The sequence below is a fragment of the Hemiscyllium ocellatum genome, chromosome 33 (genome assembly GCF_020745735.1).
Source record: "Hemiscyllium ocellatum isolate sHemOce1 chromosome 33, sHemOce1.pat.X.cur, whole genome shotgun sequence".
Taxonomy (NCBI): domain Eukaryota; kingdom Metazoa; phylum Chordata; class Chondrichthyes; order Orectolobiformes; family Hemiscylliidae; genus Hemiscyllium; species Hemiscyllium ocellatum.
The window spans coordinates 11,624,840-11,737,982 of record NC_083433.1 but is presented as its reverse complement, the minus strand read 5'-3'; the positions used below and the strand labels follow the sequence as shown (position 1 = coordinate 11,737,982).

General features: G+C 42.3%; 1 protein-coding gene across 6 annotated transcripts; it reads right to left on the bottom strand.

Moving 5' to 3' along the window:
• Window positions 1–4,479: 4,479 nt before the first annotated feature.
• Window positions 4,480–108,132, bottom strand: LOC132831318 (carnitine O-palmitoyltransferase 1, liver isoform-like). Of its 6 annotated transcripts, none has more exons than XM_060849396.1 (19): window positions 108,013–108,132; window positions 69,887–70,048; window positions 68,648–68,787; window positions 65,018–65,189; window positions 63,438–63,539; window positions 61,955–62,092; window positions 54,457–54,534; window positions 53,220–53,327; window positions 42,907–42,991; window positions 41,922–42,117; window positions 38,988–39,176; window positions 29,593–29,698; window positions 25,836–25,952; window positions 20,723–20,887; window positions 18,436–18,570; window positions 17,614–17,766; window positions 15,996–16,109; window positions 11,113–11,205; window positions 4,480–10,425 (listed from the first exon to the last, which is right to left on the bottom strand). In XM_060849396.1, the coding sequence occupies exons 2-19, from the start codon at window positions 70,025–70,027 to the stop codon at window positions 10,342–10,344; spliced, it is 2,316 nt and encodes a 771-aa protein (XP_060705379.1). In that variant the 5' UTR covers window positions 70,028–70,048; window positions 108,013–108,132; the 3' UTR covers window positions 4,480–10,341. The 6 variants fall into 6 exon arrangements, with proteins under 6 accessions (XP_060705379.1, XP_060705375.1, XP_060705374.1 ...); XM_060849392.1 differs by lacking the exon at window positions 42,907–42,991 and adding an exon at window positions 51,006–51,093 and having other exon boundaries at window positions 107,996–108,131; XM_060849391.1 differs by lacking the exon at window positions 42,907–42,991 and adding an exon at window positions 51,006–51,093 and having other exon boundaries at window positions 108,013–108,131.
• Window positions 108,133–113,143: the final 5,011 nt, after the last annotated feature.

Here is a 113,143-nt window from a genome sequence, read left to right as displayed (position 1 = left end):
TCGGGCATAAGCCCTTCATCAGGAAGGGCTGTTCCTTGGATGCTGCCTAACCTGTTGTGCTTTAACCAGCAACACATTTTCATCTATGTGAAAGTCACAAACAGCACAGAAACAGAAACTTCAGTCCATACACATCCATACCGACTAGCAGGTCAGGCAGCATCAACGGAGCAGGAGAATCGACGTTTCGGGCATAAGCCCTTCAGGAATCTAAAGAAGGGCTTATGCCCGAAACATCGAATCTCCTGCTCCTTGGATGCTGCCTGACCTGCTGCACTTTTCCAGCAACCATTTTTCAGCTCTGATCTCCAGCATCTGCAGTCCTTACTTACATTTTACATGTTGCATTAGTGTACTAGGAGAAACTCTTCAGACAGCTCATCCCACACATTGCACTTGAAGTGAAAACGTTGCCCCCTTAGGTCCCTTTCAAATCTTTCCCCTCTCACCTTAAGTCTATGCCCTCTAGTTTTGGACTCCTCTACCCTCGGGAAAGATGAGGCCACCTCTCATCCTCCAACAGCTCTAAGGAAAATAGCACCCACCTATTCAGCTTCTACCTATAGCTCAAACTTCCAACCTTGGCAACATATTTCTAAATCTTTTCTGAACCCTTTCAAGTTTCACAACATCTTTCCTAGAGAGTGGCAACCAACAGAGGGCTAACCAACATCGTGTAAAATGCCATCATGACTTCCCAATTCCTATACTCTATGCAATGACCAAAAAAGGCAAGCATACCAAATGCCATCTATTATGTCTACCTGCAACTCCACTTTCAAGGAACCTGCCCACCCCAAGATCTCTTTATTGAGCAACACTCCCCAGCCCCTAACCATTAAGTGTACAAGTCCTGCCTTGATTTGCCTTACTAAAATGCAGCACCTCACATTTATCTAAATTAAATGTCATCTGCCACCCCTCAGCCTATCTGATCAAGGTCCTGTTGTTTGCTGAGGTAACCTTCATTGTCCACTACACGAACAATTTTGGTGTCATCTGCAAACTTACTGACCATACCTCCTATATGAATAACAAAACGCAGTAGACTCAACACCGAGCCTTGCGGCACACCACTGGTCACAGGCCTCCTGTCCAAAAAGTAATCCTCCACCACCACCCTCTGTCTACAACCTTCAAGCCAATTTTGCATCCAAATGACTAGTTCTCCCTGCATTCCATGTGATCTAACCTTGCCAACCAGTCTACCATGTGGAACCCCATCAAACATCTGACTGAAGTCCATATATAGACAATGTCCACCACTCTGCCTTAAATCTTCATCACTTCTTCAAAAAGCTCAATCAAGTTAGTGAGAATTGACTTCCCCCACACAAAGCCATGTTGACTATCCCTAATCAGTCCTTGCCCTTCCAAATACATGTAAATCCTGTCCTTCAATCTTCTCCAACAATTCACCCATCAATGACACAAGGTTCATGGTCTATAGTTCCCTAGCTTTTACTGATCACCTTTCTTAAATAATGGCACCATGTTAGCCAATCTGGTCTTTCAGCACCTCACCCATGGCTATCGATGATACAAATATCTCAACAAGGGGCCTGGAAGTCACTTCCCTAGCTTCCCACAAAGTTCTAGTCCTGGGAATTTATGCATTTTAAGATGCCCAGCACCGACTCCTCTGTAATATAGACACATCTGAAGATATCACTGTTCATTTCCCCAAGCTCTCGGTCTTCTATGACTTCTCCACAGTAAATACTGATGAGAAATAAGTGTTTAGCATCTCACCCACATTTCCTACTCTCTGTACGTAGGTGGCCTTGCTGATCTTTAAGGGTGCCTACTCTCACCTTAATTACTTATTTGTCCTTAATGTGTTGGTAGAATCCCTTTGGATTCTCTTCAACCATATCTGCCAAAGCTGTCTCATGTCCCCTTTTTGCCCTCCTGGTTTCTCTCTCAAGTCTACTCCTATACCTTTATACTCTTCTAGGGATTCACTCAATTCCTGCTGTCTATACCTGACATGTTTCCTTCTTTTTCTTGAGCACAGCCTCAATTTCTCATCATCCAGCAATCCCTATACCGACCAGTCTGCCCTTCATCCTAACAGACACATACTATCTCTGGACTCTCTTTCATGTTTCCCACTTACCAGTCAATCCTTTACCTGTGAATATCTACCCCTCCCTCCCTCCCCCACCCCACCATCTCCCCAATCAATTTAAGTTCGTGCCTAATGCCATCAAAATTGCCCTTCCTCCAATTTAGAACTTCAACTATTAGTTCAGGTCTGTCCTTTTCTGTAGATATTTTGAAACTAATAGACTTATGATCAGTGGCCCCAAAGTGCTCACCCACTGACATCTCAATCACTCGCTCTTCCTTATTTCCCAAGAGGTCAAGTTTTGCTCCTCCTCCAGCAGGAACATTCATATACCAAAGAGGAAAATTTTCTTGTGTACACACACTTCACTCTGTCCAAGCCCTTAACATTCTGGGACTGCCAGAATGTTTGAAAAGTGAAAATCCCCTACCATTACAACTACTATTCTTAGATATCTGAGATCTGACCTATAGTATATTCCCAATAAAATGATCATTCTTTTCTTATTTCTTAGTTTCACCCAAATAACTTCACTGGACTCCCAGTTGTGAAATGGAACTGCTATTGGTTTTGGACAGTTTGCAGAAGGTGGCTATTGCACCTTGCCAAGTTTGATAGATTTTATGGAGGTGCTGAAAATCAGGTGGTGGCTGGACAAAGCAGACAGACAGAATCTCTTCCATTGGCAGCTGTGAAGACCAATGGCAACCAATATAAGATGAATGGCAAATGACATGAGAAAAATGGTTTAAATAAACAAATAATTTTGCACTTTTCTACAAATGGGGAGAAACTATTTCCAGTAGTAGAGGGTCATAAACTATTACCATAAGATATAGATGCAGAAGTAGGCCATTCATCCCATTAAGTCTGCTCCACCACTTTGAGACAATATCTAATCTGAAAACCCTCAATTCCATTTACCTGCCTTTTCCTCAAAATCAATTCCTCCTTACGGTTAAGAATTTAATTCAGCTTTGAATATACTGAACAACCCAGCCTCTACACTGTCTGCAAGAATTCCATAGAGTCACTATCTTGTGAGAAAAGTTTTTTTGTGTCTTAAATAAAACCATAAGACATAGGAGTGGAGGCAAAGCCATTCAGCCATTGAGTCCACACCAACATTCAATCATGGCTGATGGGCATTTCAACGCCACTTACCCGCACTCTCCCCATAGCCCTTTATTCCCCGGGATCAAGAATTTATCAATCTCTGCTTTGAAGACATTTAATGTCCCGGCCTCCACTGCGCTCTGTGGCAATGAACTCTATAGGCCCACCACTCTCTGGCTGAAGAAATGTCTAATTTCCGTTCTAAATTGACCCCTCTAATCGAGGCTTTACTCACAAGTCCTAGTATGCCCACCTAATGGAAACAAATTCCCAGTGTCCACCCTTTCTAAGCCATGCATCATCTTGTAAGTTTCTAATAGATCTTCCCTCAACCTTCTAAACTCTAATGAATACAATCCCGGAATCCTCAACTGTTCATCGTATATTAGGCTTACCATGCCAGGGATCATCTGTGAGAATCTCCACTGGACATGCTCCAGTGCCAGTACGTCCTTCCTGAGGTGTGGGGCCCAAAATTGGGGACACTCTTCTAAATGGGGTCTAACTAGAGCTTTATAAAGTCTCAGTAGCACATCGCTGCTTTAAGATTCTAATCCTCGAGATAAACGACATTACATTTGCTTTCTTAACCACTGACAACCTACAAGTCACACTTTAGAAGAATCCTGGACGAGCACTCCCAGATCCCTTTGTACATTGGAAAAAAAAACAGGCATGGACTATTTTCTGAAGTGCAAGACCTCACATTTGCTCATGTTGAATTTCATCAGCCAGTTCTTGGACAACTCTCCTAAACTGTCTAAATCTTTCTGCAGCCTCCCCATCCCCTCAGAACTACTCGCTCGTCCACCTCACTTCGATTCATCAGCAAACTTTGCCAGAATGCCCCCAGTCCCTTCATCCAGGTCATTAATATATAAAAGTAAATACATAAAAAGTTAAATGGGACAACTTTTAAAGTAATTGGCAAAATAACTAGGGATGAGATTTTCTTTTATGCAGCATGTTGTGACAGTTCCAATATACGATCTGCAAATCTAAAATGGGTTGAATAGTTATTACCAGCAAAAATTAATTCTGTCCAAAATGGGGCTGGGTCTTCTACATCCAGATCCCACCAGCCAGTTTAAAAGGGCTGCAAAGTCTCAATGACGATTCTGGAAAAAAAATCTGGTCGCAATGACATTTGGCTCCAGGTGCACATGCACAGCCAGTCACATTTTCATAAACGAAAACACATACTTTACATTAAATGGCCGTGCTTAGAAATTCACACACATTCATAAACCCAGGATGGCATCCAGAAATAATGGAGACAGTACACTGATAAGTTTCAGGCAACTGATATTTTACTTCTGAATGTCCCTTACTGATTGCATTGATACCTGCATAGACATTTACAGAAAAGAAAGAAAGTCAAAAGAATTCAGAGATAATAAAAACAACCGATAATGCAACAAACACGATTTGACAATGGAGACAAAATTCTTCTAATGACACTGAAAATGAGAGCACCAAATGGAGAGAGATACCCGTTCCCACTCAAAGCAAGTGGGTTTTGTGCACAATATTCAACAGGAGTTTTGTGCGACTGCAGTTCTGACCAGGCTGACAAGGTGTTCGTAGGTGTGCTGCTTGTTCTTGCACATGTTCTGTTGCATTAACTTTTAAAAAAAATGTTCAGCACTCAAGAGGACAATTCTGCACTCGCTGTTCCCATTTTATTCCTACATAAGGACAGCTGGGAGTTGCAATCAGGAATAATTCACAGTAGACCAATAAACAAGTAAGTGGATAGCAGAAGTCATGAACCACAACTGCATCTGCTAAACAAAGGGCTATTCAAACAAGAGCATTTCAAACGCAGATTTAAATCCTCAAGTCACTTGGCCAACTAGGAATCTATGTCTTTAAAGATATTACAGACTAGATTATTAATAATGTGGACAAATTCATACTACGTAGTCTTTGTATTTATTGAATATGTAAGAGAAAAAGAGGCTATTACAAGTTTGGAACTTGGATTTAAACTTGAGGGCTTTGAAAGAATGGATTACATTCATGGGATTATACCAGGTTCTATCATACATAGATTGGAAATTATTATTCACTGCTCTATGCAATGCATCAAGAGTCACAAGAGATGGGGCACACAGGATCGAGGTAATATTCTGTAGTCTTTCAAAACTCTACTTAATAGGGGTGAAGACGCCAAAGAAGCTCAAGACCTCTTCTTCACTAAGAGCGCCAACTACTTGCTGGGAATCAGATGTCATCCAGTGCCTCTTTCATAGGCATTGGGCAATAACAAACTTCACAACCTTAAAGAACATCAAAGCTGAGCCTGATCATGAGAACCCCACACATGCGCAGACAGACAGCGACATACACACGTGCAGACAGACGGTGACACACACACATACAAACTCTTCCATCCACCCCCAGATGGTGACAGAGACACAAAGATAGTAGTAGTGACTGGGTGAAATCAGTGGAATTTTCTCCTCCCTGGTCCAGCTACTCTTGTTCCACAACCCTTGCTCCACAACCCTTGCTGATGTCAGCTAACTCAGCAGGGACTCAGGACCACCTGTGACAGGCCTGATCTCCTAGCTTAGCCTGGATACAGGACATTTTAAGCCATGGGTGTTGCTGCAGCTTTAACTCAAACAAATCTGAGGTTTTCAGGAATGCTAGGCAATAACACAGGATGGGAGCTGACTGGTAAAAGTGAGCAAGTTTAGTGCTCCTGCCACTAGATAAAACTATCCAGGTTTTGAACTCCACTTGGACAGGGCCAATGAGACTGACACTGCAGCTCTAAAGTCACTGTTCTGAATCGGTGTCATGTGAACTCATCTTACTCTCAGAATAGGTCATTCTGGGGATCCCAAAAACCCTCCTGTGGTATTTGTGTCCACAGTAAGTTTCAGGTAACTGGGAACCTGTGTGTCTATGAATCAGGCAGCAAACCTTTCCAACAGAGCATGACCTGGTTGATTCTACTCTACATCTGAAAAACGTAAATTCACACTACCACCGAAGCAGGCCAGTGAGATTCTGCGGTTTCTCTCCTTCCCCAAGCCTCTCCAGCAGGAATGTTGGAACTCTACATAGGGTTCATTCCAAAGCTTTAACCTTGGCAAAGACCACTTCGCAGTGTCGCACCAAGCTTTCTAATGAAAATGCACCACAGCCAAATCAGAAGCAGCTCTGATGAAATTGCTAATGGAGGTCTTTGTAATCAATCTCCATTCTTTCTTCCTGGCAATATATTTCCTGTCTTATGGGAGAGGGACAGAAGTCTCAAACTATTAAGTCCACACAGCCCTGTGCACCCCTCACATTGTACTAGTATGGCACTTCATTGCTGTACACTGCACTATTTGAACACACCATATTGTGGTAATTTGATACTCCTTTCTCACAGTTCAGCCACTCCTGAATTTAACCCTCAAGTTGTGCACTTTTATCCTCGACTTTCCACTGGAAAAAAGGCACAAATTTGAAACAGGTTCAAAACTATCTTAAATATAACTCATTCGGTTAGGCTGAAACTGTTGCACTAGAAGCTAAGAGGTGTAATGATTTAAGGGCAAAATCTAAAACAGTAAAATATTAACAATTTTAAAAATACCAGAAATGTAACAGAAAAAGACATTCATTCCATAAACATACAGTGGAGGTAAGTGTCGGTGTGACTGAAAACTGCAATCTTATAATATGGTCCTTTGGTCACACTGCTCTTTGGTAACGTGTCAGGAACCCTCTGCAACTGATCTCAAACTTGGTCCTTATGATCACCACACAGCTTTTGACCCCATGCCAAAATCAGCTAATTGTTTAATCGTTATTGTATATTATTCTCTCTCATATAGGCAAAGGTCACACCGTGATACCCTGAAAATGCAGAGTCCTGAGGATCACTTTGACACACACGTTGCATCACAAGTGAGGTCTGGTTTAATTTTGGTTCAGCTCCCACCATATCTGGAATGTGCAGCTTTAAATCAAACTACATCACTGTTGCTAAAATAGATCAATTGTGGACAAGTTGACCAACATTAGTATGACCAGATCAAGTCTGATAACTTACTTCCCTATGGGACGTGTCAAAACAAGTCAGCACTGTCAAGATTAAACTGAACACAATTGCAAAATGCCACCACTAATAACAGATTTCCTCCAAATTATGGGATAGGCTTTTTGTAATTTATTTGCACCTGAGCTAAGATTTTTTCCCCAACTCTCATGCTGTGCAACATGAGGTTTTCTCAGAGACATTTGTACAGAATCAGCTGCTGACATTGAACAAATGCAACAGCCTGATGAATAGCCCTTAACGTGAGCGTTCTGACAAGCAGGTGGCTTAGTAGTTACCAGCAACACATGCCTTCACGTGCTTTCATGTGGAATCTCGAACAGTGCCAGTGTGTGTCACACTACTTAAGCAATGTCATAAGCCCTGCTGTCGTGCTCAGGACTGGTAAGATTTGACGTACTATTAAAACACCAATTAAATAACATTTATAAAATGATTTGCAAGTGGGAGATTATATTTTCTTAAAGGCAAAAAGAGAGAAAAAGTGTGTAAAAAATAACCCTGGTCGAAACAAATCCTTCTCACTTATTTTTTTTCATATATAAAAGGGGCATTTTAAATCCCTATCGAGACCCAAGATCTCCATTTTGCATTTTATCGGCTATGATCAAAGTTTTGCAAATGTTACAGAAAGTTATTTTAAGTGTGATTGTCATTTAATCATCCTTAAATTACTTCTTAATTCCATTGTTTCAATCTGTTTCTAGTGTTCAAGACTCCCAGCTACTTGCTCCTCCCTTTTGGTTTTACGTGTTGCTGTCCTGCCAGACAGTCCTAGTGTCTCGCAGTAATGGCTTCATGGAATTGTTAGTTTAATAGAATACATACAAATACATTATAAATACCATGGACCTAAACTCATCTTCTTGCTTCTGGTTAGCCAGTTATTCACAAATCTGTTAATACATGCCTTAGTCTGGGTTTGGCTGTGGCATGATTAGTTCTGCAGGTGTGAGGGCAGAACAATTGGTGAAAAGAAATGGTCAGGATGCACAGTTTTGAAGTGACGTTTTAGCATCACTACTATAAAAAGGAGGTGAATGTAAGGGATGGAGCAGAAACCCTCTGATTTTAACAGTTATAATCTGATCAGTTAAACATCACACCTAAAATTTGATTAAAACTGCAAATTGTGGCAACCTTCCCAAATGCAGTTATAAATTTGCTGCGATGTTTTGTGATGAGAGGTGCAACATCATGCATTAAATTCCTACAGCCCCCACCTGAACCAAAAAGATAACTACAGATTAATCTTAATAGTTGCTTTTTATTCAATTCATGATTCCCCAGCATGCCCAGCTCCTTTTCCTCTGCCACATTTTATTTAGGTCTCAGTGAATTTTACTCCAGTGTGGTCGATGGGAAGGACTTAACTTCCGTCAGGTTTTCCAAATTTACATCCCATATAGAGGCTGTGAAAAATGAAGTTGCCCATAATCTTGAGAAATGGAAAACTGGCTAACCAGAGGTTCAGCTTAATGAAAACAAATCAATTCTATATTTAATAACTGCATTTAAAGGCACCAGCTTCAACAGACAGAGCTTGAATTTAACAGTTTTAAAAACAAGGCAATTGCCAGAGATAAAAATGGCTCCAAAAAAAAAACGTTTTGTCAATCTTCAGAAGATTATGTTTAAACACAGAAAATCCAAAATTTTTTTCTTAAAATCCACCACCACAAGGCCAACGGTGAGTTAATAGATGTGGATAGGATGCAAAATACTTTCTCTACAGTAATTGAATTTGATGCAGCTTTCTGTTCCTTGTTTTTCAGGGTACATGTCAAATGATTGCGCTTGATGGCTGGTTAAGGATGAAACAAGTGATTTGTTCTGCATTCAAGTACATTCTTCTGCCTAGCCCTGTACATTAATGGAATTTAGATTTTAATAGAGATTTGGAGAAGGGAACTATCATTTCATTGCTAGCCATCACAATCAGATTCAGTATCCATTGAATGGAACAGAAATCTCTCTCTCAGAGAAGTGCAACCATTTCCATGTGTTAAATGCAATCAAGATTTCTCAACTTTTTGAAGTTGCTATTTATAAATACATGTCCCTTCCCTTACTCCTGATCGCCATACCAGCCATGACCCCAGTAATCAGTTGTTCATTGTTAGATATAGTTCACTAATTCAACGGCACCACTGACTTTACAATAATGATGGTACTACAATAGCAGTGGTGAAAAAGTAATGCTGTCCCCAGGCGTTGTACTATGCTTTCGGTATTGACTATACCCAGAATTTTTTTTTAAAAAAACCAAGCTTTTAAGGAAATACATTGTGTCTAGTAAAGATGTTTGGACATTTTGCACTCTCGCTGTCCTCTTATATTTTGAAAGTTCTGTGCAATTAGGTACAAGGGGTGTGGTGCTGCAATTAAAACCGGAACCCTTTTCTCGGATTAGAATAGTTCTTCCTCCATAATGATCCAAGGCACATTAAGCAAAATGATGCCCTCAAACCAAACAGAAAGCTGCAGGAAAAGTTATTTTTAAACCTTTCACCACTCCATTCATTGTTGCTTTTGCAGACCTGGGAAGTGAATCGTTCCCAATTAGTATCAGCTTTCCCTTCCCAGGATATAGTAGACCAATCTCTCCCACTTTGCTGATTGTTTGTATTCTGGTATTCCCAGAGTCTTCATGTGAGGTTTAGAAGTTCACTGCTCTACTATATATCCCAACTGCAAAGATATATAGGTGTGCAACACCAAAGTAGAATACATGGTGCAGGTCACGCAGAGCAACTGAGAATGGCAAGAATAATAAAATGTTATAGCTTAACCTTTTGTCGGGAAAATGGCACTCAAATAGTTAATGTTAAATTCAAGCCCTGTCTCCTCCGTACATCAGAATTCCAACTGTAAATCCCTTTCTTTTGCATTGTTGTTGCTTTTTTTTCTTTAATTTATGATCAGCCCCCTTGACACAAATGAATAAATAATGCAAGTTGACAAAAAAAAACAGTGCATACGCATGCCAAGTCCTTTAGCAGAACAAACTGTTCAAGCAACCTCGGGTGTGCAGGATCCTCTGTTTTTTTCCCCTCCCTTTTGTTGTGTCAGGCAGGTAAAATGGCTACATTTAGGGCTTTCTTGCATCCAAATTGAAGAGCGCAAGGATGTCTGACATCGCTTGGATGATGTGTTTACCAAAACGATGTGCGTCCTTTTGGAAAGTAATAAGGGAAAGGATTTTGTTAGTACCATTTCAGAACCGTACATCTTATTTGTTTTTTCTCCAATTGAGTGGCCTCTACATATAGGCAGTATGATTTTCCTGGACAATCACGCAAAAACGAACCCAAATCATTAAAATTAATACATAATTCAGTTTGCTCATGCATCACAAATACTAACTTTCAGCTTGAGCCACTTTTAACCTTTCACTTTCTCTAGCACAACAATTGGTCTTGCTTGTTCTGTGAACTGATCTCCTGTCCATTCCTTGCTTCCATTTCCCCAATGACTAACAGTTATATATCCCAACACTCTTGGACTCCTCTCCCTAAATTATTCTGCTTCCAGTGCTTTTTGAGGGATTTGATAAAGACCAGTTATCAGTTGCTGAGATGAGCTCTGGCTCAAACTGGAGCTGCTTCCACAGCACACTGAAATTCCAGGCACAGATCTTACTCCTAATAGCTCAGTTGTGCTCTCGTATGCTTTATGACAATGTGTCTCACCTGATCATATTCCTTAGGCTTTGTCTGTGAACGCAGAATACCAATAGGAAGCTGCAGGCTACCCAAAAATTTCCTGGACATCAGATTTTGAAAGTACAATGAAAGCACAAACTTGCTTCCAACACAAATGTATGGGAAAGGTAAGAAAGGAGTGTGTGCTGGAACTTTACCGTTAATGGGCTGGAGACTTTGCAAGAGATGTGGAAGTTGATGAGATTTTCTCCGACGATAATGTAAGAAACACCGTAACCATCATCTGCAACCTAAGCACAAAGAATTGCAAAGTGTTTAATAAAAAAAATTCTTTTGTGGTTTCATCTAAGTTTTCATCCTCAGCTGGAAACATCTTTTAAAACACATTATACCATGTTCAATTGTTATTTGTTTGACTGAGAGCGGTGAATAGGTGATCTCTATTCACTGTCCTTAATTGATTCCACATCCAGGCTTAACCAGAGAAAAATATTCAAAGCAGTAGAAAGAGCTGAAAGCCAGAACTGAAAAATGGTGTATATATTTTAAAAACACTGAATACAGCACTGCAGATTAAGTTCATACATACAAAACTAAGTCTCTACTTTGAGTAGTTGGGGGATGTACACTGTACAACACATTCATGAATTTGGCTGGGTCCAATGATTGCTCAACACTAATAATCCTCTTGAGAAGATGGCAGCAATTTGTCCTCCTACTGCAAGCGTAGTGAGGTTGTAGTAAACCACTATGCTTTACAGAATAGAATCTATAATTCTACTCTATAAAAGTGTAGTGGTTTACCACAACCTTGTGAGACCAATTTAGAAGACAGACAAGAGTCAATCATATTGTTGTGGGCTTAGAGTCACATGTAAACCAGACCAGCTAGTGGTGGCAGATTTCAGTCCTCAAAAGACAAATCAGTAAAACAGATGAAATAAATACCAAACTGCTTAAGAAACTCGGTAGGTTTGGCACTGTCTGTGGAAAGTGTGTGTGTTAACAGAGTCCAACATGACTCTTCTTTGGAACTGTTCCAAGGGAGAGAGTTATATGGCCATTTTTCCCTCCACAGATTCTGCAAGATTTATAGAATTTCTCCAGCACTTTGTTTTTATTTCAGATTTCCAGTATAGAATCAGAACCCCTTGTGTGGAAGCAGGCCATACAGCCTATCGAGTCCACACTAACCTTCTAAACAGCATCCCACCTAGACCTACCACCCTACTCTGTCCCTGTAACCCTTCATTTCTCATGACTAACCCACCCAGCCTGAGCAGCCTTGGATACTACAGGCAATTTATCATGGCCATTCCACGTAATCTACACATCTTTAGACTGTTGTATGTAGCTTGACCACCCGAAGGAAGCCCACGTAGACATGGGGAGAACATGCAAACTCTGCACAGACAGTCACCCATGGCTGGAATCAAATTCGGGTCCCTGCTGCTGTGAGGCAGCAGTGCTAATCAATGAGCCATCGTGTTGTACCGTATCCACAGTATCTTGCTTTTAATTGAACCAGAGAATTCTTCCAAGTAACAAACCAGTAGTTTTGTGGTCACCATAATTGATATTTGTTTTTTTTTCAGATTTATTTAATTAACTGAATTCAAAGGTCCCCATTTGCCTTGAATTTATTTGAATTGGCACAGAATCATTTATCTAAAAGATGCCCTTAAGACAGGGCAACAAATTATAGCGAAAGGTTGTCTGCAGTGATAACTGCAGTGACACTGGTTGACAAGCAGCTGTAGCAGTCAGAGTAGCACGAGAACTAAAAGTACAACACATCCCGGACTTAGGAAAGTTTGGGACTTGTAGACCGGGAGCGATTAGACATTCTAGGGAGGGGGTTCCAGGGTGGGATCTTGGTTTGCTCAACAATCGTGTTTCCAATATTGCAAGCTCAAAGCGACTGCTCTTTTCATAAGCTGAACACGGTGTAACACCGACAAATGTCATGGGAGTAACCCACTGGCAGTCCTTCCAACTAAGTTGCGCTGCAGAGCACAGGTGCCTCTTCTTAAAAATAGATGAGGTAGAAGAATAAATAACGAGTTTTTATTACTCTTAAGGGATGGTGAGCATTGCAGGCATGGACAGCATTTGTTACTTATCCAGAATTGCTCGAGGTGGTCAGGGTGAGCTATCCTCTGAATCAGCTGCAGTCCATCTGGTTAAGTTATATTCAATGCTATAAGGAATGGAGTTCCAGGATTTTAACTCATCAACAGTGAAGGAACAGCTTCGATATAGCTCCAAGGCTGGTGTGGGGTTTGGAGGGGAACTTGCAGGCGGTGGTCCCATGCAACTACTGCACTTGTCCTTCCAAATGGATGAGGTTGCAAACGTGGCTGGTGCTTTCAGAGGAGCTTTGGTGAGTTACTGCAATCTTGTGTATATACATATTGATGCTAATCAAGCAAGCTGCTTCGTCCTGGCTGGTGTTACTTGTTGTGAGATTCCTAGCCTCTCATCTGCTGTTGTAACCACACTAGTTATATGGCTAATTCAGCAGTGTCTGGTCAATGGTAATGCCCCGAATGTTGATAATGAAGGATTCAGTGATTGTAACACTGCTGAATGTCAAGGGACAATGGTTAGATTCTCCCTTGTAGAGGATGGTTACTACTTGGCGCAAGTGCCGGTGGGCAGCACGGTAGCACAGTGGCAACGCCTCACTGCTGCCTCACAGTGCCAGAGACCCGGGTTCAATTCCCGACTCAGGCGACCGACTGTGCGGAATTTGCACATTCTCCCTGTGTCTCCGTGGGTTTCCTCCGGGTGCTCCGGTTTCCTCCCACAGTCCAAAGATGTGCAGGCCAGGTGAATTGGCCATGCTAAATTGCCCATAGTGTTAGGTAAAGGGGTAAATGTAGGGGAATGGGTGGGTTGCGCTTCGGCGGGTCAGTGTGGACTTGTTGGGCTGAAGGGCCTTTTCCACACTAAGTAATCTAATCTAAAGTGGTGTAAGTTTTGTTAGTACTGTGCTCAATTTTATCATGGACACATGTAAAAGATTTCAGTAGTGAGGAGGAAGATAAGAGACTTGAGGAAGGCAGAGACAGTTTAGCAGAATGGACAGGCTGGTGGGTAGTGTAGTTTAATGTAATCCAAAATCATGTAACTGGATTATAACCCAACAGGTTTATGTGAAACCTCAAGCTGTCAGAGCCCCCGCTCCTTCCTCAGGCAGCTAGTGAGGGGAGCAGGGGCTCCGAAAGTTTGCCGTTTCAAATAAACCTGGATCTTAACCTGGTGTCACATGATTTTTGACTTTGCCAACCCCAGTCCAAGACTGGCACCTCAACATGCTAGTTTAACGTAGTCAAAGGATTATAGCATTTGGTCGAAAAGAAGAGAGGACTTTTACAAAACAAAGATTCTGAAAGGTGCACGTGAACTAAGGGAATCAAGAGTTCAAGTACTTTAATGTTTGAAATACAAAGAAAGAGGCATTGAGGGTGCAGCTACACCACATGGATTGCAGTGGTTCATGAAGGCAGCCAACCACCACCATCACCTCAAATTCCATTAGGAACGGGCACTAATGCTGATCTAGCTGGTGACACTCACATCCCTTAAATTTTTTTTTTAAATCCTCCAATTCAAGCAAAACAACTCTATGCGACCCCTTTCTTGTGTACCAACCACGTTTCGATCATATTGCTACATATCTTTACAAAACACATGAATTTTCTTATCCATTAATTTTAATCTCGACTGCCTTTCTCCAGTCACATTTCTCCTTTATCCCTGTCACTTTGTATCCTTGTGTTCCATCACTCAGCCAGCTATATTGTTATCACTGTTTGCCATCGTCACGTTACTGTCCTGTCAGTTACTTGCTGATATGTTTCCACAGGTGCCAAACAGTTTGCCAAGGTGTTCACTGGTCAAGTGTGGGCAGAAACAAAGAATGAATCAGCAGGATAACAATCATTGTGGAATCTCAGAGCTAAGCCTATTCCAGATCCCACCTAGATCTTCACACGTCTTCCATGAGGAGTTTCAGGACAATGGCTAGAAATGACACACTCAGCTGTTCTGTTTTGCTTCTTACTACAGCTGTGTTCAGGTTGAACAAACTTAACAAGTACCTCTGAATTATTTTTAAACTGCTCTCAGAAGCACAGTGCAGTAAACATCACTTTTTGAGATACAGCACTGTCTTATTGATGGTACAGCAGAATGAGCATACAGTACTCTAATTGCAAAGATCTGAGGAGTAATTCTGTTTGGAGGAGGGGTAATATAACGGAGTCCAACATTATTGAAGGTGGCAGGACAGGATAAGGAATGGTTTAAAAAGACATTAAAATGCATAAGCATACTGGGCTTTATAAACAGGTACACAGTACAAAAGCACAGAAGTTTGATAGACCAGTACAAAACACCGATTTCAGCCTCAACTAGAGGAGTGCATCCATTTCTGGGCAGGGCACATCACAAACAGTACAGAAAAGATTTCTGAGAATAGTTCCAGGGAAGACGAACTTCAGTGACACAGGTAGATTAGCGCATCTGGAGTTTTTCTCCTTGAAGAGAAGGATGCATGGGTATTTAACAAAGGTGTTCAAAATCATGACGGATCTGGAGATTAATGAGAGAGAAAGTCTTCTTTGGTTGAAAGGATCAAGAACCAGAAGACACAAATTAAAAGGTGATTGGCAAAGGAGAAATAATGGCATAAGGAAAAACCTTTTCACACAGCAAACGGTGAGAATCTGGTATGCGTGAGCTGACACAGTGAAGAGGAAGGTGCAGAGCTTTTTAAAAGTGAATTAGGAAATGTTAACAGGCATAAGATTAAAATGCAGTTGAGTGGCATTAAATAGATTGTCCGAACAGAAAGTCAGGGTAGTCACAACAAGCCAAAAGCTTCATCTTGTGCTGCACCCAATTCTGACATTGACTGATTGCCACAGATTTATAAAGGTGAGGGGGAGAAAGGGGGAGGTGATGGAGAGAGGTGGGGGGGGGGGGGGGAGGGTAGGAGCAGGGGAGATTGGGAGGGGAAGAGGGGACATAATTAAAACATTAAGTATAATGAAGAAGTAGTCACACTACTCACTGGGCCAAAACCACCACCAATGGAGATGTATTCTGGATGATTTATAAGGTCAAATAGTTCAATCTGCTGGATGGGTGTTTGGCTTGTTGACAGACACCATGGTTCAGAAAGCACCTAAAAATAAATCCACGTTTAGTTACAGACAAGACAATCGACAAAAATACACTTTTATTGCACAAAAGTCAGAATCAACCATGATAATCCAGTGTTTCATTCTTCATTCTTACTGTCAATTCAAGACACTTATCCTTGTCATGCACATTTGCTTATTCTTTTCCAGAACTTGGAAACTGTTAATTTTCTCATGTCAGTCATTTCTCCCTTACTGTCAAATCTAAACATGACAACATCTAATTACCTATTTATTCCAATATGTTTTCATGGCATGTCACAACAAGAATGTTTAGTAAGTTTTTATAATGACCTAAAATCACTATGTTCATTAAATACTCAGCATTTCATGTTCAGCAGATCGTGAGCATCTGCAGAGAAAAACAGAATCTTGTGGAGGTGCTGATTTGGCTGCATCTCGAGCCCAGTACTGCCTTTTGTTGCAAGGCCAACTTGGGCACTTAATGGGTCTTCGCCTGAGATCAAGGGCTTTGGGGAAAGAATGGAGTCTCTCCATTAGGATTGTCACTGTATCCCCACCACAAAAATGATGGCAGGACAGGAATTGTAGGGTGGGAGTTGACAACATGGGCAGCTGGGTTTGCTCTCTGCAAGTCTCCTCAACTCATGACTAAATTAGTTAACCTACAGTGTGGAAACAGGCCATTTGGCCCAACCAGTCCACAACGACCCTCCGAAGAGTAACCCACCCAGGCCCAATTCCCTCTGACTAATGCACCTAATACTACGGGCAATTTACTATGGCCAATTCACCCGACCTACACATCTTTGGAGTGAGTGAGAGAGGAAACCCACACGGACACTGGGAGGATGTGCAACCCCATACAGACAAGTCACCAGAGGCTGGGATCAAACCCGGGTTCCTGGCATTGAGCAACCATGTTGTCCTACTAATGCCAGATATTTGATCCTACATTCAAGTGCCTTGAATGAGGGATCCCCTTTTATCTGCAGGAGACATCTCTTGTGCATCATATGCCCGTTAAGTCACAAATCATGATGGAGAAGCAAGCTGATAATGAAGTAGTGGTGCACTCGCTATGTTGGGAGAGCACAAGATTCCACCCAAATTTTCCAAACAATTTAGGGTCATCAGCCTGAATTACTAACTCCATTTCTCTAGATGCTGTGAAGATGTGCCAAGAATTTCCCATATTGTTTTTATTTCAGATCGCTGACAACTGTAGATTTTCATCTTAATAGAAGATCCTCATCATTGCACCAATCTTTCCTTCACTTGATGTCTTGGATCCAATGCTGACCACCTACAAACCGTACAAGAACATGAATTGCTCCAAGGAGTCTCTATGGTGCTGTTGGCATAGTCACCAAGATGCAAGACACAGGAATTAATTGCGAGCTAGCAGCCCTGTTGACTGGTAATAGTGTGTTTAATAATCTGTTGTGCTATGAAATTATTAATCGAGGCTTGATTTACCAGAAACCTGCTTATTTTTTTCTAAAATTGGAGTGAACGATGCCTAACCTCTTGAAGGAATGGTGAGTTGACTCCAAGGTATTTGGACACCACATAGAGGCAGAAGAGGTGACGATCAACACCACATCCGGTCATGGCAAGTCGGCTGATGTGCTGGTGATTTTTGGCAGCAATACGGAACAGGTTTAGACATTCATCAACCTGAGAAGAGAACATTTAAGAAGTGCAACGGTATTGTCACTGGAACAGTAATCCAAAGACTCAGGGCAATGTTCTGGGGCATGTTTTTGAATCCCACAATGGCAGATGATGAGATTTGCAACAATGAAAACCTGGAATAAAAAACTAGCCTAATGGGAACCATGTAACCACGGTCAACTGTTAATTTAAAAACCCATCTGGTTCACAATTGGCCTTTAGGGAAGGAAATCTGTCTTTGCCTGGTCTAGCCTACATGTGATTTCAGGCCCACAGCAATGTGGTTAACTCTTAATTGCCTTCTGAAACTGCCCTAGCAATGCACTCAGTTCATAGGCAATTAAGTTTCTTGGTCTTGTTTCTCACCAATCCCTATCTTTGTGAATAGAGTTGATAAATGTTGATCATTCATTTCACACAGCAATCACACCTGTTCCTCCTTTATGATGACCCAGTCAATTAAACAAACAATAAACCCCAATCACCGACTTAACTACATGCTATACGACTCTCTCCAAGCTTATTCACACGTTATCTCAAATCACCAGGGATAGCAGCCTTTCCTTATCCATCAATATTTGGGGTTGTGAAATTACAATTTAGTCAATGAAAGAAATGAACTTCCCCCTCTATCCCGTTCCACACACTTAAAGTACAAATTCTTTTCCTTACCGAAAACTTCTCACTCTCCATGGATGTCACAAAGTTGGACGTCTCAACTGTGCATGAGCGCACAGTCTCAGTCCTTCCCTCACGAAACAGTCGAGTCATTGACGATTCATAGGTCAAACAGAATGAACCTTTATCCTGCAAACAGAAATTGAGTAAAAAAATAAAACATGCATTTATATAGTGTTTCCACAACCATCGGACGTCTGAACGTACTTTAGACAACCGCATTTTAAAATGTAGGAAAGACTGCTGCCAATTTGTTTTCAGAAAACTCTTGCAAAGTAATGTGATAATGCCCAAAAGTAACCTGTTTTCATGATATTGAGGAATAAATGTTGAGTGTGGATGAGCCCTTGAAATGTTATAACAATCAAAGCTATGGGCCAAGTGCTGAAAAGTGGGTCCAGTGTAGATAGGTCGCCACAGACTCGACGCGACTGACAGTTAACTACACCATGCAGCATAAATGTTGCTTCCTCTTTACTCTGGCATTGCTTGGAAATATCCTAACAAGACAAAACTTTTTTGACTGAATTAGTCTTTTTTTCAGTAATACTCTATTAGTTTTATGCGCTGCCCCAGGAAGAGGATAAGGTAATGCACCCTCCATGCACCATTATTCCAATCTTCAGTTTTGAGGAGGATGTAAGCTTTCCAAAATAAACTATTAACTCAGGGAATGTTGGCACCATTGTTGAAGTTAGTACTTGCTGCCTACCATGACGTGGTAAGTTACCTTCTTGAATACGTCTGAGTGGCTTGCTCAGATATTTCAAAGGGCCGATCGCATTGAGGGTGGAAAGTCACATGTAGGTCAGACTGGGTAAGGAGAGCATTGTTCCATTGTTTACAAGGTATTAATGAAACAGATGGGTTTTTGTGGCAATCCAGTTGTCATGGTCACCTTTACAATGTTAGCCCTTTTTTCCTAATTTAATTAATTGAATATAAATTCCTCAGCTGGGATCTCAACTCTTGTACAGAACAATTAGCTCAAGCCTAGTAATCTAATCACCATGTTACTCTACCCTACGTATAAACCAAATGCATTGGATTACACTTCAATGACGAACTCACACTTGACTACCTATTATTTTGGATTTGCTTCTGGATCAGAAATGAAGGGCTTACAGCTCACCTGAACTATACCCTTTATTCAGTGTAAAATTTTAATTCTGCCTTAGTTCCTTGCTCACTGAAGTTTTTGGTTGTTTGTGCCAGATTTGTTTTTTGGTTCTCAGTGTGCCCTTTTAACAGCACTGAAGGTAATCATGCTGCTCCCAGATGATCTAAAGACCAGAAAGCCTTTGTTGTTGTTTGCTAGTCCTGAAAAGGACAACTTACTCATGGCGTGTCCTTGAGGTTTGCTGTCCAGCGCAACTGAGTTAACACCTTATTAAATTGAGAAACCTTAAAAAGACAAATTTCACAGGATGCTTGATAATCCAACATCTACCCAACCTCCATTCCAATAAAAAGGCTGCAGTTCTTTGCAAATTATGAGCAATAAGATGCAACACTGAAGTGGAAACTTTCACTGGGGAACAATGAGCCAGTGCAGGTTCTAGATTTTTAAGCTATTGGAGTAAGGGATCATGGGGGAACCATCCAAAACCAATGCCAGGGGAATATTTTCCCGTCCAGGTTCAGAACCTATTGCATTCATCAGACTGGTTTACAATCTTCTGTTGTATTGAGACTCCATATATAAATTGCAGCAGGTCTATTCAGTCTCTATGTCATGCTCAACTCTTAAGGAGTTGATAGCAAATTTTATGAAACTTAACTAGTATATATCTCTGCTAGTCATTTAAGAAGTTGCATTTAGCAGAACCAAATATGTCATTTATGTAGGAGTCACACACACTAAAAGACACCTCTTCCAGAATATTAGAATTGAATCTAAAAAAGGAAGTCTCCTTGTCTGTTGGCTCAGGCCCTCCCCTCCCAACTTTTTGTTGAGCGGCTCAGCAACCATCTGACCCATCAAACTCTAACACAAGGAAACACATTTTTCCTTTTGCCCAATACAAAAGCACACTGGCTTTTCTCTTTCATAAAATAAGTTACAGAAACTGAAAAATAAAACAGCAGTAACTCTAAAGCCACTACTGAACTCTGCCAAACTTTCCATAGTGGGAAACAGCAGAACACATACTTTACTCAAAACCACACCAGCAACTCAGCAACCCAGTTCAAACACTCGGGTTTGCTCATACTTCCAAATTTCACTATTTCAAATCTCAATGGCAAGCAAGTTGACCTCTGGCCTTCTTTGGGCCCTTACCCTGAAGTTGGCGAGCTGCAATGCAATCTGGATGAAGGCATCAGGGCTGGTTCGGCACTTCTTAATCATACCTTTGCCAAACTTAGTGAAGGGGAATGCATAGAAATCAACATCTTCAGCCAGCTTCTGTGCCACCTTCAGGGAATACATGATCACGTCTTGGCACTGAAGGAAAAATGAGTAACAAAACAAAAAAACAGTTTTGCACAATCAACAACGGAGCTGTTGTGAGCTTAACAAGTCTAGCAAATATTAATTTCCTCTCTTCAAATGCATTAGGTCAATATATCTGATATGATTCCAAGTGTGACACTCCAGTTTCTCTTCAAATTGTTTCCACCAATGCCATTAAGCAATGTCAGATGTGCAATCATTTTAGGCTGATAGAAGTGGCAGTATTAGGTTGGATTTATCTATCTCAAGTGGAATCTGCAAGGCTATCTTGTGGAAGGCTGCCTGAAACCCCGCAGTAAGTCTAGTTCATTTTGAGGGCCAGGCCAGCAGCTGGGTCACAAAGATTATAAAGTGAAAAGTACTTTATCATAGAAATCAATTGGCTATTACATGCTTGGGAGAATGTGTGTTGTGGCTGTGAGATTGGAGGATTTTATTTCATACAACTTGTGACTGTCAACCGACCAACAGGGAGAGAGAAAACAGAACGTTGGTTAATACAGAAGAAAATTTCAGGCTGGGCAGTAACAAGAAAGAAATATTTTCTTATACAGACTGTTGGACAAGGATAGAAATACATGGGAACACCACCATCCATAAGTTTCCCTCCAAATCACTCACCATTCTGACTTGGAAATATATTGCCATTCCTTCAGTGTCGCTGGATCAAAATCCTGGAGTTACCTCCCTAATAACATACCTACAGCACGTGGATTGCAGCAGTTCAAGAAGGAAGGTCACCAAGACTTTTTCAAAGACAACTTGGGATGGACAATAAATGTTGGCCAACCAGCTGCCCATATCCGTGAATGAATAAAAATTGAGATGGTGATAGTTTAACTGGGCTTTGCTTAAGATAAAAAGATGGAATTTATTAATGTTTTTCTGAATACATGATTTGTTTTTCTCTCAGTGAATGTTTTCTTTCATTTGAACCTTGCAGAATTTCTAAACTATGATTATATCTGATCAATTAATGCTTAGCAATTTTGTACTAGAACTTGTTCCAGACACAAGGTGGGTCTTGGGGCAAATGTCCGCAGGGAAAGGGACGGCTGGAAAATGGAAAGCCTCCAGAAATGAGATAATGAGAGTCCAGAGAAAGTATATTCCTAATAGGGTGAAAGGGAAGGCTGGTAGGTATAGGGAATGCTGGGTGACTAAAGGAATTGAGGGTTTGAGTTAAGAAAAAAAGAGGAAAGCATATATGTCAGGTATAGACAGGATAGTTAGAGTAATCCTTATAAGAGTATAAAGGCAGTAGAAGTAAAATTAAGAGGGAAATCAGGAGGGCAAAAAGGGGACAAGAGATAGCTTTGGTAAATAGAGATAAGGAGAATTCAAAGGGTTTTTACAAATACATTAAGGACAAAAGGGTAGCGAGGGAGAGAATTGGGCCCCTCAAAGATCAGCAAGCTGGCTTTTGTATGGAGCTATAGAAAATGGGGGAGATACTAAATGCATATTTTGGATCAGTATTTACTGTGGAAAAGGACATGGAAGGTATAGAATGTAGAAAAATAGATGGTGACATCTTGAAAAATGTCCATATTACAGAGGAGAAAGTGCTGGATGTCTTGAAACGCATAAAGATCAATAAAACCCCAGGTGCTGGGTCTGCTACTTTTCATCATTTATAGAAATGATTTGGATGTGAGCATAAGAGGTATATTGTTGTGGTTCTGTTCGCCGAGCTGGAAGTTTTTGCTGCAAACGTTTCGTTCCCTGGCTAGGGAACATCATCAGTGCTATTGGAGCCTCCTGTGAAGCGCTGCTTTGATGTTTCTTCCGGTATTTATAGTGGTTTGTTCTTGCCACTTCCGGGTGTCAGTTTCAGCTGTAGTAGTTTGTATGTGGGGACCAGGTCGATGTGTCTGTTGATGGATGTTCTTGCCGCTTCCGGGTGTCAGTTTCAGCTGTAGTGGTTTGTATATGGGGTCCAAGTCCATGTGTCTGTTAATGGAGTTTGTGGACGAATGCCATGCCTCTAGGAATTCCCTGGCTGTTCTCTGTCTGGCTTGTCCTATGATGGTAGTGTTTTCCCAGTCAAATTCATGTTCCTGGTTGTCTGAGTGTATGGCTACTAGGGATAGCTGGTTGTGTCGTTTTGTGGCTAGCTGATGTTCATGGATGCGGATTGTTAGCTGTCTTCCTGTTTGTCCTATATAGTGTTTTGTGCAGTCCTTGCATGGTATTTTGTAAACTACGTTAGTTTGGCTCGAGCTGGCTATTGGGTCCTTTGTTCCAGTGAGTTTGCAGCAAAAACTTCCAGCTCGGCGAACAGAACCACAACAACGGACACCCGAGCTACAAATCTTCAACCAGACTTTAAATAAGAGGTATAGTTAGTAAGCTTGTAGATGACACCAAAATTGGAGGTGTAGTGGGCAGCGAAGGTTACCTCAGATTACAATGAGTAAATGGGCTGAGAAGTGGCAGATGGAGTTTAATTCCGATAAACGCGAGATGTTGCATTTTGGGAAAGCAAATCTTAGCAGGACTTATACACTTAATGGCAAGGTCCTAGGGAGTGTTGCTGAACAAAGACCTTGGAGCGCAGGTTCAAAGCTCCTCGAAAGTGGAATCGCAGGTAGATAGGATAGTGAAGGAGGTATCTGGTATGCTTTACTTTATTGGTGAGAGTACTAGGTACAGGAGTTGGGAGATCATATTGCGCAGCTGTACAGGACTGTTGAAATACTGCATGCAATTCTGGTCTCCTTTCTATCGGAAAGATGTGAAACTTGAAAGGGTTCAGAAAAGACGTACAAGGATGTTGCCAGGGTTGGAGGATTTGAGCTATAGGGAGGGGTTGAATAGGCTGGGGCTGCTTTCCTTGGAGCATCGGAGGCTGAGGGGTGACTTAATAGAGGTTTGCAAAATCATGAGGGGCATGGATAGGATAAATAGACAAGGTCTTTTCTCTGCTGGGAGGGGGGGGTCCCGAACTAGAGGGCATAGGTTTAGGGTGAGCCAGCAAAGATATAAAAGAGACCTAAGGGGCAACGTCTTCACAGAGGGTGGTATGCATCTGGATGAGCTGCCAGAGGAAGTGGTGGGGGCTAGTACAATTGCAACATTTAAAAGGTATTTGGATGAGTATATGAATAGGAAGGGTTTGGAGGGATATGGGCCGGGTGCTGGCAGATGGGATTAGATTGGGTTGGGATATCTGGTCAGCATGGGCAGTTTGGACCGAAGGGTCTGTTTCCGTGTGGTACATCTCAATGACTCTATGACTCCATTATACAGACTGTCACTCTTATAAACGCGCTGAATTGCTTCAAGAGTAAATATATCACATGTTGCATCGAATCATAAACAATTCAATGCAAAAGTTCCAAGTTTAAGCCTCAGCTTTTCCCAAATTAGATCTCATTTGGGGTGCTCCTATTAGTCTTAATAAATCAGAGTCCCCCTATCCTTTACTGGCAATTCTCTTCTAGATGGCGGATTAAATAGGATAGAGGACTCAACTGTCTATGTTTACACATGCAAAACTGTCACCTCAGTAAAGGTCTATATTCGAGTCAGAGATATACAACACAGAAACAGACCCTTCAGTCCAACTCGTCCATGCCGACCAAGAGCCCACATGATTATAAGTGATTTTCACTTTAGCAACTATGAATTCAGCACACCCTAAGAAGCCAAATCTTCAGTTTTTGGGGGGGGTAAAAATGTTGATGTAGAATGGACAATGAAAAATGAAAGCCATTTTGAAATTCTTTCCTGTGACACGAGAGTCACAAGAAAGACGGCATTTATTGGTCATCCTAAGCAGTGTGAGAAGAGATGGTGATGAGCTTTTTTTGGAACCTCTATAGTCCATACAGAAAATATACTTCCATTACGCTATCGAGGGAGAAAAACCAGGATTTTTAGCCCATTGACAGCAGGGAATGTGAAGTACATGGCTGAAGAGTGTGATGCTGAAAAAGCACATCGGTCAGGTAGCATCTGCGGAGCAGGAGAATCGAAGTTTCAGGCATAAACTCTTCATCAGGAATGAGGCTTGTGGGCCATGGGGGCTGAAAGATAAATGGGAAGGGGGAGGCGGGGCTGGGAATGCAATAGGTAGAGGAAGGTGGGGGTGAAAGCGATATGTCGGAGAGGAGGTTCGAGCAGATAGGTGGGAAGGAAGTTGGACAGATAGGACAGTTCGAAAGGGAGGTGCCGAGTTGGAAGGTGGGATAAGGCTGGGAGTGGGGAGAAGAAAGGTGGCGAGAGAGAGAGAGAGAGAAATGGGTAAACTGGTGAAATCCACATTGATGCCATGTGATTGGAGGTTACCAAAGTGGAATATGACGCGTTCTTCCTCCAGGCATTGAGTGGTTAGGGTTTGGTGGTGGAAGCGGCCCAGGACCTGTATGTCCTTCATCATGAAACCCTAATCACCCGATGCCGGGAGGAAGAACGCCTCATCTTCTTCCTTGGGACCCTCCAACTACACAGAATCAATGTGGATTTCAGCAGTTTACCCATTTCCCCTCTCCCTACCTCGTCCCAATCTCAACTCAACACTGCCCTCTTGAACGGTCCTACCTGTCCACCTTTCTTCCCACCTATCTGCTCCACCCCACCTTCATCTACCTATCGCATTCCCAGCTACCTCACCCCATTTATCTGTCAGCCCCCTAGGCCCACAGGCCTCATCCCTGATGATGGGCTAATGCTCAAAATGTTGATTCGCCTGCTCCCCGGATGCTGCCTGACTGGCTGTGCTTTTCCAGCATCAACTCTTTGACCCTGATCTCCAGTCCTCACTTTCTCCAATGTTAAGTACATGCCCAAGTTAGAAAAAAAAGTTAAAGGTAGTGTCCACAATGGTCCCTTAACTCTTCAGTGGTGGAAGCTTGGGAGGCTACGCTGAAGAAAATCTGCAATGTCCTCAATATTTGTCAATAATGTGGCAGAAGTAGAAAGGGAAATCTCTCACCTCCTTTGGGATGTCCCATTGCAGTCTCTGTGGCAATAAAAGAGTAGTATCTGCTTCGCCTTTACAGTTACCATCATCGTCATATCCCAGTTGAAAACTGTCTGTGGCCAAAGCATACTGTGTAACAAATAGGATGCAGAACAAGTTATAAAAGCAAGCAAATACCGTATATACTTGAGTAATAGTCAAATTTTTAAAATACTTTTTAAGGTTAAATTTATGGGGTCGACTATTACATGGATACTACTTTTGACGGGCTGAAATTCATGCCTGTCAAAATTCATATTGTATCATTAGCAAATCCAACTGATCTCTAAATGAATAAAAAAAATAAACAAATTATGGTAATTCTGAAAACCCGGAGTGGAACAAAACAGCCAGCTGAATGGAAGACCAGTAGCAGAGCGGAACAACCTGCAGACTGGAAAACTGGAGCGGGATGTGACGGCTGACTGACTGACTCAAACATTGATCTGTTATCTTTGAAGAACTAGAGCTGAATTTTACATGAGATATGGAAAATTCCATGTTATTCAGCCAAAAAGTAGGGATCGACCTTTACAGGAGATCAACTATTACTCGTGTATATACAGCAACAAAATCTGGGAAAAATAGGATTGAATGTTTTATAAAAGTTGAACTAATTTTTCTGTAGAAGTCACCCAGATATGAGCAAAATATATGGCAAATTAAAAGTTTCACTCTTGGTAGAACCAACCAGTTCACATTATCTACATGATTTATGTGGTAAGGAGCAAATATCCAATGTTTCAAGCCCTCATAACTGAAGATGCATTGGAAACTTGGATAAAAAAAACTAAAAGAGCATGCATTTTTAACTTTCCCAGTGAAACCAACAAGTCTGTCCCTGTTCTGTATCTTGGAGATATTTTCTTACATTTTAAACACTCCACATGATTACACTGTTTATTCTTTTTCCAATATAATTATCATCAATACATTCTCACTTTTTGAATGTAGAACCAAAGTTGCAGCTTTAGCACAGGCTAATTTAAACAGAAAACCATTGCTTCTGAATTTTTGGTCCACTAATTGATTGTGGTTTAGTTTGCCTTGGTTCAAAGTAGTAAAATATAGTTTTGACAGATCATATTTTTTTGACAGTTCTGTTAATTTCTGACATGGCACAAAGTAGAACAAATGGCAAGGGACACAATGGAAGAAACACATGAGGCACAGGTCATTCCAAAAACAAAATTTAACTGCCAAAGCACAACACTGCACAACCAAGATGAAGCTCCTTTTATGCAAGTGAAATGAGAACATAGTGAAAGGCGACAAGATAACAAAGTGATCAATACAAACTTTATTCAACAATTTAAAAGAAAAACTGTACAGGAAGCTTTTTAAAAAATAATGATTTTACACTGCAAGAACTCCGTTGCACATCCTCATCAAGTTCCTCATACTGAAAGATCTTATGCCCATATATTTTATTCCTGCTGAACACTGAGGAATGGAAGAATCAACTGCAAAGATAAAGAAGGAAATATGTTGTTTCAGTCAGTCAATTAAACGGTAAATTTGGTAGAAATGCTGTATATTGCTAAGTTGCACTTATGAAAAACAAACTGATTTATAGACAGCAGACATATTGCATGTGCTTCAACTGTAAACTGATGGTATCTCCAAGTGACAACAGTACTTTAGTACCAGAAAATTCAAAACAAACTCTTCATTATGGGCGCAGAAGCAGATTCTGATATTAAGATTACAGAAATGACTAAAAAGGTTTAATGCTGTAATTAACCACAACTAACAGACATACCACCATTGAAGGTAACTTTAAACTTATTCACCATAGGGAAAGATTTTCTCTGTGCAAGATGAAGAAAAAGCGTTTACAACTTTGTTAGAGTTAATATCTCTAACAGATTTCTCTTTCTATTCTAAACCCTTTTAATTTCTTATTTCATAATGTATCACATTTTATTTTGTTTTTCATTCTTTACTTCTCACTTTTCTTAGTTTATCTGCCATATCACCAAATTATCCATTTTGCCTTCAGAATAAGAATCAGTGTTCTTGGAATATGTGGAGCGTTCTGAATTGCATCAATAAAGAGCAACTTCCACTTTTCTGGTGGGGGGAAAATATGTGCAAATAAGAGACTCTAACTTCATTAAAAAAGTCTTACTTTACAGTTTGAAACTTGATATGTTATAAACTTAATCAGATCAGCTTCAAATATTTCAATAAGAGAAAAAAATCCCTACTGGTGAACAAGTTACTAATTCAATAAGGATGCAAGTATAATGGAACATGGAACAAAAAAAGGTGCAGGAATCATTCATTCAGTATTTGAAGCAATAATTGAAAATGTTATATCTAGAATATTAGAGGATTCATAAAATAATGAACTTACCAGAAAAGTATGGGAGAAGAATCAAGGTCCTTCTTGAACAAGGTGACGTACATCAGCCATCCTTAGGATTTGTTTTCCTTAGGTACACAGGTGTCTTGTGTTGAACTCAGTTTTAACTAGTTATTCAACACAAGCCATCCTGCTGCAAGTTTCTTCTGATACTGACATGAAAAATTTTGCTGGAATTTAATTTTGGCTGCAACAAACTAAACATGTCAACACCCTAAACAGTTTGTCTTTTGATTTATATCTCAGCACAAAATGTCAATGTTTTGGATACCTATTTGGGTATTGAATGCTACAATTAAAATGATGTGCTCTGCTACTCAATACTATTTTGTCACCTATGCGGGGTGTAACAGTCAGTCATTCATAACGGGTCAAGAGTTTTAATGCTGCTTTGAGTACTCATGCACAATTAAAGCCAGTAAATTAACTAAATTATTTTCAATAGTCAAGAAATGCTTTCACCCTGATTCCTGATATTATCCTGCAAAATACAGCAGTCAGATTTTCATTGTTGAAAATATTCAACACCCCATCTGTACTCCTTTTCCATTCAAAAACTGAATGGTTTGATTCAACATTTCTAGCTTAAAACTTTCCTTCTAAATTGCTAATTATTTTGGTAAGTCACATAACAGCCATGTAGAGGAGCACAGATAATAGTTAAGAATGATAGAATTATACAGTACAATATAAGAGTCACTTGGCATAAAATACTTTGGCTGGCTCTTTCAAAGAGTTATTCCATTGGCTTCATTCCCCTGTGCTTTCCTTTGTGCTGCAGGTATTTCCTATTCACATTCACATGTAATTTCTTTGCAAGTTCCAATTAAATCTGCTTCGATCACACCAGCAGTAAATTCCAACTTGCTGCATGAAAAACCATTCCCCTCTTGCCTTTGGCTCTATGACCTTAAATCCATGAACTCATTATTGCCAATGGGACCATTTTCTGTTATTTAAAACCTTTCATAATTCTGAACACCTTGATTAAATCTTCTCTCAACCTTCTATTTCTTAAGGAGAACAAACCTGGTTTTCATCACATCTCCAAAAGATCAGATGTCTCCCATTCCTATGCCACCCTAGTAAACATCTTCAGCATCTTCTCTAAAGGCTTGATACCCTTGACACAAAGGGTTTATTTCTGTATATTTGAATTTCTTTCTTAGAGAAAATTATTCAACTAACATTGATAAAATTAGTCAGTGATAAATTATTGCAACATTATATTCTGGAGTATTTTTACAAATATTTAGGAATAAAGTCCCAAACTGATGTTTAAATTAGATAACAACAGTCCATATATGTTGGTGATATTGTACTTAACAGTTACAGTTGAGTTAGAAACAAGCAGTCTGTTACCTCCCATAGATGTCCAATGATTGGTGCATCAGCCCAGGAATGTTCTGCATTTAATCCCACTTTTCCATTTGCAAACACAATGAAAGTGAATGATTTATCAAACCATCTGGAGGACAAGAAAATAGATAATAGGATTTACTTAAACTTGCTAAATACCATTGCTGATGTTTCTCTCTCACACACTCTTTAGGTTCCGTCCTCCTAATACAATGTTTCATTCCCTAATTCAAGACAGTCAAGCACCAGAATCACTTAGAGACAGATGGAAGGCAATATTCCAGTGTCTTGCTTTCAAGTTACTTTCTATTTTGCTTCAAGCGTTTTCCAAGTGAATTTTACTTCAGCATGCAGAGGTAAACACCAGACAGTTCGCCAACTTGTGGCTGAAGCGTCTCATCAATAATAGTCAATATTATTTTAGATTGATAAACCTGGATGATGGGTTATAATTCAGGACCTCCATTTGGGCTTATAATAAAGAGAGCAAGAAATAGAGCAAGAGCAAAAGCGAGAACTTAAAGCCGATCTTTGCTTACTGGTAGTCAAAAACAAACAACTATTTGACTGAAGTTATGTTTCAGAGACTTGACCACAACGTTTGCTGACGTTGTAGTATAATACTGAGGAAGTGCTGAACTCTCAGATGTGCTATCTTTTGAATAAAACCTCATTTGCTCAGTCAGGGGGGCATAAAAAATCCTGTGAGACTAGCACCTAGGGCAGGAGAGTACATCTGAGCCTAATAGGAGCCCTAATGCTTTAAGTCCATGGCGGGGGGTGTTGGGAATGGGCCTGTGGTGTTCAGGTACAGCGTGCAGGCTCCAGGCTAGAGGCAGAACTGAGCCTGTACTGTTCCCTACATGGCACAATTTAAAGAGGAGCTGGAAGTTTCTCCAAGAACCTGGACCATTGTTTAGGCCTAGAAATTATTAAAATAATTGTTTTATATAACCCATTACTAACAGAAGAATTTTGAATTGACAAATTGGCTGCAATATTTCCGTCATTATAACAACAACTACAATTTAGTAATACTTGATTGGCTGTGAAGCACTTTGGGATGTCCTTAAAATGTGAAGGCATTACACAAGTACAAGTCTGTCTGCCTCCTTTTGTTGATTAGATGAGAACCAAGTTTAGACTTCAAAGGGAGACAAAGAATTTTGCAGCTTTACAATCCTGTGAAGGAAGTTAGAGTGAGGATCCAGGGAGAAGAAAGTGTATGTATAACAACAGACTTTCACCATAGACGGGCTAAGTGGTTCAAAAACACCTCAAACACAGAAGTGTAGGATTGGAGATGAGAGAAGGTAGGTTGAACCACATCAACAGCATTAAAGAAACAATCACTGGCTGCAGTCTTCAGCTTCACAGAGATTCGTCAAAGAAAGAACACTAAGACCACTTTCGAAAAAGCAGAGATTTTACTTGTGCTTAGCTAAGATAGTAAATAAATTTGTGTCTTAGTGTTGAACCTCAGGAGATAGGTGAGATATTAAATGAATATTTTGCTTCAGTTTTTATTGTGGAGAAAGAAATGGAGGTTAGAGAACTCCAGGAAATAAATACTGATGTTTTAGAACCAATTCACATTACAGAACAGGAAGTACTAGCTGTTGCAGAAAATATAAAGGTATATAAATCTCCGGGACCTGATCTAGTACATCCCAGGACTTTGTGGGAGCTTGGGGAGGAGATTGCAAATATTTGTGTATGTATAAATACGCGTGAGGTGCCGAATGACCGAAATAAGGCAAATATTGTGCCTTTGCTTAAAAAGGGACATATGAAGCAGTCAGGGAACTATTGAACCGTGAGTCTGGCTTTGGTGGTAGTCACGTTGTTGGAAGTGATTCTGAAGAATAGGATTTATAGGCATTTGTAGAGGCAAGCACGGGAAACGGTGAGGGGGAAATGGCATCTCACAAACTTGATTGAGCTTTTTGAGGAAGATATCAAAGGGCAGAGCAGACGACCTTGTTTATTTGGATTTTGGTTAAAACCTTTAACAAGGTTCTATATGGTAGTCTAATCAGTAAAGTTAGATCGCATGGGAGTCAGGATGAGCTTGCCAATTGGGATATAAAATTGGTGTAACAACAGGAAACAGTGAGATGGAGGAGGGTGTTTTTTGGACTGGAGACCTGGGACCAGCAGTGGTTCTGCAGGGATCGGTGCTGGGTCCACTTTTGTTTGTCATTTATAGAAATGATTTAAATGAGAACATAGAAAGTATGTTTAGTAAGTTTGTGGATGACACCAACATTGGCAGTATAGTGGACAGTGGATAGTTTACAAAGAGATCGTGATCAATTGGGTAAATGTAATAAATGGAGCTTAATTTGGATAAATGCAAAGAATTATATTTTGGTTAAACAAAGATAGGACTTATACAATTTAAAGTAGGGCCTTGGGCAGTACTATAGAACAGAGACATTCAGGGGTTCAGGTACATGATTCTTTGAAGCCTGCATCATGTAGATAAGGTGGTTAAAAGCAGCTTTTGGCATGCTTGCTTCATTATTCAGATCTTTGAATATAGGGATTGGGACGCTATGTTAAAGTGTTGCAGATGGTTAGTGAGGCCTCTTCTGGAGTACCGCTCCAATTCTGGTCACACTATTATAGGAAAGTTATTACACTGGAGAGGGTTCAGAAGAGATTTACCAGGATCCTTATTGAGTATTGAGTACAGGAGTTGGGAGGTCATGTTGCGGCTGTACAGGACATTGGTTAGGCCACTGTCGGAATATTGCGTGCAATTCTGGTCTCCTTTCTATTGGAAAGGTGTTGTGAAACTTGAAAGGGTTCAGAAAAGATTTACAAGGATGTGTGTGTGTATATATATATATATAAAGACCTACGCACTGTCAGAGGAAGTGGAGGAGGCTGGTACAATTGCAACATTTAAGAGGCACTTGGATGGGTATATGAATAGGAAGAGTTTGAAGGGATTTGGGCCGGGGCTGGCAGGTAGGTCTAGGTTGGGTTGGGATATCTGGTCGGCATGGATGAGTTGGACCAAGGGTCTGTTTCCGTGCTGTACATCTCCATGACTATGTTACCAGGAATGGAGGGTTTGTGCTATAAGGCTGGATTCTGGAACTTTTTTCACTGTAGCGTAGGATGTTGAGACACGATGTTAGAGGTTTCTGAAATATTGAGGGGTATAGATAAGGTGAATGGCAGACCTCTTCCAAAGATGGGGGAATTCAAGACTAGGGGACAAATTAAAGCAAGAGGTGAAAGATTTTAAAAATACAGGAGGGGCACTTTTTTTTAAAAAAAAACAGAGTGGTTAGTGTATGGAATGAACTTCCAGAGAGTGGTAAATGTGGCTACAACATTTGAAACACATTTGGATAAGTTTGTGAATAGGAAAGGTTTGGAGGGATATGGCTAAACACAGGCAGCTGAGACTAGTTTGGTTTGGAAACATGGTCGACACGGGCTGATGAGACTGAAGGGTCTGTTTCCGTGCTGTACTCCGCTGTGACTCTACTTTATAAATATGAAGCAGCAATATAGAAAATTGTTCGTGGGATTTGAAGTGACACGAATCAAGAACTGGTTTCAAGGCTAATAATCATTGTATTTTATGGAGATCACAGGTTCTAAGTCAACATTACAAAGACTGCATGTGCCATGACTGTGCAACGTGATGGAATTTGATGACAGCAGATTGAAATTATCAGCAAAAAGAAGAATTGAGGTGGTCACTGATGGGAGGAAAGAACACACAGCAGTCTTGGCAACAGCCAAAGCAAGTGGAAAAAGAATGGCAAGAAAATGCAAGACAGAAATACCAAGAATGAATAAACAGCAAAGACACAACTCTAATGGAAGACCAGACGAAGGAATCATGTTACAGAAATGAAATTACAATGGGCAGCATCTTATCAAAAGTTTTAGAAAATCCGATATTTAACATGGGCAGGAGCAGCAGTGCATCAACATACAGGAATCATTCTTCTGTCTATGGTTTAGGTGAGAGCTTTCAATGAAGTGATAGGTAATGAGAATTAACAGGAGCTCCTATCACTTTCAAAAACTGATGGAATAAACAAGCACAAAAGTGCAAAATGTGAAAAAAGAGAAAAACTCAGAATAAACGATAGATATACCAAGAAGCAGGATAAACTTCTTCCTGCTGCAATGACATTTACTGCCTTGTTTTAAAAATGAACTTGCTTGTTGAGACCATCACTATTTATCTATTTTTCTCATTTTTGGTTTGGAACTGAGTTGAAGTTGAGAATTGAACTTTGAACAGTAGCATGCATTTTAAAAAAAAAGAGAATACAAGACTGGTGCTTGCCATTGGAAACTGGCCTGGAAAGCGAATACAGGTTAACTGCTGCTCGAATAATAGTATACGATTCCGCATTGAGATATGTATGGGCTTCAGCAAGGCGTTCAACAAGGTTCAAGCATGGGAGACTGGTTAGCAAAGTTAGATCACATGGAATCCATGGAGAACTAGCCATTTGGATACAAAATTGTCTTGAAGGTAGGAGAGAGGGTGGTGGTGGAGGGTTATTTTTCAAACTGAGGGCCTGTGACCAGCAGTGCGCCACAAGGATCAGTGTTGGGTCCACTACTTTGTCATTTACAGTTAGTTCTCCTGTAACGCCGTAGTTGCATTCCAGTAAAACCTCGTTTAATAGAAAATTGCCAAATAAAATAATGGGGCCTATGGAAAAAAATGGGGTTGGGGCAGATCAGCAAAAAAAACTCAAATATCACCCAAAAATCTAATGCAAAGTTTAGCACAGCCTGAATGAAGTTTGAAATCATATTTATTAATGAAACAAACTAAATTTAACAGAGTGCATTTAAAAAATGCAAGAAAACCACTCTGTACAGTACCTCGCACAGAAAGCTACACTGTTGGCAGCTGACATCGCTGCACATGCAGTACGGCATGAAGACCGGCACTAACATCGCGCATGCACAGAATGACACGGACATCAACGCATGTGTAGACCAAAGCGCACAGCCCGAATCCCACTGGAATCACCCTATCGCAAACAGAGGGAAACATTCTCAAAAATCCAGTTCCCTAATTTTGGATTCAGAATTGGCTAGCTGACAGAAGGCAGAGTGTGACTGTAGATGGAAAGTATTCTGCCTGGAGGTCAGTGTTGAGTGGTGTCCCGCAGGGCTCTGTCCTTGGGCCTCTGCTCTTTGTAGTTTTTATAAATGACTTGGATGACGGAGGTTGAGGGGTGGGTTAGTAAATTTGCAATAGACACAAAGGTTGGAGGTGCCATCGATAGTATTGAGGGCTACTGCAGGCTGCAGCGCGACAGACAGGATACAGAGCTGGGCTGAGAAATGGCAGATGGAGTTCAACCTGGATAAATGTGATGCATTTTCGAAGGTCGAACTCCAATGCTGAATGTTGGATTAAAGACAGGATTCTTGGCAGTGTGGAGGAACAGGGATCTGGGTGTGCAAGTACATAGACCCTTCAAAGTTGTCACCCAAGTGGATAGGGTTGTTAAGAAAGCATATGGTGCTTTAGCTTTCATTAACAGGGGGATCGAGTTTGAGAGCCGCAAAGTTTTGCTGCAGCTCTACAAGTCTCTGATGAGACCACGCTTGGAATATTGTGTCCAGTTCTGGTTGCCCTGCTATAGGAAAGATACAGAGGCTATGAAAAGAGTGCAAAGATGATTTACCAGATTGCTGCCTGGATTGGAGAGCTGGCCTTATGAAGAAAGGTTGAATAAACTCGGACTTTTCTCTCTATAGAGAAGCAGGAAGAGAGGAGATCTGATTCAGGTGTACAATAATGAGATGAATAGATAGAGTCAATAGCCAGAGACATTTCCACAGGGCAGGATTGACTGATCCGAGGAGTCATAGTTTGAAGATATTAGGAGGAAGGTATAGAGTAGACATCAGAGGTAGGTTCTTTACGCAGAGAGCTGTGAATGCATGGAATGCATTGCCAGCTGTAGTAGAGGAAGCAGAGTCATCAGGGACATTTAAGTGACTGCTGGACATGCACATGGATAGCAGTGGGTGGAGGGGTGCATAGGTTAAGTTACTATATTTTACATTAGGATTAAACCTTGGCACAACATCGTGGGCCAAAGGGCTTGTTCTGTGCTGTACTTTTCTATGGTCTATGTTTTAATTCTTCAGCGACATTATAATCAAATCATGCTGTCAAAATGGGTGTTATCCCAGATCTAACCTGTATATAAACAATTTGCATGTGAGTATAAGAAGAACTATTAGTAAACTTGGAGATGACACCAAAATTGCTGGTGTAGTGAACAGCAAAAGGTTACCTCAGAATACAACGGGACCTTGATCAGATAGTCAATGGAGAAAATGTGTTGCTGGAAAAGCGCAGCAGGTCAAGCAGCATCCAAGGAACAGGAGATTCGACGTTTCGGGCATAAGCCGTTCTTCAGGAGATAGTCAATGGGCCAAGGAGTAGCAGATCGAGTTTAGATGAATGTGAGGTGTTGCATTTTGGAAAGACAAATAAGGGCAGGACTTATACACTTAATGGTAAGGTCCTGCGAAGTGCTGCCGAAGAGACCTTGGAGTACAGGTTCATAGTTCCTTGAAGGTGGAGTCACAGGTTGATAGAGTAGTGAAGATGGCATTTGGTACACTTATTGGTCAGTGTATCGAGTATAGGAGTTGGGATGTCCTGTTGTGGCTGTACAGGACACTGGTTAAGCCACTTTTAGATTCAGTTTTGGTCTCCCTACTATAGGAGAGATGTTGTTAAACTTGAAAGGGTGCAGAAAAGATTTACAAGGGGTCAGAATGTTTGAGTTATAGGATGAGGTTGAAGAGGCTGGGACCATTTTCCCTGGAGTGTCAGAGTGAGGGGTGACCTTATAGAAAAGTTTATAAATTCATGAGGTGCGTGGTTAAGGTGAAGGGTCAAGGTCTTTTTTTCCAGTGTATGGGAATCCAAAACTAGAGGATATGGTTTTAAGGTGAGAGGCGAAAGGTATAAAAAGGTTTAAAATCTGATTGAAGATTTGTAGCTCGGGTATCCGTTGTTGTGGTTCTGCTCGCCAAGCTGGAAGTTTTTGCTGCAAACGTTTCGTTCCCTGGCTAGGGAACATCATCAGTGCGGTGGGAGCCTCGTGTGAAGCGCTGCTTTGATGTTTCTTCCGGTATTTATATTGGTTTGTTCTTGCCGCTTCCGGGTGTCAGTTTCAGCTGCAGTGAATAAAAACGTACCTAAGGAGCAATCTGTTCATGCATAGGGTGATGCATGTACTGCATGAGCTGCCAAAGGAAGTGGTGGAGGCTAGTACAATTATAACATTTAAAAGGCATTGGGATGGATATATGAATAGGAAATGTTTAGAGGGAAATGGGACTAGATTAATTTAGGATATCTGGTTGGCATGGACAAGTTAGATCCAGTGGTCCACTTGTATGCTGTCCAACTCGGACTACATTGCTGTACAGAAGTGGCAGCTGGTTGAATTTTGGATTGGTCGTGCCAGGGCTGGTCAGCCAACCACAGAACATTGAAATACAAAAAGCAAAAGTCAATTGGCTCTGACTATGTTTTGGGCAGGAGACAGCTTTGATTTGGAAGGTGCTGGACTGCATTGATTTTTTGCTTTGCTTTTTCTAATTTTTTTCAATCATCAATTTGTTGAAAGTTATGAGAAAAGAATCCTAGTTATCAGAAATAAGTAGAGGTCCCCAAAGTAGAGGTTTGCATTGACTGGTAACTTTGGAATTCAAGCAAGATATTCATCGCTGAAATGATTATCAAATCGACAAACTGCTACTCTTTTTAAAAAGTGTTCCTTAACTGCGTTTGCCGATCGGAAAGAGTTTGGGTCGGTGATCAAATAGGATTGGGCTTAGATCATAGATAATAAATTGGACTGCATTGTTGTTCATTTGTATTCTGCTAAAGCTACATTTTTAAAGAATAAATTGTTGGCTATAAATTGGGTGTCTAAGATATGTTATTTATAAAGTCTGGTTAGGAACGGTTTTGAGGGTCATTGACTATTTTAATTTCACTGTTGCGAATCCAGTGATAGTGAGGCTGATGTGGTTTGGCTTACTATCCCTGTGCCCTAACACTTATGCATTTTTTTAGTCAGCAGTGTAGAGCCATCATTTCCTTCATCACCTTTGTGTGTGGCTGCATCAAGCGGTGAGTGGATCCCTGGTACACAAACACCAAGTGTCACTACGGACTGAGGTTCTACCTGTCCCCGGCATTGCGAAGGATGGGCCTGGCCTCGCTGCTGCGGACCGCTCCGAGTAGTTGGACCGTTCCGTATCACCTGTCCTTCGTGGAGAAGTTTATGAAGGAAAACACCTTTGACCACAAGTCCATCAGGAAGTGGTCAGCATGTAGTGTCCTCAAGACCCTTCGAGAAAAGGAGAGGGCAGATCCTAGCGAGCAGTTCCCTGTGCAGACTGTCAAAGTCATTTGGCAGAATGCCTCATCGCCAGAACTTTCCAACAAGCACCAAGACATGGCTTGGCTGGTGGTGAGAAGGGCTCTGCCTGTGAGATCCTTTATGCACACCCAGACTCAGCCGCACCGCACTGAAGTGGCTGCGGGGGGGGGGGGGGGGGGGTGCGGGGACGAGACTGTCACACACCTCCTTCTGGAATGTGCTTATGCAGAAGTCTGGAGAGGAACACAGTGGTAAGGTTCGTCCTGAGCAGCGCCGTGACACGGGACTCCGTGCTCTACGGTCTGTTCCCCGGGACGCACACCAAGACGAACATCAACTGTGCCTGGAGGATCATCAACTCGGTGAAGGACACTCTCTGGGTGGTCCAAAACCTGTTGTTCTTCCGGCTGAAGTAGTTGACCCCGATTAAGCATTGCAGACTGGCACATCCAAAAGTCCAGGACTACGTGTTGAGGGACGCGCTGAAACTTGGGGCAGCTGCCAAGGCACGGTGGGGAAAGACCACCATGTAACATCTGCCTGCCTAAGAACAGGGGGTCCACGCAGTCATTTGGGCTCTGCTGACGCCTCAGCTAAATATATGGGTATATGATTGATAAACATACAGACCTGTATATATAAATGATAAATCCTGATCTCTGTATGTGAAGAAATTGAATGTTTCCGTATGTATGGCATGACCAACTGTACAGACCATCAAAATAATTTATGAATAAAATATGTTTTTGAAATAAAAAACTTAAAGCAGAAACATTTACACCTGCAATCTTTGTCATTCTATCTCAGAGGACTCTGGGTGCTCAGTCATTGAATATACAGAAGACTGAAATTGAAAACTTTTTGGAATCTGAGGGTATCTTACTGAATGATGGTGCAGGTTCAGGGACTACACACCGTATTCCCGCTATTTCTTATATTCCTATGGTCGGCTATAGATTGACATACAAAATAAATACTTGCCTGTCATAGCATTTGCCATGTAAGAGTGACTTGGCATATTCATCCAGTGATTGCACCTGGTTATCCACAAATAGATCATATTTAGCATCATCCAAAGTGACAAAAAATGCCGCTTTCTCCACACTTTCCAGTGAAGTCTTGTTCTTTCCAGAGCTGAAGTATGCTTTTCGAGCCTTCGCCCAAGGAATTCTGCTTAGCAACATAAAACAAAAAAACATCAGTACTCTTCCAACTTAATTTCTCTACCTCCAAGGCATTATTCTAGAGCATAAATATAGACAATCCTCCAGCATACTGGTTCAATCAATCAATCAGTCTTATTCTTCCTACATGAACCAGGACATTGGCTATCAGGAATGGATCTTTAAATAAATGGCAGATGGGAACTGGCTGCAGTTCCAACATATTCCCATTTCTAGTGTCAGAAGGGGGCAGAGTGCGAATCACAAAAGGTGGAAAATCCAAGCTCAAAAGGATAATTAATGCTGAGTTCAAGTCAACCACTCTTCCAAGGGCCTTAACCTGTCCTTTAAACATTAATAAAACAGACTGGAGCTGTCACTTGAGTTAATAAAACATGTCCTGCGCGACTGCTTTGATTGACAGGCCATGAGGTAAATGTCAGGAGTAAATCTCCTGTTCATCTGCTCCTGTAGTTTCAGTAGAGTTCTTTGTTGACATTTCCAATGGGCTGTCATTACAACTGAGGTAAACAATAATGCTTGACTGAGTTTCAAAAGCACTTACACCTTGGATAGTGAGGGTTTGTAGATAGGGGATGCCAAGTTCAGATTTTGATTAACCATTTAAAACAGCTATTAAAAGGACTAGTTGCCTTACATGTAGTTGTTGAATATTTGTTTCTAAAGAGATGGGATTTACAAACTTTGAATTAGTTTCATAATGGTTTGTCGCAGGATCAAGTGTATATGATTAATAATTCTATTATATTGTTAGAACATAATTCTTTTCTTCTTCTCTATTTTGATCCTGAGGTCTGTTTATAGAGATTACTGGGTGAGTGGTTATGAAAGTGGAAATGGGGATTGAGGGAGCACAGGACTATAAGTTGGCATGGTGAACGAGATGGTAGATGATGCGAGAGCTTCAAAAATAACTGGGATGAAGTCCCCAAAGAACTGAGACAAACCTGTGCACGTGGCCATCTACAATCTGCTCCTAGGGTAGTAGGCCTGAATCCATCATCTACCATATTCTTCTCCTGACACCACCATATCTGAGTGAAAATTTGACTTGAAGCAGCCTTTAAAATTAAGGTGGGTGCGCTAAATTAAGAAATTCTCCAACCAGATTATCTGGCCTGTAGCAAAAACCCTGTTCAAGATGCTAGTGAGCCAATTTGGGTCCTAATCCCCATTCTACTTTCACATACACTGTAAATGAACCCATTGAACAATGTTCTGAAGGTGGTACTCTGACAGGTTTAGACCTCTTTCTAACACTGAAGCAGTGAGACCAACTACATTATATCATATCCACCTGATCAAGGCCTGCTGAATCAGCACAGAATGCATTCAAACCTAAATCGTTCCAATTGATATGGCTCCAAGTCTCAATTTCAATTTACAAGAGGAACCTTGATTATCCGAATGCCAATTAGCTGAAAATTGGATTGTCTGAAGGAGAGCTTGAGGTCCCGACAGAAACATTACAAAGATGTGTCCAACACTGATCGCGTCTTTTGTTTACAGTGATTAAGAGTGCTGCCGAAAACAGTCCTGGACTGATGGGAGCGCAGGCATTGTCTCTAAATGATTGACCTCCCACCCCCCTCTCTCTCTTTTCCCACACTTTCCCTGGAGTTCTACACAGGCATGTACCCTAAATCCCCCTTCCCCAGATAATCTTTCCAACATTGCCCTGTACAGTTTTGTTGTTGGTGCCCAGTCTGGCTGCCCCAGAAAGGGGGCGGGTCAGAAGGGGTGGGGGGATAGTTTTGGACGGACTTTTGGGGGGGGGGGGGGGGGGGGGAAGAGTGCGGGGTTGGATGGGGTTCGGGTTTGGGAGGGGTTCGGGTTTGGGAGGGTGGTGCTGGACAGAATTGGAGCCAGGTGAGGGGCAAGGAGCGAGGGTTTGCGCGCACTGTGCTGCTGCCTCATCTCCTGAACGGGGAGCAGACTTAATAAACTCTGAGCCCCAGGGGAAAAGCATTGAATCAATTATACGAATGAAACAGTGCCCGCCCATCTAGTTTGGATAATCGAGTTTCCCTTGTATATATTCTTGTTCTTTTTTTCTATTCACAAGGCACATGATTAATATTGTGGTAGAGGGTCTACAGGAAAACAGTGTAAAATGCAGAAAAGAATGGACTGCTATACACAGTTACTGGTGGTGCTTAACCAATGTCAGCTATGAAACCTGGGAAGGAGGAGCTTGCAATTTTAGGAGGACTAGGAAACTCTAAAGTCTCCTCAACAGATACCAGTTGCTTTGTCCTGCTGGCATGATGCCACCAATCATGGAGAAGTAGATAAGAAAATGCAATGGTCATCTATGAAGTTATAGGAAAAATATCCTAAGTTCAGAAAATATCCATTCAATAAACCTGAACAGCACAAAAGGAAAATAAAGTAAACTTGCAAAAAAATACTTATTTCTTTTGCATCAAACTGTACAGTGGTGGTGGGTGGGACAGAATTCAAAGCACAGCTGAAGTGGAAGGTACTGAGAACTGTGTTAAAAGTAAGGAGGGGATGAGAAAAGGAGTTCTGGAGAATAGAGGTCAAGAGCTGCCAGGTTGGAACATAAATTTGTTGATGTCCTCAGATGAGCAGCCTTCAGAATATGCAGTTGGAAGATGGACTGGATTTTTGCCAACGCCTCGTGAATGGTATTTCAAGATGAGTGAGTATTCAGACAGTGAGGAAAGAACTTGCAGCACAGAACAAAAAGCAAAAAGAAAGCTCTCACCTGTTTCCCGCAGTTAATGCAGCCAGATACTTTTCCCCAGGCTGAGGTGAAGAATTCTCATCCAGGATGTACTGGAATTGGACCTGTAGTTCACAAGGATTCAGAAGGCGCCCGCCTTGATATACCCAAACCTTAAAATAACGACCCTTGTGATAGACCACGATGTGCTTGCTGTCCACACGATGTTGTATCAAGTCTGTAAATTCAAGAGGTGCGCTGAGTAAATCAAACACGTTTCATTTTTAAATGAAAACATCAAGTTATCAAGGGAGGAAAGGCATAGGGTTGTAACTTTCTGTTCAAAGCACTGTCCTCTTGTGAGTGCCTCTAGATTAAAACTTAGTGGGACATTAAAATCAAAAGGTGCTCAGAGGTCCTCTTAAGCAACTACTCTAGCAACCTACATTGCTGGAGCAGTCTGCCATGAGCACAGCCCTGAAGAGACAGGTATTGTGAATCTAATAAATGCACCAGTGGGAAATAGCTTTCTCTTTTAAGGGAAAACTGTAAATTAGGACAGAAAATACCCACCTCAGCCTCCTTCAGCCAGGAGGCCTATGACTGGTACATCTTGTGGCAGATGAAACCATTGAGCTTTACCAGCAAAACTAAAAGATCTCCACCTGTCATCAAGTAGGTCTCGGTGGTACTTGGGTACTTCAGTTTTTAGGCTACTGCAGCAAGTATCCTTACCAGCAACAACGAGATGCTCCCGGATCCAGAACAACATGCAGCCTTTACAAGTGATCTTTACAGGAGGATGGAAAGGACTTTGTCTTAGCAGGTTGAGAGACTAGCTCTTCCAATAAGCCTCCGTCTAAGGCTCTCAAGTTATCCTTTAGAGCGTAACTTGCCACTGAATTGAGAAGGTCTCGCCTCCAGTCCCTTGTCACAGCCTGCTCTGAGTCTCCGAGAGCCCAGTGTAATCACAGAACAACATTTATCAGCTAAAATTCCTAGCTGCAGAAAAGAATTGACATCATACCTGACTCTAGACCTGGAATGCGGGATGTATTGAATATATTCTCATATTGATTAGAACACATGGGGACAACACCTCGAATCAACAGCTGAAGAAAGGCAGAAAAACAGGAAAGAATAACACGTGGACATGCAAAGAAATTGTAAGCAACACATCTACAATACAGGAGAGAAAGAGGGAAAATAAAACATTAACTCAGACTCCTCCACCTGTAGGAATTTAAATAGAGACAATAAACACATTATAACACTGGTCATTCGAGGTACCAGGGAAATGTGACCTGGTGGTGGACCTAAGAAAAAGGGTTAATGTGGAGGAACAACATTCAAAATAGGAGATGGGAAACTAAATTGGGAGCAAATTTTCTATATGTACTTTGGAACAAGATCACAGATGTTGGCAAAGACCAAATTGATAACTTTGCTACAAACTAATGACCATCAAGAAACCTTTTGAACTGGCCCTCTTCATAACATGGAACAAATTCAGACAAAGATGACCATGATCTGAATGCTGACCCCATTTTAACAAATTGAATTTCACAGTGAAGATGATTTGTAGCTCAGGTTGTAAGTTTGCTCGCAGAGCTAGTAGATTTGTTCTCAGACGTTTCGTCACCGTGCTAGGTAACATCATCAGTGAGCCTCTGGTGAAACATGGGGATACTGTCCCGCTTGCTACTTATCTGTCTCTTTGTTGTGGTAGCTGATATCATTTCCGGGGTTCGATTTCTGAGAGGTTGGTAAATATGCTCGAAACGTTGAATTCTCTATTCCTGAGATGCTGCCTAACCTGCTGTGCTTTGACCAGCAACACATTTGCAAATGGGGTCCAAATCCATACATTTGCTAATGGAGTTCGGGTTTGAATGCCAGGTCTCTAGGAATTCCCGCATCTTTATTTAGCCTATCGCAGAATGGATGTATTGTCCCAGTCAAACTGGTGTCCCTCTTCATCTGTGTTGATACAAGTGGCAAAAGCGAATAACCGACTCCACTTTCTAGATTTAACAGTAGAACAAAAAGCCAATGGACAGCGACAGACCACTGTTTACAGGAAAGCCACACACACTGACCAGATACTCAACTACGGGAGCGACCATTCTAACACCCATAAACAGAGCTGCATCAGGACATTATTTAAACGAGCCACAACACATTGCAGCACCCAGAAAGTAAGTTTATGAAAAACATCTATACTATGTATTCAGAAACAACAGTTACCCGATAAGCGCAGTCTGCAGATTCCAACACAAGAGACCTAAACAAAAAGACACAACATGCTCAGAGACTCTAGCCACCCTGTCATACATCAAAGACATCTCCGATGACAATGACTACTCTGGCCCCTAGGCATCATGGTAGCCCACAAACCTACCATCACACCGAAACAGCTCCTGGCGATTTAAAGGACCCCGTACCAACAACCAGCAGAACAATCACCATATACAAAATACTCTGCAAGGAGAGCAGCAAACATTACATTGGGCAGACGGGCAGGAATCTAGCAACCAGGATATGGGAGCATCAACTAGCCATCAAAAGATATATCCAACTATCATCGGTATCCACACACAGATGAAGAGGGTCACCAGTTCGACTGGGACAACATATCTATTCTGGGACAGGTTAAACAAAGACACACACAATTTCTAGAGACCTGGCACTCCATTAACAAACTCCATTACCATACTCTCAGAAATAAAAGGGAAATAGTATCAGCTACCGCAACAAACCAAGACAGATAGATAGCATGCGGGACAGAACACTGACACTTCACCAGAGGCTCACTGATGTTACCTAGCATGGTGATGAAACGTCCGAGAACAAATCTACCAGCTTGGTGAGTAAACTTACAACCTTAATTTCATTACTTGAGGAAGTTTAGTCCAAAATGACACTGAAAGGTTTGCTGAGTATTTTTATTAAGCAATCAAAAGAATTTTGTAGCACGACATATCTGTCACTGCAGGATAGCAGGATATTTTCCAATCCTGTGCACCTAGCAACAAACATTCATTGTCTCAAGTGTGGTGCAGGTTGCCTGGAGCACAAACTTTAGCAACTGTTCTATAAATCACATCAAATCAAATTTCACAAGGACACCCTCTCCACTTTGTTTTTTAAAATCACCAATGCTTATGGCTTATCTGGGCTGTGTTCAACAATAGCTCGGAACTCAGTGGTCTCACAAATGATGAGCCAGCACACCACATTGTTCCATTCTGACCATTCCTTCCAGATGTGGGCATAAAATGAAAAAGTGCAGATGATGGAATATAAACAGGAGTTCATTAAATATTGGACAAAAGTGATTGTTAAGAATTATCAGGCTGGATAAACTTTAATGAAGGTACAGCAGATAGTATCCATTCAAAGTGTCAAACAGAAGAACAATTTCAAGAGTTTGAAAGACTCAAGGTAAAGATTTTTCTATCAGCACCATTACATTGAAAATGAACGGGTTAAAGTAGCCATTAGAAAATTAATAAAATATTAAAAATAAAGACATATCACATGCATACACACTCCCACACATACATTTTCTCACTCAAATTGATAGTTTTAGACAATGGTTTCAGAACCGAATCTGGTAATCGATTTCAAACTAGATTGAAACATTGTCGTCTGGTGTGGCTGTTTAGTCAGCAAGCTCCAATGAAATCTGAAGTGTCAGCACCCCAATTAAATGAAGCACCAAGCCAGGAAGATATGCTTCACAGTAGGCAATTAAGAGTTTGTGGAATATTCACATGAGTAAAAGCTTGGTCTTGTCATTTCACTATGCCAACATGGTGCAAACCTTACGACAGAAATATTTATTTTCCCCAAGTCTGGGTGGTAACAGCTTTGGATGACCTTGAGAAGACCTATTGCTCTGTTGGGTCAATAATGATTTTAGCAGATAGGGAGAAAAAAATAAACAACTTCAAATTACAGGAAAATCATTTCAAAGAAAACACATAATAGAAAACTTCACTTGTACAAGTTATTCAACAAAAAAATAAGCTGAAGTAGAGAATTTGAGGGAACAGATTCCACCAAGGCACAAACAGGATCCACAGACGCAGTGAAAATGCTGCTGAGAGAAGCATGTAGAGAGCATTAACCACCCAGGTATGTCACACAATGCAGGACTTCAGCAGTGACTGGCTAACCGTGAAAACTGCAGATAAGTCCCAATGAGGACTTCATTTTTGTAATTCTTTTTAAAAACTCTCTTACTTAGATGACAGTGAGTTGATTTGCTTTGTTCATTGCCCTGCTGGCTAATTGTACTGAACACCAATTACTCTGAAGCTCAGATAGGTTAATAATACAGAATGGGTATGAGGAACTGAATGTATATATTCTTCAGTCTGGTTGTGCCTCAATTTTCTAATGCATGGAATTAACCCAAGGTAAACCGGTTAGCCTCTGTCAACAATCACTAACAAACTGAGAAAGGACACAAACCATTCACAAGGCAATTAGACATTTGTGCACTCTGGTATGCAGCAGAATATCAACACTCATGTTGCCAGGGAACACCGATAAATGTCCCATTAAGTACATCAATGCTCACTATATCTCCATCACTCAATAAGATTATGCTGATCCAAATGTCAACCTTCCTTAATTGACTATCACAACCCTCGCCCCAACCCATAAATTTTGATTCCCTAATCAAAAAGTTATTAATTCAACCTTGAATATATTCAATGACCCAACCTCCTCTGCTCTCTAGAGTAAACAATCCCACAGATTAACAAGTCCCTGACAGAAAAAAGGAATTCTCCTCATCTCTGCCTGAAGTGGAAAAGCCCTAAATTAACTTCAGCGGGCTTCAGGGTGTTTCCTTGGAGTTGTAGTCTCAGTGGCAGCTTTTGGCAGAGCCAATGTTCTGGGTCCAATCAGCAGCAGAGGCTGCTCTGTTATACTACTCCCGTGGTTTTGCATTTTCAGGGGAATGGTGTGGTGGCTGCAGACAGCAGAGGCATACCAGATGATTTATTTCATTTTACAATTTATGTAATTAAAATAGCACTGGCTTAGAGTCATAAAGATGTAGAGCATGAAAACAGACTCTTCGGTCCAACCCATCCATGCCGACCAGATATCCCAAACCAATCTAGTCCCACCTGCCAACACCCAGCCCATATCCCTCCAAACCCTTCCTATTCATATACCCATCCAAATGCCTTTTAAAATATTGCAATTGTACCAGCCTCCACCACCCTCTGGCAGCTCATTCCATACATGTACCACCCTCTGTGTGAAAAAGTTGCCCTATAGGTCTCATATCTTTCCCCTCTCACCCTAAATCTATGCCCTCTGGGTCTGGACTCCCCGACACCAGGGAAAAGACTTTGCCTATTTACCCTATTCATGCCCCTCAATTTTGTAAGCTTCTATAAAAGGTCACCCCTCAGCCTTCGATGCTCCAGGGAAATGGCCCCAGCCTGTTCAGCCTCTCCCTATAGTTCAAATCCTCCAACCCTGGCAACATCCTTGTAAATCTTTTCTGAACCCTTTCAAGTTTCACACCATCTTTCCGATAGGAAGGAGACCAGAACTGCACGCAATATTCCAACAGTGGCCTAACCAATGTCCTGTACAGCTGCAACATGACCTCCCAACTCCTGTACTCAATACTCTGACCAATAAAGGAAAGCATACCAAACTCCTCCTTCACTAACCTATCTACCTGTGACTCTACAACCAAGGAACTATAAACCTGCACTCCAAGGTCTCTGTTCAGCAACACTCCCTAGGAGCTTACCATTGTGTGTATAAGCCCATGGTGACTAATGAACATTATTGTGTATTTTCTTATACATGAAAGAATAAATTACGAGTAATTTGGGGCCACTACACCCCCGCCATTTGAAAAAGCTTATTCTTTAAAATTCCAATGGGTATCAGCCCAAATTGCTCAACCTATACTGGAAAACTAGCCGCTATCACAGGAATCAGTAGACCTCCTATGAGCTGCTTTTTAAGTAAGCAGACCAAACTTTAGATAATACTCCAACTACTGACTCACTAAAACGCAGTATAGTTTTAGCGACACTCAAATACTTTTATACTTGATTCCCTTTGCAATTAACCACCATCATTCCATTTGCTTTCCTAATCAACTGGTACCTGCATATTAACATTTATTGATTCACATACCAGAACACCTGAATCAACCGGAGAGTTTAAGGTTCAACAACACCTACTTGCTTCTACAATCTCAAGTGTTTAAGGCCAAGCTAAACTCAATGCAGAGTTTAACCTTAACCTCTGGGTGAGGCACACCAGCAGATGTAATGTTAAGTGTGTTTCCTCATCGGATATCTGATAGGATATCTGTTCCCAAAGCAACAGAAAAATCAACTGCAAAACAACTTGCAAGATGTCAGCCACTTTAATGTCACAAAAGCAACTCTAACAATGCCAAACAATGTTCCTACTTATTTTCTGTGTTATGTGGGACCTATTTTGTTGCTCAACAGGGTGCTTAGAAAAGTTCAAGGTGATAAGGCAGAAGCAACTTCTCTATTAAAGGGAGATCATGTTTCAATTAATGAGTTCTTTGACAAAGTAACACAACGCTAAATAGAGGGAAATGCTGGTTGTACGTTATTTAGATTTTCAGAAGCTATTTGATAGAACGTCTTGTAAAAACATTTTTACGAAAAGTTCATGGTGTAGGAGGTAACAATGAAATGGATAGAAGATGGGCAAGCTAAAAACTGTGGGCATAAATAGATATAACGAGTGGTGTGCCACAGGGATCAGTGCTGGGATTTGAATAGTTTATAGTTTTTATAAATCACTTGATCGAACAAACTGAAAATATGGTTACTAACTTTACAGATGACAAAGGACGGATAGGAAAGTCAGCTGTGAAACCGATACAAGGAGGCTACAAAGTGATATAGGTTGGTTAACTAAGTGGGCAAAAGATCTGGCAAATAAACTATGAAAGTAAACTGACAGGAAGTTAAAAGATTGGACACTCTGGAGGCAAGAAGCACGTTTCTGCTGATGGGTGAATCCAGAACCAGAAGGCACAGTTTAAAAATAAGGGGTAGGCCATTTAGAACAGAGTTGAGGAGAAACTTCTTCACCCACAGAGTGGTGGAAATATGGAATGCTCTGCCCCAGAAGACAGTGGAGGCCAAGTCTCTGGGTACTTTCAAGAAAGAGATGGATAGAGCTCTTCAGGATAATTGAATCAAGAGTTATGAGGATAAGGCAGGAACAGGATACTGATTGCGATGATCAGCCATGATCATAATGAATGGCAGCAGTGCTGGCTCAAAGGGCCAATGGCCTACTCCTGCACCTGTTGTCTATGGAATATAAAAGTTATCAATAAAAGCTTCTTTAAATACATAAAAAGGAAGAGGGGTCAAATTGAACATAGATACTTTAAAAATGTATCTGGAGAGACAGTTACAAGGAACAAATAAATGGCAATGGAGTTAAATAGATATTTTGCATTAGTCATTACAGTGAAAGATACTTCAAATATCTAATTAATACTAAAGAATGCAGGGGAGGAATCAAGTACCATTACTACAGAAATGGTATTAGACAACCCAATGGAGCTAAAGGCTGATAGATCTCCTGGCCCTGTTGGCTTGCATCCTAGAATCTTAAAAGTAGTAATTACACAGAGATAAAGGATGCAGTGGTGGTAGTTTTCCAAATATCCTTGGATTCTGGAGATTTACCGAAGTTTTAGGGAGAGGGTGGGGTGGCAATCAACATACCCCTATTTTTGTTGCTCAACAGGGTGCTTAGAAAAGTTCAAGGTGATAAGGCAGAAGCAACTTCTCTATTAAAGGAGTATAATGTGGGAAAATGTGAAATTTTGCAGTTTGGCAGGAAGAATCAAAAATTAATTTTTGATGTCACAAGACTGTGCCTTTAACAGAGAAGTTCTGTGCTGTTTCTCTTGCAGAGGGGCGCTGTCACAGTGGTACCAAAATGTCTCCTTCAAGCAGGCAGTTGGTGAACAGTTTTTACCTTCTATTTGGGTGGTTTTCGTTTTATACGAAGAATCACGAGTGGGCAGGCCCAGGCCTCTCAGATCCAGAAAGGCTTTTAGTTTTGCTTTCAGTTGGTCAAATGTTTCTGCTGGCTACAGAAGCTGAAAGCTCAAGTTGCTGGCTGCTACAGTATTAGATAGTGAGGCTTCCTCCTAAAAATCAAAAAGTGCAGACTGTTTCTTTCTTCTGCATGCAAGAACTGTAACTGTTTTGCTGAATTGCATTTTTGCCAACAGGTATGTTTAAGATGTTGCCTATATTCAAACAGTTGATGATTACTGGTTAAATATACTATCTTGTTAGGTATTTCAATAAAGTCACGCCATACTTTTTTTTGGTACTTTACCTGTGTTAGAAGGATAAAGTGCTTTTTTACTTAAAGTCTAGTGGTGGATCAATCAAATCACATTTGGAACAGAGCACCTATCCTTGCTTTTAAATAAATATAAAAGTTAGGGTCTAGTCTGTTTCCTAACCATACTTTCAGGGCGAGGGTCTGGTCCATGACATGAAACATTGCAGAGCTTTGACATTCAAAGGAATCTGGGTGTCCTAATACATTAATCTGAAAAGGTTAGTATCCTCACTTTCTCCTAGCATGCAGGTAAAGCCAGTAACTAGGAAAACTAATATTTAAAATAAGGGGGTTGTTTCATGAGGAAAGGTTGGGAAGCTAGGTTTCTATCAACTGGAGTTTAAAAGAGTAAGAAGCAACTTGCTCAAAAACACAAGATCCTGAGTGGTTCTAACAGGGTACACGTGGAAAGGATATGATACAATCTAGAACTGGCGTCACTATTCCAAACATGGGAGTTGCTCATTTAAAACTGAGATAAGGCTTACTTTTAACTAATACTTCATCACACTGTGATGCAAACCTACTGCTTTGTAGCATAACCAACTCAACGTCTGATTGAATGTTTTACAATACATATAAATTAGCTCTCTCTAACGATTAACTCATTAGTGTTAGTAAGGCAGCTGTTGAATCGCACATTGTGTGACATGTGGGCAGTATTCCCCCCGTCCAGCCCGAGCAGTTACAAGCAGCCCTGCAACAACAGCCTTTCAATCTTACCTGTCTCCTCGCCTGGCAGTCGAGTCGTGTTGAACATTCGTTCCCACTGTGCTGAACACAGAGGTATTGGGAACCCTGGCAGAGTACTCTGCACCCAAACAGAGTATGAATGGGCATGGGGGTAGGGAATTCAGGGGAACATACATGACCCATGGAAATAGGGTCAGATGTTAGTGGTTGAAAAAGTCATTTCACGTTGCCATAAATGGGCAGGATTGGAAGGAGGAAAAAAAATGTAAAAAAAATTACGAATTAGTTTATCCTCCATTTTGCGACATTTTAAAATTTTTCAAAAGCTAAAAAATGACAAAATAGCAACCCTTTATTAAATATAGCATATCTAAGCTGTAATTCAAAGTGAGCTAACACAGGTTGGTACAGCATTTACTGAGTTGCCGTACTCGTTATAAATGGTAGAACTTAGGGCTGAACCAGAGAGATCTAGCTTGAGGCCCATCGTGGAAGACACTAATTTAAGGCAATGAACTAACCATGACCCTGCTGCACGAGCTTCGGTCACATAGCTGGTCCGAAGCTTCTTGATTTGGAAAAGTGCACGGTTTATGCACCCATAAATTTTCACACATTTGGTGTTCTGATCTCAATGGCCTCAACAAGCAGAAAGGGCAAACCAAAGGTTGCATAGCCCAGGCTCTGCTCCTGTCTACTTGCCCTTAGATTTGGAGACGGGAGGTGGCATGTATGAGGGACCTACAAAGAAAGGCAAGGTGAGTTAAAAAGTTAAGAGACAGTTTTAAAAACTACTTAGAATTCACGATTAGTTTAAAACCTTCAATTAACTCCTGAGCATTAGATGGTAATCCCTGCTGGAAAGCATGGATGACAGGTTGGACCTCAATCTGATGTGTTTACAGGTGAATAGTACACTAATGTTCACTTCCTATATAAATAAATTACAGTTTGCAGCAGATGCCTCTGAACAACTGCACTGCGCTTGTGTTTAGATGCCACTTGAGTCTCCTGCCCTCTTTGTCTTTGCATGAAGCCTCTTTCATCAAGTCCCAACACGGATTGAAATACACCCTGACAATGCATCCCAGCAAGGGGCCATGGCTGAAGAAATATATTCTGATACTGCTAGAGTTTTGATAACCAAAGGTATGAAGGGATACAAGACGAAGGGTAAATGGGGATAGATCACAGATCTCACCAAAGGATACAACACAGGAGGGGGTGGGATTAGCTCCTTCTGTTCATCTGATCCTGTCCCCTAAATTCAAAGCACTACCTCTTCTGTTCTGTAACTAATGCCAGGAAATGTGCAAGAATAAGGCACATTCATTCATCCACATATTTTTCCAACCCTCAGTTGCAATATGTTTCCCCCCCCCCCACTCCAGTGAGTGTCACGCACAACCGGAAACATTACTATAAACTGTTAATTAAATCCCAGGTACTAACTTTAGTACTGACTGAACCGCATTTGATGAACTAGGCAGAAAGTTCAGTTTCAATTTAGTATTTTGAAACCTGGTGAGATCCACCTACCACGGCAAGAGCAGATCCAGTCCTCTGATATGCAACGTAGGTAAAAATATAGGACAACAGAGTTTATTCACTGCACAGTATCTGATTGTATTGATACCAAAATCTGAAGTTAGCATTCCTTGATAAATGTGTATTGTCAAACAAAGCCATAAAGACTGAGGAGGACCTATTCAGTACAAGTATCAGGTGGGGACAGTGTTGAACTTGTCTGTGGTACCCTTAATGGTCAAACAGCCTATAAAAAGTCTTATTTCACATGTAGGGGAAAAAAAATGGAAGGACGATTAACATTACCGGAACCCTAAATCATAACAGCTGACATTTTTGTGTGTACATATGACCAGAGATTGATCCAGCCATCCAGTAGGCAGTCCCAGACTCAAGGTGACAACTGCAAACCTAACAGCTTGCCTTTTCACCATTAGTTGGATTAGTTAGGATAGACTCTATGACTGTTACCAGCTCTCCATCAGACTGGGAGATAAAACTAGGGACTTACAGGAAGTCACTTCCTCCTTACAACTGAAAGGAATGAAATGAAAAATCTCAAAGATTGAGTTATCCTGCATCACAAACAACAGGACTTCTTGTCATTCCCTGCTCAGGCTAGAAAGGTCTGTTCTTTAAAAGATCTAGTTAGCCATTGCAATAATGCCAGAGTACATGCATCACTATAATGAATGTCATAAGTGGTTAACTACTTACCGGTGGTATTTCCTCATAAGTAAGTCGTCGCCTGTAAAGGAGCAAAGCATGGACCAGATTACCAGCACGTGCAGCTTGACTTGTTGTTGGAGTCACATACAAGAAATCCTGAAATTGGGAAGAAACAATTACCTCAAGTTTAAGAGAATAAGTTAAACAATTCCAAATATCTCCTTACCAAGCATGCCCCATGGCTTAGAGACCAGAATGAGCCGCAAAAACCACAAAGGTCCCAGGTTCAATCTGTAGTTCCCGTTGAGTAAGCTGGTTGCAAGTACCGCTAAAGCCATCATATAGAGTCATATAGCATGGAAACAGATCCTTCCATCCAACCAATCCATGCTGAACATAATCCCAAACTAAACTAGTCCCACCTGTTTGTTCCTGGCCAATATTCCTTAAAACCTTTCCCAGTCATGTAATTACCCAAATGTCTTAAACGTTGTAATTGTGCCCATATCTATCACTTCCTTAGGAAGTTCATTCCACACGTGAACCACTGAGTTTAAAATTAAATTGTCCATCTTTAAACCTTTCTCCTCTCACCTTAACAATGTGCCCCATTCTAGAGAAAAGACAACCACCATTAACCCTAACTATATCCCTCATGATTTTATAAACTTCCATAAAGATCACGTCTCATCCTCCAACACTCCAGTGAAGGAAGTCCCAGCTTATCCAGCCTTTCCTTCTAACTCAAACATTCCAAACCTGGCAAGATCCTGGTAAATTTTTTCTGAATCCGCAGCAACTTACTAACGTCCTTCCTCGAAATGGGCAACCAGAACAGGACCCAGCACTCCAGAAGAGCTCTTACCAAACGTCCTGTACAACCACAACATGACTTCCCAACTCCCATACTCAAAGAGCTTAATCAAGAAAAAAAAAGCCAAGGTATCATTGCTGATCACTAACCAGTTGTATCCTCCCTCCCCCAGGTAAAAAGGCTCAATATTCCCAAGATCAAGCTGCTGACATGAAATAGTCATTTTGTCACGAGTCACTTATACCTCAGGAATAGTAGCTGTGAGGTAGGAGGTGGGAAAAGAAAAGAGAAGGCAAAAATTGCCCAGTGTTAAGAATATTAACCATCTGGTGGATGGCCCATTGTTTAAGCAGCAATCCCCAAGTTGTTTACTTTCTTCAGTTCTCATTAGTAGAATGCTACATCTTTTAACCTTGACCCCTTAGGTTTAAACCTACTCGAACTTAACCCATGTACACACAAAATCCTCACCATGGCATAATAGTTGCTGTTCACCATGATTGGTTCTCGCCCTTGTAGATAGACGTACTGTTCCCACCAATCGCTCACCTGTAACGGTATGATCGCGACATAACCTTAATTAAAAACCCTTATACATTCACTGCATCCTTCTATCAGCTCAGAGAGTTTAAGTGAACAAGTCAATTAAAGAAAGAATTTAAAAGTTCAAAGAGCAAGGCCACCTTCTGCACCCTCTGCTCAAAGACCAACATTAATTTTAGGTTAGTACAGCTCCTGCAATTGAATAAATAGAATCAGAGTCAGATGTATAGCACGGAAACAGACCCTTTGGTCCAACTTGTCCATGCCGACCTGATATCCCAAGTCAATCTAGTCCCACCTGCCAGCACCCGGCCCATATCCCTCCAAACCCTTTCTACTCATATACCCATCCAAATGCTTTTTAAATGTTGCAATTGTACCAGCCTCCACCACTTCCTCTGGCAGCTCATTCCATACACACACCATCTGGGTGAAAAAGTTGCCCCGTAGGTCTCTTTTATATCCTTCCGCTCTCACCCTAAACCTATGCCCTCTAGTTCTGGACTCCCCCACCTCAGGGAAGAGACCTTGTCTGTTTATCCTATCCATGCCCCTCATGATTTTATAAATCTCTATAAGGTCACTCCTCAGCCTCTGATGCTCCAGGGAAAACAGCCCTAGCCTATTTAAACTTCTCTCTCTTGCTCAAATCCTTCAACCCTGGCAACATCCTCGTAAATCTTTTCTGAACCCTTTCAAGTTTCACAACAACTTTCCAGTAGGAAGGAGACCAGTATTGCATGCAATATTCCAACAGTGGCCTAACCAATGTCCTGTACAACCACAACATGACCTCCCAACTCCTGTACTCAATACTCTGAACAATAAAAGGAAAGCATACCAAACTCCTCCTGACTTAAAAAAATGGGTTAACTCTTATGAGCACAGATCCTGATCTGCTAGAATCAGTGACAAAGCAGACAGGAAGACTATGAGGAATAAATGTTAACTTGGATACTTGGTGGTGAGAATTCAGTGTACAGGTGGTAGGTGGTGCTTTTTTTTTTAAAAAACCTCCAATAGCAGATGAGTTTTTGGGGCATGAATTAGGTAAGCAGGTACAAGTTGGTAAGTTACCCTAAACAGTATAGATAATAAATTGGTACGAGGAGCTAAATACTGTAAGGTTTAACAAGTTAAAGCACTTAACATAACTATAGATGGGGAAGACGATGGCTTGATGGTATTGTTGTTAAATTATTAACTGAGAAATTCAGGTAATATTCTGGGTTTGAATTCCACTAAACAGATCTTGTACTTGAATTTTTTTTAAAAATCTGGAACAAATAACCTACTGATGACCATGAAATCATTGTCGACGTTAGAAACACCCATCTGACTCACTAGTGTCCTTCGGGAAGAAAATCCGCCACTTTCACTGGTTTGGCCTGCATGCAATTCCAGAGTCAAAGTAATGTGTTTGACTCTAAACTGCCTTTGAAAGTGACATAGCAAGTGATTAATCACTACCAAGTCTCAATCGGATGACCACCTGGCACCAACCTAGGCACCAAGAACAACAGCTAAAACAGCTCTGTCGATCCTGCAAAGTCCTCTCTATCAACATGTCATGCCAGAATTGGGAACGACATCTTAGACTAACCAAGCAACAGCTCGACATAGACACACTCACTGAATCATACCTGACAGATCATGTCCCAAACACCATCACCAACCCTGGATGTGCTCTGTCCCACTGACAGCTCCAATCTAGCAGAGGTGGCACAGCACAATGGTATAGAGTTAGGAGGGAGTTGCCCAAGGATTCCTCAACACTGAGTCTGGATCCCATGAAGTCTTACTGCTTCATGTCAAACATGGGCAAGAAAACTTCCAGCTGATTATTACATAGTCTTCCCTGGATGGAAGAACCAGTACTCTCCCACATTGAACAATACTTTGAGTTACTGAGGGTAACAAGGGTGCAAAGTGCGCTCTGTGTAGATTTTAATGTCCACTATGAAAAGTGGCTGACAGCAACACTACCAATGGAGCTGATAGGGTCTTAAAGAAAATAGCTGCCATACTGAGTTTGTGTACACAGTGATGGAACCAAGAGGGAAAAGCATATTTGACCTCACCTTCACCAATCTGACAACTGCAGACTTATCTGTCACCCCTTCTTCACATTGAGGATACCCTCTATCATGTTGTGTGGCACTACCATTGTGCTACATAGGACAGACTTCAAACAGATCTTGCAGCACACACTAGGCATTCACAAGGCAATGTGGGCCATCAACAACAGAAGAATAGCACTCCAACGCACTATTACCTCATGGTCTGATATATTCCCCCATCAACCATTACTGTCAAGCCAGATGATCAACTCTGGTTCAATGGAGTAGAGGAGGACATGCCAGGAGCAGCACCTAAAAATGAAATGTCAACCTGGTGAAGCTGCCAAATTAGACTTTGTTGCTTTTGCCGTTTGGCATGCACAAGTGATAGAGGGGTAAGCGATTCCATAATGGATGAATCAAATCTAAGCTCTGCATTCTTGTCACATCTTGAATGGTGAATTAAACTACTCGCTGGAGGAGTCAGCTCGAAAACTATCCCCATTCACAAGAGCCCAACATTTCAATGCTAAAGATAATGCTGAAGCATTCACAAGCAATCTGCAGCAGAAGCACCCAGTGGATGATCCACCTCGGACTGTCATGGTCCCCAGCACAACAGATGCCAATCTTCAGTAAATTCAATTTACTCCATGCAATATCAAGAAATGTTTGGAGGCAATGCAAAGGCGATGGACCCTGACAATATTCTGCCATTGTTCTGAAGACTTGTGTTCCAAAATGTACTGCTCCTGCTCCCCTAGCTTAGCTCTTTCAATACAGCTGCAACACTGGCATCTGCCTCACAATATAGAAAATTAGACTGGTATGTCTTGCACATAAATAGCCAGGACAAATCCACTGCCCCATGAGTCTATTCTCAATCATTAGTAAAGTGATGGAAGGTGTCAACAACAGTGCTATCAAGCAGAACCTGCACAAAAGTCACCTACTCAGTAAGGCCCAGTTTGTGTTCCATTTGGGCAATTCAGCTCCTGACCTCATGACAGCAAGGACAAACATGGACAAAAGTACTCAATTCCAGAGGTGAGTAACAACCATCGACATTGAGGTTGCATTTCACGTTATGTTGCAACAATGTGCCCTAGCAAAACTGGAATTAATGGGATCTGAGGGGTAAACATTCCACTGATGAAGTCATACCTGGCACATGGAAATATATTTGAGGTTGTTGGAAGTTGGTCAGCTCCGGGACATCTAACATTCAATGGTGTTACCATCACTGAATCATCCACTATCAACATCATGAGATTGCCGGTGACCAGCAACACAATGTATAAATACAGTGACTACAAGATTAGGTCAGAAGCTAGGAATATTGTGGCGACTCCCCAAAGACCGTCCACCATCTACAAAGCAAAAGTCTGCAGTGCGATGGAATATTCCTCACTTGGGTGGATGGGTGCAGAAATTCTAAGATCCTTTGACAGCAACTTCCAAACCCACAGCACAGTGGCTTAGTGGTTAGCACTGCTGCCTCACGGCACCAGAGTCCCGGGTTCAATTCCAGCCTCAATAGAATGTGCAAACTCCACACAGACATTCTCCCCATGTCTGCGTGGGTTTCCTCTGGGTGCTGTGATTTCCTCCCACAATCCAAACATGTGCAGGTCAGGTAAATTGCCCATAGTGTGAGGCGCATTAGTCAGGGGTAAATAAGGGTCTGAGTGGGTTACTCTTTGGAGGGTCGTTGTGGACTCGTTGGGCCGAAGGGGCTGTTTCCATACTGTTGGGGAATCTAATCTAATCTGATCTATCACAACTGTTTCAATCTTGAAGGAAAAGGGCAACAGATAAGTGGGAAAACCATCACCTGCAATTTTCCCTCCAAGCTACTCATCATCCTAACTTGGAAATGAGGTAGCTCACCACCACCTTCTCAAAGACAGGTGATAAATGCTGGCACAGCCAGTGACGCCCAAGTCCCACAAGTAAATTAGAAAAAATGTTGAGTAATTTTGCTAAGCTTGAAATCTGGTCAGTTAAATAAAACACAAATTGCAGAAAAAGTGATGTGTTACAGCTGCAGCACGCGGAAACTAATGGACACCAATGTGAATCAGAGCAACCACATCTGCAGAAAAGTCAGCAGTTCAAGGAACTGTAGTTCTGAGTTAATGAACTATATCTGAGATACAGGCTGCATTGTGTCAGGGTGGGGGAAAGTTACCTGCTTACTTTGTTTTTGAAACAGGAACTACTCACTCTCTTTAGGCCAGGTATTTCTGACCTTATCTGTGGTCAGGGACAGGAGACTGAAAGTAAGACTGAGGCAAGTACAGATATCAACAAGGTAGCAATGGAGGAGCCTCAGTCCTTCAAGCTGTTGGACAATTGCAAAGTTCTTACACCTTTTATGGGCAGGGGGATGAGCAACCTGACAATGATACTATGGTGCTGACAGCCAGTCAGATTGGAGGGGGGGGAGGGTTGTTAAAGGAGAGAAGAGTCAAAAGAGGGGTGCATATTAGGTGTTACAATCTCAGGGACTTCAAGCTTTTAATTAATACTTAAAAGGAAGGCAAAATTTTACATTTGAAGACCTTTACTGCAGCAAAAGACTAAACATACTATTGACTAAACAATATCTTTGTAAGCAACAAATATTCCAAACCAAAAAAATACAGCATTAACCTCTTTTAGCACAACTGAAAAAACATTTCACAAGTGTACTCTACATTGTCTTCTGAAAAGACAGTCAACTCCTTGTGAACCAGTTCAGTGATTCTTAGATCCTAAGGATTTACTTTGTTCCCTTTCTTTTTGGATCCTGGTAACTCATGAAGTAAGAATTTCTCTATGGAGATTCTTCTTCCAGTGCAAGCTAGTAAACCATCTAACTCTTCACAAATGTAGGTGTTTCAACATGAACTCCCATCCACTGTCCAGGTGCAGTGAACTACAGTACTGTGTTGCCTGTAGCCACTTTTCATGTTGCAGATCCTGGTAGATTAACAAAAACAAATTGCTGGAAAACCTCAGCAGGTCGAGCAGTACCTATGGGGAGAAATCAGAATGACCGGAATTATCAGAAAGAAATCAAAGTGCTTCATAATGTTGCAAACAAACGAGATAAATCTAAGAATTCCATCGTTTTGGAAACCAGGAAAAGGGAACCACAACTGTTTTAAAAAAAAACAGGGAAAAAAGCACAAGAGTAAATTAGCCAAGATTTACAACAGATATTCAATAATGTATGACAAACAGTTAACACTCAGGCCAAGGGTTCATGAAGATGGTATATTAGCATGTATTAATTAATGAACAGGAATGAGGCAATGGGACATTTTCAAGTTTGAAACTTGAGACGAGGCAAGTGCCGCAGGGTCTCAGCTATTTACAATCTGTAATGATTTAGATGAGTAGACAGAGCGAGACATTTAGATTTGCTGATAATTCAAAGCCAGGTAGGAAAGTATCTACAGGATTCAAGCAGGTTAAGTAAGTGGACATTAAAAGTGGCAGATAAAGCATAAATTGGAATAGAAACGGGAGGTCATTCACTCAAGTATTAACAGCAGAAACGGAATATCTTTTCAAAAGCAGAAAACCTTGGAATGTGGACATTCAGAGAGTATTCCATGCACACGCAGAAGGTGGTAAGTTTGCTCGCTGAGCTAGTTGAGCCTGAGCACAAACCTACCAGCTCAATGATAAAACTTACAACCTGGGAGTTAATACACAGGTACAGCAAGCAATCAGAAAAGTATATAGCATGTTGGCCTTCATTGCATTGGAGTGAAAGAAGTTTTAAAAAAAAACTTGCTAACAGAGGAACCTCGATGAGCCGGCATTTGATTCTTTAAATTTCAGATTATCTAGCAAGATCGCAAGGCCCCGATGCTTAGCTAAACTATGTTACACTGCATTTGATTATCTGGAATTCGATTAACGGAACAAATTACTCCATATCTGTGCTTTTTGGATAAGCGAGGTTCTATTGTATTGTAAGAAGAAAGGTTAAGTCATCATAGAACCACAGGGCTGCTATCGACTGGCTTAATTTAAGCATCACCAGGCCTCAGGTAAGGGGCAAGGCAGAAGGGACATGGTTGAGAAGGCAGGAACTTCTTGATAACCTCAACCGGTGCAGGAACTGAATATGCTCTGTTGACGTCACTCTGCATCTCAAACCAGCTTCAAAAAGTGTGGCACTGGCAAGGCACAGCAGGTCAGGCTGCATCCGAGGAGCAGGAGAATCAACATTTCAGGCATAAGCCCTTCATCAGGAATGTGGGAATTGTGGGGAGCCAACAGATAGATAAGAGGATATGGGGTGGGGCTGGGGCAGGTAGCTGGGAAGGCAATAGGTAGATGGAAGTAGGAGGTAATGATGATAGGTCAGAGAGGAGGATGGAGCTGATAGGTGGGAAGAAAGATGGACAGGTAGGACAGTTCAAGAGGGTGGTGCTGAATTCGAAGGTTGGATCTGGGACGAGGTGGGGGTGGGGAGGTGGGGGTGGGGGGGGGGGGGGGGTGGTGGTGGTGAGGGGATATAAGGAAATTGGTGAAAATTAACATTGATGCCACATGGTTGGAGGGTCCCAAGGAAGATGACGAGGCGTTCTTCCTCCAGGCATCAGGTGGCTTGGATTTGGTGGTGCAGGCAGCCCAGGACATGCAGAGTGGGAGGGGAAGTTGAAATAGTTGACCGGGGGGGAATAGGGAGAAGTATAAGTGTGTATCCCAGAGATGTTCCCTGAAACATTCAAAGAGTTGGTGTTCTGTCTCTCCAATGCAGAGGAGACCATATCAAGAGCAACAGACACAGTAGATGACGTATTTCAATGTATAGGTAAACCTCTGGTGTGGAAGGATCCTTTGGGGTCTTGGATAGAGGTGAAGAGGAAAGGGATTGGTCAACCACTTCAACCTGAGAATTTCATTTTCTTTCCCTTTGTGTCTATTTATCCAATTTAATTTGACAGTTATTACTGAATAGGTTTCCACCACATGTCAAGTTTATTTGATCACTGGTCTTTTTGTCAATTACCTTTAAACTGTACCATCACCTGGCGTGAGAACAGTCTATATTTCGTTATTCTTTCAAACGCTTTATGATTTTGTATATCTATTAAATTTTCCCCAAACATTCCCAATGTTATGGACTGCAACCCAGAATATCCAGCATCTTCTATTAATTAAATAATTAAAAAGTCCCCGTGATCCCCAAATGCAAAGACTTGAGACCTAGGCTGCAGTCAGTAAAGTAGGACCCAAGTCAACACCTTTCGCCATTTACTCAAAACAGTCCTATTACACTTTAATCTATCTGGTTCTAGGATGAAACAAATATTTAGACAGACAATTCAGAAAGCACCACTTAAATACAGCATCGAACTCACATAGTTGGTAGCCCACCAAGACTTCAGTTTAAGGTACCACTGCAGCCGAGGTGCCAGGTTCCTTTCAAAATCTTTTGCCAAGGCCTTTGTCCGTCGGAAGTCCTCATCATTCATCAAAGGCCTCACCGATTCTAAAAACTTCAGAGAGATGGAAGAGAAAGCAGAAATGAAAATGAACATATTTCTAGGACAATGACTATAAATCTGCCAATACATTATCGAATGATATTTTGGGTAAAGAAATCATCTGACCGTGGGGTGACGTTGTCAAGGTAAGAAAACAAGAGTAAAAAAATCTGAGAGATAGAAGTAAGAAACCATTCCAAGTTACTCCATTATTCAATGAACATGGCTGATCTTCTGCCTCAACTCATCCTCTCCTCCTGTTCCCAGTTCCTTTGACTTTTTGTTTTGAGAACCCTACCATGTGTCTGTCTTAGAGGTAGTGAGAACTGAAGATGCTAGAGAGTCAGAGATGGAAAAAGCACATCAGGTCAAGCAGCATCAGCCTGCCGCACTTTTTCCAGCTCCACATTTTATCAAATCTGTCTATCTCAGCTCGAGTATGTGAAGTTGTGGACCAGCCACAAACATTTGAGATAGAAAACCAATGATTTATAGCTAAGTGAATAGGTTACTCTTCACCACAGTCTTAACCAATCAAACAGTCCTGATGAAGGGCTATTGCAAGTATGTTGATTTTCCTGCTCCTTGGATGCTGTGCTTTTCGAGCACCACACACTCAACTCTAATCTCCAGCATTTATGTCCTCAAGTTTGCCTTAAAACAATCCTGAAATGAGTCTTTTGTTTTAGTTTCTCCATGTACAGGAATAAGAAAGAGAGCCATTTGAGTGATCCAGCTCTGCACTATGTTGAAGTCAATGATGTGGAGACATTTTGATTCTATATACTCTTCCTCATTATGTAACATTTCAAAGTGCATCTCAAGTTTACAATCTGCTGCTTTATGACAATTAAACACATTCATCCTGTATCTTGTTAATATATCCACATACTGCATTTTATATATTTCACTGACCTCAATACAATATACACGCGCTTTTAAGTCAACTGCATTGTTATCTTGGACTACAAATATTTATATCTGAAATGTAATATCACGCTTTGCTAAGAAAGCTAAAGGGAATCTCTAAATATAAATCAATTTTATGCAACGTAACGAAGACTGGAAAGTCAAGTTAAAAATGAAAGGAGAATCTAAAACAAAAATCCTGAACTGCCCTACCTATAATTTTACATTGTCCCAGTTCCAATTCATCTTATTATGCAACTCTTCTTTTTAATAAACTGAAATATATTGAAAATCTCACCCATCCTCACTGATTCAAAATAAAGATTTTTTTCAAATAATGGTTGGATTTTGCATTTAAGTAGACAGAGTTTTTTCAAGTATTTTGATTTTCTCCACAGCCAGCAAGATCTAATATTTTATTTGACTGTTAAAAATTATTTAATCTTACCCTTCTTAAGGTGTCGTTTACAGATGGAACAGGCAGACGTGGAAGGGAGTTCTGGAAACTGTATAACATTGGTTTACGTCCTGAGAAGATTTTCACTAGTGTCTGAAAGAGAAATGCAATCCCTATTTTATTTTTCTTTCCTTAGTTTTCTTCCATATAGCCCCAAAGAACTGATCTCATCTGAAACGCAGAGCCATTTGCACTGGAATCTACTCCAATTCCAAGGAACTATTTTTTATATGAGACTAATTGACCAGTATTAGCAAGCCACTAACATACGAGTCAGCACAGCTACATCTAATCCTGTCTCTTCCAATACTTACCCATCGCGTTCCAACAACAATCAGATATGGCCCTCCCTAATCCAGGGAATAACTTCAATCCCATCTGAGCTCGACAGATGAAGGTCAAACAGGAAATCAGAGGGAGGCTTTGCTGATTTGCACTCACTGGATACCTTGTATTAAGGAAAATTTGATATGAACTGCAGTGCACAAATCATGGCAACCCAGCCCAACAAGCTCAGGCAACTGCTCTATTTGGGCTTGCACTGCATACTCGCTCATTTCTACAGTTTGAATTTTTTGGGCTTTTGAAAGTGACCTTCCGTGTCAGTATTTTCCAATGTTGCAAACATTCAGCTGGGTAAAATTGAGACCCAAAGTTCCAAACACAAGTTTGTGCTAATTAGGCTGAACAGAACCAAAGCAATACAAGAACACAGATATTAACATAACCGAGCAAGGACAAACAAACTCGGCCACTCCAACATCTATAAAGCATTTCCTGCTGGTATCCAACATCAATGGATGGCAGGCAAATGTCAGACCAGCTGCAGAAGGCTAATAGATGTCTGGGTGATACATCTAGCAAACTGGAAAACAGTAGAAATTCTGAGACAGCTGAACAATAGCCACACTTGGAACACAGAGCAGTGCTAGGCATCACATCTTTGGAAGAAAAAGAGCCATTTGAGTGATCCAGCTCAGCACTATGTTGAAGTCAATGATATTGAGACATTTTGATCCTATATACTCTTCCTCATTATGTAACATTTCAAAGTGCATCTGTCATGGAGGAATTACAGCTTAGAATGATATCTGGACTCAGTTAAATTTCAAAGATACACAAACTTGTATGTATTTCAAGGAATTTAGTAGGCTAAGGAGTGAGCGACCCAATTTTTCAAGTTGCTATAGGAAAATGATACAGTAGATAAAGAAAAATCTATTTCCTGTTAGAAATTTCAGACTGAAGATAAATCTCAAAACTAAAGTCAGGCCTTTCAGCAGCAAAATTAGGAAGCAACAAAAATAAGGGTGATATAAATTTGGAAACTCTTGCAAATATCAGCTGATGCTAGATTAACTATAAAGCTGAGATTGACAGATTTTGTTCCCAAATGTTTAAGGGTTTGGAACCAAGTCAGATATTTAGAGTTAGGTCACAGATCAGCCATGACTCCACCAAGTAGCAGAACAGGCTTGAAGATCAAAATGACCTATTCTTAGATTTATTGTGGTTGACTATCATTGTGAAGTCAGTCATGCTCACCCACCCCATCAATCTTCAACACTTACAAACCAGACTTTGGTAGTGGTGGACACCTTGCCATGCTCTTCAAACATCCAGCCGTGATAGGAGAGGAGGCATTTGAGAATCTGTCGCATCATAAAAATCAGTGCCAGCCACAGTCCTGTTGCAAACAGCAGTGCACTCACCAGATTTTGACCCTGGTGTGACATATATCTTCTACAAAAAATTAAATAAAATGACATTACATTAAAGTCTGGCTGTAAAATAGGAAATTTAACATTTTCAGGGCATTGCAATATACTTCAGCGCTAATGAAGAAGTTTTCAAGGGCAGTTTAGTGTTTTGAAGTGGATTGAATTGCAAACTTGTGCACATCAGCTTCTCAAATGTAACAAAGAGCAGTTCATCTTTCTTTGTGGGATTGGCTGAAAAAGGAAAATTGTCCAGGATACCAGAATTCTTCCCCATTTAGGAAATGGTACAACTGTGATCATGTTACTTGTTTAGTAGTCCAAAGGCTTGGATGAGTAATCTACAAAAGGAGAATTCAAATTTCATCATAGCAGTCCAAGTTTCAATTCAGTTTTCAGAAAAAAATGGAAATCAACAGCTGGTATTAAAAGTCATGATTTGGAGATGCCAGTGTTCGACTGGGGTATACAAAGTGAAAAATCACACAACACCAGGTTACATTTCCATCGGTTTAATTGGAAGCACTAGCTTTCAGAGCACCACTCATTCATCAGGTGGTTACATCCCGTACTTACATCCCTTACCTCCTCTTATATATAACCACCTGATGAAGGAGCGGCACTCCGAAAGCTAGTGCTTCCAATTAAACCTGTTGGACTATAATCTGGTGTTGTGGTATTAAAAGTGACCAGGACATTTAGATTACTGATGTGACTTCAATGGAAAACAATGTCAGGTGGGGTGTACAACAAGCCTTACACCCAATCTTACCAGTTTGCCAATGGCAGCATTAAGTTAAAATAAGGATGCCTTTGCTCCTTTTTTTGTTAAGGTTAACTGATCGATCTGCATCTCGTGTTTGGCTTTTTTGCAAATTTTTTTTTGTCTGGTCATCATGGCTTTTGGGTTATTGTGCAGCCCTATGCCATGGTATGCCGTGGCTTCCAAAAGGTTTACATTAAAAGTCCAAACAAAAACTCCAATAAAATTCAAACCCATAGGGATTCAGAGCAAACTCCACAAGAGGGTGAAAAACAGCAGTCCAATAGCAAACAAGAGTATTTTACAAAGGGGTAGGTTGGTGTCCATAAAGTGAAGCATTAGCTGGGGTACCATGGAGCTTAGTGTTAGGATTGTTAACTTTACTAATTTACATAAATGGCATGAATTTAAAAATTCAGTACAAAGTTGGCAATTTTGCACATAAAGCAAACTAAGAGGGACAGTGGAATCACAGGTGAAAGCTAGGAAGATCAGAATGTGCTGGACAGAAATTTAAGTGGATAGAACAATGGAAGATGAAATTTAAAAGCAGGTAAGTGCTTTTTAGCACAAAAGAATGAAGGACAGGTACCACACGATTGTATGCATGTTTCCACTGAAACAAACTAATACCTATCATTTAGTGGTGGACGCTGATACATTCTGTAGTTCCCTTTTCTCTTCTACTTACATCCTGTATCATCTCTTATGCTATAACAATTTGTACAAAGCCTGGCATGAAGAGTCTGAACATGGACTCTCTTGTGCATCTCTTAACTACCACCTGCAGTGCAGCATGTCTCAATTTCTAACTTTCTACAACCCTAAAAATTCCAATATTTGTGCTCCTCTAATGCTGGACTTTGGCACCTTGCTTATTTCCTTTGACTCAGCTGCTAAGAGTCTACGCTTTGAAGTTTTCTCCTGAAACCTGCATTCCTCTCCCAAAGTTTTCCTCTATCAGGACAATTAAAGTTGAGATCCTTCACATCCTGTTTTTACCAAGCGTTTGACACAAAACCATGCATATGAAGTGCCTTGGGACTTCAAATTATGAATACAGATATCAAAGTTTCCACTGCCACATTCCTAGCATTGTTACACATCACGACTGCTAAATGTCCAGTTCAGCTCAAATTTTAATTTGTTCTTTTATTAAATTTGTCATAATTTCCATATTCAAGACCATCAGTAATACCCTTATTGGCATAAAATTCACTAGAGGAGGAAAACAACAAACTGTCATTTCTAGATGTCACGGTAGAGCAAGCAGCCAATGGGGAACTTGAAACCAGCGTCCACAGGAAAACACCACATACAGACCAAATACTGAACCACAGAAGTAATCATCCCAACGCCCACAAATGAAGCTGCATCAGAACATTATTTCAATGAGCCACTATACAGCAGCACACAGGAACTATGCAGAGCAGAGGAAAATCACCTGTACAGGTGTATTCCAAAAGAACAGGTAACCCAATGAACACAGTCCTCCGATTACTCAGCAACAAACACAAACAAGCAGATAAAACACGTCCAGAAACCCTAGCCACTCTCCCCTACAAAGGCATCTCTGAAATGACTGCCAGACTACTTGGCATCATGGCAGCCCACAAACCCACCAACACACTAAAACAGCAGCTAATGAACTTGAAAGACCCTATACAGCCAACAAAAACAAATGTTATTTACAAAATATCTTGCAAGGACTGTAACAAACACTACATTGGACAAGCAGGCAGAAAACTAGCCACCAGGATACATGAACATCAATTAACCACAAAAAGACATGACCCACTCTCACTAGCATCTTTACATACAGATGAGGAAGGACACCATTTCAACTGGGACAACACATCCATCCTAGGACAAGCCAAACAGAGAGACACACGAGGATTCCTATAAGCATGGCATTCCAACCCGGAACCCTATCTACAAACACATTGACTTGGATCCTATTTCTCATCCCTGAGAAAAACAAGAAGTAACATCACCACCGGAAATGACATCACCAACCCAAGGAACCCTAAACACGTAAATAGAAAGCGGGCCATGCCACCAGTGCTACGTCCAGAGGCTCACTGATATTACCTAGTATGGTAACAAAACGTCTGAAAACGAGCCTTCCAACTCAGCGAGTAAACCTACATCGAGAATCTCAACCTAAGCTACAAATCTTCTCAAAACTCAATTTCTATATTGTTTCAGCAAAATAATTTTTCATGAACACTCAGATTCACAGCATATTGAGAGAGCAGGATGTACGTCTGTAACAGTCTTAGTGTCCAGTTTCTAATATATCTGAAATGTTACATAGTTTCCAGTTTTTTCTACTTCCTGCATTGTGCTCTAGCATAGTAATAACGGTCACCTACTTCAACTTCTATATCTTTAATGCAGTAAAATTTGCCAAAAATTTAGAAAAAGGAAAAAAATGCAAGAATGCTTCACATTCTTTATTTCTGTCTTGAATCTCTCAGTTTAGACTCAACTGCACATACCTGAGCCTGTCAGATAAGAGGGTTTAGAAACATGGGAATGTAAAACATTCAGTGAATATCTCCTAAGAAATCTCATTGTTGAGACACAGGTAGAGAAATTTAGATTTTAAGGTTATAAACAAGGATACTAGAGTCAAAAGCTCAGCAAATATCAATCGTTCAAGCAAAGATTAAATTTAAGTCCTGCTACAGTTCCATCAGTTGCTGATAATTGCTCACCTTAGAGGGAGGTGGTCCTTGAGCTTGCCTATCATTCCCATTGAGGGGTCAATTCTTGTATACATGGTACCAAGTACAGTCAACACCACAAAAAGCCAACTAGATGGGCTAGCAGGGTAGACACCACTTGCAAAATTGTTCTGCAAAAAGAAAGAAATCTTAATACTTCACTTTAAATATTAAAAAAAACCTGCCGTGTAAATGTGAGGGAAGCTTGCCACTTTTATGAGCTACCAGAGGAACTGGTGAAGGCTAGTACGATTGTAATATTTGAAAAGCATCTGGATGGGTATATGAATAGGAAGGGTTTGGAGGGATATGGGCCAGGTGCTGGCAGATGGGACTAGATTGTGTTGGGATCTCTGGTTGGCATGGACAAGTTGGACCGAAGGGTCTGTTTCTGTGCTATATGCCTCTATGACTCTACACTTGTATTAATCTTAGGCCAGGAACGAATAGCTCAGTGGAGGAAAAAAAAAACTAACACTCTTCAGCATTACCTATAATGCTCAGTTATTCTTTCATTTCTCAATGCTTCTCAATAAAATTCAGTAGTTGAAAAAATCACACTGGATATAGCAAACCTCACACCAGCCGCATTATGGTGAGGCAACAGCACAATTAAATTAGGAACATGGCTTCAATTTTTACTTATTTTCTATTCTTCTTTCTCCTTGGGTAACACCACGATAAGACGGCTAACAGAGCTATCCCTTCCAGAGACTCTGAGCATTTTTGCCACTGGCTACGTGATAATGTGTATTGCACAATGAACGTGGGAAAAGTGAAAATTCCATTGGTTGTCACAACTGAGAAAGGCTCTTCCAACCTTCAACCTTAGAATCAGAAGTGTTTGGAATTCTCTTCTCCAGAAGGCCATGCCATTGAATATTTCTAAGGCAGGGGTGGATAGGTTCTTGACTAATAAGGAATTAAAGGTAGTAGTTGGGGTAGATAGGAATGTGAAGTTGAAGCCACAATCAGATCAACCATGACATCATTCAATGACAGAGCAAACTCGAGCAGCCAAGTGGCCTATTCCTGCTCCAAACTTTTATGTTAGCATAAAGCATAACCCTGCAGTACATTTACTATGCTGTCATGGTACTGAATATTTTCTGAGCAACTCCAAACATTTAGTCTCTATCGCTGAGACAAATTAGCTCCAAAATTTATATTTACTGGCAAGCAAAGGATTCAATATGTGGATAGACTTGAATCTGAATGGAAGCCCCTCACCTTGATTCTGATGCATTTCTTCTTCCAGGCCCTGATACCTGAGAGGTAGATCTCTTTCAATGCATTATGGCTGAGTCGGAGGTCAATGCCCTCTGGGGTGACTGTGAACTGAAATGCAACGGCCTGGTGAGCTTCTGCCATGTTCTCCTGTTATGCCACTACCTGCAAAACAAAAAAGACAACAGAGTGGCACCATTACATGTGCTCATTGCAACTACCTTTTCCTGGATCCTTATTACTCCTCCAGTTGCATTTTTCTGTTCAGGTGAACATTTTAATTTTATCCCTAATCACCGACAGTGTCCTGTCAAACTGGGAACTTAAATCAAAATTAGCATTGAAAGACAGCAACAACTATAAAATGCACAGAATCTACACCAACTAATTAGCCTAACTGGTCTCTACTGACTTATTTTAAATGAGGAACTTGGAGCTGTTTAATTATTTCTTACTTTGCCACATATCCCCCTTTTCCCACATCAAAACAACAGTTTCAGAACACCCCCTATTGCAAGCTGGTGTACACAGAGCTACAGGTCAAAAAATTAAATATCACAGACACAGGAAATTCAAAACAAGCAGAGAAAGTTGGAAACACTTGGAAGGGTGGGCAGTATCAGTGTATGCTACAAAAATAACGTTAATGCTTCAATTGTGATTTCCACATTGCTCTTTACACTGCAAAAACAATGTTATTTATTGACAGCAGTCTTTTCACACCTCTTTTTGCAAAGTTGTTTGCAACAACAAAAACTCTCATTTCACTAAGTTAACCAGTTGCTTGTTTGATATTAAAGAGATGAGCAAAAATAAATCACCTACAATATGTCAATTTCAAAGCTATTTAGCCTTGTAATTCCATAAGGTCGAAGTCTTACATCCAGACAAAAAAAACACTCCAAAACAAGCTCTTCGCAAGTTGCTTCGTTAGTTCCTTCCTTTCTGGTTAGCAACAATCCCTTTTCCACTTTTTCTGTTCTTAGCTTCAGTTGTAAGCAACAAATTAAACAATCATGCATCCTAGATGTTATATAAATGCTAAATTCCTTTAAAATGCGGAGTCGGAGGAGAATGGAAAGGATAAGTTGGACAGAAAAAATAAAATGAAGTGCTGAGTGAAAACAAAAACAAAGAAATATGCTGAACTTAATGTGAAGAAGATACAGCAACTGGACACAGGGCATCTCAAACACCTCAAGAGGAACCCAACTAGTAAGAGATGTGTGGAATGAAGATTTCAAGATAAAGGAGTGAACAGAAAGGAACCGCTGGGTGGTTCAACACTGAGGCAAGTTATTGGGGAAATAAAGACTGATTGCCAGAGAGAGACAGAGAAGACAATGAGCCAAGAACCTTCCTTCGAGCAGCTCGTACAAGCAAGAATGCAGACAGACAAAAAAATTGTAAAAACCCAGTAATACTTGGAAATAAATGCACTTGTCATACTGATCTTCCATTTTGAAGTTTTTAAGATTGACCAAAATATCTCATGTCATTTTTATTGGGTTTTCCCCCTTCAGGGAGGGAATGGTGCCAGAGCCAGTTTAATTATAGTTTTGCAGCTTTGGCATCAGTAATAGGATCCAGAAAAGATGCAAAAATATAAGTTCTCTTTTGGTGGTAGCCAGAAAGGTTCAACACAAGTGAACACAAGTTCGCTGCTTGACACCATAAACAATTCAGCAAAAATGAGCAATCACATTGAGACAAAAAAGGATATTTAGAAGGGGAAACAAATATTACACAGTTGCAGTGTCGGGCTAGATTCAGAGTGGGAGGATTTGGAAAGAGAAGTTCAGACTATTCATTGCAAATTCTGTCATCTTAATTAATGCTTTAGCAAATGAAATTATAAACAAAGGAATGAATGCAGAAAGTGTGGAACTATATAAAAGAGGGAGCTCATCCAAGAAAACAACCTTAAATTCCAATCATAACCGATGCCCTTATAGCAGTGTGAACTCCCCTAACATTTATGCCACCTGTCTCCATTGAAATATTTGGAGGTGCCAGTGTTGGACAGGAGTGTAAAAGTTAAAAATCACAATACCAGGTTATAGCCAACAGGTTTATTTGGAAGCGCTAGCTTTTGGAGCGTTGCTCCTTCATCAGGTGGTTGCAGAGAATAAGATCGTAAGACAATTTATAGCAAATATTTCAGTGTGATGCAACTTAAATTATATATTGAAAAAGACCTGGATTGTTTGTTAAGTCTCTCATCTTTCAGAATGAACATGTTGATTTCAGTTCTTTCATATGTAAATCGCAGAACTTTTTTAAAGTTACATTCTCAAGTGAGCTTTAATAATTGGTGTCATGTCGGCCCAGATAATGCATTTAAGGCATAGGTGCCCTGTGTGAGACTGTCTGTGCCACATCGTTCAGACTGACTCTAATCTAAAAACTATTTTACAGAATCTTACATTGATTCTTGCAGTTTTTGAGTAAAATAAAATTTAATTCTGCAAGTATAAATTCACGGCACAATCGCGTGTGCGTATGGGTTAGGAGTGTCTGCAAGAAAATATGCGTGTGCGTGTGTAGTGCAGTGGGGTCACCTGTAGTGTGACATGAACGCAAGGCCCTGGTTGAGGCCATCCCCATGGGTACTGAACTTGACCATCAACCTCTGCACGGCCACTTTGCATTGTTGCCTAATACATAAAGCCAACACACTAGGATGCCCCATCATATCAGGCAAAGGGGTCCCTATGTGAGAATCTCTCTGGCTATGTCAAAGGCATCTTCAAACCCATTGTACAAGGGATTCCCCCAAGCATCTGTCGTGACACTACAGATTTCTTAGAGAAACTCAGCACCCACGAACCAGTCGAACCGGGAACATTCCTCATCACAATGGACATTTCAGCACTCTACACCAGCATCCCCCACAATGACAGCATCGTGGCAACAGCCTCAGGATTCAACACCAACAGCTGACAATCTCCAAACACCATCCTACAATTCATCCACTTTATCCTTGATTACAACGTTTTCACCTTCGTCATCCAGACACATGGAACAGCCACGGGGACCAAATTTGCATCCCATATGCCAATATTTTCATGCATACGTTTGAAAAAGACTTCTTCTCTACGCAGGTCCTCCAACCAACACTATACACAAAGTACAATGATGACATTTTCTTCCTCTGGACCTGTGGCAAGGAGTCACTGAAACAACTACACAGTGATTTCAATGAGTTTAATTCCATCAAACTTACCATGGACTACTCTCTTCTATCTGTCTCATTCTTGGACATGCATCTCCATCAAGGATGGTCACCTCAGCACCTCACTCTACTGCAAATCCACAGACAACCTCAGAATGCTACACTTCCCCAGCTTCTACCTGAAGCGTATGAAAACAGCCATCCCCAATGGACAAGCCCCATGCATGCACAGGATCTGTTCAGATGAGGAGGAACATGACAGGCACCTGGAAGTACTCAAGGATGCCCTCATAAGAATGGGATACGATACTCATCTCATCAACTGCCAGTTCTGACATGCCAAAGCGAGAAACCGTAATGACCTCCTCAGGAGACAGACACTATTGCAACCAACAAGCTACCCTTAGTTGTCCAGTACTTCCCAGGAGCCGAAAACCTATGCCATGTTCTTCACAGCCTGCACCACATTATTAATAAGGATGAACACTTCGCCAAGACCTTCTCCATGCCTCCATTTCTTGCCTTTAAACAACCAAACCTCAAACTGATCACTTTTGTAGCAAACTGCCCGGCTTTCAGGACAACACCATACAATCGTGTCATGGTAGACACTGCAAGACATATCAGAGTGTCGACACAGGTAGCACCATTATGTGTGGGGACACCTCCCACATATATGTTGCAAGCAAGGCTTCTCTGAGGCGTGGTACATCAGCGAGACTGAGCAAAGGCTATGGCAATGGATGAATGGACACCGCACATTAAAACAACAGACACTAGTGTTCCCTCCCAGTCAGAGAGCACTTCAGCGGTCCGGGACATTTGGGTGACCGTCCCCCAAGGTGGACTTCGGGACAGACAACAAGACAAAGTGGCTGAGCAGAGACTGATAGCCAAGTTCAGTACCCACTGCAGTGGCCTCAACCGGGACCTTGGGTTCATGTCACACTACGTGATCCCACTCCACTACTGACAGACACACACACACTCCTACAAATCCTCTCTCATACACTCCCAAGACTTATATCCCTTTACATTCATACACACACTCTCACAGACACTCATCACCCCAGACCCCCAAAACACACCTCCACAATGCACACGCACATAAGTTTGTGGGGTGAATTTGCATTTGCAGAATTACATTTTGTTTTGATCAAAAACTGCATGAATTCATGAGATTCTGTACATTCATTTCTAGATCAGACTGAACATTGTGGCACAGACAGTCTCACACAGGGCACCTCACGCCTTAAATGCATTATCTGGGCCAATTTGACACCAATGGTTAAAGTTCACTTGAGAATGTAACTTTAAAAAAGTTCTGTGATTTACATAAGAACGAACTGAAACCAATACGATCATTCTAAAAGATGAGAGACTTAAACAATCCAGGTCTGTTTCAATATATATTTTCAGTTATATCACACTGTAAGCTTTTGCTATACATCCTGTCTCTTATGATCTTATGCTCCACAATCACCTGAAGGAGCAGTGCTCCAAAAACCAGTGCTTTCAAATAAACCTGTTGGACTATAAACCTGTTGAAACTAACTTCATTGCAATAAGCACCGCAGATAACACCACACAGATCAGATTGCTGGTATGAAGACAATTAGTTCTGTAAAAACATATAGGGCCCACCCTGTTTAGGTCTATGAATGTAATATGGTGTTATTCTATCCAGCATATTGAATTCTAAGCATTAAAGAAAATATGTGGACTTGCTGTGATGCAATACTTTTTCCAACAATTATACATATTCAATAGGGTAAAATAGACACTTGGTAAGCGCATGCCATTTAATGCTTCAGCCCATATTCTTACTGTTATTATTAAGTTCAACTCAAGCTTGATAAACAGCATCTTGCATTTTTCACTTGGCACTTTGCAGGCCTTTAGACGCGACACTGATTTTTACAACTTCAGAGCTTAAACGCAGCTCTGCTTTCACGAGTAATGCAAGAAATTGGACAGCTTTTATGGCGAGAATCCCATCTTGGGACAAGATCAGAAAAAATGCATCCCTGATGTCAACCTTTAACATTCATTGCATTACTCTCTTGCGTCCACAAACACTTTACAGATTCTGCTTGCACAAGATTACTTTCCTATGGTCGTCTCTGCTTTTCCCCAAATTCTCTGTCCCACTCACCCATATAATCGCCATGTTTTACCATTCTGACAAAAAGGTCATAAAGCTGAACTCTAGCTTCCTTTTACAACAGACTCTGCCTAATAAGCTGAGCACTTCAAGTTTTTTTTTGTTTTTATTTGAGATTTCTGGCAGAATCTAATGCCTGTTAATTCAAAATATTTCTTCAATTCAGAAAGTAAATTCAAATTAAACAGATGCATTTTGAAAGCATTCCAGACATTACAGATCTCTATTGGATACAAATCCCAGGCCAACCAATACCAGCCACTTTTCTGACTCTTTCATTAGTGCATAGAGAGCCATAATCATTTAAAAGTACCATCCTGACTCTCAATGGGTAACCTCAGGTGTTACTGGTTACAATGTCAGCCAGTTTGGAGTTAGGGGGTCCTCAGTATAATAAACACTTCCCCAATTTCATAAGTTTAAGGATATTTTCTATTTTTTTCTACCTTTTTTATTAATCTAAAACAAAACATTGCTGCAGTGACAGGAGGCTGCACACAGGGGTGGTGAGGAAGATGCTATAAGCAGAATGAGTAACAATGGGAGTGTGTTTCATACCGCTTCAGCAGTGCTTTAGACAAGCTATTACAGCAATTATAAATTACCCTCCCAATTATTCTGCCTGTTACCATCTGCAACTTTTGTCTTTTAGTTTAATGCTTCACATTCTGTCTGTAAAATTTCAAGTAGGAGAAAGTGAGGACTGCAGATGCTGGGGATCAGAGCGTAAAAAATGTGTTGCTGGAAAAGCGCAGCAGGTCAGGCAGCAAAGGAGAAGGAGAATCAACGTTTCTGAAGAAGGGCTTATGCTTTCTCCAGCAACACATTTTTAAGCTCTGTAAAATTTCAAACACCGGCATTTTTCTTTTAAATTCTAACATCCACAGGAAATTAGACAAGCTACCTGCTCCCCTACAGAACATTCTTGCAATAAGGTAAATCAATCCATTCTCCCTTCCCTAGTTGACACAGCAAAGACTAGGCCAGGAATTGAACCCAGCACCCTCTTTTCCAAATGGCTTCATACATTAAAATTAGACCATTAAACACTAAATATGCTTGTGACTCTCAAAAAAATAATCAGCTGCATTACAAATCTTATCTCCAGTTGAGTGGTAGAAATCTGAAAACTGGCTTTGCTGAATGTACTTTGCAGAATTCTGCACTATAAACTGAACAACGTATTGCCTCGCAAGTAGTTCTTGTTTAACAGACCCAGCACCACACACCTGTAACTCTAGTACGCTCCAAATACATTTTGCTAAACAGGAAATTTTAAAAGGGACAGATTTATAAAGACTTTCCCCCAACCTGTTCCTACCAGAGTGATAAATGACTTGGTTATTAGAGATGAAAGAGTTTCTCTAATGTTTTACTGGGAGTGTGGTAACATGCAAGGTATTTAAACTCTGATAATGGCAACAACCTCTGGGCCAATACTTGACAGGTGGAGTGCACCCAAAGTCCCAAAAAAGGTACTCAATGCTGGGTTTAAATAATTTAAAATATAACTATCTATTTACTTTCAAAGTAAACAGAGAACCAGGATCGTATGGGCAGCTAATCTATGCTTCTTTCTTGGTACAATGCCCATCACTGACTCAAAATCATTGGGTCAAAATCCTGAAATTCCCTCCCTAACGGCATATAGACTGAGATGATTCAAAAGGCAGTTTCTCAGGGGCAACGAAGCCAGCAAAGCCTACGTCCAACAAATAAATTTAGGAAAAGAAACACCAGTAGAGGTAGATACTATAACATGTCTGGTCTGTTTTCGTTGGCAACAAACATTTTGAAAAAGGGAACTAGGCAGAGATTAGATTCCCTACAGTGTGAAAAAAGTCCACTTGACCCAACAAGTCTGTACTGACCCTCCAAAGAGTAACCCACCTAGACCCATTCCCCTACCCTATATTTACCCCTGACTAATGCACCCAACACCATGGGCAATTTAGCATGGCCAATTCACCTGACCTGCACGCCTTTGGACTGTGGGAGGAAACTGAGCACCTGGAGGAAACCCCGTAGACATGGGGAAAATGTGCAAACTCCACACAAGACAGTTGCCGAGGCTGGAATTGAACCCTGGCACTCTGAGGCATCAGTGCTAACCACTGAGCCACTGTGCCACCCCAATATTTAATAGCACTGGGGTACGAACACAAAAAATGCAGAGGAAAAAGTTCCCATAGCTGGAAGGATCGAGAACTAGAGGACAAAGATTTATATTAATTGACAAAAAAGAAATGGGGACAGAGAGAGCATCTTCACACAAAGTGGTTAGAAAGTAGAACGCACGACCTAACAGTGCGGTAGAGGTTCAATCAAAACATTCAAGAGGGCATTGGATGACAATTTGAAATGGAAGAACATGCACAGCTGTTGTAGAAGGCAGAGGAGTGACACTGGTGATTGGCTCCTTCAGAGAGCCAATACAAACACACAGTGAGGCAAATAGTCTCTTTCTGTGCATCTGCATTCAATGACAATGTGACTATTACTTCTACTCAAAGACGTGCAAGTCAGGTGAATTGGCCATGCTAAAATTGCCCATCGTGTTAGGTGCATTAGTCAGAGGGAAAAGGGTCTGGGTAGGTTACTCTTCAAAGGGTTGGTGTGGACTTGTTGGGCCAAAGGGACTGTTTCTACACTGTAGGGCATCTAATCCAGTCTATTATTTCAGGATTAGTATTTTTAAGATAGGCAGTCATGTGACCCACTGTCCCAGTAAGTTTGCTTCATCAGAATGCTGGCAAACTGCTTTTGCTCTCAAACCATAAACCACTGTTCCCTATGACTCAAAATATTGGTCAGTCTCTATTTTAGAAAGGCACGCCTCATCCTTGGCTTGATTTCAACAAAAGCCACAAGTGAAGTGCACCTACTTTCCAAGCCCAACATTTTAACAGAGCCAGGCCAGCTACTGTAAAAGGAGTTAAACATATTATAACAAAAAATTAGCAAAGTTTCTCCACCCTGTATGACTCATGATATTAACTTTTATGGAAGAAAATGTTCCTCGGATGTCCTTCCCTTCAACATACAAATAAAGCTTCCCTAATTAATCTAAACAAGTCATTTGGGATCAATAGCACTAATCTCGCCTCTGAATCAGTTCAAGTCATACCACATGGATTGGAGCGCAAAGTCCAGAAAAACAGCTTCACACAATCCTGAGTGTGCTGGTTCAAGTCATACTCTCCAGAATCAAACATACAAGTCTCGAGTGACCACCGTAGTGCATGTGAGAGGGAGCTCTACATGGTCAGCATTAGCATTGCTTCAAACTGATCATGCTCCTGACCTCTCAGGTAGATGTAAAAGATCTCATGGCGCTACTTTAAATGTTAAATTCTAGAAAACCAATTGAAGGATGATTTAGGAGTCAATCTTTACTCAGTCATATACACAGGAACCTCTTATCTGAACGAGATGTGCAGTAACTATTTTGTTTGGATAACTGATTATGCGGTTAATTGATTCAATGACTTTCCTCTGGGGCTCAGAGTTCTTGGTTAAGGCTGCTCCGCATTCAGGGTGACTAGGCAGCAGTACACCTCCACCTTCTCCCCACCCCCCCAACAAACCCCATCCAACACCAATCTCCCATCCACCAATTCATGTGGAAGTACAAGGCAGCTTTCACAATGTTTATTCCTCAATTAATATTTTAAAAACACTGAAATGCATCACAATCAAATTCTGTTTGGAGATGATTGCTGTGCAAATATTGGCTGCTATACTTTCTTCACAGCAAGTTTTTATTGCAAAATCCATTTCATTATGAAAGTGTTAGGACACACTGAAGCTGTGAAAGGCTTCATGTAGATGTAAATTCTTCTTTTTTTTTGAATAAATACTTAAAGCAAAATCTTGATGCAAACACACATTACTACTGGAGATGATGTCCTGATCAGAAGATCACAAGAGACAGAAGCAGAGTTAGGCCATTCAGATCATAGAGTATGCTCTGCTACTCGATCATGGCTGATATGTTTTTCATCTCTGCTCTCCTGCCTTCCCCCCCCATAACAGGAAAGCAGGGAGGTCTGCAGATGCTGGAGATCAGAGTCTAGAGTGTGTTGCTGGAAAAGCACAGCAGGTCAGACAACATCCGAGGAGTAGAAGAATTGATGTTTCAGACTGCAGCCCTTCATCAGGAATGAGGCTCTCCATCCAGAGGCTCCCAGCCTCATTCCTGAAGGGCGGCTCCGGCCCGAAACGTTGATTCTCCTGCTCCTCGGATGCTGCCTGACCAGTGCTTTTCCAGCAATACTTCTCCCCATAACATTTGAGCCAACAGTCCACATTAAATCACAAAAACAGATTCATTGTTTCTGCTAATTGGGTCCCTACAGATCATTTGGAACTATATTTCAAAATCAATTTAGTTAGCATGATGTACTTTGCAACATTGAGACACTGAACAATATGCAAATGTAATTTTTCTTTTCATTTCAGTTTCTATCATTTAGCCCTAAATTAGAAAGTGCATTGGAAGTTACAAATCATATTGCAAACTTTTGCTTTTCTAAATTGTTAGTTATGTGAGGAATTAATTGTTGGCTTCCATCCTACAATATTCTGAGTTCAGGGTAATTGGGGGTGTCAAAGTGTACTGTACTTTTGAGAAAGGAAGCTAGCAAAGATTGACTGAAAGCACAGAATGTCCTGAACAACTTAAAAACTGAACACTTAGTTGAAACAAATAGCTGGAGTTGCGTTGTCATGGAACAAAAACAAATTCAAATTTGGCCAGTTTAAATTAAGCTCCAGATACCAAAATCCAATCGGATTTGAATTTAGTGTTTTTGTGACATCAAACCCAATGACATGATCTGATGTTTTGGGGCATAAAACTGGACATCAGTTAGGGGGAAAACTGCCAAGAAAACCAACAAGTATAGACTGCTAGCTGAATAGCTCTCTGAAAGGTAACCGTCCATAAGAAATTTGTGCAGCAGAATACCAAAGCCGACCTAGGGAAAAACCTATGGAGGAAAATCTACAAAGGAGAATCGACAGTTGACTGGTTTTGAAACATGATTTTTTTTGTAAATCTTAATCAGGTTTTTTTTTAAAAATCAGACCAGTATTGTAGAGTGAGAGGCAAAAGATAGGTTAAGAGGAAGGAGTTATCAATAGTTATGGTTAATGTTCTCTGTTGGATTTAAATAATAAAATTGTTAATTTTTATTTTAAACAGTGATCTCTGGGATAGTTCTTTGCCTCTGGAAATTTTAACAGATTACAGAGTGAGATGTGCTTCTCTGTGCCAAGATTAGAGTGGTGCTGGAAAAGCATAGGTCAGGCAGCAGAGGAGCAGGAAAATCGACATTTCAGGCAGGAGCCCTTCATCAGGAATCCTCAACCAAACAAATGGCCTACTCCTGCTCCCCATTACTTACATTCTTATTCTGTTTAGCCTGTTTTAAGTCATTTTGAAAATGCTCCAATATGACAGCTTTGAATAATGCCTAGTTTTTTTTTCCCCAATTTAAGTTGTTGAAAACTAATAGCTATCCTCAGGACATTCCAAAATATTTTTACAGTTAATGGACTGCTGTAAGATTGGAAATGTTTGCCAAATAAAGTTAATTGATCCATAAGTAGTAAACTAAAGCATACTTAACAACAATAGAATATATTCATTAAGGGAAAGTTCTGGCAACACTAAAGCGGAAGCTTGCTATCTTTAAAGTAATAATCGTTAAACTACTAATTGACTTAGTGAGTATCTGAGCTTGCAAGGGAGGGAAGTGGTAAAGGTTTGAACCACACGATGCCTTCTCTTTTCTATGGTTTAATCGCCTTTTAATATGACTCTATAACTGTCCTTCCCTTATGAAAGTGGTTCTGTGACAGCACTCCACAATAGCCAAATTGAGCAGTGCTCACAAATGGGAGTGGTGTAGCAATGTATAATTAACCCACTGTTACAATGTTGAGTTCATAAGATTGCAATATTTTAGAAATATCAACTGTATTGAACAAATGTTTTGCAGTCATCACTGTAGAGGATACAAGTAACATCTGACATGCAGTAATAAATCAGGAAATGCGAAGCAGTAACTTAGTAAAATCACCAATCACCAGATAAAACATTGGAGCTGCAAGCTGGTAAGTGCCTGCATCCTTATGGGCTTCATCCTGAGGTCGTAAAGGTAGTGGCTAGAGATATATGGATACACCGATTTTAAATTTAAGGCCCTTTGATTTGGGAAAGTTCCACTATACTGCAAAGTAACCAATGTAATCTCTTAATTCAAAAAGGGAGGTACAGAAATCATGAATGTTCAGACCGGTTCGCCCAACGTTCAACAAATGTAAAATGTTAAAAGATATTTTTTAATATGTTACAGTAGGGCACATGCTAGCCAAGTTAACTTAATTGAGTTTTTTTGAAGAGGGGACAATGAGGACTGATGAAGAGTGGTAGATGTTGTCTATGTGAACTTCAGAAAGATATTCATATAGATTCCGCATAGTAGATACCTTAGCAAGGTTTGATCACACGGAATGCAGACAGCACTAATCACTTGGATACAAAAATTAGCTTGAAAGTAGAAAACAGATAGGTAACAAAGGGTTGTTTTTCAGACTAAATGTTTGTGATCAACTGTGTGCTACAAGGATTGGTGCTGGGTCCATGGCTTTTAATGTGTGAATATAGGAGGATGGTTTAGTCAGTCTGCAGATTACACCAAAAATTGGTGCAGTGGACAGAGAAGGTTATTTCAGTGTACAACAGGATCTTGATAGACAGATCGATGGGTCGAGTGGCAGCAGATGGAGTGTAATTTAGATAAACGTGAGGTATTTTGATAAGGCAAATCAGGGCAGTGCATATACACTTAAATGGAAGGGTCCTGTGGAGGATTGCGAAAGCAAGAGATCTTGGGTTGCAGGTTCATTGTTCCTTGAAGATGAAGTTTCTGGTAGTTAAAAATCACACAACACCAGGTTATAGTCCAACAGGTTTAATTGGAAGCACACTAGCTTTCGGAGGTGATTGTCAGGTGAAGGAGCATTGCTCCGAAAGCTAGTGTGCTTCCAATTAAACCTGTTGGACTATAACCTGGTGTTGTGTGAGTTTTAAACTGTGTACACTCCAGTCCAACACCAGCATCTCCAAATCATGAGTTGCTGGTAGACAAGGTAGTGAAAGCTGCGTTTGGCATATTTGCCTTTATTGGTCAACACATTGAGCACAGGGGTTAGGAAGGCAGGTTGTGGCTGTACAGGACATTGGTTAGCCCACTTTTGGGACATGGTATTCAATTCCGGTCTCCCAGCTATAGCAAAGATGTTATATAACTAGAAAGAGTGCAGAAACGTTTTACAAGGATATTGCCAGAGTCGGAGGGTTTGAGCTATGGGGAGGGACAGAATGGAATGAGGTTATTTTCTCTAGAGTGCGGAGAGGATTATAAAATCATGAGGGGCATGGATAGGGTGAAAAGTTAAGGTCTTTTTCCCCAGAGTAGGGGAGTCCAAAACTAGACGGCATAGGTTTAAGGTGACAGGGGACAGATGGACATAAGGGGTAACTTTTTCTCAGAGTGGTGCATGCATGGAATGAGCTGCCACAGGAAGTGATGGAGGCTGATCTAATAACATTTAAAAGGCATCCGAATGGGCACGTGACTAGAAAGGGTTATGGGGGGATATGAGCCAAATGGGACTAGATCAAGTTAGAATATCTAATCGGCATGGACAAGTTGGACTGAAAAGTCTGTTTCCATGCTGTCGAACTCTATGAATTTTAATCAGGCAGAATCCACATGGGTGTATGAAAGAGATATGTCAAGTTGATGTATCTATTGGAGTTCTTCCAGGAAGTAACATACACTTCAGATAATGGGGAACAGTGGATAGTCTGTACTGGGTTTCCAGAAGAGATCTGATAAAGCGTTATATCACAGATCGTTGTAGAAAATAAAAGCTCATTGTGTACAGAGCAAGAAACTGGCATTGTTAGAAGATTGGCTGGCTAGCTAATAAAAGCAGAGGGTAAGCACAAACTGTTGTTAAGATATAATGAGTGTTATACCAAAGGGGTCAGTGATGAGACCTCCACAGTTTATGATTTAGGTGGCGGGGGGACAACATGGTGGCCATATGTGCTGACAAGGCAAGGATAGGAAGGAACAAAGTTGTGAAGTCACATAAGGAGGCTACAAAATTATATAGATTAAATAAGTGAGCAAAGATGTTAAACCTTTGGAATACAATGTGGGAATATGTAAAGTCACCTATTTCAGCAGGAAAAATATGTATCTTATCTAAATGGTGAGATACTGTAAAGCTAAGAGATTACAGAGGGATCTGAGTATCCAAGTGCATGAATCGTAAAAGGTTAGAAGGCACATACAGCAAATAATTAGAAACCTAATCGAACATCATTTAATATAAAATGAGAAAGGATGTGTGTCAGTTACATAGGGCATTGGTGAGACTGTCTCTAGAGAATCGTGCATGGTAATCGTCACCTTCTGTAAGGAATGACAGAAATGCTCTGCAGGAATGCTTACTAGTTAGATGCGCTAGGTTGAATTATTGTGTCAATTAGTTGACTTCAATGACAAATAACTGCAAAGTGTGGGAAAGCCAACTAAGGGCATCTGTGACCGGGAGAAACTGATTTGTGCAGGAGATTAGAAATCACCAAAAAAACTATCAAGCACCTGCTCCATCATTGTCTTTGCAATTTTGCAACTTGAAACAATGATAGGGAGCACCAAACGTCTGTAGAGTTATAGTGATCACCAGAAGAAATCAAAAGCATCATATTATTGATGACCCTTTTAAAATAGCAGTGGTTGGGGTGCTGCTGTACACAGACACAGAGCTGTGCAACTTTAACAGAGGTTATTAGCTGGAGCATTGAGCTCCAAAATGGCTTTAGCCTCACTTAAATCAGGATCATGATTTGCCTTTTCTGCATAATTCTGTCAAACATTTACTTTCACAAACTGGCTCCTTCATTCGTATAGCATATGGCACACTGCCCCACTAGTGTAATCAGGTCATGGGGATATCATTTGGGAGCTCAAAGGGTACTAAAAATGTACAATTCTCCACGTTCAAAGCTTAATTGTTCATCTAATTGCAGCCTGACAATAGACAGCTGAATGATTATGTCAAGCTTCATTATTTGTCCAATTATATCCTGACTTAGAAAGCATGCACATCAATTGGATAATCATCAGATAAAATGACAACAGCCCAAGTTCATTGTGGTCATAGCAATCCACTGGCAAATGAAGTTAGTAACAATACAAGAATTCACTCTACAATACTCTAAATAACTCAGTAGCTCACCAAATCAACTATAAAATTCAGTTGTTTTAAATACGATGCTCCTACCTCAAATTATTCTGACCAGAAAATATTCTTCTGAAAGCAAATCTTTTATAATTTTTCCCCAACAATGTAACTGAACAAAATGGAAAACTGAACTAAAGTTCTATTTAATAAGGCTGGACAGACCAGAGAATAAAGGGTTGGATGTGCCAATAAAACATTTGTAAGATAAATTACAATTGTGATGGTATAATTACTTTCCATGTTACTCACTTTCTGAATTAAATGTGCTTCCTCTCAAAGGTTAATCCTCTTATGAGGGAGCCTAGGATCAAAGGGCATAATCTCAGAATAAGTGGCTGCACATTTTAAAAAAATGAGGACAAATTTCTTCTGAGGATTGTGAACTTCTGGAGTTCTCTCTCACAGATAGCTGTTGAGGCTGGGTCATTAAGCAAATCCAAAGCTAACATAGGCAGATTGTGGGCAGCATGGTGGCACAGTGGTTAGCACTGCTGCCTCACAGCGCCTGAGACCTGGGTTCAATTCCCGACTCAGGCGACTGACTGTGTGGAGTTTGCACGTTCTCCCCGTGTCTGCGTGGGTTTCCTCCGGGTGCTCCGGTTTCCTCTCTCAGTCCAAAGATGTGCGGGTCAGGTGAATTGGTCATGTAGTGTTAGGTAAGGGGTAAATGTAAGGGTATGGGTGGGTTGCGCTTCGGCGGGTCGGTGTGGACTTGTTGGGCCGAAGGGCCTGTTTCCACACTAAGTAATCTAATCTAATTCTTAATCAGCAAGGAAATTAAGGGCAATGGGGTAAAAGGCAGGAAGTGAAATGAAGTATTATCAGATTAGTCATAATCCCATTGAATGGCACAGCTCTAACGAGCTGAATGGCTGACCTCTGTATCTAGTTATGATAGAATAGTTACTTAAAACAAAATTCTCCAGGGGCAGTTAGGGGTGGACAGTCAAAGCTGTCTGAGCCAGCAAGACTCATATCCAATGAATGACATGGGACAAAGCGTCTGCTATTCAACTGCTCAGCTCAGCGAACATACACACAAGCACGATAACCGGCACCCAAGTTACAAATCTTTACACAAACCTCGAATGATTAATAAAAACAGTACTCTAATCATATGACCAGAAGAATACTATTGATGATTTTACATTGGATACATGCAGTATAGAAATCAATTCAGCTTGAAGATCATACCATGTGAAGAGTTAGCAGAAAACGCATCAAAAATAACTAGAAGCCTAACTATTGCAAGAATCCATGGGACTTAACACCTTGATGTTCAGACTAGCTTCTGTGCCGGTGGAGGGTTTCTTGTTGATTATTGCTAGAAAGTGTACAAATATGAATATAAGAGGGTCAAGAGCTTACTACGACTGCTACCTCAACTGACAAACAGCAAGCCCAATTAGAAAGAAAATAGTGCCTACAGAATCACACAATGCCATTAAACAACAAAGGTCTCTGGAAGGCAAGAAAAAAAATCATTTCTTTTTAAACAAAGCCAAGTTGAATACCCTCAGAACATTCCAGCTATTAATATGCAAAGGTCAGTGAACAAGTTAGTTTTTTGATCAGTTTAGACCCACTGTCTTGTCATTTATCAACAGTATTATATCATTCCAATTTTCTAAAACGCTAAAAACATAATGCAAGTAAAAGAAATAAGAGAACTTCAAATCATGGTCTAATTATAGCTCTCGAATGCAAATTATGCAGTTTAACTAAGGATGTTTGTTAGTAACCAAAATAAGACAACCTTACAAAAGTAGAATATATTGTACCCTGTGAACTCCAAATGGTGTTCTGAATATCAACCAAATGCACGGTGCAGAATGAAATTAAATGTTACAGTACAAAGGTTTACAGTAGTCTTGTAACTCTAGCGTGAACACACCAAGCGGCTTGCCAAAGGGCAGAGTCAACGTAGCATGAGGAGGGAGGTGCACTATGCTGACAAGGCATATGACTGAGAAAACTAGGTGAGAGGTTATAGTCAGGAAGAGCTTAATAAGAGTCTGTAAATTTTTAAAATTAACCATGGACATGACGTACATATACCACCAGAACAGCTGTGTTGTAGCTGTATAGCATTTAAAACTTGATAGACAAAGCTTTAAAGACTAAACATAATTGAGCAGCTGAATGTTACCAGTAAAATTAAAATAAACTGCAAACTAAATTGCAAGGCCAACACAACCAATATAGTCCAAAGATACAAAAGGTTTATTTTAGTTTGCACGTTTTGTTCAGTAAAGTTCTGTTCACCAAAATCTTAGATGCAGAAATAGCAAACCGATAGTGTGTTATGTACAATGGCAATGAAATGGAAAACAGATCCACATTGGGTGGTGGTGCTACCTAAGGAAGCCTGGGTCCCAGGAGACCTGCTGTTTTTTTAAAATCATTTCCAAGAGATCCTTAATGTCCATATAACATGGCAACAGACAGATATGGCTATTTTTAGCATCACATTGAAGAAAGGTTTCACTGACATCATAGCACTTTACCAGCAGGACTATGCAGTGTGATTTTACATTATTTGGACCCAAAAGGAGTTTTAACATACAACTTTGACTGCTGCTGACTGACATTGAAAAACTAATTTCTGACTTACGTTATGTTCTCTTTTACACTATTCAATCTTGCCACAGTGTACCTTTGCAGTTCACTGAGATTTCTCAATTTAAAAAGCCAGGTGGTAAAAGAATGTACAAAAGCAGCTTGTGCAAGACTTGGCTGAGGTAAAATTAAGGCTCTAAGTTGTTACAGATTCTAGCACTGTGTGGCTAATGATCTACAACTATTTCACAATATTCGAGGCCCTCTGACATGTCAGTTGACACAGTGCCACATGCACTAGTCAATTCTCAGGTCATCAGGACCAAGAATTAATAACAAAATTCTTGCTTATGTAGTGTCATGTGAGATGTATGGACCACCTCTTTCCTGTAACTCAAGTGATTCACCTTGATGTTGCATGCATTAAGTGAAGAACTGGAGTAAGTGCATGGCCCCATAATTGAACATCCCAAATGCAATCCCAGCTGTAGATCACACATACACAATAGTCACTTGAGGAAGGTTTCGTACCTCTGAAGCATCATCATCAGGGCAAAATCAGAGGAGCAATTTAGAGTTTCTAAATGACCTGGAGTTGGGTTTATAAGAATCAAATTCTTAGTTTGACCCCTCTTAGCTAGTTAGCACAGTCCAGAAACAAGATTTCTCCAGTCCACAAACCTCTCATTCAAACTCTGTTCCACTGTATTCTGCTGCAGATTGTTAAACAATTGAAAACTCCAAACAAGGAATCCAAGCAATGACGTTAATGAGCTTCTGCAATGAACATGTAACATGATCCACATGTTCACATGTTAGTACTAATAGAGGTATGTCACACTCCAATGAATAATCCCATGAAATGCTTTAAATAAGCCAACACAAAGTAAAGCCCATTACACTAATTTTACTCCACAGTTTCATATTCTGTAGTTTTAAAGAGTGATGAATCTGCATAAGTAGGTGATTTTCTCTTACCCAGTGGCTGTTGCTGCCTTCAGTAAGTGCAGAATAGCACAGTAAATAACCAGTCAAATTATAAATAGTTAATACAACCGGTTCTTAACAGACAAGCTTAGCAAGTTGACTTGAAGTCAGCACCTTCACTGCTTAAAGTGTAACTCAAGCATCAAGAAAGAGGAGGGCTGGTAGGAATGTGTAACAAGACTTGCACTTAAATTTATGGTAAATTAATCTCTCTTTCTTTTAGAGATTTAAACCATTTGAACTGTTGGAATCACTGCGTCAGTAGCATTCTGTACAAAGGGGAGGCTTGCACAAATCAGAACTGGGACAGTGAAACTGGACAGAAAATCTGGAAACAAAATCGGAAAATGCTGGAAACACATGGCAAGTATTTTAGCATGTTGAGGGAAAAAAGATTCATATTTTATAAGCCCATCTTTTATTACAACAAATTTTCCAATATTTTGTGCCAGTAATAATTTTGGAAGAATATAACAGTATTAACCAAAAACTGCAACTGCTTCCAAAAAGTCACTATTTGAAAAAAAGTCAGTCTATTAGCAATACAAATAAATTAATCTCAAGATAGCAAGTGCATTAATTTATTAATGGCACCATGGAGCCACTTAACATTAAAACAATTAAAACTAAGCTATTCTTTTTGGCAGAAAGGCAAAAGTTGATTTGCAATACCTCAGATATCCAGAGTAATGATAAAACCTGAAATGTTATCAGATTTCCCAGTACAAATCAGCTAGTTTTGTTTTGCCTGTTTTCAACTGAAGGTGTACAATCTTGCAAGAGTTGCACTGATAACTGATTTGTTGTACTGTACTTGGTGTCTCAGCCTGGATAGTGTTAGTAGGCAATTCCATTACGCAGAACACCACAGCTGAGGTTCAATCTGATCCTCATCTTTGTGCACACTTCTTCCAAGCAGAGGTGGAAACTCTGACTGACATCAGTTAGCAGTAACAGTACTCCCAATTCTAGTCAGTTCTAACTATATAAAAAAAGCAGAGATTTCAGGATTTATATCCACAAATCCGTTAAGGACAAGCTGAGAATGTGGTTTATGAAGCACATGAGTTACTTGTGCTAATAAAAAGAAAAATGGAGATTAAAAGCAGAGTCAGAACTTGCTGAGCCATGAGGAACATAGTATAGAGCTTTGAATTGACATAGTCGGCAGAATGTGCAGTTAAGAGCTACACAATATTTAAATGCAAAGAAGTGGGAAATGGTTATCTTACCAGGAAGACGACAAAAAGTAAATATAAAACAAGGAGTAAAATACTTAAAGGCTGTAGGAACAGAGACTTCTCTATGTATTTGTCCACAAATCAAACAAATGCCAGAAGTGGTGCTATCCCTTGGGTTCTATCAGTACAAAAGCAAGAAAACTATGTTAAATTTCAAGAAAATAACAGCATGGCTTCAACTGGGGTAGAGTCCAGTTACACAGGTGGCACACAGATGTAAAGGAATTATAAGGGCGGAGCAGATATGAATAAGATTAGCTTCAGAGATGGGGAACATCAGTTATGCAGAAATATTTGGAAAGTTAGGACTGTTCTCCTTGGAGAAGAAGCGAGAGGGGATTTGATACAGTTATTCAAATTATGAAGGGTCTGGATAGTGTAGTGGGGAAAGTATTCCTGCTGATGCAAGGATTGAGAACCGGATGGAACAGTATTAAGATCAATGGCAAAAGAACCAAACCTTTCACTTGGTCAAAATCCTGGAATTCTCTCCCTCATGGCATTGTGAGTCAACCCACAGCAGGTGGACTGCAGCAGTTCAACAAGGCAACTCACCACCAAGGGCAACTAAGGATGGGTAATAAATGCTGGCCAGCCAACAACATAAATGAATAAAACAAAATGCAGCAAGTGAGTAGGATCTGGAATACACTACCTTAAAGTATAGTGGAGTCAAATGAGGCTTTCATATGGGAATTACACAACTAACTGAAAAGAAAATATTTCAGAGTTGAAGAGAAAAGGCAGAGGAGTGGCACATCTCCGGAGAACCAGTGCCCACGATGAGACCAAGGGCATCCTTGTGTGTTGTAACTATGTCATGATTATATAAACTTTACACATCACTGGTTAGGCCTCAACTAGAGTATTGTAGATGATTCTTTCATACTGCCACATTTCAGAAAGCTGAAAAGTATAAGAAAGAGTACAGGAGAGTTTTACCAGGATAAACTTCAATTCAAGGAGAGGTTTGAAAGCTTCAGCCTATTCTCCAATAAACGAAGGAGGTTAAGAGGTGATCTAACGCAAGTTTAAGACGGTGAGAGATTTTTATAGAAAAATGATTCCTTAAAACACTATTGTATGAGTCAGAGGGGAAGTCAAGGATTTTAAGTGATTGCGAAGATATCAGAAAAAGAAGTGTTTTGAGCTACCAAGCTGAACTCTACACAAAAAGTTGGAAGCTGATTCTGTAAATAATTTTTAAAAACATTTAGGCAAGTACTTGAGAGTGAGGAACTTTAAGTTACAAACAAAAGCATTGACATGGGACTAAGCTGACTACTCCTTTATAATATCAGCACGTACAGGATGGACTGTATGTCCTTTTGCACTGCAAGTTTCCATGAATCTACCAACTGTCAAAGCTGGAATTTCTGAGATCAATATCACTCACCAGGAACTGCATTTACCTGCAAGACATGCTAATGTTTAAAATATCCTTTTCTCAAATAAGTGACACCAAACAACTCACTACAATAACTTGCATTTTCTATCCAGCTGGATTGTTTGGGTCATCTCCAGAAATTCAAGTTCAATCTGTCAGACACTGCTGTGAGCAATCAGAGGAAAAAATTAACAGATATTAAAATAGTTTTTTTTTAAAAAAATAGGCAGTCAAGAATCACCTCTTTGGTTTAAATCTAAGGAGGGCATTCAATATCCAACTGGCGTCGGAAGATGGTGTGCCATGAGGGTGAAAATGTCAGATGACCAACTGAGAGCACTTCAGAGCTGTTTGCAATAAAACCTTCAGGGATAGGTCCACCCAGAACTGAAAATGATATCAGTTGCTGGAAATCCTTCTAAGTTTTATTTTACTTATGTTTGGGATGTGGACATTTCAGGCAAGGCCAGTATTTATTGCCAATTTCTAAGTGATAGCATGTTGCCTTCTTGAACTGCTGTCTCCATTCAATGCAGCTACACTCAGTGCTGTTAGAAGAAAGTTCCAGGATTTTAAACCCAGTGAGTGAAGGAATTGCAATCTAGTTCCAAGTCAGGATGGTGTGAGGTATGGAGGGAAATGCAGTACATGTTCTCATGCATCGGTTTGTCCTTCTGGTTAGTAGAGATTGTAGTTTCGGATGCTGCTATTGAAGGAACCTTGGGTGAATTATTTCAGTCTCTTGTAGATTGTATAATCCAGTGTGTACTAAGGTAATTATCTGATAATCATGAAAAGCTGAACATATTTCCCTGACCTTACATTTAAGGGCCATTATAAAAGATACTTCATAACTACCTTCCCTCCTATAGCAAATGAAAACACTGCTGAAAACTGTGCAATGATATGCTATGGGTGAACAAATAAAAATTGAATATGATATGAGCAAATGCCTTCAACACTACATATCAATCAGTAAGGTGAAGGGTTCAAAGCCAGAAAATCCACAATTACACCCAATTACAGATATACTTTTCCACCATGAGCAGACTGTCAACACAACAATGTGACAATAACTCAGCCTTTGCCTTTATTAACAAACATCCCCATTTTTCATCAAGGAATACCATTTCGCAGTTGTCAGTAGTCCATTATAATAATCGAAGTGGCTGATTTAGAGCCCAACTGTTGAATGTCATCAGGTACACTAAGATCTACATTGTACTCACTGATTGCTGAAGCAGTAGAATCATGCACATGGAGTTACTGAAGTGAGAGCTGGAACAGAAATACTAAGTGATTTTCTATCCTTTTAAGACTTGTGCAAAGAACGGCTCCTATCCACACTGGGTTCACCTAATTTAGGCATTACTCTTTCAACTGCAGTCATGTAGATGCATTTAAGATGAAACTAGAAACATAAGAATTCTTGTGGTGCTGTGCTTAGAGGTAGGTGCTCCCTACCTCTAAGCCAGAAGCCCAGGTTGAAGAGCCACCTGCTCCAGAGGTGCTTTGTATCATCTCTGAACAGGTTGTTAGAAAATATCATCAACATGAGGCTGAGTGGTTTGAAATTCTGGATTCAGGTTCTAGCCTCAGTGGAGGGATTGTTTAAACCCTGCTGCTGCCAGAGTTTTAGCAGTTTACAAACCCTCAGAGAACACTTGTCATATAGTGATAGAGTTCCTCCCTCTAGGCCACTGGATGATACAGGTCATTCAAGTCCCACCTACTCCAGAAATGTGTCATAGCATGTCTCAACAGATTAATTATAAAAGTGAAGAAGTGAATAGGAAATAAAACGTGGATTTAATAAAATGATTTGTACTATAAAGGAACAGAGATAGCTTTTGAGCCTGTGTAGATCTGATGACTTCTCACCATCTTTTTCACATTATCAAGCTATTCAGCCACCTGGAAACCAATCACAATGTTGACAAGCAGTAGGCCTTTGTCATCAGGAACTCATGACTAGCCCACTGACCAATCAGCTACTTGTTGCTGGCTGAATCTTCACAACCTTTGGCTACAGCTCAACCACACAAAAAAAATCCACTACTGCTTGAATGAGCAGCTGTATAAATAGCACTTACAATGAATTTCGGGTTACTTATTTTTAAAAATCGCAGTGATCCATCAGCAATCCTTGGTTTTACAAAACACTTTCACCTTCCTAACTCAACTTATTTTCTACTATTCAGTTCTTTCTTCCATATATGAAACACGCAGCTAATGAAATGTGAATCCTGTGGCAAGTGGATCTTGTATTGAATAATGAATTGATTGCATGCCCGTAAATAGAAAAGATTGTTGTTAAATGCTGTATTTCTGCATCAGGAACTGCAGCATTTGGTCTCTGAACCAATGGTTTTGACAACATTTACTAGTGACCTGAATTGTGGTGTCAGTAATTCATTGACAATAGAAACACTTGTGCATGGATCATGATTGTGAATGAATGCGAACAGATTTGATGGGGGAAATGAAGCTGTTATCGAAGGGAATAAATGCTGTTCATGATATGAATACAGCTAATGCCAAATGTAAATTATGCAGTAAATATTTCAAACTCAAAATTGTTGAGTAGGGAAGTAGCCAGATGCAAAACTTATATTAATGTCCTCAGGTTCTCAAGAAGTACAAGGCAATAGCAAAGCATCAAGTATATTCAAATGGTACGATGATCCGATACATAAATCACAATATTGTTCTTCTACAAACCTTGGAAAGCCTCATCTATAACATTGCTTTTTGTTTTTATTCCCTCTTGTAGGTGATTTTAGAGACCTTCATGATAAAAAGCCATTATATTAATATCTGGCTTAAAAAAAAATCAAGAGTTGGGTATGTTTTAACCAAGTATAGATGTTGCCTGTCTTTACCAAGGGGATTAAACTGTTAAAGAATTAGGTTAGAAAGAAGCAAGATACATGATATAAACAACTTTATTTTTGCTGACAGTACTCAACCGTTGGAACAAATTACCAACTCATACAGCAGATATGGATTTGAAAGGGAGAAGAATGAGCAAGTGCTATGGCTAAAATCATAACGTACAAACAATAAGTATGTGCAATTCATTTTACGGTCACCATGATCTCCTGGAACTCAGTTTGATTGCTCAAGAATCAAAGAAATTTTAGTGATCCTTTCCCTCAAACTGACAAGTTTTTGACTTTCCCAGATAAAACAACTGCTGGTGGCTAAGGGGCATTGAGGATCAAGAAATCCAGCTGCACCATGATCTGGTGCATCTGTTGGCCTTTCCTGTCCTTACATTTGAGCTTTTACAAATATAGTGTGGTGGTGGTATTACATTTATTTCTCAGAGCCCTAGGTGAAAGACTAAGGGCTGCATTTTCTCTAGCAAGAGGAGTAGTTCAAAGCGATAAGGAAAACTAAACTTTTAAAAATCTAATCTAGGACTTATTCATGATTTTAAAAATTCCCATTCATGTAATTTATTCAAAGCTTTACAATTCAAGTGTTCAATTTCTTAGAAAAATAAAACTTTCATTCAGACCCTGCAAAAGATAACCCTTTAACTTCAAGTTGTCCATCAAACTGTGAACTAAGAAACTCCAGCTGTAAAGTGTAGTTTTTGAAACTTAAGCAAATGTTTATAATGACATAAAATTCTAGAAGAACCTTTATTAACAAGGAATCTCTATCGAAACTGCTAGAACAGATATGAATGTATTTTTCCTAAACTGCACCAGTCGGCCTGTCACTCAATGTAGTCCAGCAGACTTTTTAAACTCTCATTAACACTTTAAGCCTCTTTCCTTCAACTTTCAAGAGTGAGGGATTTTTAAAAACTCCTGATTACTAACTTATATGTAGAACCCACTTTTAAAAGAGCATTTATGTCAACTCCAATTCGTTGCTCTCACATTACAGGTGAAAGCGCTTGGGACAGCCGAAATTGGGTCTGTTTCATCACACCTGAAGGTGTTATTAACATTACACTACTTTCCCATGCCCAAAGTGGATGTAAAAATATACTCTAAAGAAGTACTTCCTGAAATGTCATTAGTGTTGCAATGTAGGAAATGCAGCAGTTAATTTGTGTACTGCACACTCCTAAACTCCCTAAAACAGATAATCTGTTTTCAAAATTAAATCAAGTATTGGCCAAGGAACAAGGGAAAACTCCCCCCACTCATTGAAATAGTGCCATGAGCTATTTTATATGCACTCTAACAGATAGAGAATGAGAGTCAGTTTAATATCTTGTCCAAAAGCACTTGCCAACATCATTGAGGGAAACTGCTCAGACCCACTTAAGTAAACAATGTGAAGGTGCCTCATAACTGTCAGTGCAGCACCTAGCGTTAACTCTATCAAAACTAAGTTTCTGTGGAACCAATGCTCAATAATGCTATCCAAGATAACATGTTGCATAAAACTTATTGGTTTTATAAATCTGTCATGCAAAATGGTTCTATTGGGCACAAATATTTTGCACTCCTTGGTTATTAATGCCTTTCTCTTTGGCTCATCTAGTTGTGGTGCCAAGAACATATTGCTGGGCTGTTAGTCCAGAGACCTAGGGAATGTTCTGGGCATCCAGGTTCAAATCTCGCCATGGCAAATGGTAAAATTTGAATTAAATAAAAATCTGGAATAAAAAGTCTCATGATCATAAATCCATTGTTGATTGTCAGGAAAAAACACTCATCTGGCCTACTAATGTCCTTCAGGGAAGGAAACTACCTTCCTTACTTGATCTGGCCTACATGTGAATACAGAAACATAGCAATGTCATTGACTCTCAACAGTCTTCTGTACAATTAGGACAGACACGAAATGCTGGCCTAGCTAGTGATGTCCTTGCCCCATGAATGAATTTTTAAAAACTTTTTGCCAAACTATTGGTATCTCCTTTGAGGCATTGCAAATATTCACTTTAGCAAGCCTAACAATCAATTCACAATATAAGCTCGCCTACTTCACATGCTCATAACACTCCCCTATAAAGGGGGTTCAACAACAATACTGGTTCAGTACCTTTTCCTATTGACATTGCAGGCCTGGGCTAGCAACATAAAGATCAACAACACAAGTTCAAATTCCACTATAACAAATTGTGAAATTGAATTTAATGTTTAAACAAGAGACAACAAAATACCATGAGCACTCTCACTCAGATATGCGCCTTGGATCATGATAACACTCCAGCTAAGTCAGAATGTTGTAAATAACCTGATACTTCAATATAATACTGAAATGCAGTTTTTCCAAATGATTCCTTAAACAAAGCACTTCTCAAATAGATGTAAAAGACCGAAAAACACTAACAAAAAATCAAAAACAAACTGCAGATGCTAGAAATCAAAGAAAACGAGTGCTGAAAAAACTCAGGTCTGACAGCATTTGTGAATAGAAAAGTTAACATTTCAAGTCCAGTGACTTACTCAGAACAGCTTTAACTCTGCTTTCTCTCCAGATGCTGCCAGACCACCTGAAGTTTTCCAGCAATTTCTGTTTTGTATCTTGCATCACCATATGAAGAAGAGTTGGAGAATTCTCCTCTGAGCTGTAGCAAATATCTACATCGCAACTAACAATTAAACAGATGATTCATTTGTTTGTTTCATTGTAATTTTTGGAAACATGATATGCACAGATTGGCAGCTGTGATTCTTGCATTATAGAAGGGACTACAAAGTAATTTGCGAAGTCTGTACTGAGTTTCTTGTGCTCAAGTCTGTAAAATGGGATTTGAGCACACAAATCATTGCATTTACACTACAGCAGAGATACTGATAACATCAACACTGTAAAAGGCATCCAATAATGTGTCCCATAATAGACTCAGCAAATTTGAAGTCTTAAAATTGTGAAGAAGGGTTGTTTTTCAGACTGGAGTGTAAGCAGTGGTACTCTAAGTGCCAATGCTGGGACCACTACTGTTTTTGATATATCATAATTATCTAAGTTTTGTGGCTCAGAACTTGGAAACGTAATGAAGAGGATAGTAGAATACTCTGTCGTGGTGTCTAGCATGATCACTGTGCTTTGTGGGACAGGTTTCAAAGGATCTAGCAATTTAAAACTGGTCACCCACGAGGCACTGTAGCCATCAGAACCAGAATTGTTTTTAACCAAGATGTGTAACCTCATAGATCGGTATATGCATGTGGCATCAAGAACCCTTTGCAAAACTGAGAATCAGAGGAAAACAATCCATTGAGTCATGCCAAGCAAAGGAAAATAGTTATTGTTGCTGGGTGTCAATCATATTAGCTACAGGATATCACTGCAGGAATTCCCCAAGGTAATGTCCTAGGCAAATACATCTTCAGTTGCTGCATTAATGCCCTTCCCTCTATCATAAGAACTGAGGTGTGAATGTTCACTGATGACTGCTCAATACACTCAGTATCATCAGCAATTCCTCAGATACTGAATTAGGCTCTCCAACAATAGAGACTAACCATTATCCCTTGACATTCAATTGCATTACCAACACTGAACAAACCAATATCTACATTGTCAGGTAACCCCACACAATGAACTAAACCAGTGCATAAATACTGTGGCTGTCAAATGCCAGAAATTCTGCAATAGCTCACCTTACTACAAGAGACACAGCAGGAGTGTGGTGGAAAGCTCTCTGCTTGCCTGGATGAGTGCAGCTCCAATAATAATCGAGGTGATCAAAACCATCCAGGATAAAACAGCCTGCTTGAGTGGCACCTCATCAAACACCTTCAACATCACATCACTCACTGCAACAATGATGCACAGTGGCAGTGGTGTGTACCATCTACAAGATGCATTGCAATAATTCATCAAGGCTTCTTGAACAAGATTTTTGAAAACTGAAACTTCTACCACTTAGAAGGACAAAGTCAACTGATGCACAGGAAGACCACTATCTGCAGGTTCGCCTCCATATCACAAAACCTAATCCAGAACTATACCACTGTTCTTACCATTACTGGACAAGATCCTGGCACATGAGCGTGGTGCTGGTGAAGCACAGCAGGTCAAGCAGCATCTGAGGAGCGGGAGAATCGACGTTTCGGGCATAAGCCCTTCATCAGGGAAAATTCATGATGAAGGGCTTACATCCGAAACGGCGATTCTCCTGCTCCTTGGATGCTGCCTGACTGGTTGTGCTTTTCCAGCACCACATTCCCAACTCTAATCTCCAGCATCTGCAGTCTTCACTTTCTCCAAGATCCTGGCACTCCTGCTGACAAGCACTGTGTACACCCACACCACAAACTATAGCAGTTCTAAAGGATAGCTCACCACCATTTCCAGAGCAATTTGGAATTGGAAATAAATGTTGACCTTGCCAACATCATATCCCACAAATTAATATTTCAAAAAAGAAATCAAGAGGGCTTAGACTGTTGAAATGCACAAAACTTGTCAGAAGAAATGTGATGCAGAGAACTGTGTAATGATATGTTTTGAATAAAGAGGGCAATATAAACTAAATAGCATAATTTTAAAGTACAGGAAACACATAACTGGAGTTTCACATACAAAAATCTGTGAAGTTGACAGTAAAAGTTGAGAAAATGGTGCTTAAAGATACAGATAATGAGCTTTTGAGATGCATGAAGTGAAACAGCATTGTGCCAAACCTCTATAAATAGTGTTCAGATCTAAAGGCCTAAGGGTTCAAGTTCAGCTCCAAGTCCCATTTGCCCTGGAGATGTGCCAAAGTACATCCAGACAGGTTAATGAAAAAAATGTCTTCATCTCTCAGCTATCATTTCCCCATCCTCCAAGTCATGTGATAGGCTATTGATGACCATATGCTAAATTCTAATGCTAACAGACGACAAATGAACTTTATCCTATCTAGGTCTGGCCTAGAACTTACTCAAACTAAAAATTCAGCATGAAACCATAAGACGCAGGAGCATAAGCAAGCCTTTTAGCCAATCAAGTCTGTCCCGCAAATCAATGATAAAGGCTGATCTGGTAATACTCACTTCCACTTTCCTGCCATTACCCCATAACCCCTGATAGACAAAACCCCTGAGTTTTGTCTATGTTTGAGAAGGCACCATGCTCATCTGGGTCCAGTGAGTAAAAAGGCTTTGCCAATCTCTCCATTTACTTTCTCCTTTTCTAGTCCTGTAACTAGTCAAGATTAGAGTGGTGCTGAAAAAACACAGCATGTCAGGCAGCATCCAAGCAGCAGGAAAATCAACTTTTCAGGCAAAAGCCCTTCACCAGCACCACTCTAATTTTGACTCTAATCTCCAGCATCTGCAGTACCCTCTTTTGCCCAGTTCTATAACTAGCTGATTTTCTAGCCAACATGTGATATGCTACATTTACCAGAAAATTTCCCTCATATTGATATTAAGGTCAGCTGTGATTGGCAGTGCATCAATTAGAATCTCTGCAGTATGGAAACAAGTCCACGCCAACCCTCCGAAGACTAACCCATCCAGAACCACTCCCCTACCCTATCACCTATATTTATCCCTGACTAATGCCCCAACTGACACAGCCCTGAGCACTAGGAGTGATAGAGCATGGTCAATTCATCTAACTGCACATTGTTAGATTTAGTTTATATTGCCCCCACACAGACACAGGGGGAATGTGCAAACTCCACACAGACAGTCGCCAGAGGCTGGAATCAAACACAGGTCCCTGGCACTGTGAGGCAGCAGTGCTAACTACTGAGCCACCTTAAATTAGCCACCAAAAGACACGACCAACTATCACTAGTATTCATACACACAGATGAAGAGGGACACCTGTTCAACTGGGACAATACATCCATCCTGGGACAGGCTAAACAAAGACACGCAAGGGAATTCCTGGGCATTCAAAACAGAACTCCATTAACAAACATAGATTTGGACTCCATTTACCAACCTCGCAGAAAAAGGACCGGACATGATATCACCCACAACAACAAACCAAGGCAGATAAACAGCAAGAGGGACTGTTTGATTACACCTATTAAAATAAACTATAATCAAAAAATAAACGAATGAAGCAAAAAGAAGCATTATAAAATCAAGAAAACAACCACTTCAGGCTGTGAAGTAATTTTGGATTTCAAAGCAATATGGATTTAAGCATTTATCTTTGAGATACGAAAAATGTCACAATCACCACTGTTAATCTCGACATCTCGAAGAATTCAACAGGCAAAGAAGTACTTTTGAAGTCAGTGATTTACTGCAGTTTTGGAAAATTAACTACATAATATTCAAGTTTTCCTCAAAACTGCTGCATTAGCAGCATGCACCTCATGATTGCAACAGCTGAACAGGGAAAAAGCAATGAAAGTCTGAACTCCACAGAATAGGATTGCGTCTCAGCGCATTCTACCATGACAGTAATCAGGAATGGAAGCATTACCTGTCACAAGTGGGGAAATGTTCAGCTCCATATTCCTGCTGAAAGTGAAAAAAAGGAGGGGCATCTGGGATTTTTTGCCATTCACATGAAACGGAATTCTCCCAAGCAGCGTTAAGTATCCTGAGAGGCAGTGAAAGGTTTTAAACCATAATACCAAAATTAAAGAGGAATAACAGGAGGCCGCTTGGCAGCTAGTTTATGTAAGACGAACTGTAGCTACATTCTAACTATTTTTGATTGGTCTTAATTCTGTTAATTTGTTATAAAGCTCTTCAAGAACCAACACGATTTACTATTTGCTATCTACACCATGATTACTACAAGCAACTCAATAGAAACCTTTCGTTGATGTGTCTGAAACAAATTGCGTAGAGGGGGATGTTAGGTAAGTCAGGCTGCCTAAGAGGTGTTCAGTGTCTCTGTGTAAGTGGAGTTTAAAATATCTTGATCAAGCTGGGTGGACACTCCTCTTGGGGCAAAGCTAGCATCGATAACATAAGAACAAATGAATGACAGTAATGTTTAAAATGTTTCAGTAGGAAAGGCCCAACTTTTGAATTTCACATTGAATGCATAATGAAAGAAGACATCCAAGGTTATCAAGCCGTGTCTGAGTAGTTGCATCAACTATTTCGATGGGCCCTGATACTCAGATGACAGTTGGCTTCTCAGACACAGATCAGTAGAAATGCAAATACTGGAGTGTTTGGGATCAGACATTCAACTTTGCTAATACAACAATTTTTTGCCTACCAGGTTTTCTCTGCCAAGAAAAGCTACCACCTGTGCTAATTACCAGCTAGGGTATTTTGGTCAGTTGATGCAAAAATCTATCAAACTAGAATACAGGGAGTGTGGTGAAGCCATAAGGAAAGCCATCTTGCTAATTTGTATCTCATGCAGCACCTCTATCTACTCATCGGCCAGAGTGGCAAGTGCTGAACTGGCCCGTCACATTTCTCGGTATTCCGTTATCGTTATTTCTGCCTATGAATAATTGCTCTGCCCTACTAGCTACTGTAAGTCTGATAATAGATTTACATGTTTTCTGAAGCTTGACAAAGTCTTACAGATTTTTGCCCTCCAAGTTTGATTTTAATTATTTCAAATTTAATTTTCTATCTAAAAGCAGCTCAAACTTGTCAGCTGACTTGATGAACGCAAATACCTGGTTTCCATTTGAGCCTGTCCAAAGCTGGCATTCTACACCAAAAACAAAAATGAGAGTAGCATCATCAGTTATAAAGTGCAGATAAAAATGTTAATTGAGGACACTTGTAAGGACAAATAAAATAAAACCCTTGTAGTGCAGTGATAACGCCTGAAACAGGAGGCCCAGATCCCACCTGCTCCGGAAGAGTGAATCAATATCTCAGAATTGATTGATTAGAAAACATTGAACACTGCTTGATACATTTCATATTTCAAGCACATCCACCTGCATTAAAAACCTAGTGATAACTCTAGTTTCTCAAAGGGTACAAAGAGATTTAACCTTCAGATATATACAAAATGAATTCAGTATACTAACATTCAACCACAAGTCAATTAATATGCTCAAGTCTCCCCTCAAACCTCATCTTACCTCATCAAGATCTCCTTCCATACCTTTCTTCCTCTTATAATGCTTGGCTTCCTGAAATGAACTGACATTATTCACCACCAAATGGTAGCAAATTCCACATTCTAATCACCTCTGGACAAAACCCTTGAATATCTACAAACTCATGAAACCCACCTGCAAGCTTTCTGGTTCTTTTCCATATGAGGCATTTATCCGCCTGTTACTCCAAATCCATAACCTCCACCTCCCTCATGGATGGCACAGCCTCCTATCACTCAGTTTGTGACACGTCTCCACAGTTACCCCTCTCTCAGTCTGTGACTCATATCTTCTGTCACTCCTCTGTGACCCAATGCTCAACTCTCCTCAGTGACATACATCCCCCATCACTTCTCAGTCTACAACCCACCGTTTTCCTGTGACCTGCCCTTGTTACTCAGCTCTCTGTCCTGTGAAGCTCTCAATGACCAATTAGTAATGTAGCTATTTCCTCAGGATCCTGATCATATGTAGCTACACCAATCCACTAAACAAGTCAGAGGGCTCTCTATTTGAATTGATCACCTAACTCCCCTTTATCCTTCATTGATTATCATCTTATTTGTGAAGAATGTTCTCCATGAGCTCTCTTCATCTATGATCTATCTCCATGGTCACCCTCCCTCTAACCTAGGGCACATTTCTCTGTGGTTCCTCCCATCACTTTCTCTGTAACTCCCCCCTTTTCTAGACACTCCTCTGTTCTTTGACCCACCTTCATTCTCCTTACCCATTTTACCACCTTTGTTCTTCATCCACTCTTGCACCTTCCTTGCTCTACACATCAGTTCCTCAGACTCCTCCCAGCTCATTCCCCGTACTATAACCTCCCAAACGCAATCCCTCTCCTCACTCGCTAGCCTCCAAGTGCTCCTCTCTGACTTCTTCCCAATCTTTGACCCTTCCATCTCCCCCTGGAACTGACTAAAACTCCAAATCATTTCTTATATATGTTTAGCTGTAGTCTAATTGCCTATAAGAAATAATTCATATAGGCTTGTATGTGAAAAGAACTTGCAGAGGAAGAGGTAGATACAGGTACACTTACAACATATGAGACACATTTGGACAAGTATATGAATAAGAAAGATTTAGAAGGATATGGGCAAACTGCAGAAAAATGGGATTTGTTTAATGGTGTTAGGAAGCTTGATTGGCATGGATTAGTTGGATCAAAGGGTTTGCTTCCGTGCTGTATGAATCTAGTACAAAATCCTGGTCGGTGCTTTCTCTCAACTCTCGTATCTTATAGAAATCTATATATTTGGTTCAACACCAGGAATAACATGCATCAATTTGTAGCCACTGCTCACTCCTGATCCCTCCCAATCACTGTGGCCCCAACCCCAGATCCTCCTCACTCCTGCCCCTGGTTTTTACCATGTCCAATTCCACCTCAGACTGGAGCCCATTACCCATCACTACAGTCTTCCATATCACAGCCCCATCCTCACATCCTGTTCTGCCTGAACTCTCCCTCAAAATTACATTCCTCTCACTCATGCCCCTCCTTTCTAACTCCTACACCTCCAAGTCTGCAGCATCCACCTATTCCTGCACTTCCTTCCACACTGCAGCCTTTTCCTCACTCCTGCACCTCTCCCCAGACTGCAGCCCATTCCTCACATGCCCTGTCACCATGACCTCTAAAACTGCAACCTCTCCTCACTCCTGGATGGAGTGGCTTGAGTCTTCTCCTAGGTGTTCCAGTTTGCATTACAAACCATTCACTTTACCCAGAAATTCCTTAACAAAGACACCAAGGTAGAGGACAGCAAGATCATGGTTTCCTTTGACATGACAGCCCCATTCACATCAATAAACATCACCCTAGCCAAGGAAACACTGGCCTCCCTGCTAGATGAACCAAGGACACAAACACCTGACAGCACCAAATCCATCAGCAAGGACAGTATCCTTAAACTAGTAGACCGGTGCCCCTCAACCCACTTCACCTTCAACAAGACCTACAAACAAATCAATGGGATGCCTAAGGGATCACCAACATCTGGACTCTTAGCAGAAGCAGTTATGCAGGGGTTAGAACAAACAGCACTTACCACAATCAAGCCCAAGCTTTGGGTCCACTGTGTGGATGTCATCATGAAATGCAACAAATAAGAAACACACAAACAAAACATCTTTATCAGTATAAAGTTCAAAGAAGAAGAAAACAGATTTCCCTTCCTAGGCAACACGGAAGAATGCAAAACCAATGGAGAGCTACAACCAGCATTCACAGGAAAGCCACACACACTGACTAGATACTCAACTACAGGAGCAATCATTCCAACACCCACAAACAGCTGCATCAGGACATTATTTTAAATGCCACAACACACTGCAGCACCCAGGAATTAAGAAAAGCCAAGGAAAAACATCTGTACAATGTATTCAGGAACAACGGGTACCCAATAAGCGCAGTGCACCGGCTCCTACAAAACAGACCTAATCAAGTACACACAACACGCCCAGAGACTCTAGCCACCCTGCTATTTATTAAAGACATCTCAGAAATGACAACCAGGCTACTCCGGCCCTAAGCATCATGGTAGCCTACAAACTTATCACCACACTGAAACAGCTCCTGATGAAATTAAAGGACCCCGTACCAACCAGCAGAACAATCATATACAAAATACCTTGCAAGGACTGCAATAAACATTACATTGGACAGACGGGCAGGAAACTAGCCACCAGGATACATGAGCACCAACTACAATTAGAATTAGAATACCTACAACGTGGAAACAGGGCCTTCGGCCCAACATGTCCACACCAACCCTCCGAAGAGTAACCCACCCAGAACGGTTCCCTACATTATCACCTATATTTGTCCCTGACCAATGCCCCTAACTGACATGTCTGAGCAGTGAGTGTGATTTAGCATGGTCAATTCACCGAACCTGTATATCTTCTGATTGCAGGAGAAAACTCACACAGATACAGGAGGAATGTGCAAACTCCACACAGACAATCGCCCCAGGCTGGAATCAAGCCCAGGTCCCTGGCGATGTAAGGCAGCAGTGATAATGACTGAGCCACAGTACCACCTTAAACTAGCCACCAAAAGACAAGACCAACTATCACTAGTACCCATACAGAGACAAAGAGGGACACCTGTTCAACTAGGACAATACATCTATGCTGGAACAGGCTAAACAAACATAGGCATGGGAATTCCTAGAGGCCTGGCATTCAAAACAGAACTGTATTAACAAACAGATTTGGACTCCATTTACCAACTTCGCAAAAAATAACTGAAGTGATATTACCCACAACAACAAATCAAGGCAGCTAAACAGCAAACAGGACAGAACAACAGCACTTCACCAGACGCTCACTGATGATGTTACCTGGCATGGTAGCAAAATATCTGAAAACAAATCTACTAGCTCAGCGAGCAAACACAACCTTACACATTTTCTCCTAAATCACCATCATATGCTCACGGAAAGACCACACTCCCTGCCTCGCTGCTGCTCTCTTCCCAACTTTTGTCCCTCACCTCCCTAGGTTGCATTCCCCCGCCCCCACAGACTGCAGACCCTTCTCTCTCCCCCGCCCCCACAGACTGCAGACCCTTCTCTCTCCCCCGCCCCCACAGACTGTAGACCCTTCTTCCCCCTGCCCACCCCACCAGACTGCAGACCCCTCCCCCCTGCCCGCTCCCCCAACAGACTGCAGACCCCTCCCCCCCTGCCTGCCCCCCACCAGACTGCAGACCCCTCTCTCCCCCCGCCCCCACAGACCCCTCTCTCCCCCGCCCCCCCACACTGCAGACCCTTCTCTCTCTCCCCCCCCACACTGCAGACCCTTCTCTCTCTCCCCCCCCCACACTGCAGACCCTTCTCTCTCTCCCCCCCCACACTGCAGACCCTTCTCTCTCCCCCCCCACACTGCAGACCCTTCTCTCTCCCCCCCCACAGACCCTTCTCTCCCACCCCCCCACTGCAGACTCTTCTCTCCCACCCCCCCCCCACAGACCCTCTCTCTCCCCCCCCCCCCACAGACTGCAGACCCCTCTCTCCCCCCCCCCCACAGACTGCAGACCCCTCTCTCCCCCGCCCCCACAGACTGTAGACCCTTCTTCCCCCTGCCCACCCCACCAGACTGCAGACCCCTCCCCCCTGCCCACCCCACCAGACTGCAGACCCCTCCCCCCTGCCCGCACCCCCACCAGACTGCAGACCCCTCTCTCCCCCCGCCCCCACAGACCCCTCTCTCCCCCGCCCCCCCACACTGCAGACCCTTCTCTCTCTCCCCCCCCACACTGCAGACTCTTCTCTCCCACCCCCCCCACAGACCCCTCTCTCTCCCCCCCCCACAGACTGCAGACCCCTCTCTCCCCCCCCCCCACAGACTGTAGACCCTTCTTCCCCCTGCCCACAGACTGGAGACCCCTCTCTCCCCCCCCCCCCCACAGACTGGAGACCCCTCTCTCCCCCCCCCCACAGACTGCAGACCCCTCTCTCCCCCCCCCCACAGACTGCAGACCCCTCTCTCCCCCGCCCCCACAGACTGTAGACCCTTCTTCCCCCGCCCACAGACTGGAGACCCCTCTCTCCCCCCCCCCCCACAGACTGGAGACCCCTCTCTCCCCCCCCCCCACAGACTGGAGACCCCTCTCTCTCCCCCCCCCACAGACTGGAGACCCCTCTCTCTCCCCCCCCCCACAGACTGGAGACCCCTCTCTCTCCCCCCCCCCACAGACTGGAGACCCCTCTCTCCCCCCCCCCCCACAGACTGGAGACCCCTCTCTCCCCCCCCCCCACAGACCCTTCTCTTCCCCCCCCACAGACCCTTCTCTCCCACCACCCCACAGACTGGAGACCCCTCTCTCCCCCCCCCCACAGACCCTTCTCTTCCCCCCCCACAGACCCTTCTCTTCCCCCCCCACAGACCCTTCTCTTCCCCCACCACAGACCCTTCTCTTCCCCCACCACAGACCCTTCTCTTCCCCCCCCACAGACCCTTCTCTTCCCCCCCCACAGACCCTTCTCTCCCACCACCCCACAGACTGGAGACCCCTCTCTCCCCCCCCCCCACAGACTGTAGACCCTTCTTCCCCCGCCCACAGACTGGAGACCCCTCTCTCCCCCCCCCCCACAGACTGGAGACCCCTCTCTCCCCCCCCCCCACAGACTGGAGACCCCTCTCTCCCCCCCCCCCCACAGACTGGAGACCCCTCTCTCCCCCCCCCCCCCACAGACTGGAGACCCCTCTCTCCCCCCCCCCCACAGACTGGAGACCCCTCTCTCCCCCCCCCCCACAGACTGGAGACCCCTCTCTCCCCCCCCCCCACAGACTGGAGACCCCTCTCTCTCCCCCCCCCCACAGACTGGAGACCCTCTCTCTCCCCCCCCCCACAGACTGGAGACCCCTCTCTCCCCCCCCCCCACAGACCCTTCTCTTCCCCCCCCACAGACCCTTCTCTCCCACCACCCCACAGACTGGAGACCCCTCTCTCCCCCCCCCCACAGACCCTTCTCTTCCCCCCCCACAGACCCTTCTCTTCCCCCACCACAGACCCTTCTCTTCCCCCCCCACAGACCCTTCTCTCCCCCCCCCACAGACTGGAGACCCCTCTCTCCCCCCCCCCCACAGACCCCTCTCTCCCCCCCCACACTGCAGACCCCTCTCCCCCCCCACACTGCAGACCCCTCTCTCCCCCCCCACACTGCAGACCCCTCTCCCCCCCCACACTGCAGACCCCTCTCTCCCCCCCCACACTGCAGACCCCTCTCTCCCCCCCCCCACACTGCAGACCCCTCTCTCCCCCCCCCCCACACTGCAGACCCCTCTCTCCCCCCCCACACTGCAGACCCCTCTCTCCCCCCCCACACTGCAGACCCCTCTCTCCCCCCCCACACTGCAGACCCCTCTCTCCCCCCCCACACTGCAGACCCTTCTCTCCCCCCCCCACACTGCAGACCCTTCTCTCCCCCCCCCACACTGCAGACCCTTCTCTCTCCCCCCCCCTCACTGCAGACCCTTCTCTCCCCCCCCACACTGCAGACCCTTCTCTCTCCCCCCCCACACTGCAGACCCTTCTCTCCCCCCCCACACTGCAGACCCTTCTCTCTCCCCCCCCCCCCTCACTGCAGACCCTTCTCTCTCTCCCCCCCCCCCCCCTCACTGCAGACCCTTCTCCCCAGACAGATCCCCTTCCTGCTGCCTCTCCCGGTTACCGTGACCCCTCACCGTCACCACCCACCTCCTGGAGACTGAAGCCCCCGCCTGCATTTCTAAAGAGACACGACCCCTCCCCCAACTGCAGCCCCATCTCAGCGCGGCCCTCTGACAGGACAGCACCTCGCCTTGCCGCGTACCTCCCAGTCCAGTCCAGTCCGTTCCGGGCCGGGTCTGGCCGGGCCGCTCCGGCTTTGGTTCCGCGGCCACCGCTCGCGCCAAACCGTCAGCTGACCGCCCCTGACGTCACCGGGCCGGCCCGTGCCAGTGACGCAGAGGTCGGGCCACGTGACTCAGCGGCGGCAACCGGTTTTGCGACGTCAGAGAGAGGTCGCCGCGAGAGAAGGCGGGGACTGGGCGGCCAGGATCGAGAGGGTCAGGTGATCATTGGGACATGAGGGTGAGGAGGGAGATACACCGAGATATGTGACCAGCTGATCACTGAGACACAGGGAGAGAGTGACCCAGGGGATCACTGAGACACAGGGGGGAGAGTGACCCAGGGGATCACTGAGACACAGGGGGGAGAGTGACCCAGGGGATCACTGAGACACAGGGAGAGAGTGACCCGGGTGGAGAGTGACCCAGGGGATCACTGAGACACAGGGGGGAGAGTGACCCAGGGGATCACTGAGACACGGGGGAGAGAGTGACCCAGGGGATCACTGAGACACAGGGAGAGAGTGACCCAGGGGGAGTGTGACCCAGGGGATCACTGAGACACAGGGGAGAGAGTGACCCGGGGGGAGAGTGACCCAGGGGATCACTGAGACAGGGGAGAGAGTGACCCGGGGGGAGAGTGACCCAGGGGATCACTGAGACACAAGGGGGAGAGTGACCCAAGGGGAGAGTGACCCAGGGGATCACTGAGACACAAGGGGAGGGGGAGAGAGTGACCCGGGGGGAGAGTGACCCAGGGGATCACTGAGACACAAGGGGAGGGGGAGAGAGTGACCCGGGGGGAGAGTGACCCAGGGGATCACTGAGACACAAGGGGGAGAGTGACCCAAGGGGAGAGTGACCCAGGGGATCACTGAGACACAAGGGGAGGGGGAGAGAGTGACCCGGGGGGAGAGTGACCCAGGGGATCACTGAGACACAAGGGGAGGGGGAGAGAGTGACCCGGGGGGAGAGTGACCCAGGGGATCACTGAGACACAAGGGGGAGAGTGACCCAAGGGGAGAGTGACCCAGGGGATCACTGAGACACAGGGAGAGAGTGACCCGGGGGGAGAGTGACCCAGGGGATCACTGAGACACAAGGGGGAGAGTGACCCAAGGGGAGAGTGACCCAGGGGATCACTGAGACACAAGGGGAGAGAGTGACCCAGGGGATCACTGAGACACAAGGGGAGAGAGTGACCCAGGGGGAGAGTGACCCAGGGGATCACTGAGACACAAGGGGGAGAGTGACCCAGGGGATCACTGAGACACAAGGGGGAGAGTGACCCACGGGGAGAGTGACCCAGGGGATCACTGAGACACAGGGGAGAGAGTGACCCACGGGGAGAGTGACCCAGGGGATCACTGAGACACAGGGGAGAGAGTGACCCAGGGGGAGAGTGACCCAGGGGTTCACTGAGACACGGGGGGGTGGAGAGTGACCCAGGGGATCACTGAGACACAGGGGAGAGAGTGACCCACGGGGTGAGTGACCCAGGGGATCACTGAGACACAAGGGGGAGAGTGACCCAAGGGGAGAGTGACCCAGGGGATCACTGAGACACAGGGAGAGAGTGACCCGGGGGGAGAGTGACCCAGGGGATCACTGAGACACAAGGGGGAGAGTGACCCAAGGGGAGAGTGACCCAGGGGATCACTGAGACACAAGGGGGAGAGTGTCCCACGGGGAGAGTGACCCAGGGGATCACTGAGACACAGGGGAGAGAGTGACCCACGGGGAGAGTGACCCAGGGGATCACTGAGACACAGGGGAGAGAGTGACCCAGGGGGAGAGTGACCCAGGGGATCACTGAGACACGGGGGAGAGAGTGACCCAGGGGGAGAGTGACCCAGGGGATCACTGAGACATGGGGGGGTGGAGAGTGACCCAGGGGATCACTGAGACACAGGGGAGAGAGTGACCCAGGGGGAGAGTGACCCAGGGGATCACTGAGACACAAGGGGGAGAGTGACCCAAGGGGAGAGTGACCCAGGGGATCACTGAGACACAAGGGGGAGAGTGACCCACGGGGAGAGTGACCCAGGGGATCACTGAGACACAGGGGAGAGAGTGACCCACGGGGAGAGTGACCCAGGGGATCACTGAGACACAGGGGAGAGAGTGACCCAGGGGGAGAGTGACCCAGGGGATCACTGAGACACGGGGGAGAGAGTGACCCAGGGGATCACTGAGACACGGGGGATGGAGAGTGACCCAGGGGATTGCTGAGACACAGGGGAGAGAGTGACCCAGGGGGAGAGTGACCCAGGGGATCACTGAGACACGGGGGAGAGAGTGACCCAGGGGATCACTGAGACACGGGGGGTGGAGAGTGACCCAGGGGATCACTGAGACACAGGGGAGAGAGTGACCCAGGGGGAGTGACCCAGGGGATCACTGAGACACGGGGGAGAGAGTGACCCAGGGGGAGAGTGACCCAGGGGATCACTGAGACACGGGGTGGAGAGTGACCCAGGGGATCGCTGAGACACGGGGGATGGAGAGTGACCCAGGGGATTGCTGAGACACAGGGGAGAGAGTGACCCAGGGGGAGAGTGACCCAGGGGATCACTGAGACACGGGGGAGAGAGTGACCCAGGGGATCACTGAGACACGGGGGGTGGAGAGTGACCCAGGGGATCACTGAGACACAGGGGAGAGAGTGACCCAGGGGGAGAGTGACCCAGGGGATCACTGAGACACGGGGGAGAGAGTGACCCAGGGGGAGAGTGACCCAGGGGATCACTGAGACACGGGGGGTGGAGAGTGACCCAGGGGATCGCTGAGACACAGGGGAGAGAGTGACCCAGGGGGAGAGTGACCCAGGGGATCACTGAGACACGGGGGAGAGAGTGACCCAGGGGATCACTGAGACACAGGGGAGAGAGTGACCCAGGGGGAGAGTGACCCAGGGGATCACTGAGACACAAGGGGGAGAGTGACTAAAGGGGAGAGTGACCCAGGGGATCACTGAGACACAAGGGGGAGAGTGACCCACGGGGAGAGTGACCCAGGGGATCACTGAGACACAGGGGAGAGAGTGACCCACGGGGAGAGTGACCCAGGGGATCACTGAGACACAGGGGAGAGAGTGACCCACGGGGAGAGTGACCCAGGGGATCACTGAGACACAGGGGAGAGAGTGACCCAGGGGGAGAGTGACCCAGGGGATCACTGAGACACGGGGGAGAGAGTGACCCAGGGGGAGAGTGACCCAGGGGATCACTGAGACATGGGGGGGTGGAGAGTGACCCAGGGGATCACTGAGACACAGGGGAGAGAGTGACCCACGGGGAGAGTGACCCAGGGGATCACTGAGACACAGGGGAGAGAGTGACCCAGGGGGAGAGTGACCCAGGGGATCACTGAGACACGGGGGAGAGAGTGACCCAGGGGATCACTGAGACACGGGTGGTGGAGAGTGACCCAGGGGATCACTGAGACACAGGGGAGACAGTGACCCACGGGGAGAGTGACCCAGGGGATCACTGAGACACAGGGGGAGAGAGTGATCCAGGGGATCACTGAGACACGGGGCGGGGGGGTGGAGAGTGACCCAGGGGATCACTGAGACACAGGGGAGAGAGTGACCCAGGTTGGAGAGTGACCCAGGGGATCACTGAGACACAGGGGGAGAGAGTGATCCAGGGGATCACTGAGACACGGGGGGGGGAGAGTGACCCAGGGGATCATTGAGACACAGGGGGAGTGTGTGACCCAGGGGATCACTGAGACACGGGGGGGGAGTGGGGGGAAGTGACCTAGGGGATCACTGAGACTCAGTGGGAGTGTGACCCAGGGGATCACTGAGACACAGGGGGAGAGAGTGACCCAGGGGATCACTGAGACACAGGGGGAGAGTGTGACCCAGGGGATCACTGAGACACGGGGGTGGGGGGGGGAGTGGGGGGAAAGTGACCTAGGGGATCACTGAGATCCAGGGGGAGAGAGTGACCCAGGGGATCACTGAGACACAAGGGGAGAGAGTGACCCAGTGGATCACTGAGACACAGGGGGAGAGAGTGACCCAGGGAATCACAGTGACCCAGGGGTTCACTGAGACACAGGGGGAGAGTGACCCAGGGGAACACTGAGACCCAGGGCGAGAGAGTGACCCAGGAGATCACTGAGACACAGGGAGGAGAGTGACCCAGGGGATCACTGAGACACAGGGGGAGAGAGTGACCCAGGGGATCACTGAGACACAGGGGGAGAGAGTGACCCAGGGAATCACTGAGACACAGGGGGAGACAGTGACCCAGGGGATCACTGAGACCCAGGGAGAGAGAGTGACCCAGGGGATCACTGAGACACAGGGGGGAGAATGACCCAGGGGGAGAGAGTGACCCGGGGATCACTGAGACACAGGGGGAGAGTGATCCAGGAGGTCACTGAGACACGGGGGTGGGGGGGGGTGCAGAGAGTAACCCAGGGGATCACTGAGACACGGGGGGAGAGAGTGACCCAGGGATCACTGAGACACGGGGAGAGAGTGACCCAGGGGACCTCTGAGACACAGGGCGAGAGTGTGACTCAGGGGATCCCTGAGACCCAGGGGGAGAGTGACCCAGGGGATCACTGAGACACAGGGGAGAGAGTGACCCAGGGGATCACTGAGACACAGGAGGAGAGTGACCCAGGGCATCACTGAGACACAGTGGAGAGAGTGACCCAGGGGATCACTGAGACCCAGGGGGAGAGAGTGATCCAGGGGATCAGTGAGACACTGGGGGAGAGTGACCCAGGGGATCACTGAGACCCAGTGGGAGTGTGACCCAGGGGATCACTGAGACACAGGGGGAGAGAGTGACCCAGGGGATCACTGAGACACAGGGGGAGAGTGATCCAGGGTATCACTGAGACACAGGGGGAGAGTGACCCAGGGGAGATAGTGACCAAGGAATCACTGAGATACAGGGGAGAGAGTGAACCAGGAAATTACTGACACACAGGGGTAAGAGTGTCCCAGAGGATCGCTGAGACACAGGGGAAATAGTGACTCAGGGGATCACTGAGTCTCAGGGGAGAGACTGTGACCCAGGGAATCACTGAGACACAAAGGGAGAGAGTGACCCAGTGGATGACTGAGACACAGGGTGAGCGAGTGAC

Excerpts from the sequence above, each read along its gene's own strand:
- LOC132831318 (XM_060849392.1), bottom strand. The coding sequence starts at position 70,027 with ATGGCAGAAGCTCACCAGGCCGTTGCATTTCAGTTCACAGTCACCCCA. Across the intron at positions 39,177-41,921 it reads GCATTAACTGCGGGAAACAG|AATTCCTTGGGCGAAGGCTC; the intron begins GTGAGAGCTTTC and ends GTTGCTAAGCAG. Across the intron at positions 17,767-18,435 it reads TGGAGAGTGAGAAGTTTTCG|GTTGATGAATGTCTAAACCT; the intron begins GTAAGGAAAAGA and ends TTCTCTTCTCAG.